At 38.3% G+C, this 119,967-nt stretch overlaps 9 protein-coding genes across 21 annotated transcripts; all 9 read left to right on the top strand.

The window, feature by feature from the left end:
- The first annotated feature begins 3,786 nt into the window (after positions 1-3,786).
- LOC131685989 (zinc finger protein 93-like) lies at positions 3,787-11,123 on the top strand. 2 transcript variants are annotated; one of them, XM_058970069.1, is made up of 2 exons: positions 3,787-4,109; positions 9,412-11,121. In XM_058970069.1, the coding sequence occupies exons 1-2, from the start codon at positions 4,006-4,008 to the stop codon at positions 10,844-10,846; spliced, it is 1,539 nt and encodes a 512-aa protein (XP_058826052.1). In that variant the 5' UTR covers positions 3,787-4,005; the 3' UTR covers positions 10,847-11,121. The 2 variants fall into 2 exon arrangements, with proteins under 2 accessions (XP_058826052.1, XP_058826053.1); XM_058970070.1 differs by lacking the exon at positions 3,787-4,109 and adding an exon at positions 7,272-8,979 and having other exon boundaries at positions 9,412-11,123.
- Positions 11,124-14,965: 3,842 nt separating this feature from the next.
- On the top strand, positions 14,966-28,910 carry LOC131685980 (gastrula zinc finger protein XlCGF8.2DB-like). Of its 2 annotated transcripts, none has more exons than XM_058970043.1 (2): positions 14,966-15,272; positions 27,251-28,910. In XM_058970043.1, the coding sequence occupies exons 1-2, from the start codon at positions 15,169-15,171 to the stop codon at positions 28,104-28,106; spliced, it is 960 nt and encodes a 319-aa protein (XP_058826026.1). In that variant the 5' UTR covers positions 14,966-15,168; the 3' UTR covers positions 28,107-28,910. The 2 variants fall into 2 exon arrangements, with proteins under 2 accessions (XP_058826026.1, XP_058826025.1); XM_058970042.1 differs by lacking the exon at positions 27,251-28,910 and adding an exon at positions 17,993-20,198.
- Positions 28,911-31,512: 2,602 nt separating this feature from the next.
- On the top strand, positions 31,513-34,459 carry LOC131685990 (zinc finger protein OZF-like). The gene is made up of 2 exons (XM_058970072.1): positions 31,513-32,110; positions 32,845-34,459. The coding sequence occupies exons 1-2, from the start codon at positions 32,019-32,021 to the stop codon at positions 34,283-34,285; spliced, it is 1,533 nt and encodes a 510-aa protein (XP_058826055.1). The 5' UTR covers positions 31,513-32,018; the 3' UTR covers positions 34,286-34,459.
- Positions 34,460-34,611: 152 nt separating this feature from the next.
- On the top strand, positions 34,612-61,672 carry LOC131685986 (uncharacterized). 7 transcript variants are annotated; one of them, XM_058970067.1, is made up of 16 exons: positions 34,612-39,347; positions 39,411-39,528; positions 39,712-39,903; positions 39,976-40,131; positions 46,147-46,307; positions 46,630-46,680; positions 46,753-46,803; positions 52,893-52,961; positions 55,662-55,781; positions 56,376-56,408; positions 56,475-56,528; positions 59,770-60,032; positions 60,108-60,165; positions 60,725-60,841; positions 60,904-61,115; positions 61,178-61,672. In XM_058970067.1, exons 5-15 carry the CDS (start codon positions 46,154-46,156, stop codon positions 60,924-60,926), a joined length of 993 nt encoding a protein of 330 aa, XP_058826050.1. In that variant the 5' UTR covers positions 34,612-39,347; positions 39,411-39,528; positions 39,712-39,903; positions 39,976-40,131; positions 46,147-46,153; the 3' UTR covers positions 60,927-61,115; positions 61,178-61,672. The 7 variants fall into 7 exon arrangements, with proteins under 7 accessions (XP_058826050.1, XP_058826048.1, XP_058826049.1 ...); XM_058970065.1 differs by having other exon boundaries at positions 59,770-60,165; positions 61,178-61,664; XM_058970066.1 differs by lacking the exon at positions 52,893-52,961 and having other exon boundaries at positions 59,770-60,165; positions 61,178-61,668.
- Positions 61,673-64,691: 3,019 nt separating this feature from the next.
- LOC131685982 (zinc finger protein 728-like) lies at positions 64,692-68,272 on the top strand. Its single transcript, XM_058970044.1, has 2 exons — positions 64,692-64,886; positions 66,402-68,272. The coding sequence occupies exons 1-2, from the start codon at positions 64,783-64,785 to the stop codon at positions 68,113-68,115; spliced, it is 1,818 nt and encodes a 605-aa protein (XP_058826027.1). The 5' UTR covers positions 64,692-64,782; the 3' UTR covers positions 68,116-68,272.
- Positions 68,273-76,277: 8,005 nt separating this feature from the next.
- On the top strand, positions 76,278-79,530 carry LOC131685991 (zinc finger protein 728-like). Of its 3 annotated transcripts, none has more exons than XM_058970074.1 (2): positions 76,278-76,506; positions 77,984-79,530. In XM_058970074.1, the coding sequence occupies exon 2, from the start codon at positions 78,051-78,053 to the stop codon at positions 79,419-79,421; it is 1,371 nt and encodes a 456-aa protein (XP_058826057.1). In that variant the 5' UTR covers positions 76,278-76,506; positions 77,984-78,050; the 3' UTR covers positions 79,422-79,530. The 3 variants fall into 3 exon arrangements, 2 of the variants coding, with proteins under 2 accessions (XP_058826057.1, XP_058826056.1); XM_058970073.1 differs by lacking the exon at positions 76,278-76,506 and adding an exon at positions 77,400-77,812; XR_009304903.1 differs by lacking the exons at positions 76,278-76,506; positions 77,984-79,530 and adding exons at positions 77,677-77,812; positions 77,873-77,962.
- Positions 79,531-83,897: 4,367 nt separating this feature from the next.
- LOC131685992 (zinc finger protein 226-like) lies at positions 83,898-87,445 on the top strand. Of its 2 annotated transcripts, none has more exons than XM_058970075.1 (2): positions 83,898-84,088; positions 85,729-87,445. In XM_058970075.1, exons 1-2 carry the CDS (start codon positions 83,985-83,987, stop codon positions 87,002-87,004), a joined length of 1,380 nt encoding a protein of 459 aa, XP_058826058.1. In that variant the 5' UTR covers positions 83,898-83,984; the 3' UTR covers positions 87,005-87,445. The 2 variants fall into 2 exon arrangements, with proteins under 2 accessions (XP_058826058.1, XP_058826059.1); XM_058970076.1 differs by lacking the exon at positions 83,898-84,088 and adding an exon at positions 84,095-85,520.
- Positions 87,446-92,161: 4,716 nt separating this feature from the next.
- On the top strand, positions 92,162-94,571 carry LOC131685993 (zinc finger protein 85-like). Of its 2 annotated transcripts, XM_058970078.1 has the most exons (4): positions 92,162-92,391; positions 92,852-92,972; positions 93,033-93,111; positions 93,185-94,571. In XM_058970078.1, exon 4 carries the CDS (start codon positions 93,209-93,211, stop codon positions 94,412-94,414), a length of 1,206 nt encoding a protein of 401 aa, XP_058826061.1. In that variant the 5' UTR covers positions 92,162-92,391; positions 92,852-92,972; positions 93,033-93,111; positions 93,185-93,208; the 3' UTR covers positions 94,415-94,571. The 2 variants fall into 2 exon arrangements, with proteins under 2 accessions (XP_058826061.1, XP_058826060.1); XM_058970077.1 differs by lacking the exons at positions 92,852-92,972; positions 93,033-93,111 and having other exon boundaries at positions 92,163-92,391; positions 93,144-94,571.
- A 10,207-nt stretch (positions 94,572-104,778) lies between these two features.
- On the top strand, positions 104,779-108,487 carry LOC131685979 (zinc finger protein 729-like). Its single transcript, XM_058970041.1, has 2 exons — positions 104,779-104,985; positions 105,739-108,487. Exons 1-2 carry the CDS (start codon positions 104,882-104,884, stop codon positions 108,119-108,121), a joined length of 2,487 nt encoding a protein of 828 aa, XP_058826024.1. The 5' UTR covers positions 104,779-104,881; the 3' UTR covers positions 108,122-108,487.
- The last annotated feature ends 11,480 nt before the right edge of the window (positions 108,488-119,967 follow it).

The raw sequence follows: 119,967 nt of genomic DNA, 5'->3' as shown, positions 1-119,967 counted from the left end.
CCGGCAGCGAAATAAAAACTCTGGTAGAATTTCTGGGGGTCTGGCTGGCAAAGCGCTGCCCAGCCGCCGGCTCAAATGCAACAACCGTTTCTGGCAGAATTTTTCGCCTTACTGTTATTAACGGTTTGTTCTGCCGGATTTCTGCCAGGCACGCACCGGCAGGTCCGGTTTTGTACCGCTTCAGGTTTTGCTTGTATTTTTTTTTAATTTTTTCTTAATTTTATGTAAATTTATAATAAAACATGTCTGTGGACATGAAATCCATATTACTTACCTTGTTTGAAACCAAAATCTTTGTTTCTTCCTATTTTTTCATCTGTCAAAACTATCCTTCTTGGAAAAATATAAATATGGCGAAAATGAAACAACGATAAACAAAACAGAACCGGTGAGGCGAATCTGCCTGCCATAACTGGAAGGAGTATAGCTGAATTCTGGCAGCGCCATTTTGATAATTTTGACAGCTGCCGGAATCCTGACGGATTTTTGCTGGCTGCCCGTTTTTCTTCCAAGCGGGCGGGGTCTTCCGTGGAGGAAGTTACTTTTGAGTTGTTTGGGGTATACTCAAAATTAGGTAAATTCAACTTAAATTTGAGTATAAAAAACCTATCAATCCCAGTTAAGCTCAGCCGGAAATGAACTGCAATTCTGGCTGGTTCCAGTTCGTATTCCGGCTCAGATGACACAACCGATTCTAGTTAGAATCGGTTGTGTCACTGGAGCCCGTGTACTAACTGGAACCAGCCAGAATTCCAGTTCATTTCCGGCTGAACTTTACTGGGTACTGTATCCGAATTCTGGACAGAGTTGCCAGTCTTCTTGATATGCAGTCTTCGATATTATGCAATCACCCACTTAGACGTCCAAATAATTTTTTCAAAATCGTTCAACACGGGTCCAACAATGGACGCTTGTTGAACGATTATTTGGACGTTGTCCAAATTGGTCCGACGAATGTCCTTCATTGGACGATTTTGAAACCAACCGTTCTTAGAGGGTACCCTAATAAACATCTTATGATCCAAGAGCCTAACGATCTGTTCAGAGTATAATCCAAACAATATGTGGAATCGTTGGACTATATGGGTTAAAGTTCATGTATAATTTTTTTTATTAGGGTACCCAGTTAAACTCATTCCGGAACCGGTTCGGATTTCTGAATGGAGTCATTATGGATTCCAAATCAAATGCAACAACCGATTCCGACTCAGAATCGGTTGTTGCATTTGATTTGTAATCCATATTGACTCCATTCAGGATTCCGAATCAAATTCCGAATGGTTTGACCGGGTTCCGACTGAATCGGTTTCAGAATCGGTTGTTGCATTTCAGCTGGAATCCATACTGACTCCATTCAGGATTCCGAATGCAAAGAGAATAGGGAAAGAGACGAATAGTGTGAAGCCAAAAATACCTTATTGAGCAGACCAATCGTGCAATGTATAAATAAACATTACTCATGCCTGAGTAAGAGAAGATAACCCTCTAAGAACGGTTGGTTTCAAAATTGTCCAATGAAGGACGTTCGTTGGACCAATTTGGACAACGTCCAAATAACCGTTCAACGAACGTCCATCGTTGGACCCGTGTTGAACGATTTTGAAACAATTTTTTGGACTTCTCAGTGGGAAGTATTATACACAGGGTGGCCCGATCTACCGATTTATCGGTAGTCCTACCGATTTTGGTCTTCCCTACCGATTCACAGACGACCAAGGCAAAACTACCGATATTTTGTTATTCCTACCGAAAACTACCGATTTTTATTGATTTTGGACACATCCTACTCAACATTCATTTTTTGGGTTAGATTTGGTCAGATATCTGTGTTGTCAGTATTTTACAATTCCAGTTCAATACTACGTTTTTGGGACAACAACCCGGCCTACCGATAACTACCGGTAAACTTTTAGTGACCCTACCGATATTAAGGAATTCTATCTGGTCACCCTGATTGTACATCTATCAAAATAGAAATTTGAATTTTCGTTAGAATTTAGTTCAATCGTGATTGTAAGGTGCATTCTAGAGTATATGTATGAGTAAAAACATGCTTTAGAATTATTTCATCTCTTTGTTTCGAAATGCACATCTTTTGATAAACAAATCCAACGATCGACGTACGGTTTGTTTTCAAAATATAATAGGAGTCATTTAAAATGCTGCCTGTGGAAGCGGTTGCCAAAATTTCAGTGTAAAAATCAACATAAAGAGACTGTTGCCGTTTTGACTGATTTTCACTCTTCGTCTCTTTCCCTATTCTCTTTGTCCGAATGGTTTGACCGGGATGCCGGATGCCAGTTACCCGCTGAGACGTCCAAAAAATTGTTTCAAAATCAACACGGGTCCAACGATGGACGTTTGTTGAACGGTTATTTGGACGTTGTCCAAATTGGTCCAACGAACGGCCTTGATTGGACGATTTTGAAACCAACCGTTCTTAGAGGGTACCTCCCTCTAAGAAAGGTTGGTTTCAAAATCGTCCAATGAAGGACGTTTGTTGGACCAATTTGGACAACGTCCAAATAACCGTAAAACAAACGTCCTTCGTTGGACCCGTGTTGAACGATTTTGAAACAATTTTTTGGACGTCTCAGTGGCAGGGTGGCCAGATAGAATTCCTTAATATCGGTAAGGTCACTAAAATGTTACTATGTCTTAATTGCCGCAAGGTTCTACTGTATCGATTTTGTTGGCTATTTTCGGCAAATTTGAGACTAAGAGAAACGAAAGCAATGAAATTGAAAGACGGATAGGTATTCTAGAGCGAATCAGTTATAAACTTAGAACGGAAAACTAGAACTAGGCAGGCTCATATGGGCATGATCGAAAGGAAATGTGTGTGCGGAACGAAAAAATAAATAAGTAGTTCAATCACAATAGGATCGGTGCGACACCGATAGCTTGGTGTCGATTGAATGCATACGTCACGGCTTGATGCTAGCAGAAAGGGAGAAGAATGATCGCATGGTCGTTTTAGGCGAGGATTCGTGAAGAATATTTGCCGGCGTCGGCGGTAAAACATGATGATGAGTTATGTTCTACCATAGACCATGCGGTAGACTTGGGTGGAACGCCCAACTCCTACTATGCAGAAGGCAAAAAATTCTTCACATTTCCTTTCGATCATGCCCATATGAGCCTGCCTAGTTCTAGTTTTCCGTTCAAAGTTTATAACTGATTCGCTCTAGAATACCTATCCGTCTTTCAATTTCATTGCTTTCGTTTCTCTTAGTCTCAAATTTGCCGAAAATAGTCAACAAAATCGATACAAGGTCACTAAAAGTTTATCGGTAGGCCGGGTTGTTGTCCCAAAAACGTAGTATTGACATAAAATTGTAAAATGCTGAAAACACAGATCTGACCAAATCCAACCCAAAAAATGAATGTTGAGTAGGATGTGTCCAAAATCAATAAAAATCGGGGGTGGGCATAGCGTAGTTGGTAAATCAATTGCCTTGTACGCAGCGCACCTGGGTTCGAGTCCCGATCCCGCACATAGGGTTAGAAAATTTTCACAATAGATTTTTATAACCCGAAGAGGCGAATGACCTTAAGGTTAAAACCTCTATAATTGAAAAAAAATCGGTAGTTTTCGGTAGGGATAACAAAATATCGGTAGTTTTGCCTTGGTCATCTGTGAATCGGTAGGGAAGACCAAAATCGGTAGGACTACCGATAAATCGGTAGGTCTGGCCACCCTGCTCAGTGGGCTGGTATTTCGACTCCAGTGACACAACAGATTCCAATTAGAATGTGTCAATTGGAATCGGTTGTCACTGGGGCCAGATTACGAACTAAAACCAGCCAGCATTTCGGCTCATTTTCTTGCTGAAGTTTACTAGGTATCTGAAACTGGGAGGTAATTCTTGTACCTATTATTAGGTACTTTTTTTTTAACCGTGTGCATTGTCTCATGACAAAACGACAGTAAATTAGTTCACGAGTGTTTTCTTTAATGAGCGATCAATTTGAGTTTGTTTTACGATTGAACATTTGAGTTTCATGGAGCTTGTGAACGGACTTTCGACCCCAATTACGGCAGAGGAGGAAATTACCGAAGGAATCAACGGCACTGAACACCGTGAAGCAACGATTTCACCGAATGGGTATGATATGTTTTTATTTACTACCAGAGATGCCAGGTACTTTTTTCAAATGTCTGCAATAATAATTTTAAAAGTCTGGGAAGTACAAAAAATGTGCGGCAAGCTAGTGTAACCAAAAGCCTTTATATTCAAAAATCTGCAAATATCTGCAACCAAACTAAAAAATCTGCAAATATCTGCAACCAAACGGAAAAATCTGCAAATATCTGCGTCATCGAAAAAATCTGCAGCTTAAATTAAAAGTCTGCGAATTTGCAGACTTGTCTGCAAATCTGGCATCTCTGTTTACTACGGCTTGTGTTGAGCATCAACGGACAATAGGGCCCCTTACACGGGGCGCTAGTAATGTCATTACTGATCAGTAATGTCACTTTTAATGATCGTGTAAGGTGAGTAATGACGGAATTCCCATACAATTCTAGTAATGACACTACTTAGTAATGACACTTTTATTGCGCGTGTAAGGGCCCCTAATATTTTAAGAGTACTTATTCCAAAGGTTCTAAGTGACATTCAGCTCGAAGTGGGAAAACGAAGATAAAGTTTCAGGGACCTAAAAAATCCTATTTGAGAACAAATGTGTTTTTATGGAACAATTTGTTTTTAAACCAGCTTTTTTTTCTTTTTTTGTAACTTTATTTGTACTTTATGTATTTATTGCCATCCAAATAGCTTCCTTGGCCTGATTCAAAATCTGTATTAACAGGTTATTGTGCTCAATAAAAATGCGAATTAGATATAGTCTATGCTTTTTAGGTAAATAATACATAATAATATGAAATGTTCAGTGCTATGTAGTTTTTAAACCCTTTAGTAAGATGCGTCGTTTTTAAACCCTTTAGTAAGATGCGTCGTTTTTAAACTTATAGGACCTTTTCCATAGGACTTTGTGTCGGGCCCAAGAATCCTACGATGCTGCAAATAAGGCTTTTTTCCAGCAAAAATAGCACTCACGATGAATAATATTTTTTTCAAGGTTTTCGATGAATTGATTACCGGACTACTAATGTTCTCTATTGCTATGGTAAATAGTTGCACTGGATTTAAAAGAAGTCTTGGACAAAAAATTGCGGGAAACTTTAATTTATATTAAATTATAATTTATTTTATTTTACTTTACAAATTCAACTTAAAAAAAATATGGCGCATGAATATAAAAAAATAATTTGTTTTATTTTGATGCTTAGAAAAGTGTCACTATGTACCTAGGTGCAGTGGGAAAACATAGAATGAAATGAATCTTGCGTCGTTTTTGCAAGGTAATTACAATTTTGGATCGGCTTCAGAAGCTTTGAAATATTTCACGGATTATGTCTTTCAATTTATAGGGTCTTAACTTTACCTGGGGAATGATCCATTTTCAATACAATTTAAGAACCTCTCTTTGTTTACTTTCTCATTCGATTATTATGACGTCACTATAATGGTGTTTGCCAATTTTCCAGTACATGTCGAAAGTCGACGGTTTTAACTAGAATATTATGCAAAAAGTTTACCAGTAAATGTGGAAACGACCGAATAAACAGAAGAGCAAGATAGCAAAGAGAATCTCTCATTGATACTTACGAACCAATCTAAATTTTCTTCAGAATTATGTGAAAAATTTCAAAACGATTTGTACGGTAGATTTCGAGTTATGATGTACACCGCAAAACAAGGTTTCGACGAGGCGCCTCACTGTCATTCGTTCAACTTTCCGTATTTTGCGATGAAATTTTGAGAAACTTAACTTCCCCACCAGGGTTGCCAAAATTAAATCTGTATTTTTATCCTAAAAAATCTTTTCATCTGTATTTACTCTTCGAAAAATCTGTGTCGGTATCTGTAACGAATCAGTTGACTTGTTTAACATTTTGGTGGATTATCTATCGGAGATATTAATTTCGGTGGTTTAAATGAGTCAAGCAAGGACCTTTTCGCCATAAAAACACTACAAATCGTTCTGATATTTTGCATCCAGAAACTTGAACTTTACCGATGTGCACAATGGAAAAATAATTTTCTTCTTCATTTAATGACTTTTGTTGATATATAATGTTACATACATTAAGTCGACCAATGAAGCTGTCGAATTTTCGGACAAAAAATTGACAATTAACAAAGTCACAGAGCATTACAATTAACGTTTCCGGAAGTAGACTTCAGCCAGGCGTTTGCTGGGTGCTAACCTGAGTGTATTACAAAACCTTTACCTTTCAGAATAAGCGACCACTCTCAAAAGTGAAGATTTTTTAATTAGGCTGTGCACGCGGACGAAGTCGACATAAACACAGAGAACAGACATCCATGTCTGCAAATCTGGCATCTCTGTTTACTACGGCTTGTGTTGAGCATCAACGGACAATAGGGCCCCTTACACGGGGCGCTAGTAATGTCATTACTGATCAGTAATGTCACTTTTAATGATCGTGTAAGGTGAGTAATGACGGAATTCCCATACAATTCTAGTAATGACACTACTTAGTAATGACACTTTTATTGCGCGTGTAAGGGCCCCTAATATTTTAAGAGTACTTATTCCAAAGGTTCTAAGTGACATTCAGCTCGAAGTGGGAAAACGAAGATAAAGTTTCAGGGACCTAAAAAATCCTATTTGAGAACAAATGTGTTTTTATGGAACAATTTGTTTTTAAACCAGCTTTTTTTTCTTTTTTTGTAACTTTATTTGTACTTTATGTATTTATTGCCATCCAAATAGCTTCCTTGGCCTGATTCAAAATCTGTATTAACAGGTTATTGTGCTCAATAAAAATGCGAATTAGATATAGTCTATGCTTTTTAGGTAAATAATACATAATAATATGAAATGTTCAGTGCTATGTAGTTTTTAAACCCTTTAGTAAGATGCGTCGTTTTTAAACCCTTTAGTAAGATGCGTCGTTTTTAAACTTATAGGACCTTTTCCATAGGACTTTGTGTCGGGCCCAAGAATCCTACGATGCTGCAAATAAGGCTTTTTTCCAGCAAAAATAGCACTCACGATGAATAATATTTTTTTCAAGGTTTTCGATGAATTGATTACCGGACTACTAATGTTCTCTATTGCTATGGTAAATAGTTGCACTGGATTTAAAAGAAGTCTTGGACAAAAAATTGCGGGAAACTTTAATTTATATTAAATTATAATTTATTTTATTTTACTTTACAAATTCAACTTAAAAAAAATATGGCGCATGAATATAAAAAAATAATTTGTTTTATTTTGATGCTTAGAAAAGTGTCACTATGTACCTAGGTGCAGTGGGAAAACATAGAATGAAATGAATCTTGCGTCGTTTTTGCAAGGTAATTACAATTTTGGATCGGCTTCAGAAGCTTTGAAATATTTCACGGATTATGTCTTTCAATTTATAGGGTCTTAACTTTACCTGGGGAATGATCCATTTTCAATACAATTTAAGAACCTCTCTTTGTTTACTTTCTCATTCGATTATTATGACGTCACTATAATGGTGTTTGCCAATTTTCCAGTACATGTCGAAAGTCGACGGTTTTAACTAGAATATTATGCAAAAAGTTTACCAGTAAATGTGGAAACGACCGAATAAACAGAAGAGCAAGATAGCAAAGAGAATCTCTCATTGATACTTACGAACCAATCTAAATTTTCTTCAGAATTATGTGAAAAATTTCAAAACGATTTGTACGGTAGATTTCGAGTTATGATGTACACCGCAAAACAAGGTTTCGACGAGGCGCCTCACTGTCATTCGTTCAACTTTCCGTATTTTGCGATGAAATTTTGAGAAACTTAACTTCCCCACCAGGGTTGCCAAAATTAAATCTGTATTTTTATCCTAAAAAATCTTTTCATCTGTATTTACTCTTCGAAAAATCTGTGTCGGTATCTGTAACGAATCAGTTGACTTGTTTAACATTTTGGTGGATTATCTATCGGAGATATTAATTTCGGTGGTTTAAATGAGTCAAGCAAGGACCTTTTCGCCATAAAAACACTACAAATCGTTCTGATATTTTGCATCCAGAAACTTGAACTTTACCGATGTGCACAATGGAAAAATAATTTTCTTCTTCATTTAATGACTTTTGTTGATATATAATGTTACATACATTAAGTCGACCAATGAAGCTGTCGAATTTTCGGACAAAAAATTGACAATTAACAAAGTCACAGAGCATTACAATTAACGTTTCCGGAAGTAGACTTCAGCCAGGCGTTTGCTGGGTGCTAACCTGAGTGTATTACAAAACCTTTACCTTTCAGAATAAGCGACCACTCTCAAAAGTGAAGATTTTTTAATTAGGCTGTGCACGCGGACGAAGTCGACATAAACACAGAGAACAGACATCCATGATCGAACAAAAATATTTAAAAAACGTGTGTAAACATTTGAATTAATATACGAAAAACACTAGCGCCGCCACACCAACCTATCCCAACTATCCGTCAAATCGATTCCGGAACCGGTTCGAAATCCTCGATGGATTCAGCATGGAATCTAGCTCAAATGCGTCAACCGATTCCGACTCTATCGGTTGACGCATTTGAGCTGGAATTCATGCTGGAAGTCCGAATCGGTTCCGGACTAGTTTGACTGGGTAGAGGAATAACCGCTGTCAATTCTGTCGCACTCAGCCACAAAAAAACATGACGACAGTAGCGCACCTGGTTTAGATATCCAAACTACCTTCGAAACCGTTAGAGATTTTACACAAGTTGAATGCTGAAGATGGACGTCTGTTCTCTGTGACATAAATAATGACTTTTACTGTGAGCCGGGTTTACCAACACTGCCATTAAACTGTGAAGCAATGTTTGTCAACACGGCTGACAGTAAAAGTCATTTTTAAGTCGACTTCGTCAGCGTGCGCAGCCTATTTAGAGGGCTAAGCTGAAAGAGACACAGAGGTATTATTGAAACTAAGAAAATATTTCTAAAATAGGTTTGGTAACATCACTTCTCAAAAATCTGTATATCTGTACATACATGCAAAAATCTGTTTATCTGCACATACAGATTCTTGGTCTGAAAATGGCTGAAAAATCTGTATAAATACAGATTATTCTGTATTTTTGGTAACCCTGTTCCCCACCCTTTTACGACCAGATATACAGAGATTTAAGGTGTTCAATGATATTGACAGCACAAGTCTGATGGATATAACTAGTTTTGTTCCAGTACCCGATTCTTATACCGGAGCAAAAAAACTTACTCTTGCTAATTTTCAGAAGAATAAACCGACCTTTCTCCTTGTATATTACGGAGTACTTTCAGTTTTCTGGATACTGGAACAAACCTATCGTTTCATGTAAGCAAATACTTATTTTCTTCTTTTTTAGCACTGATACTAACAGCAGTCTCTCAATACTGTCGGAATCACAGTGGGAGTTTAGGGATCAGATAGACATGTCTTCAAAGCAACGGAAGCAAACCAACAGTGAGATATGTGGACAAGCATCCCTTCAGAATTGTCCCCTGGGGCGAGCTGTGTTAACCGACACTGACAAGCGGCCGTACAAATGTGATACGTGTGACAAATCATTTAATAAGGAGAGTGCCTTGAACAGACACAGAAAGATTCACAGTAATGAACGACCGCATAAGTGCGAGATATGTGACAATGAATTCGTTCAAAAGCAGCGCCTAAAGCGCCATATGGTAACTCACATTGGTGAACGATCGCACAAATGCGAGATATGTGGCAAAGGATTTGTCGAGAAATCGTTAATAAAACAACATATGGTAACTCACACTGGAGAGCGACCGTATAAATGTGGTATATGTGACAAATCATTTAAACATCAGAGTACACTATCTTTACACACAAAGAATCATAGTGATGCACAACCTCATAAATGTGACATATGTGGTATAGGATTCCCTCAGAAGTATCTGCATAAGCTACATGTGTTAACTCACACTGGCGAGCAACCGCACAAATGCGAGATATGTGGTAAAGGATTCATTCAGAAGTCGTTAATGAAATTACATATGGTAACTCACACTGATGAGCGACCGTATAAATGTGATATATGTGACAAACTATTTAAATATCAGAGTACGCTAATTTTGCACACAAGGAATCACAGTAATGAACAACCGCATAAATGTGAGATATGTGGTATAGGATTCCCTCAGAAGTATCTGCATAGGCGACATGTGCTAACTCACACTGGCGAGCGACCGCACAAATGCGAGATATGTGGCAAAGGATTCCTTCGTAAGTATCCGCTATTGTGTCATATGATAACTCACACTGGTGAGCGGCCGCACAAATGCGAGATATGTGGCAAAGGATTCCTTGGTAAGTTTCAGCTTATACAACATGTGTTAACTCACACTGGCGAGCGGCCGCACAAATGCGAGATATGTGGCAAAGGATTCGTTGAGAAATCTCATAAGAAACAACACATGGTGACTCACACTAGCGAGCGACCGTATAAATGTGATATATGTGACAAATCTTTTAAACATCAGAGTTCGCTAACGTTACACACAAAGAATCACAATAATGAACGACCGCATAAATGTGAGATATGTGGCAAAGGATTCCTTCGGAAGTGTCTGCTTGAGGAACATGTTTTAAGTCACACTGGCGAGCGACCATATAAATGTGATATATGTGACAAATCATTTAACCGCCAGAGTATCTTAATTTCGCACACTCATATTCATAGTAATGGACGGCATAAGTGCGAGGTATGTGGCAAAGAATTTCTTCAGAAGCGTAACCTGAAGAAACATGTGTTGGGCCACACTGGCGAGCGGCCATAAAATGTGATATATGTGGTAAATCATTTAGGCGAAGGAGCTCTTTGAACAGATACAGAAATGTTTACAGTATCGGAAAGTGTATGTGAATTTAATAATAAAAAATATTGGCCGTAGACAAACAAACTTTTTATTACTTTAGTAATGCCGATGTGGATGGACATGATAAAATTTGCTTGTTAGTGATTAAAACACTTACGTATGAATTTTTCGATATTACATGTAGAAATAAGTCTTTAGTTTATCTGCTCTCTTTATTGGAGCCAAAATAAGTTAACTGCCCTGCACAATCTAGATCTTGAATACATTCTTATAGCACTTGAAGCACTAATCTTTTTCTACTGATCTATGATAGATTAGTTATGGTTCAAACAATTGGTTACAAAAAATCGTAAAATCGGGTTTATCTATCACACAAGTGAAATATTGGTCAAAACAGTAATTGTGTAACCTGTGTGGCTAGTTTAGACGTTCAAAGCTTGCTATTGTGAACTTTCGAAATGGCTAAAATAATAGTAGTATGAAACTACAAATTTTGTGTATGCAGTAAACTACTTCAGGGATACGGTAGATGGTAACTACAACAACTCAAGACATTTATATTGCAAACAACAAGCTATAGAATCGTACATTCTGTGGGGAATTTAGCCTATACATATGAGTCAAACTGAAAACAGTAAAATGTTGGTATATTTAACCCATTCATGCCCATGTTGTTTGTGGACAACAACGTTTTTAAACAGCTATAACTTTTGATTGGGACGAGATTTACTCACAAAAACAAGTAAGGCTCATTAATGTGATTATTGCCTTTCATGTGAGTACTAACTGTTACAAGGATCAGCTCTAGAACTGAAGTTATTGCAATTAGTCTGATTGGATTCCGATGGAGCAGTGCTGCCAGGAACAGTCTACGTTGACGACGGAAAATGATTTTTTCATATATCTTCGTTATGGTGCAATATTGTTGAAAACTGATAAAACTTATGAATTTAGACTGTCGTTGGCTACGTTTTCCACATAATTGGACTATTGTAATTATTCTAGGAGAATTGTATTGAGCATTAGAAGGTAAAAATTGACCAGCTTCTAGCACTGCCATGGAAGCACATATCTTTATGAAAATAGGCTTTTCGTGTTTCTTGACCCCACCGTTATCAAGGAAAAATAGTTTTGAAACCCTACATGCACTAGAAAAAAGTTGGGCATGAAAGGGTTAAGTTGATCAACGCGAGAGAAACTAATGAGCTAGGAAGAAACTTTGAAAGACTTGCGAGATTCTGAACGAGATAGCAACATGATGATGTGTGCATGCGAGCATCGGGTTGTTTTGATAGTTCCGAAATTGTCGACCGCTCATTCTTCTGCTGCAAGAGTATGTTTTCGCTGTGTATGTAAGAATCGCAAATGAGCGAGCGAGAGCAATATTCCGATGCACACAAAATAATACCTACAGCTCGAATCGGAATAGGAATTTGAGGATGCACTCGACAACATTTGCCGCAAATAGAAACTAACGGAGAACGCTCGAAATTCACGACCCTTTTTATCGAAGAGAAATGCTCATTGGCACCATTAGTTGGATTAAAATAGGTTTTAAGTAGTTGATGGAATATTAATGGTTGTAACACAGAGAACAGACGTCCATCTTCAGCATTCAACTTGTGTAAAATCTCTAACGGTTTCGAAGGTAGTTTGGATATCTAAACCAGGTGCGCTACTGTCATCATGTTTTTTTGTGGCTGAGTGCGACAGAATTGACAGCGGTTATTCCTCTACCCAGTCAAACTAGTACGGAACCGATTCGGACTTCCACCATGAATTCCAGCTCAAATGCGTCAACCGATAGAGTCGGAATCAGTTGTTTTCTTTGAGCTAGATTCCATCCTGAATCCATCCAGGATTTCGAACCGGTTCCGGAATCGATTTGACGGATAGTTGGGATAGGTTGGTGTGGCAGCGCTAGTGTTTATCGTATTTTAATTCAAATGTTTACACACGTTTTTTAAATATTTTTGTTCGATCATGGATGTCTGTTCTCTGTGGTAAGATCTTACGGTAAGCAGCCCACCCAACACCCACGTAGCACGCAGCCATCCACAACATGCAATAGTTTCCGCCACCCGCTACTGGTAGCGCATATCGAATAAAGTAGGCAGCCATGGAGGGTGGCGATAACCACACAACTATAAAGACAGAATGGGGCGGAATGTCACTATGTGGACAACTGAAAGAGGCATCGGTCAAGGTCGAAGTGAACGACCAGGACTAAAAAACGCCAGTAACCTGTCAACCACCTAGCAAAGCAGTACAGAAAAGTTTTGAAGTTAAAAGCAAAGTTTTAAGTTGGAGATAGAATTGTAATTGAATATTGAATATAGTTTTGAGTAACGAAATAGGAAGCGAATAAGGTGAAGACAACCAGGTAATGGCCCTTCCAAGTAGAACTTCCCATACCAACCCGACCGTACCCACCGCCATATTTAAAGTACTACCCCAACTGTTCCAACAGGATCCTTCGGTTTACCCTTGGAAACCTTCAGATCGTGCTAAACCACTGTGAACGCCAACGGATACGACGACGAGGAAGCAGCGACAGCTGGGGCCCCGAGTCATCGCCACGTGTAGTGCGATCAGCGGAATCCGAGGTAGGAGTAGCCTAAGAAAACGGGTGGAAAAGTGCGCAACCAATAGAAATATAGAATAAAAGTGACATCGATATCCGGAATAAACGTATCCTGTCGGATTAGTTGAGCTAGGGGCGAACTCGGTGTCGCTCGCGTTTTCAGGCAAATTTTGACAGGAACCGAGCAAAACCCTGACATAACTCGGACATAAACTGTGCAAGGATCCTGGCAATTCCTACCTGGTAGAATTTAGCACGAATCGAGCAAAACATCTGACAAATATGTGGCAGGAAGCGTACAGAGATCTTGGCCGTACATTCCTGGCTAGATTCTGGATAAAAGTGAGCAGCATCGGTTGGTTTGACCCCCGGTCAGCGTGGCAAGCAGAAAGTTAGCAAAAGTTGAGCAAAGCGAAATTGATGCTGGCAGAGTTTCTGCGAGCATTTTGCGCGACTTGTGCGAGAATTCTGGCAACGAATTCGCTCAAATGCAACAACCGTTTCTGACAGAAGCGGTTAAACCAACCGATGCTGCTCTCTTTTATCCAGAATCCAGTCAGAAATGTACGGCCAAGATCTCTGCACGCTTCCTGCCACATCGTTGTCAGATGTTTTGCTCGATTCGTGCTAAATTCTACCAGGTAGGAATTGCCAGGATCTTTGCACAGTTTATGTCCGAGTTATGTCAGGGTTTTGCTCAGTTCTTGTAAAAATTTGCCAGAAAGCGCGAGCGAAACCGAGTTCGCCCTAGCTCAACTAACCCGACAAGATACGCGCAGAAATCTGACAGCGCTGCCAAACCAAGGCTTACAGAAATCTAGCAGAGCGGTCTCTGCCAGAAAATTTGCTCACTGGGCCGGGTTGGTGTTTGCAAGTGGGGCATCTCGCCTCCCATTAGATAGCCATCTGCCGTGGTAATGTGGGTATTGCTATACGCCGTATCCCAATTAAGCTCAGCCGGAAATGAACCGGAATTCTGGCTGGTTCGTATTCCGGCTCCAGCGACACAACCGATTCTAATTAGAATCGGTTATGCCACTGGAGCCGGAATACGAACCAGCCAGAATTCCAGTTCATTTCCGGTTGCACTTTACCTGAATGTAGAGATAGGGATGCCAGTTGCCTCCCACTGAGACGTCCAAAAAATTGTTTCAAAATCGTTCAACACGGGTCCAATGATGGACGTTCGTTGAACGGTTATTTGGACGTTGTCCAGATTGGTCCAACGAACGTCCTTCATTGGACGATTTTGAAACCAACCGTTCTTAGAGGGCTCCCTCTAAGAACGGTTGGTTTCAAAATCGTCCAATGAAGGACGTTCGTTGGACCAATTTGGACAACGTCCAAATAACCGTGCAACAAACGTCCATAGCTGGACCCGTGTTGAACGATTTTGAAACAATTTTTTGGACGTTTCAGTGGGCTGTTATTTCGGCTCCAGTGCCACAACCGATTCTAATTAGAATGTGTCAATTAGAATCGGTTGTCACTGGGGCCAGAATACCAACTAGAACCAGCCAGCATTTCAGCTCATTTTCTGGCTGAAGTTTACTGGGAGGTAATTCTTGTACTTATTATTAGGTACTTTTTTTAACCGTGTGCATTGTCTCATGACAAAACGACAGTAAATTAATTAACGAGTGTTTTCTTTAATGAACGAGCAATTTGAGATTGTTTTACGATTGAACATTTGAGTTTCATGGAGCTTGTGAACGGACTTTCCACCCCAATTACGGCGGAGGAGGAAGCTACCGAAGGAACCTGCGGTACTGATCACCGTGTGGCAACGATTTCATCAAATGGGTATGATATGTTTATTTACTACGGCTTGTGTTGAGCATCAACGGACAATATTTTAAGAGTACTTATTCTAAAGGTCCTAAGTGACATTCAGCTCGAAGTGAGAAAGCGAGGTCAAAGTTTCATGGACCTGAAAAAATCCCTATTTTAAATGTGTTTTGATGGAACAATTTGTTTCTAAACTAGTTTTTTGTAGCTTATGTATTTATTGCTATCCAAATAGCTTCCTTGGTCTGATTCATATCCTATACTAACAGCAGAGACTAATTAGTCTCTGGTTTCACTATGTACCTATGTGCAGTGGGAAAACATACAATGAAATGAATCTTGCGTCGTTTTTGCAAGGCAATTGCAATTTTGAACGGTTTGAGAAACTTTGAAATATTTCACGGATTATGTCCTTTCAATTTATAAGGTCTCGACTCTAGGGGCAGATCACTCTTGAAATGTATAACAAATATGCATCAAATTAGAAAAAATGCATTTAATTTCCATTTTTGCATCAACTTTGCACTCCCTCGCAGAAAAGTTGGTAATTGTTCCGAATCGCGGCTTTTTCGAAAAGAGGGTTAATTTCTTTTGGAAATGGTTGTAAATGGCCTATTTTATAACAAGCAATGAAAAAAATTCGGGGGGAAAGCCTTAAAGTAGTTTAAACTGGAAAAATAAGTTGTTCCCACTTACCTTTCTAACAATGGCATTGCTCTTGAGAAAGTGACGTTAAGGGTGAAGGTAGTGTGATGCGGCTTTGCCGCATTGTCGAGTCCAAGGATTCGAAGCGGCGCAAAGCCACTGAGAAATCGACGGACGAGGTGATTTTGATCTTACTATCGAAGGGTGCAATCAAACCTGTAATCCACTCGTTTGCCCGGTATACTCAAACATAGGGGCTATCCCTAGTTTAGTCGCTGCCGCTCAGTCGGACAGCATGACAAAAAGCGATGTGGCGTAGCCACATTAGGCATTGACAATGTTTTATTTAGTAACAATAGGATAGTATTTATTTACAAAAATAAAATGTTGTCAGTGCCGAATGTGGCTACGCCACATCGCTTCATTCAAGTGTTGTCCGACTTCGCTGCCGCTCAGTCGGACTTAAACTAGGGATAGCCCCTATGTTTGAGTATACCGGGCAAACGAGTGGATTACAGGTTTGATTCACCATTCGATAGCAAGATCAAAAACACGTCGTCCGTCGGCTTCTCGGCGGCTTTGCGCCGCTTCGAATCTTTGGATTCGACTATGCGGCAAAGCCGCATCACACTACCTTCACCCTTAACGTCACTTTCTCATGAGCAATGCCATTGTTAGTAAAGTAAGTGGGAACAACTTATTTTTCCAGTTTAAACTACTTTAAAGCTTTCCCCCCGAATTTTTTTCATTGCTTGTTATAAAATAAGCCATTAAGAACCATTTCCAAAAGAAATTAACCCTCTTTTCGAAAAAGCCGCGATTCGGAACAATTACCGAAAAGTTTGTTTAACAAACGTCCTACGCTGATTCACTTTTTTCGACGTTTTGTTGAATGTAGGGCTAATTTTTTGTACGGTGTTGACGTCTTACACGCAACGCAAAACACTTTACGAATTTATATTTTGTTGAAAAGAAATGCATTTAATTTAGCTGGTTTTTAAAAATGCATCGCAAGTGATCTGCCCCTAGTCTCAACTTCACCTGGGGAATAATCCCTTTTCAATACGATTTAAGAACCTCTCTTTGTTTCTCATTCGATAATTATGACGTCACTTTAATGAATTTCGCATATTTTTCAGTACATGTCAAAAGTTGACGGTTTTAACTGAAATATGCAAAAATTTTAGTAGTAAATGTGGAAACGACCGAATGAACAGAAAAGCAAGAGAACAAAGAGAATCTCTCATTGATACTTGCGAACTAATCTAAGTTTTCTCCAGAATTATGTGAAAACATTCCAATTGGTCCAGTGAATTTCGAGTTATGATGTACACCGCAAAACAAGTTTTCGACGAGGCGCATCACTGTCACTCGTTCAATTTTCTGTACTTTGCGATGAATTTTTGAAAAAAATATGAACTCCCCCCTCCCACCCCTTTACGACCGGATCAGAGATTTAAGGTGTTCAATGATATTGACAGCACATGCACAGAGAACAGACGCCCATCTTTAACATTCAACTTGTGTAAAATCTCTAACGGTTTCGAAGGTAGTTGGGATATCCAAACCAGGTGCGCTACTGTCGTCATGTTTTTTTTGTGGCTGAGTTCCAATGAATTGACAACGGTTATTCCTCTACCCAGTCATACTAGTCTGAAACCGGTTTGGACTTCCAGCATGAATTCCAGCTCAAATGCATCAACCGATAGAGTCGGAATCGGTTGTTTTAGCAAGATTCCATACTGAATCCATTCAGGATTTCGAACCGGTTCCGGAATGGATTTGACGGATAGTTGGGATAAGTTGGTTTGGCGGCGCTAGTGTTTACCGTATATTAATTCAAATGTTTACACACGTTTTTTTTTCAATATTTTTGTTCGATCATGGATGTCTATTCTCTGTGGCACAAGTCTGATGGATAAAATAGGTTTGTTCCAGTACACGATTCTTACTCCAGAGCAAAAACCTACTCCTGTTTATTTTCAGAAGAATAAAAAGAACTTTCTCCTTGTATACTCCAGAGTACTTCCAGATACTGGAACAAACCTATTGTTTCATGCAAGCAAATACTTATTTTGCCACTTTTTTAGCACTGATGCTAACAGCGGTTTCTCAATACTGTCGGAATCACAGTGGGAGCTTAGGGATCAGATGGACATGTCTTCAAAGCAACGGAAGCAAACCAACAGTGAGATATGTGGACAAGCATCCCTTCAGAATTGTCCCCTGGGGCGAGCTGTGTTAACCGACACTGGCAAGCGGCCGTACAAATGTGATACGTGCGACAAATCATTTAATAAGGAGAGTGTTTTGAACAGACACAGAAAGATTCACAGTAATGAACGACCGCATAAGTGCGAGTTATGTGACAATGAATTCGTTCAAAAGCAGCACCTAAAGCGTCATATGGTAAGTCACGCTGGCGAGCGGGCGCACAAATGCGAGATATGTGGCAAAGGATTCGTCGAGAAGCGGTATATGAAACAACATATGGTAACTCACATTGGCGAGCGACCGTATAAATGTGATATATGTGACAAATCATTTAAACGTCAGAGTGCGCTAATTTTACACACAAAGAATCACAATAATGAGCAACCGAGTAAATGTGAGATATGTGGCAAAGGATTCGTTCGGAAGTCTTATATGGAGCAACATGTGTTAACTCACACTGGCGAGCAGCTGCACAAATGCGAGATATGTGGCAAAGGATTCGTCGAGAAGCGGTATATGAAACAACATATGGTAACTCACATTGGCGAGCGACCGTATAAATGTGATATATGTGACAAATCATTTAAACGTCAGAGTGCGCTAACTTTACACACAAAGAATCACAATAATGAGCAACCGAGTAAATGTGAGATATGTGGCAAAGGATTCGTTCGGAAGTCTTATATGGAGCAACATGTGTTAACTCACACAGGCGAGCAGCCGCACAAATGCGAGATATGTGGCAAAGGATTTGTTCAGAAGTCCTTAATAAAAATACATATGGTAACTCACACTGGCGAGCGACCGTATAAATGTGATATATGTGACAAATCATTTAAACATCAGAGTTCGCTTATTTCGCACACAAGGAATCACAGTAATGAACAACCGTATAATTGTGAGATATGTGGTAGAGGATTCATTAAGAAGTCGTTAATGAAAAACCATATGATAACTCACACTGGCGAGCGGCCGCACAAATGCGAGATATGTGGCAAAGGATTCGTCGAGAAGCGGTATATGAAACAACATATGGTAACTCACACTGGCGAGCGACCGTATAAATGTGATATATGTGACAAATCATTTAAACATCAGAGTGCGCTTATTTCACACACAAGTTATCACAGTAATGAACAACCGTATAATTGTGAGATATGTGGTAGAGGATTCATTCAGAAGTCGTTAATGAAAAACCATATGATAACTCACACTGGCGAGCGGCCGCACAAATGCGAGATATGTGGCAAAGGATTCGTCGAGAAGCGGTATATGAAACAACATATGGTAACTCACATTGGCGAGCGACCGTATAAATGTGCTATATGTGACAAATCATTTAAACATCAGAGAGCGCTAATTTGGCACACAAGGAATCACAGTGATGAACAACCGTATAATTGTGAGATATGTGGTAAAGGATTTATTCAGAAGTCGTTAATGAAAAACCATATGATAACTCACACTGGCGAGCGGCCGCACAAATGCGAGATATGTGGCAAAGGATTCGTTGAGAAGTCTCATAAGAAACAACACATGATGACTCACACTAGCGAGCGACCGTATAAATGTGATATATGTGAAAAATCATTTAACCGCCAGAGTATCTTAATTTCGCATATACATATACATAGTAATGAACGGTCGCATAAGTGCGAGGTATGTGGCAAAGAATTTCTTCAGAAGCATAACCTGAAGAAACATGTGCTAAGCCACACTGGCGAGCGGCCGTAAAAATGTGATATATGTGGTAAATCATTTAGGCGAAGGAGTTCTTTGAACAGATACAGAAATGTTTACAGTAACGGATATGTAGCAAATCGTATACGAAAATAATGGATTGAATTTAATAATAAAAATATTGGCCGGAGACAAGTTTGTTAACTGTTTCAACAACGAAAATATTGCTCCTTTATTAGTAATTATTTTAGTGAAATTAACAGAGAAAACAAAATAAAAAATGTTTTGAACTACGGCTTTTTCAATAAATGGGTTTAAGTTCAAAGTAGAATCACAGAGAACAGACGTCCATCTTCAGCATTCAACTTGTGTAAAAATCTAACGGATTCGAAGGTAGTTGGGATATCCAAACCAGGTGCGCTACTGTCGTCATGTTTTTTTGTGGCTTAGTTCGACAGAATTGACAGCGGTTATTCCTCTACCCAGTCAAACTAGTCCGGAACCGATTTGGACTTCCAGCATCCCGGTCAAACCATTCGGAATCCTGAATGGAATCAAATGCAACAAGCGATTCTGAGTCGGAATCGGTTGTTGCATTTGATTTGGAATCCATAATGACTCCATTAAGAAATCCGAACCGGTTCCGGAATGAGTTTAACTGGGATGAATTCCAGCTCAAACCCGGTCAAACCATTCGGAATTTGATTCGGAATCCTGAATGGAGTCAGTATGGATTCCAAATCAAATGCAACAACCGATTCTGAGTCGGAATCGGTTGTTGCATTTGATTTGGAATCCATTGACTCCATTCAGAAATCCGAACCGGTTCCGGAATGAGTTTAACTGGGAATGCATCAACCGATAGAGTCGGAATCGGTTGTTTTCTTTGAGCAAGATTCCATATTGAATCCATTCAGGATTTCGAACGGAATGGATTTGACGGATAGAATAGGTTGGTGTGGCGGCGCTAGTGTTTATCGTATATTAATTCAAATGTTTACACACGTGTTTCAAATATTTTTGTTCGATCATGGATGTCTGTTCTCTGTGCCCCTACTTACCCTCTAAGAACGGTTGGTTTCAAAATCGTCCAATGAAGGACGTTGGACCAATTTGGACAACGTTCAAAAATTCGTTCAACGAACGTCCATCATTGGACCCGTGTTGAACGATTTTGAAACAATTTTTTGGACGTCTCAGTGGGTACATTTGGCGCCCAATCCAAGTGAGCAAATTTTCTGGCAGAGACCGCTCTGCTAGATTTCTGTAAGCCTTGGTTTGACAGCCCTGTCAGATTTCTGCGCGTATCCTGTCGGGTTTGTTGAGCTAGGGCGAACTCGGTTTCGCTCGCGTTTTCTGGCAAATTTTGACTGGAACCGAGCAAAACGCTGGCATAACTCGGACATAAACTGTGCAAAGATCCTGGCAATTCCTACCTGGTAGAATTTAGCACGAATCGAGGAAAACATCTGACAATGATGTGGCAGGAAGCGTGCAGAGATCTTGGCCGTACATTTCTGGCTGGATTCTAGATAAAAGTGAGCAGCATCGGTTGGTTTAACCGCTTCTGTCAGAAACGGTTGTTGCATTTGAGCGAATTCGTTGCCAGAATACTCGCGCAAATCGCGCAAAATGCTCGCAGAAACTCTGCCAGCATCAATTTCGCTTTGCTCATCTTTTGCTAACTTTCTGCTTGCCACGCAGACCGGCCCGGTCAGCGTGGCAAGCAGAAAGTTAGCAAAAGTTAAGCAAAGTGAAATTGATGCTGGCAGGGTTTCTGCGAGCATTTTGCGCGATTTCTGCGAGAATTCTGGCAACAAATTCGCTCAAACGCAAACCGTTTCTGACAAGCGGTTAAACCAACCGATGCTGCTCACTTTCATCCAGAATCCAATCAGAAATGTACGGCCAAGATCACACTTCCTGCCACATCTTTGTCAGATGTTTTCCTCGATTCGTGCTAAATTCTACCAGGTAGGAATTGCCAGGATCTTTGCACAGTTTATGTCCGAATTATGCCAGGGTTTAGCTCGGTTCGTGTCAAAATTTGCCAGAAAACGCGAGCGAAACTGAGTTCGCCTTAGCTCAACTAACCCGACAGGATACGTGCAGAAATCTGACAGGGCTGCCAAACCAAGACTTACAGAAATCTAGCAGAGCGGTCTCTGCCAGAAAATTTGCTCACTGGGGATCCCTCTAAGAACCGTTGGTTTCAAAATCGTCCAATGAAGGACGTTCGTTGGACCAATTTGGACAACGTCCAAATAACCGTTCAACGAACGTCCATCGTTGGACCCTTGTTGAACGATTTTGAAACAAAGTACAAATACACTGAAAAAAATATTTTCCTATTTTGGACAATATTTTTTTCTTCCGGAGTGCGGGGTGCTTCTACTAAAATCGGATTTTCGTAGAACAGTCGGTGAGGTTTCTTCCGCAATATTTTTCCGCGGTCGTATTTATTTCTGTTTACAATTTTTTGGTATATTTTTTCGATTTTTGGTATTTTCCTTTTTAGGTCCGAATTTGTGGATTGCGTTGTTTTTGTTTCTTGAAGTTGTTGTAATTTATTCGGTTGCGGTGGCCAATCGCCTTGAATTCTCAATCCGATTTGTGACATTTTTGAAGCAGTTTGATTTCCTGAAAATTTAAGGGAATCGTTAGTGGGCGAAAAATTGAAATTAATACCACAGAGAACAGACATCCATGATCGAACAAAAATATTTAATAAACGTGTGTAAACATTTGAATTAAAATACGATAAACACTAGCGCCGCCACACCAACCTATCCCAACTATCCGTCAAATCGATTCCGGAACCGGTTCGAAATCCTGGATGGATTCAGTATGGAATCTAGCTCAAAGAAAACAACCGATTCCGACTCTATCGGTTGATGCATTTGAGCTGGAATTCATGCTGGAAGTCCGAATCGGTTCCGGACTAGTTTGATTGGGTAGAGGAATAACCGCTGTCAATTCTGTCGAACTCAGCCACAAAAAACATGACAACAGTAGTGCACCTCTCACTGAGACGTCCAAAAAATTGTTTCAAAATCGTTCAACACGGGTCCATCGATGGACGTTCGTTGAACGGTTATTTGGACGTTGTCCAAATTGGTCCCACGAACGTCCTTCATTGGACGATTTTGAAACCAACCGTTCTTAGAGGGCTGGTTTAGATACCCTCTAAGAACGGTTGGTTTCAAAAACGTCCAATGAAGGACGTTCGTTGGACCAATTAGGACATCGTCCATATAACCGTTCAACGAACGTCTATCGTTGGACCCGTGTTGAACGATTTTGAAACAATTTCGTCTCAGTGGGTATCCAAACTACCTTCGAAACCGTTAGAGATTTTACACAAGTTGAATGCTAAAGATGAGCGTCTGTTCTCTGTGTTAATACTGTGTCAGTACTTGCATGCTTTGTGTCTTGGTGATTTCTTCCAATATAGCGCAAGATATTATGGCGTTGGAGAAATTTAACCAAGCGTGTGTGTTCATGCGGGCCGATTATTTGCATTTCGATGAGCTGGATTTTGAGTTGCTATCTCGAAGCATTGTTATCTCTCCTGATTCGGATCTATCGTGTGTCCAGGGGCAGCGGTGTCTTCGGGGAATTTTGTCGGAATTAGTCCGTAACATGGGTGAAGAAAAGGAGATCTGCCTTCGTAAATTACTAACAATCAAGGAAGATCTCCAGTACCGGTGCCCAAACAAGGAGATTTACCGAACACGGTTGCTTCATTTGGGCTCTAGGCTCCAGATTATCCGTAATTATGCGGCAGGGGAGGTCAACTAGGAAATTTCAGGGTTGTTGGAAGAAGTTCTTGCAGTTTATGACAGTCATTTCAGTGATAAATAGGCAGCACTTTCTCCCGACAACCAACAAGGGGAGGATGGAGACATTTTAGGAGATTTGTTGAGTACAGACGTACCTGCAATTCCACAGGGATCCAATGCTGCCGATAACGAAGGATCTCTTTCCAAACAGCTCGTAGGAGACGAATGTTGCGTGTCTTGTGCGAGATAAGAGACGAGATTTGACAATTGCGACAGCAATCCGACGATAATGGAGCCCTAGCGTCTCAGGGGTCTAATGCTTTTTCAAAAGCTACTGAAACGCTAATGGGCGGGATTGCTTCACTGACAATAATTTCGTCAGTTTTAAGAAAGACGGTTCAGGAAGTTGTCTCACTCCGTGAATCCGTCAGCGAACTTCGGGCACTAGTACATCAGAAGGAAAGTGCTCCCGAGATGGATCTGCAGACTGATCTGGAAGATTTGCGTTTGATGGACGAACCCGATTCATTTGATGCACCAGAGATTCCTCGCCCAACACTGGCGCCCAGTCCCGATCAATTTGTTTTGAAGCGAGGATTCTCGGGTCAGGTCCATCACTTCTAATCGAGAAACCGAAACAGAATACCGGATTCACAGCCCCGTACCAAACTCAGAACCAGCATTACGTTCCTGAATTTACCGAACAGCTGGCGGGACCATCCTATCCGAACTTTTCGATATCCACCATCGCGGAAAACGGTTCGATGGCAGCCCCAAAGAATTACTCGCGAAATCTGCAACGCGTCGCTCATTGGAGGATTCGGAAGCATGCTGGAACTGACGAAGGAATGGGACTAAACTAATTTTTGGACACCGTAGCGAGTTACGCTGCGTATGAACAAATGGGCGAAGACGAACTTTTCAATTCTGTGATGCATTTGTTCACTGGCAATGCTTTGACCTGGTATCAGGCTATGCGTGCGCAAACCCGGTTGTTTATCTGGAACCATCTTGTGTGCGAGCTCAAGGTAAACTTTGTACATCCTGAACTTGATGCTACGCTCAAGATGAAGGCTCTCCAGCGCCAGAAGATGCGCAACGAATCTTTCCAGGAATATTTTCTGGAAATGGAGAAAATATTTCGGCCTATGACGGTTCTAATGGAACCGAGCAAAAAGCTCGACGTGCTCAAGCGAGAACCAGCCAAGCATTTCGGCTCATTTTCTAGCTGAGGTTTATTGGGCATCTGAAACTGGGAGGTAATTCTTGTACCTACCCACTGAGACGTCCAAAAAATTGTTTCAAAATCGTTCAACACGGGTCCAACGATGGACGTTCGTTGAACGGTTATTTGGACGTTGTCCAAATTGGTCCAACGAACGTCCTTCATTGGACGATTTTGAAACCAACCGTTCTTAGAGGGTATTATTAGGTTTGTTCCAGTACCAGGAGAAACTGGAAGTACTCCGGAGCAAACGGAGAAAATCGTTCTATCTTCTTCTCTTATTTCTTCTTCTGGTGGCAAACCGGAGTGAAAAGGAGTAAGAATTTTTTGCTCCGGAGCAACAGAGAGTAACTTCCATGTACTGGAACAAACCTATTAGGAACTTTTTTTAATCGTGTGTATTGTCTCATGACAAAACGACAGTATAAGCACAGAGAACAGACATCCATGATCGAACAAAAATATTTAAAAAACGTGTGTAAACATTTGAATTAATATACGAAAAACACTAGCGCCGCCACACCAACCTATCCCAACTATCCGTCAAATCGATTCCGGAACCGGTTCGAAATCCTGGATGGATTCAGCATGGAATCTAGCTCAAATGCGTCAACCGATTCCGACTCTATCGGTTGACGCATTTGAGCTGGAATTCATGCTGGAAGTCCGAATCGGTTCCGGACTAGTTTGACTGGGTAGAGGAATAACCGCTGTCAATTCTGTCGCACTCAGCCACAAAAAAACATGACGACAGTAGCGCACCTGGTTTAGATATCCAAACTACCTTCGAAACCGTTAGAGATTTTACACAAGTTGAATGCTGAAGATGGACGTCTGTTCTCTGTGGTATAAGTTCACGAGTGTTTTCTTTAAGGAGCGAGCAATTCGAGTTTATTTTACGATTGTACATTTTGGTTTCATGGAGCTTGTGAACGGACTTTCAACCCAAAATACGACAGAGGAGGAAACTGCGGTACTGAACACCGTGTGGCAACGATTCCACCGAATGGGTATGGCATGTTTTTATTTACTACGGCTTGTGTTAAGCATCAACAGACAATATTTTAAGAGTACTTATTCCAAATGTTCTAAGTGACATTCAGCTCGAAGTGAGAAAACGAGGTTAAAGTTTCATGGATCTAAAACAAATTCCTATTTGAGAACAAATGTGTTTTGATGGAACTTACCTTAAGTATTTATTGCTATCCAAATAGCTTCCTTGGCCTGATTCAAAGCCTGTATTAACAGGTTATCGTGCTCAATAAAATTACAAATTAAATGTAATCTGAGGACTATACTTTTTAGGTAAATAATACAGAATAATATGAAATGTTCAGTGCGAATGTAGTTTTTAATCCCTATAGTATGATGCGTCCTTTTGAAACTTATAGGACCTTTTCCATAGGTCTTTGTGTCAGGCCCAAGAATCATACGACGCTGCCAATAAGGTTTTTTTCAGCAAAAGTAGCACTTACGATGAATATTAATTTTTTTCAAGGTTTTCGACAAAATTAGTACCGGACTATTACGGCCAATTTCTTCACTTGATGAAAACCGGTTTTCGCTGAAAACCAGTTTTCAGGTTGCTGGTGACCAATTAGCCGAAAACCGGTTTTCAACGAAAACCGGTTTTCATCCATGTGAAGAAATTGGCCGTTAATGTTCTCTATTGCTATGGTAAATAGTTGTACTGGATTTAAAAGAAGTCTTGGAGAAAAAAATTCGGGAAGCTTTAGTTTATATTAACCAACCATTGGCTGGAAGTGGATAAAATCATTGAATGAGAAGTTATGAGATTTTAAATTATAATTTAATTTATTTTACTTTCCAAATTACACTTCAAAAATATGCAACTTGGAACGTATTCAGAAGCTTTGAAATATTTCATGGATTATGTCCTTTCAATTTATAAGGTCTCAACTTTACCAGGGGAATAATTCATTTTCAATACGATTTAAGAACCTCTCTTTGTTTACTTTCTCATTCGATTATTACGACGTCACTATAATGGTTTTCGCATATTTTTCAGTACATGTCGAAAGTCGACGGTTTTAACTAAAATATTATGCAAAAAGTTTAGCAGTAAATGTGGAAACGACCGAATGAACAGAAGAGCAAGAGAACAAAGAGAATCTCTCATTGATACTTACGAACTAATCTAAATTTTCTCCAGAATTATGTGAAAACATTCCAATTGGTCCAGTGAATTTCGAGTTATGATGTACACCGCAAAACAAGTTTTCGACGAGGCGCATCACTGTCACTCGTTGATGGATAAAATTAGGTTTGTTCCAGTACCCGATTCTTATTCCGGAGCAAAAACTCCTGGTTATTTTAAGAAGAAAAAAAAGCTTTGTTCTTGTATACTCCTGAGTACTTCCAGTTTTTTCCGGATACTGGCATAAACTTACTGTTTCATGCAAGCAAATACTTTTCTACTTTTTTAGAACTAGTACTAACAGCAGTCTCTCAACACTGTCGGAATCACAGTGGGAGCTTAGGGATCAGTTAGACATGTCTTCAAAGCAACGGAAGCAAACCAACAGTGAGCTATGTGGACAAGAACCCCTTCAGAATTGTTCCCTGGGGCGAGCTGTGTTAACCGACACTGAAAAGCGGCCGTACAAATGTGATATATGTAGCAAATCATTTAATAAGGCGGTTGTTTTGAACAGGCACAGAAAGATTCACAGAACTGAACAACCGCATAAATGCGAGATATGTGGCAAAGGATTCCTTCACAAGTATCTCCTTATGCAACATGTGTTAACTCACACTGGCGAGCGGCCGCACAAATGCGAAATATGTGGCAAAGGATTCCATGAAAATTATCAGCTTGAGCGACATGTGGTAACTCACACTGGCGAGCGGCCGCACAAATGCGAGATATGTGGCAAAGGATTCGTTCAGAAGGCTGATATGAAAAAACATATGGTAACTCACGCTGGTGAGCGGCCGCACAAATGCGAGATATGTGGCAAAGGATTTGTTCAGAAGGCTTATATAAAACAACATATGGTAACTCACACTGGCGTGCAGACGTATAAATGCGAGATATGTGGCAATGAATTCGTTCATAAGCATAGCCTCAAGCGTCATATGATAACTCACACTGGTGAGCGGCCTTGCAAATGCAAAATATGTGGCAAAGGATTCGTTGAGAAGTCTTTAATGAAACAACATATGGTTACTCACACTGGCGAGTGGCCGTACAAATGCGAGATATGTGGCAAAGGATTCGTTCGCAAGTATCTACATATGCAACATGTGTCAACTCACACTGGCGAGCGGCCGCACAAATGAGAGATATGTGGCAAAGGATTCGTTCAGAAGGCTGATATGAAAAAACATATGGTAACTCACGCTGGCGAGCGGCCGCACAAATGCGAGATATGTGGCAAAGGATTCGTTCAGAAGGCTTATATAAAACAACATATGGTAACTCACACTGGCGTGCAGACGTATAAATGCGAGATATGTGGCAATGAATTCGTTCATAAGCATAGCCTCAAGCGTCATATGATAACTCACACTGGTGAGCGGCCTTGCAAATGCAAAATATGTGGCAAAGGATTCGTTGAGAAGTCTTTAATGAAACAACATACGGTTACTCACACTGGCGAGTGGCCGTACAAATGCGAGATATGTGGCAAAGGATTCGTTCGCAAGTATCTACATATGCAACATGTGTCAACTCACACTGGCGAGCGGCCGCACAAATGAGAGATATGTGGAAAAGATTCGTTCAGAAACCTGATATAAACAACATATTGTAACTGGCAAGCGACTGTACAAGTGTGATATAAGTGAGAAATCATTTAACCACCAGAGTATCTTAATTTCCCACACACACATTCATAGTAATGAACGGTCGCATAAGTGCGAGGTATGTGGCAAAGAATTTCTTTAGAAGCATAAGCTGAAGAAACATGTGTTAAGCCACACTGGCGAGTGGCCGTAAAAAGGTGATATATGTGGTAAATCATTTAGGCGAAGAAGCTCTTTGAACAGATTCAGAAATGTTTACAGTAACGGATAGGTAGCAAATCATATACGCGCAAAAAAAAAGAATTTATAATAAAATAATGAATTTGGTAATAAAAATATTGGTCGGGAGACAAGTTCGTTGACTGTCGGAACAAAACAATATTGCTCTTTTATTTATAATTATTTTACTGAAATTAATAGGGAAAATAAAATAAAAAATATGTTTTGGACTACGGCTATCTCAATAAATGGAATGATGTTTGAAGTAGGAAGGTGAATAACTTTTGTTGTACAGTAATGTTTCGATTATATCACTATGGGTTTATATCAATACTCGTTTATATCACCCTCGATTATATCACGGTTTTGTCTCGATTATATCACGCTTTTTAAAAAACAGATATGGTACACTACGTTTTTATCCAAATAAGCCAGATATTGTGTTAAAAGTACAAGGATATTTTTACAATTGTTTTGCTTATTTACATGTAAGGTAATGAGCCTATTAGTTGGTTTCGGACTAATTCGTTAACCCTCCGGAAGTCCGTTTTGGGCCATTTGCGCCACTGAACGAGCAGGTACGCTAAGACGATTTCGCTAGATCTTCTGAGCGACGTGCACACAGTGCACTAGCGCGACTTCCGGAAGATAAAGGGGGAGGGGGTAAGGGTTTCAGCAAGAAAAAAACACCTTGTTTTTTACGATTTTTACAAATTTGGGCGAAGCGAATTATTAAAAAAAATTTTGCGCATTATAATTTAGGATCTCAATAACATTCTGTATTTTTTTTCATGCAAAAATATTGACAAGTGACTCGGTGATGAAGCTTTTTGAAGAACGTTTTTTACAAAAACACGATTTGCGGTATTAGCTGCCCTTCAAAAACTACTCAACCGATTTATTTCAAATTTTGCATGCACTTTCTGTAAAAAAAAAATCTAACCTTTATGATGAGTTTTTGTGATAATTTTTCAATAAATGGGGCTCTTATTCATAAAATTACGGAATTTTTCGTAACAGGAAGCAATTTTTATTTCAAATGAGTAAAAAGCAGTAAATTTGAAATAAATCGGTTAAGTAGTTTTTGAATGGCAGTTAACACCGCAAATCGTGTTTTTGCCAAAGACGTTCTTCAAAAAGTTTCATCAACGAGTCGCTTGTCGATATTTTTGCATGAAAAAAATTTCAGAATGTTATTGACATTATACATTAAAATACACAAAAGTTTTGATTTATTCGCTTTATTTATTGTTTTTTGCTGAAACCCTCACCCACAGAGAACAGACGTCCATCTTCAGCATTCAACTTGTGTAAAATCTCTAACGGTTTCGAAGGTAGTAGCACAGAGAACAGACATCCATGATCGAACAAAAATATTTAAAAAACGTGTGTAAACATTTGAATTAATGTACGATAAACACTAGCGCCGCCACACCAACCTATCCCAACTATCCGTCCAATCGATTCCGGAACCGATTCGAAATCCTGGATGGATTCAGCATGGAATCTAGCTCAAAGAAAACAACCGATTTCGACTCTATCGGTTGACGCATTTGAGCTGGAATTCATGCTGGAAGTCCGAATCGGTTCCAGAGTAGTTTGACTGGGTAGAGGAATAACCGCTGTCAATTCTGTCGCACTCAGCTACAAAAAAACATGACGACAGTAGCGCACCTGGTTTAGATATGCAAACTACCTTCGAAACCGTTAGAGATTTTACACAAGTTGAATGCTGAAGATGGACGTCTGTTCTCTGTGTTTATGGTGAGCACTTTTTACCCACAAAATGGGTAACTTTTACTTTCAGTGTAGAGATAGCCCAGTTAAGCTCAGCCGGAAATGAACCGGAATTCTGGCTGGTTCCAGTTCGTATTCCGGCTCCAGTGACAACCGATTCTAGTTAGAATCGGTTGTTGCACTGGAGCCGGAATACGAACTGGAACCAACCAGAATTCCAGTTCATTTCCGACTGAACTTTACTGGGAGGGATGCTAGTTCCCACTGAGACGTCCAAAAAATTGTTTCAAAATCGTTCAACACGGGTCCAACGTTGGACGTTTGTTGAACGGTTATTTGGACGTTGTCCAAATTGGTCCAACGAACGTCCTTCATTGGACAATTTTGAAACCAACCGTTGTTTTGCCTGATAAATCGGCTAGAATCGGTTGTGTCGCTGGAGACAGAATACGAACTAGAACCAGCCAACATTCCGACTGAAGTTTACTGGATATCTGAAACTGGGAGTTAATTCTGCTACCGATCATTAGGTACTTTTTTAACTGTGTGCATACACAGAAAACCTTGCATTACCTAGCAGTAGTTAATTTTAAATCTGTGCATCCTATTTCCTCCAACGAAAAACGAAAGAGAGGAAGTCCAAATTTACCCAAAAATAATGAGATATTCCCCAAAGCCGACTAAACTTCATCCCATTAATTTTGAGTAAAAAAATCATTCCCTCTCGCTTGTTTTCCGGCAGTGAAATAAGGACAGCAAATTAAAATTACCTACTGGTAGGTAATGGATTTTAAGTGTGTAGGTTTTTCTACGGCTCATGTACGTACACGTCACATGACACAAATACTACATCACTAGCTGATGGAAAATAATAAACAAAGACGGCAAAAGCAAATGGGATTGTTTTCAACCAGCAAACTCCATTAGTGTTTGTGAGACCAGCCGACAAGAACTCAATTGTCTCATGTCACGACAAAACCAAAGAGAATAGGAAAAGAGACGAATAGTGTGAAGCCAAAAATACCTTATTGAGCAGACCAATCGTGCAATGTAAATAAACATTACTCATGCCTGAGTTGGAGGAGATAAGTATTGTAAATCTATCAAAAAAAAAATTGAATTTTCGTCAGAATTTAGTGCAATCGTGATTGTAAGGTGCATTCTAGAGTCTATGTATGAGTAAAAACAAGTTTTAGAATTATTTCATCTCTTTGTTTCGAAATGCACATCGTTTGATAAACAAATCCAACGATCGACAAAAGGTTTGTTTTCAAAATATAATAGGAGTCATTTAAAGTGCTGCCTTTGGAAACGGTTGCCAAATTCTAGTGTTGAAATCATCGTAAAGGGAGTGTTGCCGTTTTGACTGATTTTCACTCTGCGTCTCTTTCACTATTCTCTTTGGACAAAACGACAGCAAATTGCTTCACGAGTGTTTTCTTTAATGAGCGAGCAATTTGAGATTGTTTTACGATTGAACATTTTAGTTTCATGGAGCTTGTGAACGGACTTTCGACAGAGCAGGAAACTACCAAAGGAACCAACGGTACTGAACACCATGAAGCAACGATTCCACCAAATGGGTATGAAATGTTTTTATTTACAACGGCTTGTGTTGAGCATCAATGGACAATATTTTCCAAACATTCAGCTCGAAATGAGAAAACGAGGTTAAAGTTTTATGGACCTAAAACAAATTCCTATTTGAAAAGTGTTTTGATGGACCAATTTGTTTTTAAACGAGTTTTTTCTTTTTTGTAAGTTTATTTGTATCTTATGTATTTATTGCCATCGAAATACCTTGGCCTGATTCATAGTATGTATTAACAGGTTATCGTGCTCAATAAAATTATAAATTAAATGTAGTCCAAGGACTATGCTTTTTAGGTAAATACTACAGAAAAACTGAAATGTTCAGTGTTAATGTAGTTTTAACCCCTTTAGTATGATGCGTCCTTATGAATTTTACAATTTTTCTGCGAGGCGCCTCTGGAGATTCACTGTCACTCGTTCAATTTTCAGTATTTTGCGATGAAATTTTGAGAAAATATTAACCACCCTCCACACCCCTTTACGACCAGATATACAGAGATTTAAAGTGTTCAATGATATTGACAGCACAAGTCTGATGGATAAAACTAGATTTGTTCCAGTACCCGATTCTTACTCCGGAGCAAAAAACCTACTCCTGTATATTTTCAGAAGAATAAAAAGAGCTTTTTCCTTGTATACTCCGTAGTACTTCCAGTTTTTTCCGGATACTGGAACAAACCTATTGTTTCATGCGAGCAAATACTTATTTTTCACTTTTTTTTAGCACTGATACTAACAGCAGCCCCTCAATACTGTCGGAATCACAGTGGGAGCTTAGGGATCAGATAGACATGTCTCTACAGCAACGGAAGCAAACCAACAGTGAGCTATGTGAACAAGAATCCCTTCAGAATTGTCCCCTGGGGCGAGCTGTGTTAACCGACACTGGCAAGCGGCCGTACAAATGTGATACGCGCGACAAATCATTTAATAAGGAGAGTGTTTTGAACAGACAGAGAAAGATTCACAGTAATGAACGACCGCATAAATGTGAGATATGTGGCAATGAATTCGTGCATAAGCATCATCTGAAGCGTCATATGGTTGCTCACACTGGCGAGCGGCCGTACAAATGCGATATATGTGACAAATCATTTAATAAGGAGAGTGTTTTGAACAGACACAGAAAGATTCACAGTAATGAACGACCGCATAAATGTGAGATATGTGGCAAAGGATTCCTTCGGAAGTCGTATATGAATGAACATATGCTAACTCACACTGGCGGGCGACCGTATAAATGTGACATATGTGATAAATCATTTAAACATCAGCGCGCGCTAACTTTTCACACAAAAAATCACAGTAATGAACAACCGCATAACTGTGAGATATGTGGCAAAGGATTCGTTCACAAGTATCTGCTTATGCAACATTTGTTAACTCACACTGGTGAGCGGCCGTACATATGTGATATATGTGACAAATCATTTGCTGAGGATTGTATTTTGAATAGGCACAGAAAGTTTCACAGCAATGAACGACAGCATAAGTGCAAGATATGTGGCAATGAATTCTTTCATAAGCATCACCTAAACCGTCATATGGTAACTCACAGTGGCGAGTGGCCATACAAATGCGAGATATGTGACAAAGGATTCGTTCAGAAGTCGCATTTGAATGAACATATGCTAACTCACACTGGCGAGCGACCGTATAAATGTAACATATGTGACAAATCATTTAAACATCAGAGTGCACTAGCTCGACACACAAAGAATCACAGTAATGAACAACCGCATAATTGTGAGATATGTGGTAAAGGATTCGTTCAGAAGAATCTGCTTATGAAACATATGGTAACTCACACTGGCGAGTGGCCGTACAAATGCGAGATATGTGGCAAAGGATTCCTTATCAAGTGTCTGCTTATGCAACATTTGTCAATTCACACTGGCGAGCGGCCGCACAAATGCGAGATATGTGGCAAAGGATTCGTTTACAAGTGTCTGCTTATGAAACATTTTTCAACTCACACTGGCGAGCGGCCGCAGAAATGCGAGATATGTGACAAAGGATTCGTTCAGAAGTCGAGTGTGAAAGAACATATGGTAACTCACACTGGAGAGCGACCGTATAAATGTGACATATGTGACAAATCGTTTAAATATCAGAGCACACTAACTTTACACACAAAGAATCACAGTAATGAACAACCGCATTAATGTGAGATATATGGTAAAAGATTTCTTCAGAAGTGTCTGCTTGGGCAACAAATCTCGCCAATAAACAAAATTTGGTTTTTTTTCACGTTCGATCATTTATTGTTTCAGTTTCTTTTTACATTGCTGTGTATTTTTACGTTAAGTGATACAAAATAAAACTATTTTTTCATCTTTGTTTCGTCATTTTCTTTTGGTTTCGTTTTAGCATAGTCTAATCGTTTGTTTTCAAGTGATTTTTTTATATAACTAAATTTATTTAGGCCGAAATGCGGTAGCTTAACGAGGCTGATAATTCATTTTTAAGGTAAATCGCACGTGTTAGTGGGGGAAGAGAAAGCCGTATTTAGGGGCGGCTTGCTCCCCTTTTATGTTAGTAGAGGGAAATGGTAGGAAGAGGGATACATATTGTAAAATTTTGCAAAATTGACATTGTCGTTGGCTGGTTGATGATTGTGGGGGATATGCACACTTTATTGTAGTGGTTTCCATCCTGTAATCGCAAGGGCGAGGGGAAGGTCGACATTTCGGATGATTATTGGCACTCCGATGCTGTCATGACGTTCTTGTGACGTGTGTCAAGAAAGACGGTTATCAAGAAAGGTATGCATCGTAGACTCATATTGTAGATACAGGGATAGGTTGGTGAGATTCTACTGTGAATGAGAGAGGGTAAAATGTATTAAACTTGGACATCAATGGTTTTCAAAAAGATATAGATAAGAAAAATATAGGGGTGGTCACGGCTTGCCAGGACGTCCCGGACTGGCACATAGGGTGATCTACCTCGGGCCCGAAGGGAATCTATTAGTTGGGACCTGGCAACACAGTACTCTGCGCACAGCCAAACAACATGCTCGATGTCGTGATAGCCGTTCTCACAAACACAATGATTACTTTCAGCAAGCCCTATACGACGGAGATGCGCATCAAATGTGTAATGGTTGGACATGAGCCTTGACATCGTACGAATAAAGCCCCGGCTCACATCCAAGCCCTTAAACCAAGCATTTGTTGATACGTTCGGGATAATGGAATCTAGCCACCGTCCCAGACGCCCATTGCTCCATGAAGTTTGCCAACTATCGAGCGTCATCTGACGAGAGATACAGAAAAGTTCGTTGAAGCAAATTGGTCTTTCGTAAGTGTCGCCTTCTAATGCGCCCACCTTGGCTAAAGTGTCCGTCTTCTCATTGCCCACAATAGAACAATGTGACGGGACCCAAACCAAGGTAATCTGGTAAGATTTTTCAGATAAAGCGTCTTTTCCCCAGGAAATACGGTTAGTGCTTTCCAGGCTTCGCCGCACGGATGCCCTCAATGGAGCTGAGACTGTCCGAAACGATGAAGTAATGGTCTGCGGGCAGTGTGTCAATGATCCCGAGAGTATACTGAATGGCAGCTAACTCTGCGACGTGAATTGAAGCAGGATCATTGAGTTTGAATGAGGCAGCAAGATTTTCGTTGAAGATACCGAATCCTGTGGACCCGTTGAGAATTGATCCATCAGTGTAGAACATTTTGCCGCAGTCGACTTTATGGTATTTATTATAGAAAATATTTGGGACCACTTGTGGGCGAATGTGATCCGGGATTCCACAAATCTCTTCCTTCATGGATGTGTCGGAAAATACAGTTGGATCAGAAGTATCTAAGAGATGAGCACGGTTAACGTTATACGAAGATGAATTGATGTTCTGTGTTATGTAATCGAAGTACAAGAACATGAATCAAGTCTGAGAATTAAGCTCGACAAGATTTTCGAAATTTGCAATCACTAATAAATTCAAAATATCGCATCGAATGAGCAATCGATACGAGAGGTCCCAAATTAAAAATCGATTAGGGGAAGGACGCCCGCCAGCACTTCTAAACTCATTGTCTGGGTCGAGTGCATGCAACCCAAGGCAATACGCAAACAGCGATATTGGATTCTCTCTCCACCATGTTCCGGTTATTGTACGGAGAAAGTTGATCCTTTGTTGGCACTTCTGTTTCAGATACCTAATGTGACATCCCCAGGTACCTTTAGAGTCGAACCAGACCCCGAGATATTTGAATGTTGAAGCCTGAGCAATAGTTTTATCCATTACCTGAAGCTGTAGTTTCGCTGGTTCACGCTTCCTAGAAAATAGCTCAGTTTTTTTCCGTGAAGAATTCGATACTCAGCTTAATTGCCCAAGCAGACAAATTGTCCAAGGTATTCTGTAATGATCTTTGTAGATCGACAGCTTTGGGTCCTGTAACGGAAACCACGCCATCGTCTGCAAGTTGCCTTAACGTGCAGGAAATGTCAAGACATTCATCAATGTCATTGACATAGAAATTGTGTAACAGGGGGCTTAGACATGAGCTCTGGGGAAGGCCCATGTAACTAAATCGTGATGTCGAAAAGTCACCATGCGAAAAATGCATGTACTTTTCCGACAAGTTTAGTAAAAAGTTGTTTAAAGCAGTGCTGTGCAATCTCACGATGGTCTTTGACATGTGACGGTAAATATGAAGTGACCGTATCACCACAAAAATGACCGTTATTTCATTTCCATTATTCTCGGATCGTGTTTCAGTTAACTATCTCTCACAGAAGCAGTGCGAGAGAGAACGCATTGAAATGATAGACAGATTGAGTACCATTTAATTTGTATTGGTATAGTAAACGAAATATTATCAGTGTATTGTATTCAGGCAGCGGTGCGGTGCTTTGTTGCTTTTTTCTCCACCTTTCAGTTTCTTTTATGCATAGCTATTTATGTGAAACCGCCTGTTTGTTAAATCTAGCTCGTTGTTTGTAATAAGATGACCGTCATAACCGTATTTATATTGCTAATAAAATGACGGTCTGTTTCCCTTCCTCTCAATAATAATTCCAATGAGTGAGAGATTCAGAAGAGAACCGTTTGACTGTTGTCAATTCATTGGAATGAGAACTCGTAACTCAATAAGCATCGCTTACTGTTTCAACTGCTAACCGTTTCATTCTCTTTTATCTAGCAGGTTTGCCATCAGTACCGTGATGGAGCTCAGCACTGGTTTAAAGTAGTTGAAAGACCATGCTGGTGCAGCTTCTCTGAAAGAATGTTGATAGAAACTGAATCAAAAGCCCACTTAATATCCAAGAACATTGATGCCATCTGCTCTTTGCTAGTATAGGCCATTTCAATTTTGGTTGAGAGCAACGCAAGACAATCCCTTCGTCCCTTTGCCTTTGCGAAAGCCAAATTGTGTATCTGCCAGTAAGCCATTTGTATCGACCCAATTGTCGAGGCGGGATAGAATAATTTTCTCGAACAACTTCCGGATACAGGACAGCATTGCAATCGGTCGATACGAATTGTGATCAGAGACTGGTTTTCCTGGGTTTTTGGATGGCGATGACCTTCACTTGTCTCCAATCGTGTGGAACAATGTTACCCTCAACAAGTTTAAATAATTGTTACAAGTTGTTTAGTTTCGTCCGAGACTGTTTAGATTTTCGCGTTTCGTAATTTGTTTATGTATATGTGTAGTTAGTGTCAAGAAAATAAATGTGAGATCTAACGGTAAACAGCCCACCCAACACCCACACAGCACGTAGCCACAGAGAACAGACGTCCATCTTCAGCATTCAACTTGTGTAAAATCTCTAACGGTTTCGAAGGTAGTTGGGATATCCAAACGAAGTGTGCTACTGTCGTCATGTTCTTTTGTGACTGAGTTCGACTGAATTGACAGTGGTTTTTCCTCTACCCAGTCAATCTAGTCCGGAACCGGTTCGGACTTCCAGTATGAATTCCAGCTCAAATGCATCAACCGATAGAGTCGGAATCGGTTGTTTTCTTTAAGCAACATTCCATACTGAATCCATTCAGGATTTCGAACCGGTTCCGGAATGGATTTGACGGATAGTTTGGATAGGTTGGTGTGGCGGCACTAGTGTTTATCGTAGATTATTTCAAATGTTCACACAAGTTTTTTAAATATGTCTGTTCTCTCCCACATTACCACTTCAGATGGCTAGCTAATGGGAGGCGAGATGCCCCACCTGCCAACACCAATCGCCTGAATACCTGCAGGCAAGTGACGGGCGAACGAAATGCAAGCTCAGATGCAACATCCAGGCGGAGGGCTGCGTCCTGAATGATGAATTTTAACCCGCCATTCACCTGCCGTTCGCACGCCACCCGTTCGCCAGCACGTACGCTGGCGTATGGCCCAGCAAGGGACATCTCGCCACCCAAAAGAGTATAATTTAATCAAAGTTGCCTGAAATTCAATAAACGTGCAAATAGCTGATTCCTTCAAAACAGAAACATAATGATATCAAATTTTCATTTTTTTTCTTCTCTTTGTTATTGTCAAAAGATATTAGCAAGGGCTATAGTGAATATTCAGCTAAAGCAGCCTGCCTTTAATTTGGAACAATTTCTATCTTCCGGCCAAGGGAAGCCGGTAGTTTATCAGAATGTTCGTTTCAGAGCAGTCCCGGTGTTACTGGATGACCATACATTTTAGTTTGCCTTTACTCAGAAGCAGGTTTACCACTACCGTTGCGAACAATTCCGCAAACAAAAGTGTCCCGTCAAAGTGCTGGTCAACTATACTTGGGCCGAACATATTCACGTAGAGTTCAGTTCGGCTTGACGATTCACGCAGATTTTTAAAGCTAGAGATCCAGGGTACGATACATCAAACTCATTATAGTGATTCATTTTTCAACGACCAACTGTTGCTAACTCAGAATTTAGATCCACAATTGAAAATTATTTTTTCGTGCAGCTTGCGCGAACCACAGAAATGAATATCACATTTATCTATCCATGGAAAACAAAGCAATAAACTTCGTGCTTAACTTTACTTAATCGATTTTCAATGCCAGCATCGATGCAGATTTAAGAAAACTGCTGCAGTTATAGCTTCAGCTTCAAAAGAAACTAAAGTAATATCCTTAATTTACAGATGTCGACTTAATCTATTTTATTTTGGGACCTCTCAGTAATATGCAACTTGTGATCGGTGGCCACCTATATTAACGTTCGAAAATCCGTGAGCGCATCATCATGTGGATGTGCTCTCAGAAACAATATGGGTAATTAATTCTCTCGAATTCGTTATCCGCTCGATATCAACTATATTCTAGTCCCTTCAATAGGTGTAAAAGTCGTATCAGCACACTACGAGAAGATCCGGGTGCGGTGTACTCATTTCGGAACGAACACAACCACTCGAGCAAAGCGGATCCCATCGATGGAAATACCAACATTATCAAGGTCACTAAAATGAGAATCGTGGAAAGAGACAAAAGTCACCCGAAAGTTGAGAGACACATGTTCAAGCGATTAAACTAGTTTGTTGAAGTAGAATAGATTCAGCTGGCATTATTTTATTTTTCTTTAAAGTTTATAAAACATTTCACACCCTGATTTTGCTAATAATACCTTTGTGTTTTACAGCCTCACACTTAAGCTGAATGTTACCAAGAAAAGCTACTACTACATTCACACAGCAGACGGAGAGTACGAAATTTACGATAAAACCTCGTTGAAGCTGGCAGAAATTTCATTTCGTTCCCCATCAGCGAGTAGGAAGAGATTGAACGGCTTGAGAATACGGTTTCGAACAACGAAGAGATCCGGCAAGAATATGTAAGATGGCATGGCTGTGGTATAGTACAACACTATGCAGAATTGCCTTAACTTCTTATTAAATCTTTGCAGATTAATTTACTGAACCGAAAGAAACCTGAGGGTATGTCAATTGTGCAATTACTACCCCTTATTTTCTCGGACGAAGCAATTTCAACGGTTCAAACACGCTTGGAAAGTGTAAGCCACCCTTGAAAGGATACGATATCTTTTCCCACTGTTTTATTGGTAAGTAGCAGTACGACTTTTGTTATTCACATTTCATTATAAAATAATCGGTGACACGTGCGTTAGCCTGCATCAGTATTTATGTTCAAAGTAATAAGTTTAGAGAGCAAATTTAACTGTTCCTTAGGGCCCTTTGTTTTTTGCTAAAAAACATGAATGACATATTTTTCTTATAGTGTGTTCGTTTTCAAATGGTGCTACACTGGTCTAGTGTAAAAAATAGTCTTACTAAACCTAAATTTGAATGAATGTAACACCGACTACGTCGGTGTAGCGCATTGTGATGAAATTGCCATTAACTGTGTTACAGACCGACGTCCTTCTGTAACTTAAAACTTGATTACTTACTAACATAAAATACTAGCCCCTACTCTGACCATTTCGGTTTCCACTTTAAAATTTTGAAATGTGGTTTTAATTCTAGACTAATATTGGTTGAAACGATTATTCAACGTCAATTCACAGTAACTTGTCGCTCGAAAAAGACAAAAAATAAACGAAGCGGTTGGAATTTAAGATAGGATTTACAATTACATTATAGTTGTGTTATGTGAACCTTCTCAAGCTCCGTCTTTCAATTTCATTGCTTTCGTTCCTCTTAGTCTTAAATTTGCCGAAAATAGCCAACAAAGTCGATACAGTAGAACCATGCGGCAATTAAAACATAGTAACATATTTGGATACTGTTGGATTCACAATGGCTAGTGATTGAACAAAGGATTTTGATTTGCATCATTATTACAAATTAGTAAGCTCTCAATACCTGATTTTTTAGGGAAAATCGTCATCATTACTGAGTGTACTAAAAACTTGAACTGCGTTTTTCTCGAAACCACATTTTTTGCGGTAGCCGGAAATATAACTCGAACAAATGATTTTCTATCGTTCTGAAATTTGAAAATTTCAGTGTATTCAAAATTTGTTTCTCTGAGCAATTGTGTGTCGAAGTTTATATCATTTTCAGTGTTTTTCTATTAAAAAGTGTGCCTTTACGCGGCAAATCAAAATATCTAAAAAAATCCTACGTGTGTCGTTTCTATCGTTCTAAAGAATAGCAAAAACTTATGTTTTTGGCTCTAGGTCAAAGATTACGAGATAGTTTTTTGGTCATGGACCCTTTTATAAAAGAACTCGCCTGCGGGAAAATACTGTCCAACCACCATCTTGTGTTGAAACTACTTGAAAATTTTATTATTTGTGCATCAGAACTTGTATTTTAAATCTTATTTTACGGGATCTCGATTCATCTATACATTTGGATCAAGTAAAATTTCCATAACATGTCTATTTTTTCGTGCTCTACAGTGGTGTAACCTCTTAATAAAATTTTGCAATCTTGGTTAGATAAAATAATGAATTTTTTAACCCTTGTAGATCCGCTACATATGCAAACCATTGAGGGGGTCACCTACAAACAGTGACGTATCTAGGGAGAGGGTCCTGGGGGTCCGGACCCCTTCTGAGAATTTTCAACTTGTTGAGAAATTTTAAATTAGTTTGAATTTTATGTTAGTTTCAAACTCAAAAGCTTTGTAAACCAAATTTGACCATGCTGATTTTTTATTAAATGAGGTTTTTATGTATTATACAATTACAATGTTCATTTTGAAATCGAAATTTCGAACCCTTCCCGAATTTTTTTTCTTGATCCGCCCCTGCCAACAAGATCGAAAAAATCGAGTTTTTTTTTGCTTATATCAATAGATAAGACGAAGAATATATCACAACAATCTCTTTTATATAGCCTTCTTAAGATTCTAAAAACATTATAACCAGAAAACCGGTTTAACCATTTCTGTCACAGTGGCACGATGACATCAAAAATTCATACCAAAAATACATATTTGTTTAGAAAACCGCGGAAAAAAGTTACGAAAAATCAAATCTTTGTTGTTTCATTAACTTCAACCAGAAATACGAACTGCACTTTTCGCGCCAGCTAGGTATTATAGTAACGAAATAGTCCTTGCCAGTTTGTGATGTTTTTCAAGGAAAATTTTTGTTTTAGCTTTTCAAATGTGTTTACAAATAGGTATACAGACATTTTCAAATAGCTAGAACTTTTCCTTCCCTTTCCAAAAATCACGAAAACAAGCTTTTTTTGTATCCTAAAGCAGTGGTGGTCCTTAATTGTACATATTAATTTAGGACACGTTTTTAACATAAACTACCCAAACGAACGAATGAGAGAAGGTTCGTTATATTTTCGAAGAAACTGTTAAAATAATCTTTCAACAATCTATAAAACTTGGTGTAATACGATGCAATAGAAAAAATATATGTATGTATGTTTGTTATAGGAAGCCACTATCAGTTCAAGGCATTACCAGTGGATGCGGGTAGACTTACAGTAGACTGAATTTGTTTATTAGATAACTTTCGTATTATTGCTGTTATCGAAGGGACAAAATAGGGTTGAGCTGACCCGTAAACAGAGACATTTACGCGCATTCCGCGGGGAAAAGAGAATCTCCTAACATCCGGCCACATAATAAACAATTTCGCAATACCAGCTTAAGCCCGCCTGATGGTTTGTTTGTTAGAAAGGCGCGTCTTACTCGTTTCAGACCTTCAGGAGGAAACGAGAGGTTTCCTCCAAGTGATTCAGGTTGGCAATCCACTCCATCATCCAGTCTTCCAATTGTAAGGTACTCTGATGCTTTCCCTTCCTTCCCATGTAATTGTATACAGTTAATTTTATTTTATATAATATGAATATATATATATATATATATATATATATATATATATATATATATATATATATATATATATATATATATATATATATATATATATATATATATATATATATATATATATATATATATATATATATATATATATATATATATATATATATATATATATATATATATATATATATATATATATATATATATATATATATATATATAGAATGAATATAATGAAAATTGTTTTTTAGTTGGACAATGGTCTAACTGGCGGAGGTCCAACTAAAAAGCGGCCCAGTTAAAAAGTGACCAACTAGCGAATCACGACTGTAATATAGAAAATGTTATTAACATTTTAAACATAAACATAATCAATTGAAAATAATGGCTTTGAAGTATGTAATACATATGTACAATCACGCAAAGTCTCTGTGAACTAGACAATCTCCCTACAAGAGTAAGATCCAACAAGTTAAGCATCAAAACTCAAGCGCAAGTCTGCCACTGGACTATTCATCTGAAAAATTATCAATGTTCCCGTTTTATCAACATAAAATTCACCAAGGGGCTGATAAAACGGGTATTCACTGTACAAAAAATGTAAAAAAGTTTAAACATGGAAACTTTTTTTTGAAAAAACGCAAAAATTCAGTATGATTATGACCGTTTATATGACAATTCCCGGTTAAATTGTGTTTAAGGCTCAAGAAACCTTTTTTAAGCATGTGTAAGAATTGAACGCTTGGTAGTATGCGTAGGGAAAATTATGTTCAACTTTGCCAACAGCTTATTCATATAAAACCTTTTCAAAACTCTAAAAGAAGAACATCAGTCGATTTATTAGATTATCACGATTCACATTATGCAAAATAGTTGGTGAAAAAACAATTAACCAAGCGGAATGGTGCTTTTGAAAAAGTAGCTATGGTTTTTTCATTAGGCAGTTGTGTGGCGTGCCCCAGCAGTGTGGTAGTGTGACAAAAATCACAGCCACTTCTTCAAAAGCAAATTGAAGCTTGGTTAATTGTTTTGTCACCAACTATTTTGCATAATTTGAATCATGATAATCTAATGAATAGACTGATATTCTTTTTTTAGAGTTTTTAAAAGGTTTTATATGGATAAACCGGTGGCAAAGCTGAATACAATTTCTCCTACGCATACCATCAAGCGTTCAATTCTTACACATGCTCAAAAAAGGTTTCTTAAACCTTAAGTGTATTGACAGTTTTTAAAGTTCATTATATTAATATAATAATTTGTGATATATTTCAAAGCGAAAAAATCTCCCTGTGGGTACATCCATACAATGTCATCCAGAAGTTCCATATATAGGAGGATGCAACGTCAAATTGATAATTTGGTTCGCATGGAAGGAGATGCAACCTATTGTGAGAGACCCACTGACGAAATAGAAGCTGCTGATGTCTATATGCATGAAGAAGTACGTTTGGTCAATCAGTCGCTAATCCACGATGAAAACAACGATCTTTTTTCTAACGAATCATTTGAAAATGATGAGGAAATTATCTCAAATGTGCTGCAGCAAGCTGATGTGAATATGGATTTGAATGAAAGTGATGATAATGATGATACCGAAACAAGGGATACGTTTGTAGATATAGCCAACAAACTTGCTTCCTGGTCTGTAACACATCATATTTCGAATTTCGCAATGAATGACCTCATCGGATGGCTTAAACAAAATTATTTTCCAGAGTTACCAAGAAAAATTGAAACACTGAAAAGAGCAGCTTACTTACATAACTATGAAATAAAAAAAATGGGTGAAGGAAAATACGTTCATTTTGGTTTGAAAAATATGCTTGAAATATACATGCATCTAAACAACATTCAACCAAACAATTCTGAAAGTTTCGTCATGTATTTCGGCATCGATGGAGTTCCAATTACCAAAAGCTCTCGGAGTGAGTTTTGGCCCATTCTCTTGAAACTTAAAGGATTTCAGCTTATACTACCAGTTGGCGTATATCATGGCTATGGAAAACCGAGGGACGTTCATCAATATCTGGAAATGTTTGTTAGCGACTTGCACGATGTACTGCAAAATGGCATTCCCGGGAAAACTGGTTTATCGACAGTGAGCATTGGAACGTTCGTAATGGATGCTCAAGCAAAGGCTTTCATAATGGATATAAAGGCACCTACGGGAACATACGGTTGTCCTAAATGCAAGGTAAGGGGCAAGAAAATTGGGCCAAGGGTCGTTTTCTTGAACCTGCATGCTCCTTTGAGAACAGATGAAGATTTTTTGGAAATAACAGATCCACATCACCATTCATCGAGGCTGTCACCACTAGCCACAGTTGCAAAATGTATATCAAACGTGTCCATAGATTACATGCATAATGTGCTTCTTGGAGTATTTAAATATATTCTATTGTTCTGGGTCGATACCAAAAATAAGCCGTATTCGCTTTCAGATCGACAGAAGCATGAAATAAATAGACGGATTTCACTTATAAAAACGCAACTACCATACGAATTTTCAAGAAGGCCTCGACCATTAGAAGAAATAAAAAAATACAAAGCAACGGAATTTCGTTTGCTGTTGCTATACACAGGTCCATTACTATTTATGCAAGTTGTCGAGCACCGGTTCTATGTTCATTTCCTACTTTTACATGCTGCTATAAGAATATTATGCCATCCTACTGATTGCATAAATAAAAATGCCCTAGCTACTGACTATTTAAACCGGTTCGTTGAAGACTACAAAATGCTTTATGGAACAGGATATGTCGTTTATAATATACATTTATTAAGTCATTTGGCACAAGAGTGCTTAATTTATAGAGAGCCATTAGACAACTTTTCAGCCTTCCCGTTTGAAGAATATCTACACAAAATAACGAAAATGACGAAAAAAGCACCATATCCACTGGAACAACTAAAAAACCGTTTAATGGAACATATACATTTTAATGAAAACTTGATGGGGAAAAAAATACTACTGCAAAAAAACTACCGGGAAAAAATTTGTACGAAGAAATAATAACAGAAAATGGTCGTAAATATAGTACTAAACGTAATGATAAATATATTTTTGTCGATAAAGAATTGTACGCAATTACTGGTATATTCAAATTACGAGGAAATTACATGTTGCATTGCTTGAAAATGGGTCCAAACATTCCGCTATACAACCAACCGATCAATTCCAAACAATTAGGAGTTGGTTGCAATAGAGCAAATACAACTATATTGGAATTTTCAGAAATTGACATAAGATTTTGTACTAAAGTAGCACGACTGAGTATTGACGACTGTCATTACTATTTTGCAATAATCCACACAGCCTGAACATGAGCGACTACTATGATGTTGAGTACCTGCAAGACGAGGAGGAATTAGATCAGCTTGATCCAAGAACAACGAAAGCAGGAGCTCATAAAATAAAACTGAAAAGGAGCTTTGAAGATCAATCAATTCAATTCTCTATTATCGAGGAAGAAGCTGGTAAGTTTTTGTTATAATTATGTATGTGCATGACTGTAATCATTGGATTCATGATTGTTTTCATTACATTCATTGTTTTATAAGTACACTAAAGCCTTTTTATGCATAAATTCAAAACCACTATTTTCATCCACAAACTATTCTCGTGAGTTTAAAATTCCGCGTGATTCATAAACCTACACACATAACGCGTCCACGCATCCTCCTCAACCCCCCCCCCCCTCTCGCACACATCCACTAACTCCTAAGGTCGATTTCTTCAGCTTATCTACAAAAAAACTTCATATTGTAGTGTTCTCTAATCTCTGCATTTTTATTTCAGAAAAATTTTCTCCAATTCCATCACGACCTCCACCATTACCAACACCGAAAGGTAATTTGTACCGCTTATATGCAAAGAACTTCATATTGAGATAGAAGAAACATCTCTGCGTTTTTGTTTCAGAAAAACAATCTACAACTCCTTCACGGCCTCCACCATTACCAACACCGAAAGGTTTGCTTAGTTTCTATATGTTTGTTGTTTAAGGGCCGATTTCTTCACCCTTGCTTAACGCTTAAGCCAGGTTTAAACGTACTGGTGAACCTGGTTTAAAAGTTAAGCGAGGGTAAAAAAAGCGGCCCTAAGAGTATGAAGTGTTAATATGTAAATGTTGTGTATATGAATACAATATATATATATATATATATATATATATATATATATATATATATATATATATATATATATATATATATATATATATATATATATATATATATATATATATATATATATATATATATATATATATATATATATATATATATATATATATATATATATATATATATATATATATATATATATATATATATATTGTTGACCGCGTTCCACGTGATTTCGTCACTTATCATTTGGACAACATTATCCGGATTGATGTCCGACCCTCCCGTTTCAAGCATCTCCCTACGTATCGTTTCAAACCACGTGCTCCGGTGTCTCCTCGATCTTCTCACACTCAGGTCACAACAGTGACGTTGCGTGCACGATCTGATGAAGATGCTTTCTGATGCAGCCATGGCCCGACAGGACCCATGTGTTTACCTCTAGGCGCTTTCTATTGACTCACGTCAACAAGTTTAGGATGAGCCGGTATGTACACCATTTTTCTATATCGTCCCATTCCTGCAGCCACCTCGCCATAAAGTCGATTCTCACCATCTTACAGTGGTTTTTTTGCCAAAATCGTGCGATCTATTAATTACACCAAAATCGTTAAATTTGGGTCAATGACGTCTTCGGAGACATTTGTCGACACTATAAGCCCTTTCATATGGTGTTATTATTTTAATGATGAATCTCCCTAAAAGTGGGATATATTTACCAACTTTCTTGCTAGTGCATATATTAAAATTATGTCTTCGGCAAAGTTATAGAGCAAGCTTTTGCCAACAACTTTGCAGAAGACACTAAGTCTTTATCTTCAATGTCTTCAACTTTATTTCTGGTTGTTTGTGGATGATCCCTTTAAAGCCAATTCATTAATATAACTGTTGAAATATCATTCTGACAAGTTCGTTATGTTCAGTAAAAAGCTTTTAATTATCAAAATGGAAAAATTTCTATATTACAACATTGGCTTATCTCGGGTATTTTCAAATTAATTTTTGGAAAATAAAGTGTTTCAAAAGGTGATTGGTTGTTAACGGGAAAACGGCTGAGTTTACGTCAATAGTGTTTTCGGACTACTCATAAAAAATAGCACGGTTTGTCATTTGCTGCTATGATTTTCGTGATTAATTATCCTATAAGTGAGATTTTTTAGCTGGAATTTTTTTGGTAAATAAAAATGATCTAAGGTCTTTGGAAAAGTTGTGGAAATTGCTTTCACGAATATCTTTGCTGAATACACGAAGTCTCTTCTTTAAATGCTTAAGGAGTTATAGCTCGTTATATTTGTATAACCCCTAAAATAGTTTTTTTTTTAAATATCTTTTCAATTATCATTCCAACGGGTTTCATATATTCTACGAAGTTATTTCAACCATCAAAATGCACAATTTTTATTACGGCATAATTTTTCTTATCTCTAGTACTTTCGAAGATATTTGACATTTTTGGAAAAACATTAGTTTTTTTTCAAATCATCTATAACTCTACTGGAGACAACGATAGACAAGTGAACTCTATTTAGTTGTATAGTGTTGATGTAGCATTTTGACATTAAAAATGTCTTACTCCACTATCTGGGGCTAGGTGTCATTCTAAAATCTAAACTATCTCCCATGTAACGAAACTATGTAAGGTTTGCACGCTTATAACTCCGATATTACTAGATGGATTTTAATCATTCATACACCAACCGATTCAGAAACACCTAACTTAAATATTGGTAATAATTTAATATCTCCCCAATAAAAGTAGACTTTTGGAAATTGGTAAGATTAAAAAGTTCACGAAAAACGGGAAATTTACCATTCGTGAGGCAGATTTCTCAGACACAGCCGTCAATAAAGGGCAGCTTAGTGGCTCAATGAAACACGAAAAGTCATAAATAGAAGCAACGCATGTCCGTTTAAATCAGTTGTTGCTCTTATCCCATGCGAGCAACATCGTCTCCGGGCGATGCAATAAGCGCTATCGATTTTCGGCAACGTTGGCATTTGCACACACTCGCACCTAAGTGACTAAACCATATACGGTTAGTTTATAAATAGAGGTGACGCGTACCCGTTTGAATCAATTTTTGTTCTTATGTCGAACGGGTAAGATCATGGCTGCAGCGTCTGGGCACTACAATAAGCGGTAGACGCTATGCATTTTCGGCAGTGGTGGCCGTGTGCGGATTTTTCGGGTACCAGCACGGTGTCACAGAATGATTTGCAAAGTGGGTGGGTGAGGTGGTTTGAATTTAATTCAATACGGTGTGTGCTGCTTAATGGCGATTTCGCTTGAACCTGAAACTGAGTCAGGTTCCAACCCCAACCGCTGTCAGTTCATGCATTTTGACAGCAGTTGGGGTTAGGAACTGACTCAGTTTCGCCTCAAACAAAAACCACATTAGAGTGTTGCGTTTGAAAAAAATATATCAAGAGAAAATTTTTAATAGGACGTAACTAACATTGAGAGCCTCTCTTTGTTTACTTTCTCTTTCGTTTATTACGACGTCATTACAACACTTTGTACTAATTTTCCGGTACACATCGAAAGCCGACGGTTTTTGCTACAATATTATGAAAAGAGTAGAGTAGTAGTATTTTATATAGGAGAGTACACTCAGGTTTTTTACGCGGATTTTGAAATTTACGCGGTTTTCATTTACGCGTTTTTTTGAAATTTACGCGGTTTTCATTTACACGGCCTGTATCTCCTGCGTGAAAAAACCAGAGTGTAATTGCATCGGAAACAATCACATTCCCAGCAGAACTTTTTGTTTTCTAATTTCAAACACTTTTGTTTCGTACTGCACACAACGGAAAAGTTTAAAACAGAACTTACCGCTCCAGCAGCAGTTTAAGCGGGTGTTCTTTTTCGATTCAAATTCAAGCCATGTCTTAAGCGTTACTGGACTTAAAATTGTTTTCCCAGTTTATCCAGTCAGAGTATCACAGTTCTAATTGCGTTTTAAAGTATACAACAAAAAGAACGGTTGGGTATACTGATTTAAATTTTAAAATAAATCTGTTTTAAATTATAAAACAAACCGCTGTACTGAAGATATAATTATGTCAGTCCTATTACCACATAAAACACCTATATAACATAAAACGCTGCAGAATTGCTTTAATAATACAATATTTACACTACAGAGTTATAACACGTATTAATAATTAGCAACAAGAAAAATGTCAACAAGATAGCATAAAAACCCGTTTTAACTGGTAGTGCGAACGTTGCATAACAATGTAATTTATCAAATAATTTCATTTTTTCCACCACTAATCGATCAAGAAATACTTAACCTTAAGATTGTTTACTTAAGTTCATTAGTACATTATTGAAAATTTAAATGGAAAATGAAATTTCATATTTCATGGAGAATCTGCATATTTCCGTTGGCGGGCGTGGGCTTCCTCATCACAGTTCTCAATATGGAACTTTTCTTTTGAATATATTTTCCTGACAGACCAGCCTATTTTTACTAGATGGATCAGCCAAATAATGCCAATCACCTAGTGAGATACTTGATTAATTAATAGATTACCGTTAAAAGACCTTCAATAAATTATGTTTTAATGGGGGAGGGTATATAGCAAATTGTAACATATGAAAACAGGCGAGTGAGGAAGAACGTGAGTCGATATGTGTGATAGATAAAATTCATTTGCACGCTCTTGAAAAAAGCTACATTTTTAATGTCACCGTGGTCGTGTCCTGTACACAACTCTTTAATTTTCTAATTGCAATTAAAGCTGGCTGCCCGTTTTTGCCCGTTCAAAAGTGATTGCTTTTAAAATTTTTGCTAATTTTACCAAAAATTACCCAATAACTTTTCAGTCGCAAGAGATATACCAATGATCTCTTCTGGAAAGATATGTATCTTGATAAGACGAACAACTTTCTTGAACAAGTTGAAGCTATACCTACGATATTTAAGAAGTTATGTCGAATAAAAGCTTTTAAGGTCAATAACTTCGAGTGTACTATAGAGATTTTTGGTATTCAGTAAAGATGTTCGCAAAAACAAGTTCTTTGACTTTTCTGAAGACTTCATTTTGTTTTCCAAATTTTGAAAAAAAAATGTAGCAAATATATCACTTCAAGGGGGATTAATCACTATAACTATATCATCAAAATAAAGTTCTTGGATCATTATAAAACATCCCAGAAGGCATCATTGCTGTACGTTTTACCGTTTTAGCGTGAATAATTTTTCGCGCGTTTTTGGCGGAAAAAACCACTGTGCATATTCCTCGCGTTTCTAGTGCTTCTCCGATTGTAACACTCGATATCCTCCGCCAGGGTGATGCAGATGGGGATTATCCCGGCGATATTGCATATTACCTCCGACGATATTGTTCTGTACGCGCTCGCGACTCGTACGGTCATCATTCAGAACGTCCTGTACAGTTTTTCGAGTACGAAACACGAGCTAGCAAACGTCTCGTGCTGCGTCTCGGACCGTTGCCGTTTGGCATGATCCTCGCTATTACGTTCGTTGCCTTCGCCGACTTTTCGCAGGCTTAGTCGACGTGGTTGTTGAAGCTGAACTGGTCGTCGATTAGTTTTCAGAGTTTTCTGAGTGTATCCAGCAGACATATAGGCCTGTAAGAGGCGGGATCGACCGGTAACTTCTCTGGCTTTAGCAGCATCACCAGCTTCTGTACCTTTCACATTTCGGAGAAGTTTCCCATTTTTCAGCGCCACGTTTGGTATTCTATCTGGAACGGGCGCTAGATGCCGTCTACTGCGTGGCTCCAGTTTTCGCGGTCTACCAATTTCGGTCGCCGGTCGTCCTTCTCCGCGCTACAGCAGGGTTCCTTGGCCGATGTAGTAGCGAATCGCCTGGTGGTTGCTTTGGGTATACTTCTCTCACACTCTCCAGTCCATGTTCACCGTCAGTGAAGAACTACAGAATGTGACATCGATGACAGACTTCTTCCCGTATCTCCGAAATGTGCTAACGGAACCTTCATTGCACAATCGTAGGTTCAAGTTCACTAGAGCGTCCTGCAGGATATACCATGTTGTGTTCGTTACTCTACTGCCTACTTCACAACCCAGGCATTAAAGTCACCACCAATGACTACCGGCTTTCGACCGATCAACTGCTTGGTTAACTGTTCTAACATTAGACTGAACTGTACCACTATTCACCTTGTAGGTGCGTAACAGCTGCACATGAAGACCCCGTTGATTTTGGCGATCACGAAGCCTTTTGCTCACGAGTTTTCTGAAGTTAACTCGGACCCTCGTTGTGTTGAATATAGGGCAAGTTTTTTTGTAGGGTTTTGACGTCTTACACGCAACGCAAAATACATTGCACGCAACGCAAAATACATTTTGAATTTCTATTTTGATGGAAAGAAATGCATTTAATTTCGCTGATTTTTCAAAATGCATCACAAGTGATCTGCCCCTAGGGAAAGAGCCAGTTCTAGTTTTAAAACCTTCAGTTTTATATTATAGAACTGTCATAATTATGAATCTAGAACACTGCTGAATATGCCCTTAGTCAAGTGTGTATGGGTTCGTTCCATGGTATAGCAAAATTCCTTAATAAAACCACAGACTAACAGACATAACACTATGAGGGAATTCCCTCAAAAAACATCGATCCGACAATTTTCCCAGAACACTAGCTCCACCTTTTATTCACAGTCCCAATCACTCATTTACTGGTGGGTTACCCCTCAGATTTGGGAACAATTTTTCACTAGTGGTCTATCCCCCATATGCTTGTTCATATGTCAGTGGCGCCATAATTTCAAATGTGGCCACAGTCCCAACTACAAATATATTTAAAGTGACCGTTAAAGCGGGCGAAGCTTTGTTTTTGAGTGTTATGTCTGTTAGTCTGTGATAAAACCGTATATTAACATCATTAAGCAGTTTTATAATGTTGGGAAGTATTCATCAGTATAAATAAATTTTCATTATAGCTTGCCATATAATTAAAAAAAGACAGCCACGGTCATTTGGATCTTCACAACAACTTTCTCATAAATCAGGTAAATGATTAGAACCAAAGAGAATAGGGAAAGAGACGAATAGTGTGAAGCCAAAAATACCTTATTGAGCAGACCAATCGTTCAAAATAAATAAACATTACCCGAATAGCATCTACCCTACAAACAATCATAAGACAATAAATATTATAGTTATTGTGTCAACATTGTTCGACACAGAGTTCTCGCAGTAGATTTACAATAAAATTTTATGCAACAATCCATGTTACTGTTCAGTAAAAAACTGATACAGTAGATTCACATTAAATTTTGCTGTTTTAGAAAAATAAAACTGTGTGGAAAAAAATCGATTTTTTTAAATATTAAGACGCATAACCACCTCCCTTTGTTACTGTAAAAGTCGATTTTACATTGAAATTTACTGTAAAAACGTTAAAGTTTATTGTTTTTGTATTGTAGAATAACACTAGAATTTAATGGAAATTATTGTAAACCTACTGTACTATCACAGTTTTCATGGTTTTGCTACTGTACATTTCTATTAGGGTACTCATGCCTGAGTTGGAGGAGATAAGTATTGTACATCTATCAAAAAGAAACTTAACTTTTCATCAGAATTCAGTCAAATCGTGATTGTAAGATGCATTCTAGTGGATGTGTATTTATAAAAACAAGCTTTAGAATTCTTTGATTCGAATGGACATTATTTGCAAAACAAATCCAACGATCACCATACGGATTTTTTCGTAATATAATAAAAGTCATTTAAAGTGCTGTGGAAGCTGTTGCCAAAATGCTAGTGCTGAATAGAGCACTCTAGGTAGAGTGTAGACAAGACGAATTTGACGTATACAAACGAGCAAAAATTTGATGTATCCAAAGGAGCAGAGTGTCTTGTTTTGGAACTACGGGAACGAAGTATTGTGATCCTAGTAAATTACTTTTAAAATTTTTGCGAGCAATTTTGATCACTAGACTGAATAATATTCTGATTCAAGAGAAATCATGGTGTTTATTATTTCAAAATAAAAGTATGTTCATAACCAATGCAATGCTGGATTTCCACAATCGAAATAGTTCTGAAGACTGGCTCAGTAGCGCTTCGAACAAGTTGCTTTTTTTTATTTTTATTAACGTGACTATAAATTTTTATTCATTCGTCACGCTCGAACAAGTTGCGAATCTAAATTATTGTTCACTGACAAAATCAGTTTAGCAACAAGATAGTACACGTTGTTGTTCTCAGATCAAAACCCTATTGAAAGCATTTCACGTGGAACATTTAACCAGACAGGGACAACATGGCCAAGATCAGCCATATCATTCGAATCTGTATATGTATTCTGCTTTGATAGTGAGGAATTAGAAGAAATCAAATACATAAGCACATTGCTGGCAAAACTTCTGTTCTCACCAGCTCCGATAAAAGATCGAAAACATTATAAGGCGATTTGTTTTTTATTTTAAAGTATACACGAGAGAGCTTCAACATTTTCAAGTGATGCCAAACTTTCTTCTTTGCGGGCACTGGTTGCCAATTTATCTAATATTCTCTTTTTTTGGGTTGTTGCCAGCTAAGACCATAGTTGATCCATCTCGCCATAATATTCTCTTGTCCAGACTCTACCTAGAGCCATGTCTAAAAGCAAAAGGTCTGGCAGACGATTGTACCTATCACCAATACGCAGAAGAAATGTTTAATAGTGTATGTGATTTTTCCGTTTGTTTACATCACCGATAGCAAAAGTGGAACGTGCTGACGTCACTCCGTGTGTTTTGATTAATGTTCGCCTGCTGCCATTTTGGAACTCAATGACGTCTTCACTGGTTGCTTCGGGATTGTTTACCCTTTTTGCGTTACTAGCGCAGGCAAATCCCTTTATCTGCCAGACCTTTTAATTTACGTCATTGTACCTAGAGAGCTCTAGTGCTCAAATCATCATAACCCGGTCAAACCATTCGGAATTTGATTCGGAATCCTGAATGGAGTCAGTATGGATTCCAAATCAAATGCAACAACCGATTCTGAGTCGGAATCGGTTGTTGCATTTGATTTGGAATCCATAATGACTCCATTCAGAAATCCGAACCGGTTCCGGAATGAGTTTAACTGAGAAGGAGAGTGTTGCCGTTTTGACTGATTTTCACTATTCGTCTCTCTCCCTAATCTCTCTGATTAGAACGAATAAAGCGCGATTCAGACGATACATCAGCTTCCGTCAACGTCAACGGAACGTCACCGTTCCGTCAGAATTGGTTTAATACTTTTCTCTTGTGCCAGTTCACACGTGCCGTACGTCAAAACGCTCCATGCCGTTGATGTGTGCGTGAATGCTTCCGTTTAACTGCATGTAACTAATCTTGACGTTCCGTACCGGTGACGGAAGCCTGATGTATCGTGTGAATCGTACTTAATTATCTACCATCTACAGCGATTTTTTGCATGCTCCTTTCAAAGTACGACAGAAAAAACTTTGTGTACCCCCTACATCAATTTAATATATATATAATTTTTTTTGAAATAATGCATAAATATACACAATAGTTGCAATTTACCTTGTTTACCCTGGCGGTTTTGCAACGGTTCCGTAAACTGATCAATAATTGATCAGTTTACGGAACCGTTGCAAAACCGCCAGGGTAAACAAGGTAAATTGCAACTAATGTGTATATTTATGCATTATTTCAAAAAAATTATATAAGGCTTGTATAATGTTATAATTGTTATTGTATTTTGTTTAGATCGGTTACTAGTACGAGCAGGACCCAGTAAATTGCCTAACCTGTTGCCCTCTGAAGTAGAGTCTGTTGCGGTCCGCAGTAGATTGCACGAGCTAGGACAGTATCCCATGGATTCAGCAGGTAATTAACTGAAATGTACGCAGTCGTGTTCTATTAAAATTTAAACTTTGCCTCAGAAATTTATCGCAACCATAACCCATCAAAGGAAGATAAAACATACATACTGCCTTTAATTGCAAATTAGTCTATGTAGATAGTAAAACATGGGACAAACATGCGATTACGGGTAGTATATATACAAACTATTTACCCATAATCTCTTAGCTTTTATAACAACTTTGCTCAACTATTGGACCAATCGGACTAGTAAGCTCCATTCATAAATTACGTAATGCAAAAATTTCCCAAAAAATAACCCCCTGCCTCAATGTTACAAATTTCTTCATCCACCCTCTCGTAATACAACGCGGTTTGTCAGTAAAATCATGATAACGCCAGGTTTCGTATCCTCCCCTATACTGCCGTTATAAGCATATTTGTCCCATGTTCTATGGGATTCCCTATATACATGAGACAATTATGCGTAGACCGGCAGTATATGTCAAGTTTTATCATACCCCCTTCCCCCAAAACCGTGATATGATTTATGAATGGTACCTAATGTTATTATTTTAATTTGATTCACTAATTCATTATTTGCCTCTTTCTGATTAGATCATTATCGAAGTTCATCTGATACGGATGAAGGTATGTAACTCAACAAGTGTACACTTTTGATTAAAATATATAATAGTTCTTATCATCTAATTACAGCTTCAAATCATCCCACCAATATACACTTGGCCAATAAAACGAAAAAAAATAAAGGTAATTTTATTTTATAAATTATAAGAAATGCTGAAAATTGTCATATTTTGGTGTAATTTTGTTTCTCTACAATTTTAGTACTAGGTATGCTATTGCATAGTGGGTAGATCTACCATTTTACACCTCATTATTGAGGGTACTTATTACGTTGATTACATGCCTCACAATCAATGAATTGTGTTTAATAAGTATCACTATCTTTGCTTCAGGAAAGAAGGAAGTCGTATTATAAGAAAACTTGAGTGATTGTGTAAAATACTTGATCTCTGACTTTCCATCCATATACCACTTGGACAATTTGGGGGAAGGTAGCGGATACGAAGATGTCCACGCTTATCCTAGAATAAGATGGTGGGAGTATGGCAAATGTACACGTGGACTTTCTATCATATAATCTTTTTTCATTTATCAGAAAGTGAAATATAATTTGTTTTTAATTTTTCTTCATGGACATAAGCGCTTGGTTTTAACCTTGAGATTACATGTGCGGGAAACATTCAAAGCGCTTATCAAAATATAATGAATGCATGAATTGGTGTAAAACGAAAATATCATTTGATTCCAATCATAAAATCAAACTGCTCGCGTAAAAATCGAACTGGGGGTTCTTCGAAGTGATAGTCGGTTAACAAACCTTCCGCTTACCTTTTTTGGGAGAAATTTTCAAGCGATTCTTATGCTGAAAGACCATAGTTCGATTTTTATACTTGAAGTTTATATCAGTCAATTCCATTCTAATATGATTAAAGCGGGTTTCATGACGAATTCTTAGCTTTGATATTGGGACTCTCCGAACCTGGAGTGTCCCAATCCAGAGCTCCCAAAGATCATTGTAGACTAGATGTTATTTGCCAGCCTAATGGCGAGTGCTCTAGGATGGCGGATCAGAGATAAGAAAGATAAATGCTAGTTCTGGACACGCTGGGTTCCATTGCATGCTTCGGTCTGTTTGCGCTTACACTACATTCTTTGCTGATTAACATATTCTTTTTGAATGTTGGTTCCAAGTTAAATAAAAATAAGGGAGACCGGGGCTAGTTGGCGGTTGGGGTAAGTTGGCGGAATAACATTTTCTCCGTTTCTATTAGACAGTGCTGCTTCTCGTTGTAGGTAGTATTACGAAACAAATTATCCAAAGTGTATTTGTTACAAAACATTTTGTTTTGTTGAAGTTGTGGGAGATAATGTGTGAAATGGTAGATCTACCCACTATGCAATAGCATACCTAGTACTAAAATTGTAAATAGAGAAACAAAATTACACCAAAATATGACAATTTTCAGCATTTCTTATAATATATATATATATATATATATATATATATATATATATATATATATATATATATATATATATATATATATATATATATATATATATATATATATATATATATATATATATATATATATATATATATATATATATATATATATATATATATATATATATATATATATATATATATATATATATATATATATATATATATATATATATATATATATATATATATATATATATATATATATATATATATATATATATATATATATATATATATATATATATATATATATATATATATATATATATATATATATATATATATATATATATATATATATATATATATATATATATATATATATATATATATATATATATATATATAGAAAAAGTTTATTTTTATGCGGTAAGTTGGCGGTGACGCACGCGGGACAAGTTGGCGGTACTATTTACTAATAATCATTAAAAAAATTTATTTCTTCACTCCAAAGTAAGAAAATCTTTTTCTTGTGTATCTTGTCAATGCAGGGAGCATCTACATCAAATTTGCTTTGGAATGTGGAGTACGCGCCGAAGTCAAAATACCGGGGTATTGAGACTGAAATATAATGACATATGTCGGTTAATATTCAGTTTTATTGGAAAGATATTAAGCACGTTCCATAAAGACCCCTGAAGTAATTGAGTCTCCATTTGATAGCTTATGTTCTGGCCAACACATACATACCGCCAACTTATCCCGGGCCGGGGTAAATTGGCGGGTTTTCCACGTCCCATATTTTTGTCTATAGAAACAAAGACAATGTAACAAACACTTTGATAAAATTAAGGGATGTTGCCAACAGTCCGCCCTTTTATGCAACGTGTTCTTTTTTACAAGATCTACCTAAATCAAAACGGTAAAAAAATTAAAACTGAAAACACCGCCAACTAGCCTCGGTCTCCCCTACATTTTGTAATTTATATTGAATGTGTTGACAAACTATTGTATTAACAATGTGCAATTTGTGAGAAAGCCAACATTGCACATATTAGTTTTTCTCCATTACAATTGATGGCTGGATATTGATTTAAACAAAACAAGGAAAGCAATTACATTGGTTGTGGTACCCTTCTTAATAGGGCAAAAACGGGTACATTACCACATTCAATTTTATAAATGGATTGTAGTATTGATTAAATTGTTATGATTAGATATTGCATTTTTGTTACTACATATTACGCATCTCTCACCTGATTTTTTTACGAATTCCCCAAATCTCCGTGCAATTATTTGAAAGCTGTCTTTATTATGGTTGAGGAATGTCAAATGTGGGATGAATGGTTGCTACGTATACTGTAGTAAACAATTACAGTTATGTTTCTTTACGATGAAGCGTTCATTTTTGACATTTTTTTATGACAACAATGACTTTAATTGTTCTGGTGTGAATTTGGTTATTTTCGGTGGTGTGTATGAAGTATGGCGAAGGGGATCAAATCTCCACGAATTTGAAGGGATCAAGTGAACCCATAGCATCTATTTCAGCAAACTTTTTTAAAAATATAGTTGAACAAAAGAATCAGCTCAATCATAACGTTTTCATATAATTGACATTCTCCTGTAATTCTGTATGCAAAAGTAGAGTATGTAGTGGGTGATTTTATCAATTTTATAAAAGTTTGAAAATTTGAAAAATAAATCTTCTTCAGTTCTTCTGAGACTTTTTTTTTAAATCGGTAAGAATTCGTTTACACAAAAGTCCAATTTCTTTTTTCTGTGTTAATGAAATTTATGTTTAGATAAAACTACGCAAATTTATAGTATATTCGATTAATGTATTCTGATCCGCCTTTGAGTTACAATGATGGGATCAAGTCTCCCTGGGGATCAAGTCTCCTCAGTCTCCCCTAATTGATAATATTTTTTATGTGTATATTTATGTTACTAACTAATTATTGACTACTGCAGATACATTGAAAGCTATGTTTCGGGTCCTGAATGCTGTCAACACTAAATTAGATGCCACAAACATTTCCCTAGAAGAGATTAAACGGGATATTAAAGAAATCAAAGGCGAAAACGAACTAAAGCTAAAGCTACAATGGCCAATTAGCAACCGAAGGAATTTTGACTTTACAGAACAAAGTTTACGCGATCAAACAGGAATCGAGCGTTGCTTAAAAAACAAACTTAAGATGGGGAACAAAACATCTGTGCAGGCGTTTATTGCGGTGAATATAAAGAATATATTTCGAAACGCAGGTCGATTTACTTGGACCGGTCGTCCATCTAATTACCCCATGCAGCAGGGACTGGTGACCTCGGAAGCAGCAAGGTCACTGCAGATAACTCGCGCACTCATAGGTAATTTTTTTCACCTAAAAATATCTTTTTTGATCCTGCTTATACATATTTAGCAATCGTATCCTTAACGAAGCTGGTTTTTGACCAACACTTGTGGTACTCTCTCTGGTATGTTATGTACCCCGTAAATTTATTTTTATGTTATGCCAACTCTTGAGGGGACAGTCATAAATTTTTGAAAAAATCTATTGCATATGCATTCAAAAGTATATGTGGAAAATTTTACGTTAGATTTAGAAAAATTACGGAGCTAACAATTTTGATCTCACCGCGCGCATCATGAATTGGTCTGGTAAAACTTCATCGAAGTGTGGGTAACGAAACCGAATTCGATAGTTTTTTAAAAATATTGTTTAAACGAAAAACGGTCAAAAATCAAATTTTCAAAATACGCGTTGTTAATCGAAAAGTTTCTTTTCTATCCATTCGCAAATGTGCGAGAAAAAAACGCCGTCTCTTTGAAACTGTTCTCTTGATGCCCAACGATTTCTAAGCTAACCCGATTGGCTGGTAAAATAAAACAAAATTGAATATATTTTCTTAATTAACGTCTTTCCAGAGACAACACAGGAGGTTTTTCCGTATTCCAATGTGGCCCAAATAGAGGTGGAAATTAAAAAGGCTCTGAACTCGTTAAACGATAAACGACTGAACCACTCTTCGAGGAGAATGCAAAGTAAGGATATGTATGTATAGTATAGTTGCATATTTAATAGCTTGTTTCGATTGCCATTTTAGGATCTCCAGAAGCTGTTGTGTAAGCATGGTTTATCCTTTCACGTCAACTGTGATCAGTTCTCAGGAGCATATCGAAAACTCGACATCGTACTAACGGTTTCTAAAGGATTATGCTTAAGTAAAAGTATTGTTGTCAGTAGAGGTGGAAATTAAAAAGGCTATGAACTCGTTAAACGATAAACGACTGAACCACTCTTCGAGGAGAATGCAAAGTAAGGATATGTATGTATAGTATAGTTGCATATTTAATAGCTTGTTTCGATTGCCATTTTAGGATCTCCAGAAGCTGTTGTCTAAGCATGGTTTATCCTTTCACGTCAACTGTGATCAGTTCTCAGGAGCATTTCGAATACTCGACATCGTACTAACGGTTTCTAAAGGATTATGCTTAAGTATGAATGAATATTCACTGTTCGATGTTTAAGGCTGATTCAATATCCTAGTCAGTTTATTTATAAGCTAAAATTTTTACAGTGATCTCAAATTTTAATACTGTGATATAGCACAAGTATAAAAATGTTTATACTTTCTGAAGGAATATGCTTTAGTAAAAGTATTGTTGCCAGTCAATGAACATTGACTGTTCGATGTACAAGGCTCATTCGAGTTTTTAATATTATTGTCAGTTTATTATTGATTTTCGATAGACATAAGCTAAAATTTATACAGTGATCTCAAATTACAAGACTGATATAGCGCAAATATAAAAATGTTTATATTTCACAGAGAAATTTAATTCTTTAACATGCACAACAATGAAAGACGGTTGTGGATCGCTGTGCATGGTAAAATTAGTTATATCTGAAAAAGCGAAATCGGATATTTTCAACTTTTTTAATTCTTATGTTTTTAAATTCATAATATTTAAAGCCTTAATTTTTTTTGTTTAATATTGTTTTTCAGTTTTCAATCTTTTTGACATATGAAAAAGATTTGTGTGGTTGTGCGTTTTCGTGTATGTGTGTATGTGCATGTGTGTCAAATAATGTCACTCGATTTTCTTAGAAATTGTTGAACTGATTTGCACAAACTTAGTTTCAAATGAACGATCCCATAAACTTTTATTGAATTTCAAGTTGATCGGACTTCCGGTTCCAGATTTAAGGGTTACAGAGTGCGGTCACATAGCAAATTCACATATATACTGGTTCGACGGTAATGTTCAACTGATGTAATACATATTAAAATAGTCCAACAATACTTGAATTTGTGGGTCTAGATCAGTAATGACCTATCAAAGTAGCTTTGACCACATTGGCCACCTAAAACGGTTCTTGATGCTCCGGTGAACTTGCCAGGTTCCAAGTTAATATCACACCTATTTTTCAGTGAATTCTTGACCAATTTTTGCAAACTTGATTTCAAATAAAAGATGCCATATTCCCATGAACTGCTATTGAATGTCATTCAGACCTGACAGGAATTTTCCATATGAACCGATGTAATCGTAATACCACAGAAGTTAAAAATCTATTGTAATGGACATCAAATTACTTCGATTCTGGATCACTGAAGGCCACTAAAAGATTCTTTGAATATATTGTATTAGGCATAAATTTTCTTAACAAATAGATTACTGCGACTAGGCTCAACTGTTTACATTGAGCTCACAAATCAAATAAGATTCATAAGCTGTTTTCAATACGGTTTTGAATAAATATTTCGTTTAGTTTACTTTCTGGAACCTGTTATCTATTGCACGGCAAAAGTTGGGCATGAACTGATAATTGCTCAGGTAATCTTTGCTTGCATTTTTTTATCTGGGACAACCAAACCTGTTGTCGATTACAACTCACTAACCAAACAAAAAAGGAAAACTTCCAAAAACTACTCACCATATAATAATACTTTATGTTAAATCAGATCTCCGATATGGAAATAGGAGTTCCCATGAACTAATGGCGAAAGTTTTCCACTAAAAGTTATATCTATTTTTTTAGTAATAAATCACAATATATATGTAAAAATTTTGGTCGCAATAGCTGACCGTCGCATGTTCTTCGTAAAATACGCAAATTTCCACACAAACCATAACTTAAAATACATTTGACGGCGATAAAACACTAACTTTTTCAGACAGATTTTTTCCACGCTCGCGATGAATAAAAACTACAAGTCCCGACTTTTGCGAATAAATTCTAAGTGTTGTCAGTGAAAAAAAAATACAAGTCCCAGAAAAGAGCTGCGTTATTTTTTAACCCGCCCTTTACATGCAGTAGGCGGACGTTTCATTAGCCATCATGCCTCAGCAGAATGTGGGCTGTGTTTAAAGTGAGCACTTTTTACCCAAAAAATAGGGAACTTTTTTTCAGTGTGGAGATAAAGATGCCACCCACTGAGACGTCCAAAAAATTGTTTCAAAATCGTTCAATACGGGTCCAACGATGGACGTTTGTTGAACGGTTATTTGGACGTCGTCAAAACTGGTCCAACGAACGTCCTTTATTGGACGATTTTGAAACCAACCGTTCTTAGAGGGCACCCAGTCAAAAAGGGCTACCCAGTGAGAAAATTTTCTGGAAGAGACCGCTCTGCTAAATTTCTGTAAGTCTTGGTTTGGCAGCCCCGTCAGATTTCTGCGCGATCCTGTCGGGTTAGTTGAGCTAGGGCGAACTCGGTTTCGCTCGCGTTTTCTGGCAAATTTTTACAAGAACCGAGCAAAACCCTGACATAACTCGGACATAAACTGTGCAAAGATCCTGGCAATTCCTACCTGGTAGAATTTAGCACGAATCGAGCAAAACATCTGACAAAGATGTGGCAGGAAGCGTGCAGAGATCTTGGCCGTACATTTCTGACTGGATTCTGGATAAAAGTGAGCAGCATCGGTTGGTTTAACCGCTTCTGTCAGAAACGGTTGTTGCATTTGAACGAATTCGTTGCCAAAATTTTCGCACAAATCGCGCAAAATGCTCGCAGAAACTCTGCCAGCATCAATTTCGCTTTGCTCAACTTTTGCTAACTTTCTGCTTGCCACGCTGACCGGGTAGTTGCTGGCTAGCGGGGGGCTATTTGTCAACTCAGATGCGCTAATTGCCCTACAATTTTCCAGCAATTCGCTTGCAATTAGGGGGCTATTTTAAATGCAACATTTGGGTGATTTGCCGCCGTCATTTTTTGCCGCTCTACTTGCCCTTAAATCGCCCAGGGAACGCGCCATTTAATCGCTCTTAATTTCCTGATATTAAAATTAAAAATAATTATTATTTCGGATTCATTATCTACTCACATAAATTTATCAGTACACTAGGTAATCACCACCAAATTATAGGAAGAATCGATGGTGAAATTCGTATTGCACTTCAAAACTTACTTGCCGCCAGAAAAGTTGTCTAAAGCGGGCCCTACACGTGCAGAAATATTGACAATAAATCGATTATTGATCAATATATTGATCGTGTAAGAGTATCTTGAAAATATTGATCATGTAGAAATCAAATGGGATTGACGGATTGAAGCAGTCTTGTCAATATTTTTATTGACAATATTCTTGTCCCGTGTAGGGTTCGCTTAAGTGTTGAAATTGCCTTTAAATCGCATTCGCAAATTGCCTGTGCTATTGGCACATAGCACAGGCGAGTTGAGTCAAACGTCAAACTCGCCTGACCATGTTCGTCCGCATTTTTTTGACCGGGCAGTTGCCTGATAAATCGGCTAGAACGGGAACTAGAATACTAACTAGAACCAGCCAGCATTCTGGCTCAAGTTTACTGGATATCTGAAACTGGGAGGTAATTCTGCTACCTATTATTAGGTACTTTTTTTAACCATGTACATTGTCTCATGTATCATGACAAAACGACAGCAATTTAGTTCACGAGTGTCTTCTTCAATGAGCGAGCAATTTGAGTTTGTTTTACGATTCAACATTTTAGTTTCATGGAGCTTGTGAACGGACTTACGACCCCAATTACAACAGAGGAGGAAACTATCGAAGGAACCAACGGTACTGAACACCATGAAGCAACGATTTCACCAAATGGGTATGATATGTTTTTATTTACTACGGCTTGTGTTGAGCATCAACGGAGAATATTTTAAGAGTACTTATTCCAACGGTTCTAAGTTACATTCAGCTCGAAATGAGAAAACGAGGTTAAAGTTTCATGGACCTAAAACAAATTCCTATTTGAAAACAAATGTGTTTTGATGGACCAATTTGTTTTTATACAAGTTTTTTTTTCTTTTTTGTAACTTTATTAGTACTCTATGTATTTATTGCCATCCAAATAGCTTTCTTGACCCGATTCAAAGTCTGTATTAACAGGTTATCAAGAAATTATAAATTGAATAAAATTATAAATTAAATATAGTCTAAGGACTATGCTTTTTAGGTAAATACTATAGAAAAAATGAAGTGTTCAGTGCTAATGTAGTTTTTAACCCCTTTAGCATGATGCGTCCATTTGAATTTTACAAGTTTTCAACGAGGCGCCTCCAGAGATTTACTGTCACTAGTTCAATTTTCATTATTTTGTGATGAAATTTTGAGAAACTATTAACCACCCTCCCACACCCTTCATGACTGGATATACAGAGATTTAAAGTGTTCAATGATATTGATAGCACAAGTCTGGTGGATAAAATTGAGTTTGTTCCAGTACCTGATTCTTGCTCCGGAGCAAAAAACTTACTCCTGTTTACTTTTACACTGAAAAAAATTAACACGTTAACATTATGTGGAAATCTATTGAACTATTTCAATTCACAAACACATGAAATGCACACAGTTGCCATTTGAATATCCATTCCACAGTCTATAGAGAACAGTTGCGCAAAGAGTGAAGTCAAAAAAGCCTACCTATCGAGCACAATTGGAATCCATCTCTGATACCGCTGCAGCAAAGTTGGATTCTAATTTTGCTCGATAGGCAGACTTTTTTCGGTTTCACTTTCTGCACGCTCTTTGCGTACCTTTATACTAGGGCCTTTAATCCATTCGAGTGTGGGAAATATGGTTTTCAAATGAAATTCATGCGAACATGGTGTGAAGAGCACATCAACATCATAAAAAATATCATTGACTAAAATTTCCAAATGAATTACACGTGAATATCACTTTGTTTTACTTATAGACATTACATTGGTAGAAGAATCGGTGAAATCAATTATTTTACATGTAGAAATGCACTACAGGTTTTTCTTGCGAAAATCCTGTGAAAAGTTTGTACTATACAACTCATTAGCATGGTTATAAACATGGATAAATATGTCGTATTCACGTGGAATGTGTTTGAATTTAATTATCACCATATGAAAAACTTTTTAATGGATTTTCATGTGAAATTCAAAGGAAAACCATTACTTTTACTTTTTAACATGAGAACGCACATGAAAGTGATGTTTAATTGCATACGGTTTTATCGTGTCGATTATTTTGAGTGTAAAATAAGGAAGAGCTTTCAAATTGTATATTTCGGAGTACTTCTAGTTTTTCCGGATACTGGAACAACCCTATTGTTTCATGCAAGCAAATATTTATTTTTTCACTTTTTCAGCACTGTTACTAACAGCAGTCTCTCAATACTGTCGGATTCACAGTGGGAGTTTAGGGATCAGATAGACATGTCTTCGAAGCAACGGAAGCAAACCAACAGTGAGCTATGTAGACAAAAATCCCTTCAGAATTATCCCTTGGGGCGAGCTATGTTGACCGACATTGACAAGCGGCCGTACAAATGCGATATATGTGACAAATCATTTAATAAGGAGAGTGTTTTGAACAGACACAGAAAGATTCACAGTAATGAACGACCACATACATGTGAGATATGTGGCAAAGGATTCCTTCGGAAGTCGTATATGAATGAACATATGCTAACTCACACTTTTCACACAAAGAATCACAGTAATGAACAACCGCATAACTGTGAGATATGTGGCAAAGGATTCCTTCACAAGCGTCTTCTTATGCAACATTTGTTAACTCACACTGGCGAGCGGCCGTACATATGCGAGATATGTGGCAAAGGATTCCTTTACAAGTGTCTGCTTGAGCGACATGTGTTAACTCATACTGGCGAGCGGCCGTACAAATGTGATATATGTGACAAATCATTTAATAAGGAGAGTGATTTGAACAGACACAGGAAGATTCACAGTAATGAACGACAGCATAAGTGCGAGATATGTGGCAATGAATTCTTTCATAAGTGTCACCTAAACCGTCATATGGTAACTCACACTGGCGAGCGACCGTATAAATGTGACATATGTGACAAATCATTTAAACATCAGAGTGCACTAACTTTACACACAAAGAACCACAGAAATGAACAACCGCATAAATGTGAGATATGTGGCAAAGGATTCCTTCGAAAGTCGAATATGAAAGCACATATGGTAACTCACACTGGCGAGCGACCGTATAAATGTGACATATGTGACAAATCATTTAAACATGAGCGTGCGCTAACGTTTCACACAAAGAATCACAGTAATGAACAACCGCATAAATGTGAGATATGTGGCAAAGGATTCCTTCACAAGTGCCTGCTTATGCAACATTTGTTAACTCACACTGGCGAGCGGTCGTACAAATGCGAAATATGTGGCAAAGGATTCCTTAACAAGTGCCTGCTTACGCAACATTTGTTAACTCACACTGGCGAGCGGTCGTACAAATGCGAAATGTGTGGCAAAGGATTCCTTTACAAGTGTCTGCTTATGAAACATTTTTCAACTCACACTGACGAGCGGCCGCACAAATGCGAGATATGTGGTAAAAGATTCCATCGGAAGTATTTGCTTATGAAACATATGGTAACTCACACTGGCGCGTGGCCACACAAATGCGAGATATGCGACAAAGGATTCGTGAAGAAGTGGTGTATGAAAGAACATATGGTAACTCACACTGGCGAGCGACCGTATAAATGTGACATATGTGACAAATCATTTAAACATCAGAATACACTAAGTTTACACACAAAGAATCACAGTAATGAACAACCGCATAATTGTGAGGTATGTGGTAAAGGATTCCTTCGGAAGTATCTGCTTATGGAACATATGCTAACTCACACTGGCGCGTGGCCGCACAAATGCGAGATATGCGACAAAGGATTCGTGAAGAAGTCGTGTATGAAAGAACATATGGTAACTCACACTGGCGAGCGACCGTATAAATGTGACATATGTGACAAATCATTTAAACATCAGAATACACTAAGTTTACACACAAAGAATCACAGTAATGAACAACCGCATTAATGTGAGATATGTGGTAAAAGATTCCCTCAGAAGTATCTGCTTGAGCAATATATCTCGCCAATAAACGAAATTTGTTTTTTTTTCGCGTTCAATCATTTATTGTTTCAGTTTCTTTTTACTTTGCTGTGTATTTTTACATTTTAAGTGATACAAAATAAAACTATTTTAATGTAGAATACATTTAAGCTTTCAATATAGGGGTCCCGTTTCAAAATATCGGCTGTGGCGCCGCGTCAGATTTTAAACGTTAATAACTTTTATCATACTTAACGGAATGATTTGATTTTTAGGCCAATTTGTTGAAAATATGTTCCTCTATCCTGTATTAAACTTTGAAGTATGTATAACATCCACTAATAACAAAAAATTTTGTTCTGAAAATTCTTTCGAAAACGACTCGGAAAAGTGAAAATTTTCAGCCCATCCCGCACAGAGCCGTCACTATGGTGGACCAACCGAAAAATAAAATAATGAAAAGTTTATATATATAGGTCCACTATATGTTTGTTCCTATGATTATTCGCATTGGGTTGCTTGACGAGAGCAGTTGGTGGGGGAAAGACAGCATATTTCTTTGGTTAGGCCATTAGAAGCCGGACGGAAAGGAAAGGCTCATGCACGGCACGAGAACAAGCGAGAAAGCGATAGTAGTGCATATTAGCGCGATTATATCAATATCTGTCGGTCGGTTTTTCTCATCATTCGTATTCGTTCAAGCACTAGCAAGCAGCCAGTCCACCGAAGGAAAGCAGTTGGCGATGACGACGGTCGGAAAAAGTGCCCCAGCTACTGGTGACTCATTGCAACCCGATCAGGAACTCGCCCTGCAAGAATTTTGCCCCAACTAAAGGGCAACAGAGTAGGCTATCGTTCCAGCGTCTGGGTCGTGAGATTGTGCAGGACTGCAAAGTCGAGCTACGCTTACAAAGCTCAGTCGTAATGATGCCCCGAGAAGCCAACGATGCCTACTTGGTCGGTTTGTTCGAGGATGCAAAATAGTGCGCCAAGCGCATAACTTTCAGGCCAAATACATTAAACTGGTTCACCGTGTCCGCGGGGAGTGCGTCTGAATTGTGCTCCCGCAATAAAACAATAAGCGGTTCTTTACAGGACCAATTAATTGTGTTCTAATAAGAGTTAAACTGAAATTTACATTTTATGGTGTATAACAAATAATTTTCAGAAAGCTATATAAGAAATACGATGTGTGGAAAGAAAGAAAAAGAATTTCAATTATCCTCTCTCGCTCGTTTTCGTGCACTGCTTTTCCATTCCTTTCTGCTGCTAATACCATCATAACCAAAACGAATGTGCGTATTCTTCCACCATCCCATGGCCAGTGTTGCCACAATTGCATGTCGCTATTACAATTTGAATTATTTTATTGATCCTCTCCAGTATTGATAAAATATAGAACGTGCAAAGTACACTAGTCGCATGCTTTTATTCGAACAATTTGGCAGCCTCCGTTGATTAACTGCATAAATCGATTTGTTTGTGCAGCTCCTTGCTAGTAGCAAACTAAATAGCCTATATCAGCGCTAACAAATAACACAAAAGAATTTAAATTTGTGAAAATCTTTTCCTTCCTTCTTTTCAAAACTGCAACATTCTTTGAAAATATTGTTGGAATGTTGTTATTGAAAAACTGAACATGCAAGTTTGCTAGCACTGGCCACTAGATTGAAGGCGATGGAAAGACAGAATATTCGTTTTGGTTATGCTAGTATTGGTAGCCGAACGGAAAGGAAAGGCACAGGAATTAGGCAATCCATTAGACGTTTGTTTGACAATTCAGCGGTGGGTTCTGTCAACAAGTCTACTCCTGCGAACAGAAAAAACTCGTCCGACAAACAGCTTTGTTAGTCCGATTCGTTTGATGTTGGATCGAGTCAACGATATTGTCGGACGTCGCACCCCTCGGAGTAACGTCAGAATAAGTACACAAGAAATAATCAGCTGATCAGAAACGTCTCATGGATTGCCTAATGGCACGAAAACGAGCGAGAGAGCGATAGTAGTGCTTTCTCGTGTGTTCATATATGAATATTGGTCGGTCGGTTTTTCTCATCATTCGTATTCGTTCAAGCACTAGCAAGCAGGAAGGAAAGCAGTTGGCAATGATGACGGTCCGCAAAAGTGCCCCAGCTACTGGTGGCCCATCGCAACCAACTACCGATCAGGCAGGGGCGGCGAAACACTTTACGCCCGAGTGGGTAGAAAGCATAGGGTGAGGGGTCCATTAGTAAGGATTTTTTTCCCTTTTCGCAATGCACACGCTTACATTACATTCACATTAAATCACGTACGTTTATGCATATGGAATTGTGGTACATCGATGTTTTCAAATGTGTGTAGTGCGAGATACATGCGTTGCACATCTAAATTTTTTGAAATGGTTCAAAATATCGAGTGGGTAGTACTACCCATACTACCCACGCTTTCCGCCGGCCCTGCGATCAGGAACTGTCGCCATGCCAGTATTTCGCCCCAACTAAAGGGCAACGGAGCAACTAATCCGCTGGCTAACATTCCAGCGTCTGGTTCGTAAGGTTGTGTATTACTTCAAAGTCGAGCTACGCTTACAAAACTCAGCCGTAATGAAGCCAGTGATGCCTACTTGGTCGATTTGTTTGAGGATACAAAATAGTGCGCCAAGTACGTAACTTTCTCGCAAAAGAAATCAAACTGGCTCACAGTGTCCGCTGGGAGTGGGCGTAAATTACAATAAAAGCAACGGTTCAGGACCAATCAATTGTGTTCTAGTGAGAGTTAAACTGAAACATTCATTTCAAGATGTGTAACAAATTTTCAACAAGCGACATAATACGTTGTGTGGAAAGAAGTAGCTTGCACACGGAACAAAATTTTAAATTATCCTCTCGCTCGTTTCGTGCACTGCTTTTCCATTCCTTTCTACTGTTACCCGGTCAAACTATTCGGAATTTGATTCGGAATCCTGAATGGATTCAGTATGGATTCCAAATCAAATGCAACAACCGATTCTGAGTCGGAATCGGTTGTTGCATTTGATTTGGAATCCATAATGACTCCATTCAGAAATCCGAACCGGTTCCGGAATGAGTTTAACTGGGTATTATCAGTATTACTACAGAGAACAGACGTCCATCTTCAGCATTCAACTTGTGTAAAATCTCTAACGGTTTCGAAGGTAGTTTGGATATCTAAACCAGGTGTGCTACTGTCGTCATGTTTTTTTGTGGCTGTGTGCGACAGAATCGACAGCGGTTATTCCTCTACCCAGTCAAATTAGTCCGGAACCGATTCGGACTTCCAGCATGAATTCCAGCCCAAATGCGTCAACCGATAGAGTCGGAATCGGTTGTTTTCTTTGAGCTAGATTCCATGCTGAATCCATCCAGGATTTCGAACCGGTTACGGAATCGATTTGACGGATAGTTGGGATAGGTTGGTGTGGCGGCGCTAGTGTTTTTCGTATATTAATTCAAATGTTTACACACGTTTTTAAAATATTTTTGTTCGATCATGGATGTCTGTTCTCTGTGGTATTACCAAAACGAATGTGCGTGTTCCCTCACCATCCCTCTAGTGATCAGTGTTGCCACAGAGAACAGACATCCATGATCGAACAAAAATATTTAAAAAACGTGTGTAAACATTTGAATTAATATACGAAAAACACTAGCGCCGCCACACCAACCTATCCCAACTATCCGTCAAATCGATTCCGGAACCGGTTCGAAATCCTGGATGGATTCAGCATGGAATCTAGCTCAAAGAAAACAACCGATACCGACTCTATCGGTTGACGCATTTGAGCTGGAATTCATGCTGGAAGTCCGAATCGGTTCCGGACTAGTTTGACTGGGTAGAGGAATAACCGCTGTCAATTCTGTCTCACTCAGCCACAAAAAAACATGACGACAGTAGCGCACCTGGTTTAGATATCCAAACTACCTTCGAAACCGTTAGAGATTTTACACAAGTTGAATGCTGAAGTTGGACGTCTGTTCTCTGTGGTGTTGCTTCAATTGCATGTGTTTAAGAGAAATGTTGAAGTCGCATGCTTCTATTCGAGCTTTGTGGCAGCCTCCGTGAACTAACTGCATTAAATGATTTTTTTGTACCAGTGTCTGATTCGTGAGATTGTGTAGGATTTCAAAGTCGAGCTAAGCTTATAAAGTTCAGCCGTAATGGTACCCGAAGAAGCCAGTCTTGTCGTTTTGTTCGAGGCTACAAAACAGTTCGCCAGGCACCCAACTATCATGCCAAATATATCCAACGATCCAGCGCATCACCATCAACACCAACGCCGATACCAAAGGTTCTTTTCAGAACCACCATTATTACCATAGAGAATTATTTGAAAATTTCCCGTTCAAACGTGATTCTGTTGAATATTATTAGATTTAAATTAACGTCTCGAATTGAAATCACGACGCTCCGGTTATGTCACAGACATTACCCACCCATCTTTTTTTATTGTGACCACGACTAACGGTTTAATATAGACACCCCATTTCAATATTTCGGAAGGAACAGAAGGTCGAGTTTGGAAAATTTGTAACTTCCATTGTACTTAACCACAATGTTCGCACTAATGATTCAGAAATATGACCAGGAATCTTCTATTAGATTTGAAGTATGTATAATTTACATGAATAAAGAAAAATTGATTTTCAGGAGTCAATTATTATCTGTTCCGCCATTGGCCAGTACTATGCGACTTCCTCATGCTAACAAACCACCATCATTTTTGTAAAGAATAATTTGAAATATTCCTCGCCCAAATCACCTTTTGTCCGAAAATTCCAATGAGTATCAACATATTTGAAGAACGTTTTCCTTATGTATTCTACATCTCTCCGGTTATGTCGCAGACATTACCCACCCATATTTTTCAGTGTAGTTTAGACATTAGATACAGAACACTAGATTAGGATTGTCGCTGGCATCAGTGGTAGGAACATCATTATTTTGATTCCGGTATATACCTGTCAAATGGGCCCAATAGAAAAAAAACAAAAAAAATCCTCTATCGTCGTTTCATAGCGACTAATCGTTTTTGTGCCTTTTAGCCAGCAAACCAATGGTCATTCTTGGCTGGTGTATTTTCATTAATTGGAATCCACAAATTGTCTAAAGCTGTACTGAATTTTTATAAGTTTTCATTTGTGCGGCATATACCCGGTCAAAAAAAAAATGCGGACGAACATATAGTCAGGCGATTTAAATAGTTTGACGTTTGACTCAACTCGCCTGTGCTAATTTCCCCTAGGAACAAAGGCGATTTGCGATAGCGATTTAAAGGCAATTTCAATACTTAGACAAATTTTCTGGCGGCTAAAATGGACTTGATTGTTTTTTGCGTTTTTAAAACATGGTTCATGTTTGGCTTAAGCATAAATATTTTTTTAATAATTGGCCTGTTCTCGCTTGTATTTTGTTTGTCTAGTGCACTTAATTTAGCCAACGAATGTAGGAAATTGTGGAATCGTGTGTAAGTATAGTGGAGCAAGATATCTGACTTAAAGTCTTAATGAAAGTCAGATTGTGGTAAGTTTTGGTGTGCAATATCAATTTCAAATTGAAGGGCAATTAGCGCATCCGAGTTGGCAAATAGCCCCCCGTTAGCCAGCAACTTGCCCTTTTTGACTGGGTACAAACTCTTTCATTTCATAACAATAACAGTCGAAAATTTACACCGAGATAAATCTTAGCGATTTAGCATTTAAATTGATTTCCAACGAATTTTCATTTAAATGTTTACACAGGTTTTTCGGGAAAGCTTGTTCTAGCTTATATATCTATTCCCTGTGCTAAGACTATGTGAATTTTTTGGGATCAATAAAAGTTTAATAACTTTATTTAGTCCAAAGTTTAGAGTGATTTCCCCCTAGTGTCGCCATGATATTATTTTTATCAACACTTATACTTTTCTTGCATGTTCTCCGAAAGAAGAATGTTGGTTTACTTTGCACGATAGGTAGCCATCTGACTGTTCGATAGGTAGATTTGGCTTCACTCTGGGCGAATCTTCAAACATAACCTTTGGATTCTCGCAAAACAGCGGTGGTGTTAGCGAACGCGAAATATATTTCAGGTTAGAACCGAACCCGGGTTTCAGTTCAGTGGTACATAACCTGGGTTCGAAACTGCTTTCAAACAAACGGTTTGACAGCAGTTAGGTCCGAAACTCAGTTAGTTTCTGCCTCAAGTGAAAACGACATAATAATCATAGCAAAAAACACAGCCACCCGCCTGGTTGATGCTTCTGATCCTGCATTTCATTCGCTCGTCACTTGCCAGCATGTATTGAGGCGATTGGTGTTGGCAAGTGGGGCATCTCGCCTCCCATTAGCTAGCCATCTGAATGACCCACTGAGACGTCCAAAAAATTGTTTCAAAATCGTTCAACGCGGGTCCAACGGTGGACGTTTGTTGAACGGTTATTTGGACGTTGTACAAATTGGTCCAACGAACGTCCTTTATTGGACGATTTTGAAACCAACCGTTCTTAGAGGGTCCCCTCTATCCGTCGTCCATCGTTGGACCCGTGTTGAACGGTTTTGCAACAATTTTTTGGACGTCTTAGTGGGGAGTTTAACTGGGATGTAGAGATAGGGATGCCAGCTACCTCCCAGTTAAACTCATTCCGGAACCGGTTCGGATTTCTTAATGGAGTCATTATGGATTCCAAATCAAATGCAACAACCGATTCCGACTCAGAATCGGTTGTTGCATTTGATTTGGAATCCATAATGACTCCATTCAGGATTCCGAATCAAATTCCGAATGGATTGACCGGGCTGGTGTTTCAGCTCCAGCCCGCTCGGACGTGCCTGGCAGAATTCCCCCCGATAGCCGGCAGCGAAATAAAAAGTCTGGCAGAATTTCTGGGGGTCTGGCTGGCAGAGTGCTGCCCAGCCGGCCGGCTCAAATGCAACAACCGTTTCTGGCAGAATTTTTCGCCATACAGTTATTAACGGTTTTTTCTGTCGGATTTCTGCCAGGCACGCACCGGCAGAACCGGTTTTGTACAGCTTCAGGTTTTGCTTGTATTTTTTCTTATTTTTTTTTTAAATTTGTAAATTTATAATAAAAACATGCCTGGAGACATGAAATCCATATTACTTACCATGTTTGAAACCAAAATCTTTGTTTCTCCCTATTTTGTCATCTGCCAAAACTATATTTCTTGGAAAAATGTAAATATGGCGAAAATGAAACAACGATAAACAAAACAGTATCGGTGAGGCGAATCTGCCTGCCATAACTGGAAGGAGTATAGCTGAATTCTGGCAGCGCCATTTTGATAATCTTGACAGCTGCCGGAATCCTGACGGATTTTTGCAGGCTGCCCGTTTTTCTTCCAAGCGGGAGTGACATAACCAATTCTACACTGATAAAAAATCACACTATAAAACCAAAGAAAATTTAACATCATTTTCAAGTGCACTTGCATGTTGAAAAGCAAATGAAATGATTTCCTTTCGAATTTTACATGAAAATCTTTTGAAAAGAAGTTCATGTGCTATTTCAAATTATATTCATTCTACTTTCACATAAATACGATATGTTTTACCATTGAATTTTGGTTGCCATGCTGTTGAGTCGCATAGCATGAACTTTCCACATGACATTCATGTGAAAAACATCCCAGTTAAGCTCAGCCGGAAATGAACCGGAATTCTGGCTGGTTCCAGCACGTATTCCGGCTCCAGTGACACAACCGATTCTAGTTAGAATCGGTTGTTGCACTGGAGCCGGAATACGAACTGGAACCAGCCAGAATTCCAGTTCATTTCCGGCTGAACTTTACTGGGATATAGTGCATATCCATATGTAAAACAATTGATTTCGCTGATTCTTCTACCTATTAAATCTATAGGTAAAACTAATTGATATTCACGTGTAATTCATTTGAAAATCTTAGTCAATGGTCATATTGTCCACACTCTATTAGATATTCAAATGACAAACGTATCATTTTCATGTAATTTACAATTGAATCAATTCAAGTGTTTTCCACATGATGTTAACGTGTCTAGTTCTTTCAGTGTAATTAGAATCGGTTGTGTCACTGTCACCAGAATACCAACTAAAACCAGCCAGCATTCCGGCTCATTTTCCGACTGAACGTTACTGGATATCTGAAACTAGGAGGTATCTATTATTAGGGACTTTTTTTAACCGTGTGCATTGTCTCGTGTCTAATAACAAAACGACAGCAAATTAGTTCACGAGTGTTTTCTTTGATGAGCGATCAATTTGAGTTTATTTTACGATTCAACATTTTAGTTTCATGCAGCTTGTGAACTGACTTTCGACCCCAATTACGACAGAAGAGGAAACTACCGAAGGAACCAACGGTACTAAATACCGTGAAACAACGATTTCACCAAATGGGTATGCTATGTTTTTATTTACAACGGCTTGTGTGCATCAACGGACAATGTTTTAAGAGTACTTATTCCAAAGGTTCTAAGTGACATTCAGCTCGAAGTGAGAAAACGAGGTTAAAGTTTCATGGACCTGAAATAAATTCTTATTTGAGAATGTTTTGATGGAACAATTTGTTTTTAAACTAGTTTTTTTGTGGCTTATGTATTTATTGCTATCCAAATAGCTTCCTTGGCCTGACTCAAAGTATGTACTACCAGGTTATCGTGCTCAATAAAATTAGAAACTAAATATAATCTAAGGACTTCGATTTTTAGTTAAATAATACAGAAAAAAAACTTATAGGACCTTTTCCATAGGTTTTTGTGTCGAGCCGAAGACGACGCTGAAAATAAGGCATTTTCAGCAAATATAGCACAATGAATATTGATTTTTTTCAAGGTTTTCGACAAAATGAGTACCGGACTACTAATGTTTTCTATTGCTATGGACAAAAAAAATGTGGGAAACTTTAGTTTATATTGACCAACCATTAACTGGAAGTGGTTAAAATCAATGAATGACAAGAATAAATGAGGTTTTCAATTATAATTTGATTTATTTTACTTTCCAAATTCAACTTCAAAAATATGTCGCATGAACAAAAGCAAATAATTTGTTTTATTTTGATGCTTAGAACAGTGTCACTATGTACCTATATATAGTGGGAAAACATAGAATGTAATAAATCTTGCGTCGTTTTTACAAGGTAGTTGCAATTTTGAACGGTTTCAAAAGCGTTGAAATATTTCACGGATTATGTCCTTTCAATTTATAAGGTCTTAACTTTACCTGGGGAATAATCCATTTTCAATACGATTTAAGAACCTCTCTTTGTTTACTTTCTCATTCGATTATTACGACGTCACTATAATGGTTTTCGCATATTTTTCAGTACATGTCGAAAGTCGACGGTTTTAACTAAAATATTGTGCAAAAAGTTTAGCAGTAAATGTGGAAACGACCGAATGAACAGAAGAGCAAGATAGCAAAGAGAATCTCTCATTGATACTTACGAATTAATCTAAATTTCTCCGGGGTTGTGTGAAAAATTTCAAAACGATTGGTCCAGTAGATTTTGAGTTATGATGTACAACGCAAAACAAGCTTTCGGCGAGGCGCCTCTGGAGATTCACTGTCACTCGTTAAATTTTCAGTATTTTGCGATGAAATTTTGAGAAACTATTAACTCCCCCATCCCTTTACGACCAGATATACAGAGATTTAAGGTGTTCAATGATATTGACAGCACAAGTCTGATGGATAAAATTAGGTTTGTTCCAGTACCCGATTCTTATTCTGTAGCAAAAAACCTACTCCTATTTACTTTCAGAAGAATTAAAAGAGCCCTATTTGTATACTCCGGAGTACTTCCAGTTTTTCTGGATACTGGAACAAACCTATTGTTTCATGCGAGCAAATATTTATTTTTCCACTTTTTTAGCACTGATACTAACAGCAGTCTCTCAATACTGTCGAAATCACAGTGGGAGTTTAGGGATCAGATAGACATGTCTTCAAAACAACGGAAACAAACCAACAGTAAGCTATGTGACCAAAAATCCCTTCAGAATTGTCCCCTAGGGCGAGCTGTGTTAACCGACACTAACAAGCGGCCGTACAAATGTGATACGTGTGACAAATTCTTTAATAAGGAGAGTGTTCTGAACAGACACAGAAAAATTCACAGTAATGAACAACCGCATAAATGCGAGATTTGTGGCAAAAGATTCCTTCTCAAGTATCTGCTTATGCAACATGTGTTAACTCACACTGGCGAGCGGCCGTACAAATGCGAGATATGTGGCAAAGGATTTGTTCAAAAGTCATTAATGAAACGACATATGGTAACCCACACTGATGAGCGACCGTATAAATGTGACATATGTGACAAATCATTTAAATATCAGAGTGCGCTAACTTTGCACACAAGGAATCATAGTAATGAACAACCGCATAAATGTGAGATATGTGGTAGAGGATTCCTTCGGAAGTGTCGGCTTGAGCGACATGTGTTAACTCACACTGGCGAGCGGCCACACAAATGCGAGATATGTCGCAAATCATTTACTGAGGAGTATAGTTTGAACGCGCACAGAAAGATTCACAGTAATGAACGACCGCATAAGTGCGAGATATGTGGCAATGAATTCATTTATAAGCATCACCTAAAGCGTCACACGGGAACTCACACTGGTGAGCGGCCGCACAAATGCGAGATTTGTGGCAAAGGATTCGTTGACAAGTCGTGTATGAAAGTTCATATGGTAACTCACTCTAGCGAGCGACCATATAAATGTGACATATGTGACAAAACATTTAAACATCCGAGTGCGCTAACTTTACACACGAAGAAGCACTGTAATGAACAATCGCATAAATGTGAGATATGTGGCATAGGATTCGTTCAAAAGTCATTAATGAAACGACATATGGTAACTCACACTGGCGAGCGACCGTACAAATGTGATATATGTGACAAACCATTTAAACGTCAAAGTAACCTAAATTTGCATACAAAGAATCACAGTAATGAACAATCGCATAAATGTGAGATATGTGGTAAAGGATTCGTTCGGAAGTCTTACCTGGAGCAACATATGGCAACTCACACTGGCGAGCGGCCGCACAAATGCGAGATATGTGGCAAAGGATTCGTGCAGAAGTCGCATATGAATGAACATGTGGTAACTCACACTGGCGAGCGACCGTATAAATGTGATATATGTGACAAACCATTTAAACGTCAAAGTTACCTAAATTTGCACACAAAGCATCACTGTAATGAACAATCGCATAAATGTGAGATATGTGGTAAAGAATTCGTTCAGAAGTATTTGCTTATGCAACATATAATAAATCACACTGGCGAGCGGCCGTAAAAATATGATATATTTGGTAAATGTGGACTTGTTTGAACAGGTACAGAAATATTTACAGTAACGGATATGTAGCTAATCATATACGAACAAAAAATGAATTTATAATAAAATAATGGATTGAATTTAATAATAAAAAACTTGTTTTAATCTACCTAGTGGTGGAATTGCGCCTTTTTCATTTATCAAAACTATGATTCATTAGGGGCCATGCATAAATGACGTAGCATTTTAGGGTGTAGGGGGGTATACCGAATATGGGACGAAGTGTGACGTGGGGGAGGGTAGGGTCAGAAGTTGTACGACGTAGCATTAAGTTTAATTTTTTAAGGGCATCAAAACTTATTGAGTAGAGAAAACAATTTAATGTTCCTCCATTCCCAAGAGAAATAAGTTTAACTTCACACAAGTTACTTTTCACGCGGTTTTTGATGCGGTAAATTTTACGATTCCGGGAATTGCAAGCTCGCAAAAAAACGAAACATTTTGTATGCAGATTTTACTTACTACATTAGTTAGCTTATGTTGCTAACTAGTAGACATTTCTTTTCGGATTCAACCAAACAAAGTTTAGTAATTTAGAGGAAGGTATGCTTCTTAGAATCATTGGCAGCTGCAGGATTTTTAACTGAGAGAATTTCTTTTGATGCTCCATGACATATAAAATTCAAAACCAATCTATAAACACTATATTTGTCATGAAATGGGCTTATTTTGTGCGCGATTTTCTGTTATGAAAACCACTCCCTCTAACTATTTCTAGTTAATATGCTTGTAAAATGTACCGCTTTGTTAATAATTAATTGCTCCAACAGTCTCCCTTCTAAAAATCATTAAGTGCATTGCTATACAAAGAACACACAAAATGACCCGTCCCCCTAATCTTACGAATATTATATTATCCCTCTTGTATATGTATAAGTTAGTTGTAATTTTTTTTTGTTTCATTATATAAAAACAAAATAATATTGAAATGTGTAAACCCCTAGTTTTAAGAAATTCAAAATGTAAAGCAATGAAAAAATGGCACCTTTAAGCTAACGCAAACATGCCTTATCAAATAAACGAATTGAGAAAAAAAACTCACTTGCGAGTGAAAAAAAATACAAACTGCATCACTTTGCTAGTTCATGAGCTGAATCATACACTCCTAATGTTGTTCTACCGAATTCCAGATTTTTTCGCAACTTTTACCGAGTTTTACACATCCGAACACTCAGCTAACAAAGCTTTTACCGAGATCTCAGTAGAAGTGACGTTTGTTTTGCTGAAACTCGGAAATGAAAATCAGTAATTTTACTGACTGTTCAGCTGTGCGGAATTTACCGAGCCGAATTGAGTGTGTAGGTGTCGTATGACTAATTTTAGTTTTGCCGCAAATCGCCAATAATCAAAATAAAAAAGAAAATATTTAAGTGTAATTCAATCACTATGTCGAGTTTTCAACGAAGTAGTGCAGGTGGAATAATGTTTGTCAAGGTATTCGAATTCATAGTCTACAACGGAACCTTTTCCAACAGAAAAAAGAAGTAGCGAATTCAGGAACGATTCTGTTCGCTCCAAAGCATTTCCAGTTTCTCTCGATACCGACAGCCATAATCTGTAGCCGACAGTGCGATTACACGGGTTATGTAACTACCAGGTATCTGCTATGCCGCCATGATTTATATGCCAACATCTAAAACGTCACGTTAGTGTCGATCCACAATAAACAGAATCAATTTCATTCGACACAATTTTGTGATAATCAAATTCGTTTAATTTGTTGGTGCACCATGGTGTTTTTATTATTCACCGACATGTCCAAAACAACACATTTCTTCAATTAGCTATCCAATATTTTCGCTTTTTAACAAATGTCTTAAAATTGAGTCATACCGTACGGGATCTGACTAATGAAAATCGAGCTGCGAGCAAAACAAGCAGAACAATTTGAACTGGCTTAAGCGTTAAGCGAGGGTGAAGGAATCGACCCTAAGTATGATAGGGAAATGGTACCTTCCGTTACTCTGTGACATGTGTATCACACATGTCATCGACCCATGGTCATTCCCAGTAAAATGCACACGTTGCGTCTTGCTGAGCTTACAGAAATATTGCCTTCCCACTGTTACCGGGCTAAACTGTTGCTAAGCTGCATGTAGCGCGTCAGCGTTGATCGTGCGGTCTCTTTCTAATATATCCTCTCTCACGATCAACGTAGCGATCAATGATTGGCTCACAAATACATAATGACTTCAGGTACCTCCAAATTGCATAGGCTAGGATAAGTTATATCTTTGAATAAATATAGTCAACTTTGAACAATGCATGAGCACGCATCGTGCTTTCAATTAATATCACCCTCATATAAGACGAGAGGACCACAACTCCATGAAGTGTGAGTAATTTACATTTGTTGTCACTCTATCACTCAACGTACCGTACTGTGGCTGCTTCTGTTGATGAGCGTCGCAAAGCTGACGAAGCCGACGGGCGAGATCCCCTCGCGGACGTCGACGAAACTGGCCGGATGAAGGCCCCGGTACGATGGTGATTGTAGATAGGCGGACCAGCGGGCGTTGCTGGCTTCGATGCGGCAGGTGTCTTCCCTCCTTGGCGAGCATCGGCGTGACCGCGGCTAACCCCAATGGCCAACACCGAGAGGGGACCTTCCTTTGCGATTAGGGCCTTTGCCCGAGAGTGTGAAGCGATGGCGTGCAGCGCCGTATGATGTACGGTAATCCTTTACGGGTTAGGCGCGGAATCCTCCCGGATTCGCGGGCCGAACCGTGTGCTGGATGTCGGTTTAAATGTAGCTATGAAGCGCTAAGAGGTCCTGGTGAAGAAAGTTGCTAAAGAACATGATCGCTTCGACGTGGTAAAATGCTAAATTAGCTGAACGAACGCAACACTTTTTAAAAACTATCTTCTCGCCCCAAAAGGGGGGGGGGTAGGGTATACTTCACTAGTTAAGTTAAACTTCAGCACACGGACGCATTGAAAGAGACCAGAGTATAAACCTGCTAATTTTGAGATGTATTTCCCTCCAATTGTTATCCGAAAACCATATTTAATTTTCAGTACCGCGTCTCCATAAGGGGTGGTTCACCCACAGTCTATAGAGAACAGTTGCGCAAAGAGTGAAGTCAAAAAACCCTACCTATCGAGCACAATTGGAATCCATCTCTGATACCTCTGCAGCAAAGTTGGATTCTAATTTTGCTCGATAGGTAGACTTTTTTCGGTTTCACTTTCTGCACGCTCTTTGCGTATTTTTATACTAGGGCCTTTAGGTTCACCTACCTAGAAAAACTCATAGTAAGAGAACTGCGGAGAGAAAAACAGCATTTTTGGCAACGTATGCCCGGCATTGTATGGCAACACGTCCAATGTTATAAGGATAGGCAATGTTCGATTGGATTCGTTTTTTGACAGCTAAACGCGAATCCAAACGATCCAAAATGGAGTCTCCGCAGTTCTCTTTCTAGAGTTTTTCTACACCTACCCACTGAAACGATCTGACAGCTTACAGCAGTACGCACCTTTTCACTACCCTGCTACTTGTTGTTGTTTATTTAGTACAAAAACGTGAAGGTTCTCTCTACAGACACTTTATACACAGTGCAAGATGAAGCCCATGCAAAGCTTATGGGAGCTTCCGTGATGCCAGTTTACATTCATGGTTGCTAGTTTAACTGTTTTTCTCTCCGCTAGTCTGTTATATAAACTGTCTGTAACGTTCATCGTCGGACCCGTGTTGAACGATTTTGAAACAATTTTTTGGACGTCTCAGTGGGTAGGTATGAAGCAATGAACTTGAATTTGGGTAACCGTCAGCTATCCAATACGAAGTTCACAGCAACGAAACTCAAATTTTGGGTGATCGCCATCTTCAAATTTCTACTTAATTTTGGGTTGCCCATGTATGAACTTCGCAGTGAGCAATTTTAACCCAAAAAATAGGTAACTTCGATTTTTAGTGTAGAGATAGGGATGCCACTCGGTCATACCATACTAACCCTCTAAGAACGGTTGGTTTCAAAATTGTCCAATGAAGGACGTTCGTTGGACAAATTTGGACAACGTCCAAATAACCGTTCAACGAACGTCCATCGTTGGACCCGTGTTGAACGATTTTGAAACAATTTTTTGGACGTCTCAGTGGGAATGCATTTGGAATTTGATTCGGAATCCTGAATGGAATCAGAATAAATTCCAGCTCAAATGCAACAACCGATTCTGAGTCGGAATCGGTTGCTGCATTTGATTTGGAATCTATACTGACTCCATTCAGAAATCCGAACCGGTTCCGGATAAAGTTTAACCGGGCAGTTGCCTAATAAATCGGCTAGAATCGGTGGTGTCACTGGTGCCAGAATACGAACTAAAACCAGTCAGCATTCCGGCTCATTTTCCGAACGTACTTTACTGGGAGGAGTAATTCTGGTACCTATTATTGGGTACTTTTTTTTACCGTGTACATTCCTTATGTCTAATGACAAAACGACAGCCAATTAGTTCACAAGTGTTTTCTTTAATGAGCGAGCAATTTGAGTTTATTTTACGATTGAACATTTTAGTTTTATGGAGCTTGTGAATGGACTTTCGACCTCAATTACGAAAGAAGAGGAAACTACCGAAGAAACCAACGTTACTGAACACCGTGAAGCAACAATTTCACCCAATGGGTATGAAATGTTTTTATTTACTACGGCTTGTGTTGAGCATCAATGGACAATATTTTAAGAGTACTTATTCCAAAGGTTCTAAGTTACATTCAGCTCGCAGTGAGAAATCGAGGTTAAAGTTCCGTGGACCTAAACCAAATCCATGTTTGAAATGTGTTTTGATGGAACAATTTGTTTTTAAACTATTTTTTTTTTTCTTTTTTGTAACTTTATTTGTACAATATGCATTTATTGCAATTTAAATAGCTTCCTTGGCCTGATTCAAAGTCTGTATTAACAGGTTATCGTGCTTAATAAAATTACAAATTTAATATAGTCTAAGGGCTATAATTTTTAGGTAAATAATACAGAATAATATCAAATGTTCAGTGCTAATAAAGTTTTTAATCCCTTTGCGTCATTTTGAAACTTATAAGACCTTTTACATAGGTCTTTGTGTCGGGCCCAAGAATCATTCAACGCTACAAATAAAGCTTTTTTCAGCAAAAGTATGTATATTAAATTTTTTCAAGGTTTTAGACAAAATGAGTACCGGTCTACTAATATTTTCTATTGCTATCGAAAATTTTTGCACTGGATTTAAAAAAAGGCATGAAGAAAAAATGCGGGAAAATTTATATTAACCAATCATTGGCTGGAAGTGGTTAAGATCAATGACTGACAAGTTACTTCAGAATAAACGAGGTTTTCAATTATAATTTAATTTATTTTACTTTTCAAATTTAAAAATATGTCGCATGAGCAAAAGCAAATTTGTTTTATTTTGATGCTTAGGACGGTTTCACTATACACTCAGGTTTTTTTTTACGCGGGGGATACGAGCCGCGTAAATGAAAACCGCGTAAATTTCAAAATCCGCGTAAATGAAAACCGCGTAAATTTCAAAATCCGCGTAAATGAAAACCGCGTAAATTTCAAAATCCGCGTAAATGAAAACCGCGTAAATTTCAAAATCCGCGTAAATGAAAACCGTGTAAATTTCAAAATCCGCGTAAAAAAAACCGCGTAAAAAAATACCGCGCAAAAAAAACCGCGTAAAAAAAACTTGAGTGTATACATATGTGCAGGGGAAAATCAGAATGAAATGAATCTTGCGTCGTTTTTGCAAGGCAATTACAATTTTGAACGATTGCAGAAGCGTTGAAATATTTCACGGATTATGTCCCTTCAATTTATAAGATCTCAACTTTACCTGGGGAGTAATCCATTTTCATTACAATTTAAGAAGTCACTATAATGATTTTGCCAATTTTTCAGTACATATCGAAATTCGATTGTTTTAACTAGAATATTATGCAAAAAGTTTAGCTGTAAATGTGGAAACGATCGAATGATGTACACCGCAAAACAAGTTTTCGACGAGACGCCTCCGGAAATTCACTGTCACTCGTCAAATTTTCAGTATCTTGCGATGAAATTTTGAGAAACTAAGGTGTTCAATGATATTGACAGCACAAGTGTGATGAATAAAATTAGGTTTGTTTCAGTATCCGATTCTTATACCGGAGCAAAAAACCTACTTGTTTATTTTCAGGAGAATAAAAAGAGGATTCTCCTTGTATACTCCGGAGTACTTCCAGTTTTTTCGGATACTGGAACGAACCTATTGTTTCATGCATACTTATTTTTCCCTTTTTTAGGACTGATACTAACAGCAGTCTCTCAATACTGTCGGAATCACGGTGGGAGCTTAGGGATCAGATAGACATGTCTTCAAAGCAAAGGAAGCAAACCAACAGTGAGCTATGTGGACAAGCATCCCTTCAGAATTGTGCCCTGGAGCGAGTTGCGTTGACCGACATTGACAAGCGGTCGTACAAATGCGATATATGTAGCAAATCATTTAATAAGGAGAGTATTTTGAACAGACACAGAAAGATTCACAGTAATGAACAACCGCAATGTGAGATATGTGGCAAAGGATTCGTTCGGAAGTTTCACGTGGAGCAACATATGGCAACTCACACTGGTGAGCGACCATATAAATGTGATATATGTGGCAAATCATTTACACGTCAGAGTAATTTAATTTTGCACACACATATTCATAGTAATGAACGTTCGCAGAAGTGCGATGTATGTGGAAAAGAATTTCTTCATAAGCTCAACCTGAAGAAACATCTGTTACGCCACACTAATGAGCGACCGTATAAATGTGATATATGTGACAAAGGATTCGTTCGGAAGTCTCACGTGGAGCAACATATGGCAACTCACACTGGTGAGCGACCATATAAATGTGATATATGTGGCAAATCATTTACACGTCAGAGTAATTTAATTTTGCACACACACATTCATAGTAATGAACGTTCGCAGAAGTGTGATGTATGTGGAAAAGAATTTCTTCATAAGCTTAACCTGAAGAAACATCTGTTACGCCACACTAATGAGCGACCGTATAAATGTGATATATGTGACAAAGGATTTCTTGAGAATTCTCTTCTTCAGCAACACGTGTTAACTCACACTGGCGAGTGGCCACACAACTGCACGATATGTGGCAAAGGATTCGTTAAGAAGTTTGATGTAAAACAACATATGGTAACTCACACTGGTGAGAGACCGTATAAATGTGATATATGTGACAAATCATTTAAACATCATAGTTACCTAAATGTGCACACAAAGAATCACAGTAATGAACAATCGCATAAATGTGAGATATGTGGTAAAGGATTCGTTCAGAAATATCACGTGGAGCAACATATGGTAACTCACACAGGCGAGTGGCCGCACAAATGCGAGATATGTGGCAAAGGATTCGTTAAGAAGTTTCATGTGAAACAGCATATTGTAACTCACACTGGCGAACGACCGTATAAATGTGATATATGTGACAAATCATTTAAACGTCAAAGTTACCTAAATTTGCACAAAGAGTATCACAGTAATAAACAATCGCATAAATGTTGAGATATGTGGTAAAGAATTCGTTCAGAAGTCTCACGCGGAGCAACATATGGTAACTCACACTGATGAGCAACCATTTAAATGTGATATCTAGAGCTTTATTCAAAACGCCATATCTACAATGAGTGTCTCTCTTTGTTTACTTTCTCTTTGGATTTTTACGGCGTCACTATAACACTTTTCACTTATTCTACAGTAAAGATCGAAAGATGGTGGTTTTGACTAGCATATTATGCAGAGTTGAGGGATAAATGTTAAAGCAACCGAATTGTTAACAGAAGCGAAAATAGTGAGAATCACTCATTGTAGATGTCTTTTTGAAAAAACGCTCAAGATATATGTGACACATCATTGTTACATCACATATCAAATAGCAAATCATAATCCTGCAAAAAAAAAGAATTTATAATATAATAATGGATTGAATTTAATAATAAAAATATTGGCCGAAAGAAAAGTTTGTTTACTGTTTCAACAAAAAAATATTGCTTCTTTATTAGTAACTATTCTACTGAAATTAATAGAGAAAAAACTATACCTACCACTATACCGTGCAGAGCCCATTCACCGATTATTTTCACGCAAAAAACGTTTTTATTCGAATATTGAATGAAATTTAGAAATTCCATTTAGAGTGAAACGTGGAAGCAGTTTTGTTGTTACAAGCATCAGAAAGTGGCTTGTTAAGAGCGTTGGATGGTAAGTGAGCCACTTGTGAACAATACCGTCGCTTTCACGTAGAATGGCACAAAATCAAAAGTTATTTGTGATTTGTAGACAGTTTGGTGTAATGATTCAATTTACAAAAATCGAACGTTTTCTAACGTTTTGATATAGGCGCTTCGTTTCAAAATTTTCGGCCAGAATGCTGCCTGTTTTTTTAAACGTGAAAATCTGCTGTTGTACTGAATGAAAACCTTCGATTTTTGCGCTGATTGGAAATAGTTGTGACTAATTCTGTAGAATGTACAATTACTGAAAATAACGGATTTTGTGAAAGCAGTGGTTCGTCCGTATAATTCGATTCCAAGCGAGCCAGACTAGTTTTCGTTGAAAGGTCCACCTCTGACAATAGAAGTAAACTATTTTATTTTGAATTCAACTACAACTTCCTTGAAAACAGCACAGCTTAAAATCTTTGGGGAAAAACGCGCAAACCTAAATTTTCCACTATAATGGAAACTAGAGCCCCCGCCGCACAGCATCATCAAGATTTATAGTAATTCAAGCCGGAAGGAAAGGGGTAGGAAGGTTGTAAGGCAATGGAAAACGAAAATTTCATTTATATCTTACTGGAATATAATTGGCTGGTCCTCAAAAGAACTTGTTCGTTTGTAGTTTATTTTGGGTCACAATTTAGGCCCGCTCGATTGCTGATAGCTGTGAATTTCTCGCAGGGCGACAGTTTCTGTTCAGTAGCGATGAGGCTTCCTAACGCCAACCGTGACTGTGGCACTTTTACACGGCCTTCGTTGCTTACTGTTTGCGGGGAGGCTTTCCTCCGGTGGACTTACGAGCGGTCTGTTTGGTACGGGCCATGTAGCGAAAAAGTAGCTACCTCTCTGATGCTGGTAGTAGGACGACGGTCAAACGCTCGTTTTCATGCCTTCATTTATAAAAGTTCAACAATATTTTCAAAGAATGTTGCAAATTGACAACTTGATAATTCCAAAAATACTCTAAATAAACTATGTATGTGCAAAAGACGACAAAATCGCAAAGAAATTGTTGTTCCAGCACAGAATTTCCTGTCGGGAAATGGTTTTTTGGTGGGTAAATTGCTCGATAGAAATGCAGTTCGTCGATTGGCCCATTCAGATTCGCATTTTCAATTTTGTTCATAATCAAAAATGTGTGATCGTCCTGAAAAGGACAGTTTTTACAGCAATATGAATTTCATTTGCGAATTTCAGCGTTCGATTTATGCTTTCTTTTCGGTCTTCTTGGGCAGCACTCCTGATTGGATGTTTTGTTTTTGAGCAGTGGTCCCAGGTTTGTTCAACTTTTCGATGTTACGAATCGCCAGTTGTTGAAGACGTGGGATAATTCGTCTTTTTGTTGTCACGGGCAGCATTTCCTTCCAATTTCAACACTTTAACAGTAAGGTATTCCATTACAGCTACTAAGTAAACGGCACTGCTTTTGTATCGACCAACGAAGGGGAGGAGCTAGGAAGAACACATATTGAGGACAACACAAAAAAGGACGAGCTTACATTGTGCTGTAGTCAGATATAAAAACTTAGCATGCTGCTGCTGCTCAATATCAGTTTGTTTGTATCGTCGTACCATATACGTCGATCTAAATGTTTCTGAACATTGTTAAAGGACACAAGAAGAAGCGGCCGTCCGTTTGTAGCTGTCAGAAAAGTTCACCGAGCACGCTGTCTCAGATGGCACAAATACACTAGCTCCAACTAAATTCCGAATACTGCCCAAACAAAAGGCCCTTTTCATTTATCAACAAAGAATTGAATTGAAGTTTTGTTATTACAAGCATCAGAAAGTGGCTTGCCAAGAGCGTTGGATAGTAAGTGAGCCCCTTGTGAACAATATCGTCGGCATGTTGTAGAATGGCACGAAATAAAAAGTTATCATTTGTGTGATTTGTTGACAGTTTCGTGTAATGATTCAATTTACAATAACATTCATTAAATGCTCTTTTTAGGATTACCATATAGATAAATATGTTCGAATATTTTAGATTTCGATGCACGTGTATCGATATTTCGGTATTTCCATTAGAAATAACAAAATAACTGCTTTTAATACAACCTATTAGAAGATAGTCAAAATTGTAGCATTTGTATAACCAGTCTAAATTTTATTCTACTTAACTCCGGTTATGTCCCTGGCATTACCCACCCATTTTTTTCAGTGTCTAGATACCCTATCAAAAAAATGCGGACGAACATGGTCAGGTGATTTAAAAAGTTTGACGTTTAAAGCCTGTGCTAATTTCCCTTAGGAACAAATGCAATTTGCGAATGCGATTTAAAGGCAAATTCAATATTTCGACAAATTTTGTGGCGGCTGAAATGGACTTGATTGTTTTTGGCGGTTCATGTTTGGCTTAAGCTTAAAATTGTTTTTTGAACAATTGGTGTTTTCTCACTTGTATTTTGTTTGTCTAGTGCACCTCATTTAGCCAACTAATGTAGAAAATTGTGGAATTTTGTGTAAGTATAGTACTATTCTACGTAGAACAAGATCTCTGACCTAAAGTCTTAATGAACGTCAGATTGTGATAAGTTTTGGTGTGCAATGCCAATTTCACCTTTGATTCTTCCTATAAGTTGGTGGTGATTACCTAGTATACTGGTAAGTGTATGTGAGTAGATATTGAATCGGAAAATAAGCATTATTTTTAATGTTCATATTAAGTAATTAGAGGCGATTAAATGGCGCGTTCCGTGGGCGATTTGGGAGCGATTTAAAGGCAGGTTGGGCGGCAAATCGCCCAAATGTTGCATTTGAAATAGCCCCCTAATTGCCAGCAATTTGCTGTCAAATTGAAGGGCAATTAGCGCATCCGTGTTGGCAAATAGCCCCCCGTTAGCCAGCAACTTGCCCTTTTTGACTGGGTAGAGATGCCACCCAGTCACAAAGGACAAGTTGCTGGCTAGCGGAGGGCTATTTGTCAACTCGGATGCACTAATTATCCTACATTTTGCCAGCAATTTGCTGGCTATTAGGGGGCTATTTTAAATGCAACTTTTGGGCGATTTGCCGCCGTCATTTTTTTTTGCCGCTCTACTCGCCCTTAAATCGCCCAGGGAACGCGCCATTTAATCGCCCTTAATTGCCTGATATTAAAATTAAAAATAATAATTATTTTCGGATTCATTATCTACTCACATAAAATTATCAGTACACTAGGTAATCACCACCAAACTTCGTATTGCACATCAAAACTTACCACAACCTAACTTTCATTTAGACTTTGACTCAAAGATCTTGTTCCACTTTACTTACACACGATTCTACAATTCGTTGGCTAAATTAAGTGCACTAGACAAACAAAATACAAGCGAGAACACGCCAATTGTTTAAAAAATCAATTGTAAAAATTAAGCCAAACATGAACCGCCATGTTTGAAAAACGCAAAAAAAACAACCAAGTCCATTTCAGCCGCCAGAAAATTTGTATAATGTGGTTTTTGTTTGAGGCGAAACTGAGTCAGTTCCTAACCCCAACTGCTGTCAAAATGTATGAACTGACAGCGGTTGGGGTTAGAACCTGACTCAGTTTCAGGTTCAAGCGAAATCGCCATAAGTGTTGAAATTGAGTAGTTTATGTCGTTTCTGCTTACGTTATATGATAGGGTGCGCTTTTCCATATTTTAAACATCTTGCGGCAACATACACGAAACTAGAGCTTCTTTATGACGACACATAGATGTCCGTACCATAAAATATCCTCATCCCAGTAAATTACATTCGTAATGAGATTTGGAATATGGGCTGATTTATGATGGAATTCCAACCGAAGGCAACAACCCACCCTGAATGAATCGGTTTTCGAATCGGTTGTTACATTTGCGCTTAAATTCTAAAAGAAAACATTCCGATTGCGATGAGCAGGGAATCTGCTGTCAAAACGAGTGAAACAGAGAGTTGTGAGAGAAAGAGTTTCAACTTTTCTTGGTGGAAACCAATGAGTAAAATGTATGGGCGCAAACAGTTTTTTTAGATTTTATATGAAAATTTTCAAGTAAGTATCTAAATAAACTTCTACAAATTGTTCCCATATTTTTTCTGCATCAAATGTGTATTCATTTTACAACCACAATATTATAGTTTCTCCAAAATCCCAAGTTTTAATATCTTTCCCATACATTTAAATTCACCATAGCCACCACTGAAGCAGTGCCATCTCTTAAATATTTCCATGAAAGTATTACCTAATTGCCTTTAAATGGCATTCGCAAATTGCATTTGTTGCTATTGGCAATTAGCACAGGCGAGTTGAGTCGAACGTCAAACTGTTAAATCGCCTGACCATGTTCGTCCGCATTTTTTTTGACCGGGTAGTTGCCTGATAAATCGGCTAGAATCGGTTGCGTCATTGAAGCCAGAATACGAACTAGAACCAGCCAGCACTCCGGCTGAAGTTTACTGGATATCTGAAACTGGGAGGTAATTCTGCTACCTATTATTAGGTACTTTTTTTAACCGTGTGCATTATCTCATGTATCATGACAAAACGACAGCAAATTAGTTCACGAGTGTTTTCTTTAAGGAGCGACCAATTTGAGTTTGTTTTACGATTGAACATTTTAGTTTCATGGAGCTTGTGAACGGACTTACGACCCCAATTACAACAGAGGAGGAAAATACCGAAGGAACCAACGGTACTGAACACCATGAAGCAACGATTTCACCAAATGGGTATGATATGTTTTTATTTACTACGGCTTGTGTTGAGCATCAACGGACAATATTTTAAGAGTACTTATTCCAAAGGTTCAAAGTTACATTCAGCTCGAAATGAGAAAACGAGATTAAAGTTTCATGTACCTAAAACAAATACCTATTTGATAACAAATGTGTTTTGATGGAACAATTTGTTTTTAAACGAGTTTTTTTGTCAGTATTTGTATCTTATGTATTTATTGCCATCGAAATTCCTTGGTCTGATTCATAGTCTGTATTAACAGGTTATCGTTTACAATAAAATTATAAATTAAATGTAGTCCAAGGACTATGCTTTTTAGGTAAATACTACAAATAAGTGAAATGTTCAGTGCTAATGTAGTTTTAACCCCTTTAGTATGATGCGTCCTTATGAATTTTACAAGTTTCCTACGAGGCGCCTCCGGAGATTCACTGTCACTCGTTCAATTTTCAGTATTTTGCGATGAAATTTTGAGAAACTATTAACCACCCTCCCACCAACTTTCACGACCGGGTATACAGAGATTTAAAGTGTTCAATGATATTGATAGCACAAGTCTGGTGGATAAAATTAGGTTTGTTCCAGTACCCGATTCCTGCTCCGGAGCAAAATACTTACTAGTGTTTACTTTTAGAAGAAGAAAGAGTTTTCAACTTGTATACTCCGGAGTACTTCCAGTTTTTCCGGATACTGGAACAGCCCTATTGTTTCATGTAAGCAAATATTTATTTTTCCACTTTTTCAGCACTTACTAACAGCAGTCTTTCAATATTGTCGGAATCACAGTGGGAGCTTAGCGATCAGATAGACATGTCTTCGAAGCAACGAAATCAAACCAACAGTGAGCTATGTGGACAAAAATCCCTTCAGAATTATCCCTTGGGGCGAGCTGTGTTGACCGACATTGACAAGCGGCCGTACCAATGTGATATATGTGACAAATCATTTAATAAGGAGAGTGATTTGAACAGACACAGAAAGATTCACAGTAATGAACGACAGCATAAGTGCGAGATATGTGGCAATGAATTCGTGCATAAGCATCACCTGAAGAATCATATGGTAACTCACAGTTGCGAGCGACCGTATAAATGTAACATATGTGACAAATTATTTAAACATCAGAGTACACTAACTTTGCACACAAAGAATCATAGTAATGAACAACCGCATAACTGTGAGATATGTGGCAAAGGATTCGTTCACAAGTGTCTGCTTATACAACATTTGTTAACTCACACTGGCAAGCGGCCGTACCTATGTGATATATGTGACAAATCATTTGCTGAGGATTGTATTTTGAATAGGCACAGAAAGATTCACAGTAATGAACGACAGCATAAGTGCAAGATATGTGGCAATGAATTCTTTCATAAGCATCACCTAAACCGTCATATGGTAACTCACAGTGCCGAGTGGCCATACAAATGCGAGATATGTGACAAAGGATTCGTTCAGAAGTCGCATATGAATGAACATATGCTAACTCACACTGGCGAGCGACCGTATAAATGTGACATATGTGACAAATCATTTAAACATCAGAGTGCACTAACTCGACACACAAAGAATCACAGTAATGAACAACCGCATAATTGTGAGATATGTGGTAAAGGATTCGTTCAGAAGAATCTGCTTATGAAACATATGATAACTCACACTGGCGAGTGGCCGTACAAATGCGAAATATGTGGCAAAGGATTCCTTAACAAGTGTCTGCTTATGCAACATTTGTCAACTCACACTGGCGAGCGGCCGCATAAATGCGAGATATGTGGTAAAAGATTCCTTCGGAAGTATCTGCTTATGAAACATATGGTAACTCACACTGGCGCGTGGCCGCACAAATGCGAGATATGTGACAAAGGATTCGTGAAGAAGTCGTGTATGAAAGAACATATGGTAACTCATACTGGCGAGCGACCGTATAAATGTGACATATGTGACAAATCATTTAAACATCAGAGTACACTAAGTTTACACACAAAGAATCACAGTAATGAACAACAGCATTAATGTGAGATATGTTGTTAATGATTCCTTCAGAAGTATCTTCCAATGAACAAAATTTGATTTTTTTCACGTTCAATCATTTATTGTTTCAGTTTCTTTTTACATTGCTGTGTATTTTTACATTTCAAGTGATACAAAATAAAACTATTTTTTCATCTTTGTTTTTGTCATTTTCATTTGGTTTCGTTTTAGCATAGCCTAATCGTTTATTTTCAAGTGATTTTTTATATAACTAAATTTATTTAGGCCGAAATGCGGTAGCTTAACGAGGCCGATAATTCATTTTTTTAAGGTGCATCGCACGTGTTTGTTTCAACATTTAGGCGATTTGCGCCGTCATTTTTTCCGCCCAACTCGCCCTTAAATCGCCCACGGAACGCGCCATTTAATCGCCCTTCATTGCCTAATATGAAAATTAAAAATAATGCTTATTTTCGGATTCAATATCTACTCGTAAACTAGGTAATCACCACCAAATTATAGGAAGAATCAATGGTGAAATTGGTATTGCGCTTCAAAACTTAACACAATCTGACGTTCATTAAGACTTTAGGTCAGAGATCTTGTTCTCCCTGTCAAAAAAAAATGCGAACGAACATGGTCAGGCGATTTAAACAGTTTGACGTTTGACTCAACTCGCCTGTGCTAATTGCCCCTAGGAACCGTTTCTGACAGAAGCGGTTAAACCAACCGATGCTGCTCACTTTTATCTAGAATCGAGCCAGAAATGTACAGCCAAGATCTCCGCACGCTTTCTGCCACATCTTTGTCAGATGTTTTGCTCGATTCGTGCTAAATTATACCAGGTAGGAATTGCCAGGATCTTTGCACAGTTTATGTCCGAGTTATGCCAGGTTTTAGCTCGGTTCCTATCAAAATTTGCCAGAAAACGCCGGCGAAACCGAGTTCGCCCTAGCTCAACTAACCCGATAGGATACGCGCAGAAATCTGACAGGGCTGCCAAATCAAGACTTACAGAAATCTAGCAGAGCGGTCTCTGCCAGAAAATTTGCTCACTGGGTTTCTGCGAGCATTTTGCGCACGGTTAAAAAAATGTACCCAATAATGAGTTTTATACTACCCATCTCCGACAAAACTGGGAAAATTCATTATTTGGGTAAACATACCATACCCAAAAATGGGTAAAATTGGATTACGTCAAAAACTGGGTAATTATATACCCAATTTTATATATTGAAATAAACTGAAAATGGGTAAAAATATGCCCATTTAAAAAAAATCAGAAAAATAGAAATTATAGGAAAAATTTGATAGGATTTTAATAAATGAGAAATCACGCTCGCTATAAATGATTTATTATTATATTAAAATAGGAAACAAGTTCATTATAGCAGCACTGCTACCGTATGCCTTCATGATGTACTCTATTTTGGGAACTGTGTCGTTCTAGTCGAGCAAATATCACAAAGATGAACATCGTGAAGTTCATTTTGGTGCTAGAAAGAATGCAGAGGTAAGCGAATGAAAAATATAAACAACATTTACACTTACCTTACTATCCTTAGACTACAGTCAGTGCTTGTCGAGGTACAACCCAAAATTGTCGACTCTGCGAAATTCTAAAACCACTAAGTGTTTTTCAACCCTTTTCCTTGCTGAATTCGAATAATGAGATGGGTAATATTTGACCCAGTGTCTTATTCGAAAACGTACCCAATTCGTGACAGCAATAGAACCAGAAAACGAGTACTATTGGAACTAATAAATGGGTACTTTTTTTAACCGTGCGCCATTTGTGCGAGAATTCTGGCAAAGTATTCTCTCAAACGCAACAACCGTTTCTGACAGAAGCGGTTAAACCATCCGATGCTGCTGACTTTTAGCCACACTTTTAGATTTCTGTACTCTACCTGCCACATCTTTGTCAGATGTTTTGCTCCATTCGTGTTAAATTATATCAGGTAGAAATTGCCAGGATCTTTGCACGGTTTATTTCCGAGTTATGCCAGGGTATCGCTCGGTTCTTGTCAAAATTTTCCAGAAAACACGAGAGCAACCAAGTTCGCCCTAGCCCAGTGAGCAAATTTTCTGGCAGAGACAGCTCTGCTAGATTTCTGTATGTCTTGGTTTGGCAGCCCTGTTAGATTTCTGCGCGTATCCTGTCGGGTTAGTTGAGCTAGGGTGAACTCGGTTTCGCTCGCGTTTTCTGGCAAATTTTGACAGGAACCGAGCTAAACCCTGGCATAACTCGGACATACACGGTTAAAAAAAGTACCCATAAATGAGTTTTATACGACCCATCTGCGGCAAAACTGGGAAAACTCATTTATTGGGTAAACAGCACTTTCTCAATAATGGGTAAAATCATAATACGTCAAAAAATGGGTAGCTTTTCACCCAAATTTTTTTCTCTGAATGGCATTCAAACTGGGTAGAAAACTACTTATTTTTCAGAACAGTCAGAAGATGATCAATGGATTTCAAAATAAATGGGGGGAAACCATACGAATATATTGATTTGTTCTAATATACAATTGATTTTTATTAAGATAAAAATGTTAATTTACGTTTATTCTGTGTTCTCGCTTTCTTCGAAAATTATGAAAAAAATTGTACAGTACAACGCTTGCTGGACCGTTTAACTTTGTAAGCGAATACGTATAAAAAGTCTGCAATTTTCAACAGATTTGTCGGAACGCTCAAATTGAACACCATGAAGGATTTGAACAGCGTATCGATCGCATTGGTCGACTCTGGTCCACAGGAAACAGTAACATTAGGTGGCAAAAAACAAAAAAATATTCCTCTCTTTGATACACAATATACAATGTTAAAGCATGGATGGACATGTGAATCCGGTATCCATCTCATTAATGGTGCAGCTAGCTGATTGTTTAAAGATTTGTTTGGCTCTGTGTTTTCTGCATTTCTTAACCCTTTTTGAGTCAATGTTGACATTATTTTTAGACTGCCTCGAAAGCGATCTGTAATCTAACCAAATCAAATTAATTATAATATCTGTATATTTTCTCAGTAGCAAATTTATTGTTTGAACTTACCGACTAGCTTCCCGAACGTTTCGTCGTCTAGAATTCTACTGAGTTTATCAATTTCTGTTGCTCAGAATCTCGATGATTTTTGAGGGATACTGATAACGCTTTGCTTACATCTTCGGATTATCTGCGCAACAAAAATTAATTAAAATATTGCTTCGGTCAGTCAATAGGACGTCTAGCTTACTTGGATTATCTTTTAGTTTCTCCTAAGCAAAGCAAAAGTTAACTTGGGGAACCGAGATCTTCAAACTCCGTTGCTAGATTGAATACTCGAAAATCAACTAAATATTTTTCAACCATTTATGGGTAACTTATTATACATTTTTCTTTGTGGAGTATCAATGTTAAGATGGGTACTTTTTCACCCAGTTTTTGATTAGTAAAACTACCCAATTCGTGACAGCTGGAACTGCACCATAAACTGAGTGCTTCTGATACCCATTATTGAGTACTTTTTTTTAACCGTGTAAACTGTGCAAACCCAGTGAGCAAATTTTCTGGCAGAGACCGCTCTACTAGATTTCTGTAAGTCTTAGTTTGGCAGCCCTGTCAGAATTCTGCGCGTATCCTGTCGGGTTAGTTGAGCTAGGGCGAACTCGGTTTCGCTCGCGTTTTCTGGCAAATTTTGACAGTTACCGAGCAAAACCCTGGCATCACTCGGACATGAACTGTGCAAAGATCCTGGCAATTTCTACCTGGTAGAATTGGGCACGAATCGAGCAAAACATCTGACAAAGATGTGGCAGGAAGCGTGTAGAGATCTTGATCGTACATTTCTGGCTCGATTCTGGATAAAAGTGAGCAGCATCGGTTGGTTTAACCGCTTCTGGTTGTTGCATTTGAGCGAATTCGTTGCCAGAATTCTCGCACAAATCGCGCAAAATGCTCGCAGAAGCTCTGCCAGCATCAATTTCGCTTTGCTCAACTTTTGCTAACTTTCTGCTTGCCGCGTTGACCGGGAAGATCCTGGCAATTCCTACCCACTGAGACGTCCAAAAAATTGTTTCAAAATCGTTCAACACGGGTCCAATGATGGACGTTCGTTGAACGGTTATTTGGACGTTGTCCAAATTGGTCTAACGAACGTCCTTCATTGGACGATTTTGAAACCAACCGTTCTTAGAGGGTACCTGGTAGAATTTAGCACGAATCGAGCAAAACATCTGACAAAGATGTGGCAGGAAGCGTGCAGAGATCTTGGTCGTACATTTCTGGCTCGATTCTGGATAAAAGTGAGCAGCATCGGTTGGTTTAACCGCTTCTGTCAGAAACGGTTGTTGCATTTGAGCGAATTCGTTGCTAGAATTCTCGCACAAATCGCGAGTTTATCAATTTCTGTTGCTCAGAATCTCGATGATTTTTGAGGGATACTGATAACGCTTTGCTTACATCTTCGGATTATCTGCGCAACAAAAATTAATTAAAATATTGCTTCGGTCAGTCAATAGGACGTCTAGCTTACTTGGATTATCTTTTAGTTTCTCCTAAGCAAAGCAAAACTTAACTTGGGGAACCGAGATCTTCAAACTCCGTTGCTAGATTGAATACTCGAAAATCAACTAAATATTTTTCAACCATTTATGGGTAACTTATTATACATTTTTCTCTGTGGAGCATCAATGTTAAGATGGGTACTTTTTCACCCAGTTTTTGATTAGTAAAACTACCCAATTCGTGACAGCTGGAACTGCACCATAAACTGAGTGCTTCTGATACCCATTATTGAGTACTTTTTTTTAACCGTGTAAACTGTGCAAACCCAGTGAGCAAATTTTCTGGCAGAGACCGCTCTGCTAGATTTCTGTAAGTCTTAGTTTGGCAGCCCTGTCAGAATTCTGCGCGTATCCTGTCGGGTTAGTTGAGCTAGGGCGAACTCGGTTTCGCTCGCGTTTTCTGGCAAATTTTGACAGTTACCGAGCAAAACCCTGGCATGACTCGGACATGAACTGTGCAAAGATCCTGGCAATTTCTACCTGGTAGAATTTGGCACGAATCGAGCAAAACATCTGACAAAGATGTGGCAGGAAGCGTGTAGAGATCTTGATCGTACATTTCTGGCTCGATTCTGGATAAAAGTGAGCAGCATCGGTTGGTTTAACCGCTTCTGGTTGTTGCATTTGAGCGAATTCGTTGCCAGAATTCTCGCACAAATCGCGCAAAATGCTCGCAGAAGCTCTGCCAGCATCAATTTCGCTTTGCTCAACTTTTGCTAACTTTCTGCTTGCCGCGCTGACCGGGAAGATCCTGGCAATTCCTACCTGGTAGAATTTAGCACGAATCGAGCAAAACATCTGACAAAGATGTGGCAGGAAGCGTGCAGAGATCTTGGTCGTACATTTCTGGCTCGATTCTGGATAAAAGTGAGCAGCATCGGTTGGTTCAACCGCTTCTGTCAGAAACGGTTGTTGCATTTGAGCGAATTCGTTGCCAGAATTCTCGCACAAATCGCGCAAAATGCTCGCAGAAACTCTGCGAGCATCAATTTCGGTTTGCTCAACTTTTGCTAACTTTCTGCTTGCCACGCTGACCGGGAGTTCAACTAACCCTACAGCCCGGTCAAACCATTTAGAATTTGATTCGGAATCCTGAATGGAGTCATTATGGATTCCAAATCAAATGCAACAACCGATTCTGAGTCGGAATCGGTTGTTGCATTTGATTTGGAATCCATAATGACTCCATTCAGAAATCCGAACCGGTTCCGGAATGAGTTTAACTGCCCTCTAAGAACGGTTGGCTTCAACATCGTCCAATGAAGGACGTTCGTTGGACCGATTTGGACAGCGTCCAAATAATTGTTCAACAAACGTCCATCGTTGGACCCGTGTTGAACGATTTTGAAACAATTTTTTGGACGTCTCAGTGGGTGGGAGGATGCGCGCAGAAATCTGACAGGGCTGCCAAACCAAGACTGACAGAAATTTTGCAGAGCGGTCTCTGCCAGAAAATATGGTGACTGGGATAATGCTCACCACTGTTCCATATATTCGTTCACTTTTTACGTAAATTTTTGTTTATATTTTTGTTAGTGAACGGTTTTGTTAGTTCAGATAGGTATAGTAATTTTTGTTGAATATTTGTATATTAATAACATAGGGTTTAGGTAGGCCACCGCTCTCCTTTCGTTAAAATAAGTGTGCTAACTATGCTGCGTATGGGTGATGACAGCTGTGCGGCGGTACGTTTTTTAGTCAGTGCGGAAGGCGGCCATAGCAGAATGTGAAGACAGACGTCGTTTTCGGAAAAGTTTACCGCCACAAAATCTTGCGAGTGAAGTGCGCATGTGTGACGGAAGAGATTCCCGTCGACAGTGCCGGCCCGTGGTTCGGTCAAAAGTTTCTGTGGTGCAGGATCGCCGTCGGGGGAAGCTAATTGTAAAGGAGTTTTCGCTTCCTCAGCTAATCGCAAAGGATTCTAAGCACCCGCCCCTCTCGCTGTAGAGGATAAGCCGAACGAGCATTGCTCTTTACAGCTAAAAGCCAAGTAGAGAGAAGCAGATAGAGCAACGGCTTCGCCTGGAAAGAACACTGCGGTGTCTTCCGGGATTCTTTGCGGGGAGCAAAGAATCTGGTGATTCGTCACCAACGTCGCTAGGGAGGTTCCGACAAAGGAGCAAAGCTCACCTCCCCGGCTAATTGTTAAGGACCGCTGCCGGAGCAGCCTTCGACCAAAGGAGAACGCGGCCGTTGTAGTCCCGGCCGATCAGCAGAAACTGTTCGCTTTTCCCCCATCGCCAACAGCAAGAGATCAACGCGTAGTGTGCAGTGAAGGGAGAGTTGGTGAAAATTAAAGTCCGTAAATTTATTAATTAATTTAGCTTGAACAAACGAATTGTTTTCAAAACTGCCAGTTTTGAAAACAATTCGTTTGCTCAAGCTAAATTGACTGAGAAAGCCGTAAATATTCACAGAAAATTGTAGTTCCAGTCGGTACAATACTCAAAGATTTATTAATTAATTTTGTTTGTTTACCTTTTTGTTTGTGTTACGAAAATCCGAAATTCTAATAGAAGCCCCTAGGCCGCCCTGAAAAGAAGGGTCCGCCGGGCAAACGAGAACCCGAGTAGTGGGCAAACCGCTACTTACAACATAAAACAAATGCATCGCATCTCAAGCTATTTATTAAAAACTTGAATGAATCTATTTTTGGGATGATACTTCTGAAATTCCACTGTAGAAAAGTGAACAAATCCGTGACCTCGTTCGGTGAGTTAGCCATCGAATGATACAATCGCTGAAAGGAGGGGGCATTTTGCAGTCAACTGCTTTAAAAATGTTCTTATTTTGGGTAGAAGACAACAGATTTTTAATAGGATCAGTTATATTGAAAGTATTTATTATCCAGTTCACACTGTCCGAGAGTTTGATAATTCCAGTGCCGCGATTATTCTCAAACTGAAACATAGGAACACTTGGGGTTTTTGATGTTCCGAGATGTGCTGAGAACTCCTTCTCTGAGCTTAATCCTTCGAGACCAGGAGCTACACGCTTCGGTTTGGTTGCAACACTTCCAAGAGATGTCACTTTTGGAACCCCGCCAAGGGACTTCTGGCCTTTACAAGGAAATGTTCCTAAGTTTCATAGAAATACAATGGGATATATTTGTGGTCAAGGGTAATGAAGCAGCCCCTCTTTAAAGCTGTAGCAAAGATCGTGGATTCTAGATCAATTGTAATCGGGAAGACAACCCTACGGCGTACCGTGAGAATTGAAGCGTACTCGATGCCGGAAAGTTCCACAATATCACAAAACAGTCGGTCATTAACGAGTTCTGCACTAAATTGAATCTCTGGGTGAAATGTCCCATGAGATAGTAGGTGTTTCTGGTGGCGCCGAAAACTCCTTGACTTATCTCAAATTTCTAAGATTAAGAACTTTACATCGGCTTTGTATCAGAGCTGGCTCGAGTTGGTATATTTGGTGGCCTTTCAAGAGAAAAATTTAAGCTTTTGTAAGGAATCTCATCTGCCTATAATTTTTGGGAGCAGCAAAAGATGTCTCTCCACGAGATTGAATGGATACACCATAGTGTCCCATCTAGTGCGAATACCAGTAGAAATCTTTGCTCATTAGAGCAAGCGGTCCTTGAAATAGCCAACTCCGTGCTTCAGGATCGGTGATCAGAATCGGTGATTGCACCGTCGATCTCAACGTTGTAAGCAGGCTTGTAGACACGGTAGTCCTTCATAAAAGGTTTGTGACCAGTAACGTAATTTTCTTGCTTTTGTCAGAATAACGTAATTCTGAGCTTATGGGGGTGAACTTCCGATAAAACTACCACGATGGGTATTTCAGCGTTAGTTCTTTCGAAATCTTTAGAATATTTAGCTGATTGTCTATGATTCGAAAAAAGATCAGAGTTACATGTGTATGATTTAAATAAAATATCACGCCGATCCACTTCGAAGTTTTGTTGGATTTAGAGTTAGTTTCTTGCAGGGTTTGGACGGTACAGGCAACGGCAATTCCCTAATAAATCGTTAGCTCAATAAACTCATCTACACATCCAGTCTTGCGGAACGATCCTCTGTCCGTCATCTTCAAGTACGTAGCGTCAACTTATTTGCCACAATCTTCCGATAAAATACTCCATCCGTCACCTGACTTTGAATCATATTAGAGACAAATCTGCATCGAGGTTATATTTAAAATTTCGCAGAACTATAGTGTTTTTGGTGCTTCATATTGATGGCATTACTTTCCGGTTAGATTGGTTAGACAAATGTCGCAAGACAGAGACTTCGCCAAGGGCGCCAGAAGGCCACGTTACGGCTCTGAGTCCAACAGGAAAATCAGTCGTCGGGAAATTTATGTTGAAGCCAGCCAACCTAATTAGAATCGGTTGTGTCACTGGAAGTCGACTCATTTTCCGGCTGGACTTACTGGGACAAACGTTATCAAATTGAATTTGGAGTAGTAGAAATCAGAACCTCGGAAGCAATAGGTTTGTTCCAGTACCAGGAGAAAGAGACAGAGATGCCAGATGTGAAGACGCACGCTCGTATAATGTAACTCAGCGAATAAAAATCGCAGTTACTCAAAGACTGAGTAGTGAAAATCAGAATAATCGTGATGATTTCTGACCAATATCTGATGATTGGACGGAACATTGGACAAATGTCAATAAAATTTTTCATCCTGCATGTTACTGATTCTATGAGTTGTTTCATTTTTAACGAAATTGAGTAGGTATACCTTCAAAAATGAGTAAATACCTACTCAACGTTAAAAGTGGAACAACCAGTAAAAGGAGTAACGTTCAGAAAGAAAATCGCATTGGCCTTTGTCCAATGTCCCGAACAATAATCAGACATTGGTCAGGAATCACCACGATTATTCGGATTTTCACTACTCAGTCTCTGAGTAACTACGGTTTTTATTCGCTGAGTTATATTATACGCGCGTGGCATGTCTTCATTTTGAAGACGTTTGAAAGATTGTGAAGATGGGTTTTCATATTAAAGACAAATTTATTTCGGTTGTCTGACCGATTTCTGGCAGAATTGAGACTCAAAATCTAAAACCGATTCAGAATCCTGGTCGATGAAGAGAAATGAAGACATTTTGTCATGTAATGAAAAAAAAACATTTGAAAAATATACCTGGTATCCTGGAAAGTGAAAGTGCTCCAGAGTAGACCGAGAGAAAATCTTTCCTGTATTCTCTTCTTTTTTTTCTTCTGGAGAAAAAAGGAGTAAGTATTTTTGCTCCGGAGTAACTTCCCCGTACTGGAACAAATCTAATACGTCTGCAATCAAAAACGAACTAAACTCACTAGTGAGGAATTGTCATTCATTTCCATTGCAAAGGTGCACTTGAGACAGCACTTCGCAGCAAATAACCTGAAAACAATAAAAATTCATAATAATTTACAACAATAATGTTCTTAAAATCAATTGTTACTTAAAGTTTCTTTTTACTTCAACTTGGAAACTAAAACAGAAGAATTCGCGCATCTGCTAACATTGTTTAACAAAATGGAATCTTTTCGCACGACAGCTTAATTTTAGGATTACCGGTACCCGATGAATACTACACATTATCAATGTAGAAAAAGTAAGATTAATATTTGTAACGAATATTTGAGTAACAGCCATTATCTTTTTTCTACCTATTTTTGAGTAGCTGGAACAAGAACTTCACAGTGAGCACTTTTTACACAAAAATAGGTAATTTTTTTAGTATGGAGATAGGGATGCCAGTTGCCTGAAAAATCGGCTAGAATCGGTTGTGTCACTGGAGCCAGAATATGAACTAAAATCAGTCAGCATTCCGGCTGAAGTTTATTGGATCTCTAAAACTGGGAGGTAATCCTGCTACCTATTATTAGGTACTTTTTTAACCGTGTGCATTATCTCATGTATCATGACAAAACGACAGCAAATTAGTTCACGAGTGTTTTCTTTAAGGAGCGACCAATTTGAGTTTGTTTTACGATTGAACATTTTAGTTTCATGGAGCTTGTGAACGGACTTACGACCCCAATTACAACAGAGGAGGAAAATACCGAAGGAACCAACGGTACTGAACACCATGAAGCAACGATTTCACCAAATGGGTATGAAATGTTTTTATTTACTACGGCTTGTGTTGAGCATCAACGGAGAATATTTTAAGAGTACTTATTCCAAAGGTTCAAAGTTACATTCAGCTCGAAATGAAAAAACAAGGTTAAAGTTTCATGGACCTAAAACAAATTCCTATTCAAGAACAAATGTGTTTTGATGGACCAATTTGTTTTTAAACTAGTTTTTTTCTTTTTTGTAAGTTTATTTGTATCTTATGTATTTATTACCATCCAAATAGCTTCCTTGGCCTGATTCAAATTCTGTATTAACAGGTTATCGTGCTCAATAAAATTATACATTAAATATAGTCTAAGGACTGTGCTTTTAAAGTAAATACTATAGACAAAATTAAATGTTCAGTGCTAAAGTAGTTTTTAACTCCTTTAGTATGATGCGTCCTTTTGAATTTTACAAGTTTTCTACGAGGCGCCTCCGGAGAATCACTGTCACTAGTTCAATTTTCAGTATTTTGCGATGAAATTTTGAGAAACTATTAACCACCCCTCACGACCGGACGTACAGAGATTTAAAGTGTTCAACGATATTGATAGCACAAGTCTGGTGGATAAAATTAGGTTTGTTCCAGTACCCGATTCCTGCTCCGGAGCAAAAAACTTACTCCTGTTTACTTTTAGAAGAAAGAGCTTTCAATTTGTATACTTCGGAGTACTTCTAGTTTTTCCGGATACTGGAACAATCCTAGTGTTTCATGCAAGCAAATGTTTATTTTTTCACTTTTTCAGCACTGTTACTAACAGCAGTCTCTCAATACTGTCGGAATCACAGTGGGAGGTTGGGGATCAGATAGACATGTCTTCAAAGCAATGGAAACAAACCAACAGTAAGCTATGTGACCAAAAATCCCTTCAGAATTGTCCCCTGGGGCGAGCTGTGTTGACCGACACTAACAAGCGGCCATACAAATGTGATACGTGTGACAAATCATTTAATAAGGAGAGTGTTTTGAACAGACACAGAAAGATTCACAGTAATGAACGACCGCATAACTGTGAGATATGTGGGAATGGATTCCTTCGGAAGTATCTGCTTGAGCAACATGTGTTAACTCATACTGGCGAGCGGCCGTACCTATGTGATATATGTGACAAATCATTTAATAAGGAGAGTGTTTTGAACAGACACAGAAAGATTCACAGTAATGAACGACACCATAAGTGCGAGATATGTGGCAATGAATTCTTTCATAAGCATCGCCTGAAGAGTCATATGGTAACTCACAGTGGCGAGCGACCGTATAAATGTAACATATGTGACAAATCATTTAAACATCAGAGTACACTAACTTTACACACAAACAATCACAGTAATGAACAACTGCATAAATGTGAGATATGTGGCAAAGGATTCCTTCGGAAGTCGTATATGAAAGAACATATGCTAACTCACACTGGCGAGCGATCGTATAAATGTAACATATGTGACAAATCATTTAAACATCAGAGTACACTAACTTTACACACAAACAATCACAGTAATGAACAACTGCATAAATGTGAGATATGTGGCAAAGGATTCCTTCGGAAGTGTCTGCTTGAGCAACATGTGTTAACTCACACTGGCGATCGGCTGTACACATGCGAGATATGTGGCAAAGGATTCGTTAAGAAGTTTTGTATGAAACAACATATGGTAACTCACACTGGCGAGTTGTCGTTCAAATGCGAGATATGTGGCAAAGGATTCCTTCAGAAGTCGTTCATGAAAGAACATATGGTAACTCACACTGGCGAGTGGCCGTACAAATGCGAGATATGTGGCAAAGGATTGCTTCGGAAGTCGTATATGAAAGAACATATGCTAACTCACACAGGCGAGCGACCGTATAAATGTGATATATGTGGCAAAGGATTCCTTCAGAAGTATCTGCTTAAGCGACATATGTTAACTCATACTAGCGAGCGGCCGCACAAATGCGAGATATGTGGTAAAAGATTCCTTCAGAAATGTCGGCTTATGGATCATATGGTAACTCACACTGGCGAGTGGTCGTTCAAATGCGAGATATGTGGCAAAGGATTCGTTAATAAATCGTGTATGAAAGAACATATGCTAACTCACATTGGCGAGCGACTGCATAAATGTGATATATGTGGCAAAGGATTCCTTCAGAAGTATCGGCTTGAGCGACATATGTTAACTCATACTGGCGAGTGGCCGTACAAATGCGAGATATGTGGTAAAAGATTCCTTCGGAAATATCAGCTTATTAAACATATGGTAACTCACACTGGCGAGTGGCCGTGCGAATGTGAGATATGTGGCAAAGGATTCGTTAATAAATCGTGTATGAAAGAACATATGCTAACTCACATTGGCGAGCGAGTGCATAAATGTGATATATGTGGCAAAGGATTCCTTCAGAAGTATCGGCTTGAGCGACATATGTTAACTCATACTGGCGAGTGGCCGTACAAATGCGAGATATGTGGTAAAAGATTCCTTCGGAAATATCAGCTTATGAAACATATGGTAACTCACACTGGCGAGTGGCCGTGCGAATGTGAGATATGTGGCAAAGGATTCGTTGATAAATCGTGTATGAAAGATCATATGCTAACTCACACTGGCGAGCGACCGTATAAATGTGACATATGTGACAAATCATTTAAACATCAGCGTGCGCTAATTTTTCACACAAAGTATCACAGTAATGAACAACCGCATAAATGTGAGGTTTGTGGCAAAGGATACGCTCAGAAGAATTTGCTTGTGCAACATTTGTTAACTCACACTGGCGAGCGGCCGCACAAATGCGAGATATGTGGCAAAGGATTCGTTTACAAGTATCTGCTTATGCAACATTTTTCAACTCACACTGGCGAGCGATCTCATACTGGCGAGTGGTCGCACAAATGCGAGATATGTGGCAAAGGATTCCCTCAGAAGTATCTGCTTATGAAACATATGGTAACTCATACTGGCGAGTGGCCGCACAAATGCGAGATATGTGACAAAGGATTCGTGCAGAAGTCGACTATGAAACAACATATGGTAACTCACACTGGCGAGCGAGCGTATAAATGTGACATATGTGACAAATCATTTAAATATCAGAGTTCGCTATCTTTACACACAAAGAATCACAGTAATGAACAACAGCATTAATGTGAGATATGTGGTACAGTCGTGAGTCGCTGATTGGGCCACAGCCTTGTCCAACTAACGAATTTGATTCGCTAGTTGAACCGACTGACAAATGTCAAACTCTCCAAAGGAGATGCTGGCAATGTAAATGCGTCTGTCCACATCTATAAATATTGTCAGATTGATTGTCAAAGTAAATTTGACATGAGATTTTGGCGTTCAGATGCTTTTTAGTTTGACAATGGTCCAACTAGCGAAGGTCCAACTAAAAGCGGTCCAGTTTAAAAGTGTCCAACTAGCGAATCACGACTGTAAAGGGTTCCTTCAGAAGTATCTGCTTGAGCAACATGTCTCGCAAATAAACGAAATTTGTTTTTTAACGTTCAATCATTTATTGTTTCAGTTTCTGTTTACACTGCTGTGTATTTTTACATTTTAAGTTAAGTGATACAAAATAAAACTATTTTTTTTTATCTTTGTTTTTGGTCATTTTCATTTGGTTTCGTTTTAGCATAGCCTAGTCGTTTATTTTCAAGTGATGCTGAATGTTGGAGAACAAAATTTGGGATTTTCGTTTTAATTCATATTCAGAATCTCTATTCGTAGTATTATCACCTGCAAAGCCCTAAATGCCATAAAAATAATTGAAAAACATATCGCTATCTTGGCCAACATTAGTCTAGTGTGCAATAATACATTGGCCGTTTACTCGAAGAAACGGCCAATAAACATTTTTGTTTTGTTTTGGTTTTTTGGCCCTTTACTTTTTTCGTTTGAAAATGACTTAAACACAATCAAACATCATTTCTAATAAGCGAATGCTTTATCATAGAACAGAAGAAAGCATTTTTCTTAGTATTCTCTCTCTCACTCTCTCTCTCTCTCTCTCTCTCTCTCTCTCTCTCTCTCTCTGAAAATCTCAACTCATCGAAGAAATATGCAAAATATAAAAACGACAATGCATTTGCCTACCCAGCTAATTGAATTAACGATTAAAACAGATTTAGTATGTCCATAACTCTTTTTGAGACGTAAAAAAATAAGTTTAGTAAAAGGTCAATAAATAATTTTACGTTTCAGCAAAGGGCCAAAAATAAACGACCGAAAAGCCACACGATTGAAGTAAAAGGCCAATAAACGTAAAACCACAGATAACAGACATTTAGGCTAAAACAATTTTTTTTTCAAAAACCTGTGTAAACTTTCAAATTGATAAACGTTGGAAATCCGTTTTTCCCTATTGCCATATACGTGTTTGACAGCTGCACTCTAACTGCATTGTATCGATCACTGCGCCATCTACAAACGTTTGCCAAGCGTGTTTCAGACGTCTGATTTATTCGGAATCTCAGTAGCGGGTATTTACACACGATTCAAATCGAGCCTAAACGTCTGTTATCTGTGGTAAAACCGTAGTGTAAATTGCTTCACTTCTCGACAAACATATGATTACGGCCTAAAAGCCAACTGTCAAAATCCACTTTGAATGGAAATTTCAGACAAACCGTTACTAGCCGAACACAGTTCACAACAGTTTATGAAAGAGAAAACTTTTCTCTTTCATTTACTACCAACATCTGTGATTGGCGTGTAACGGTTTGTCCGGAATTTCCAGTCAAAGTGGATTTTGACAATTGGCTTTTAGGCCGTAATCATATGTTTGTCGAGACTTGATTGATAATCAAATTGGGACAAATCAGCCGAACTAGAACTTTTCTCAATCCTGTTCGTCTAATTTAACAATATTTTAATAAAATGCGCGTGAAATTATGCTATGAACGTTTTAAATGTGTTCAGAACACTTTCTAAAACATAAAAACATACATAGGGTAAATGTACTATAATTCGCCCCCCTAAAACATTTCTCGACAAACATATGATTACGGCCTAAAAGCCAACTGTCAAAATCCACTTTGAATGGAAATTCCGGACAAACCATTATACGCCAATCATAGATATTGTTAGTAAAACGAAAACGAAAAGTTTTCTCTTTCATAAACTGTTGTGAACTGTGTTCGGCTAGTAACGGTTTGTCTGGAATTTCCATTCAAAGTGGATTTTGACAGTTGGCTTTTAGGCCGTAATCATATGTTAGTCGAGATTTGGAAAAAGCAATAAATTTCAACAATTTTGAATTGCTCTAATTTTGTTTTATCATTCTCATCACGTATCATATAATATCCAATAATCCTGAATAAAAGTGATTTAAAACATTAAATTAACGAAAAAATAACAATATCCTAAATCAAGATGTGTTTCAATTTTCGTCCCCCAAAATTTAATCTTCGCCCCCCTCTTGCTCTTTTCTTTCGCCCCCGTGCGCCCACGCACAATTTCACGACTTCTATCATGCTACAATATCACAGAATTGGTAATAGAGAAAAGATTAGACAAATCCAGATTATATTTTAAACAAAACAAATAATACGTTAACTTACAAGCTCTTGTATTTATAGTCTTATGTTGTGTTGCGAAACGAGCGAGAAGCACTCCAAGTCCGTGCGTTCGCGAGCGTGTACGAATTCACCCGATGAAGAGCATGCCTAGCGCTCTTCATCGGGTGAAGCGAAATCTCGAGCGGGAATGCTCGCGAGAAACCCAAGCTTTCATCTAGTATGTAGGGCATATCCAGGAAGCTTCTCTCGCAAAGTCTCGTGTGCTTTGTTATCTCGAAAGCGAGAAATGCGTTGAAGAGCACACGCGAGTGTGGATAAGAGTTAAAAATAATCGAAGTTCTTTTTTAATGCCTGAAAATGAACCTGACGCGACTCGCGGTGAATAGAAAAAAATATTCATTCACATATCCATCCTTATTCATTCAGTTGAATATCGTACAATATATTCATTTCAGTAATTATATAGGAAAATGTTTTCAAATGCCGGTAAAGCATATGAAACAACAATCATCATCGCTTACATTGTGCCAGGGCCTACTTTGATGCGTTTGATTCATTGCTGCACGGTCGCTTCGTGTAATAATCGGAGACGAATGAAAATCTGCATGGATTATTGGGCGGTTTGTTCGTTTGACGTTTTCAGCTGCGTCACTGAATATTGAAAATGAATTCGGACGAATATGGTCCATTTTTATTCAATGAATTTGAATATTTTTAACTCTGGTGTGGATGCACGAAGAGCATGGACTACTAAGAGTGTTCTCGATTTAAATTTCGTTCAAATATTTCGAATAGGCCCAAAATGACTACAGGTGCTCACTTAAATTAAAAGGATATATGTTTACATCCAAAAATCGAAACAATAACTATTATTTTATCTTTCTTATCGTTATACGCAAAACTATACCATGTGCAATGGAACCCTAAATGCCATAAAAATAATTGAAAGACATATCGCTATCTTGGGTAAACGGCCAACATTAGTTTAGTGCGCAATAATACATTGGCCGTTTACTCAAAGAAACGGCCAATAAACATTTTTGTTTTGTTTTGGTTTTTTGGCCCTTTACTTTTTTCGTTTGAAAATGACTTAAACACAATCAAACATCATTTCTAATAATCGAATGCTTTATTATAGAACAGAAGAAAGCATTTTTCTTAGTATTCTCTCTCTCACTCTCTCTCTCTCTGAAAATCTCAACTCATCGAAGAAATATGCAAAATATAAAAACGACAATGCATTTGTCTACCCAGCTAATTGAATTAACGATTAAAACACATTTAGTATGTCCATATCTCTTTTTGAGACGTAAAAAAAAAGTTTAATAAAAAGTTAATAAATAATTTTACGTTTCAGCAAAGGGCCAAAAATAAACGACCGAAAAGCCACACGATTGAAGTAAAAGGCCAGTAAACCACAGAGAACAGACATACAAGCTAGAACCTTTTTTTTGGAAAACCTGTGTAAACATTCGAATAAAAATACGTTACAAATCACCGTTGTACACAATTTCGCATACGTGAGTAACCATCGTATCCAAGCTTGCACGCAAGGTCCGTATACCGATTGCTGGAAGTCTGCTAACCGATCGTAGCGCCGACCAGCGGCAAGTATCTACTTGCTGCTATCATTTGAAAACGACAGTTATTTTTCTTACACACATTGAGAATTTGACTTGTATGTCAGTTATCAGTGAATAAACGTAAAACCGTACAAGGTGTAAATTGCTTCACTTGATTGATAATCAAATTGGGACAAATCAGCCGAACTAGACAATCCTGTTCGTCTAATTTAATAATATTTTAATAAAATGCGCGTGAAATTATGCTATGAACGTTTTAAATGTGTTCAGAACACTTTCTAAAACATAAAAACATACATACCTAATAGCCAACAGCCAAAAAACATTTGAAGTTTGGCAAAGGGCCAAAAGTGAACGACCAATGTGCTATACAGTGAAAGTACAGGGCCAATAACCTTTTTTGAGCAAAAATCCGCTCAAATCAAGTAAAATCTCCAGAAATTATTGCATGTTATCACAATATAGATCAAAGTACAACAAATGTGTACATAGTAATGGACTGTCGCATAAGTGCGAGGTACCGTAAAACGGGGTATCTTTGATCACCGGGGTAAAGTTGATTGTGACACCTATCTTGCCTTGTTTCCCCATATTTTTACACCATTTGGATGAATTTTCTGTGGGGAATACTAAAAGGATGCCAGATCTGCATATATATTAGTAAATCTGCAGATTTTGCATTTTCACTGCAGATCTTTTGCAAATTACAAATATTTAGCAGAACAAAGCCTATGCCAGCCAATTTATACACCAGCCTTCAACATTTTTGATCATTTAAATTATATACATACTACATTTCTACGTCGCATTTATTGAAGATTTTTGTAGCAATATGCAGACTTTTATATTTTTACTGCAGGCTATTGTTTAAATAGACCTGGCATCACTGATGCTGAAATGATTCATTCATATACCTGTCAAAAATATAGAGCATTGTATGAAAATGTATAACCTCACTTTTCTGACAGTTTCGGTGTGCTTGTTTACCTAAGACTTGTTTACACGGACTATTAAAATTTACATTACTTGAATACTTTCGATGCTCTTTGAAAGAATATCAACTCAAGAGGGATGAGGATTGGAACAATGGTAACCTGGTTCATACATTGACCAATCGGCGCTGGATGTAAAACCCGGTGGCATATGCTGAATCGCAAGATCAAGCATTGGGCTATAAAACGATTGCTTTCTGGATGATGGATCCTTATCACATTTGTACACATTTTTTTGTTTGCTCGTGGGTTAATTCCTAACAAGATGATCAGATTGATTATTCATTTTTAGGTGGTGAAGTTTACCTGAACTTTATAGGTAACGAATTCGGTCGATGATAAGCTGTTGAAATGATTTTGATCGTTCAATGCCCATATCGAAGAACGTTTCCATTGGTCAGAATGCCTACCAGCGTATAGACTTTTCTACGGCTCATGTACGTACACGGCACATGACACAAACACTACATCACTAGCTGGTGGAAAATAATAAACAAAGACGGCAAAATCAAATGGGATTGTTTTCAACCAGGAAGCTGCAGAAGTGTTCGTGAGAGCGGGCGACAAGAACTCAATGATAGCAGCAAACATGAGTACGACAAGGTTATCGCTTTCGAGTGGAATAATCATTTTAGGGTTACCAAATGGACTGAGAGCAAATTAAGGACATCCCTGCCAAATCTATTCGGAATTGGAGCCTGAATCAGTTGTCACTTGAGCCAGAATTCTGAAAAAGTCGGGATTCTGGCTTATGTTCCAGCAGTTGAACTGGGACGTTGAATCTTAATCGAGACAAATTGGAATGGTGTAGTGCCAATATTGAACGAAGGTAACATCTTTGGCTATATCGAGTTATCCAACAAATTTTGGTTACTTCTGAGTAAAAGAACTTTTGGTTGTGATGAGTCGCCGAGAGTATGCATTAACAAAAACAATCGCTGGAAGTATTTGAAATTGATTCTCTTGGAATAAAGTTGATCTGAATAATTTAATACAGGGTGATTCATCATGACGTTTTTTTGATCTCGCAAAAATTTTAAAAATGGAGTAAATCGCGAAATGTTTATTTGTCAATCGAAAGAACATTTTTTGCCATTTATTGTTTGAAAACAATTTCTTTTAAACGTTGACCATGTTGGCGCTTGAGGTAATCCTTTCGATTGGTCCAATTTTTGTTGATGGATTCGAGTATTTCAAGTGGTATCTGGCTAATAATACTAAGCGTCGCAAGAATCACGGTTACAAACACCACACAATTTTCGACAAAAATAACGGATGTAATTACAACCACAGCAGATTTGCGTACCACGATAACAAACGCCGCGACATCGACAATCTTCCGTTGGATAGAGAGCTACTGGCTGAGGCAAAGAAACGTTTTTCGAGGCCACCTTCAACTTCGTTCAGACCTACCATTGCATTCCAGAGAGGCGATGTTTTAAACCCGTGCCCTACCGATCAACCTAGCACCTCACATCGAACAGCTGCTGCCACACCTATGTACCCCTCCGGAATTGGCGCCTGTCAGTGTTTTTGCCGCTATCGACGCCCTCATTAGAGCAAGATAATAATGAATTGACAAATCATATTGCGATTCAAGATTTAGAAGAGGTAGAGCTAGGTCTAATTAATTCCCATAAAACTAATACTTCTCCAAGAGAATCTCAGTCAAGAACAGAAATCTTGGTCTATTGCCAAAACTTTAACCGCATGAAAAGTGCAGCTAAGATGAATGTGATTCAAAACAAAATATTAGGTTGTCATTATTCCGTAATTTTAGCAACTGAGACTAGTTGGGACGAAACAGTGAGAAGTGAAGAAGTTTTCGGGAGCAATTACAATGTATTTAGGGATGACCGTGATTGTCATGTATCTGGTAAGAAGTCAGGAGGGGGCGCTTTGATTGCGATTTCAGCAAAACTAAATGCAGAAGTTATCAAAACTATAAAATCAAAAGAATTCGAGCATGTGTGGGTGAAAGTACATGTTAAAGACGAAACTCACGTTTTCGCTTCGGTGTATTTTCCTCCAAATTTTGCTCGAAAAACGACTTACGAAAAGTTTTATCATGCTGCTGAATGCATTATTAATAGTCTTTCCCCGCACGTAAAAGTTCACATATATGGCGATTTCAATCAACGCGGTATTGATTTCATACCAGATGCTGATAATGAGAGCATCCTACTTCCTGTTGTAGGGGAAAATGAAACTTTGCAGTTCATTTGCGATAAATCTGCCAGTTTAGGACTTAATCAAATAAATCACATAAGAAATCAGCGACATTGCTATTTAGATTTATTAATGACGAATATAGACGAAGACTTCTGTGTAACGGAATCACTTACTCCCTTATGGAAGAATGAAGCTTATCATACAGCCATTGAGTTTTCTATATTCTTGCATGTTAACGACAGACCTGGTGATAGTGAATTTGAGGAGGTATTTGATTACGAGTCCGCTAACTATGAAAGCTTGAGGCAAAAAATTAATGCAATAAACTGGCAAATGATTTTAAGAAATGAAGAAAATGTTGAAGCTGCCGTAGACATCTTCTACAAAATATTATTTGAAGTCATTCACGAAGATATACCATTGAAAAGAAGAAGGCGTCACTATAACTCAAAACATCCCATCTGGTTTAATAGAGAAATCAAAAATTTAAAAAATCGTAAGCAGAAAGCACACAAAATCTACAAAAAATACAACAGCGAAGATAACTTAACAAACTATTTAAATCTATGCGATCAATTGAACCTTGCCATTGATATCGCGTTTGAAGAGTACAATGCAAGAACAGAACGCAATATAAAAACTTGCCCAAAAAACTTCTTTAATTACGTAAAAACTAAAATAAAATCGGATTATTTCCCAACAGAAATGCATCTTGATGGAAAGGTAGGCGATAACTCAGAGGAAATCTGCAATCTTTTTGCAACATTCTTCCAGGAAGTTTACACTACATTTTCAGAGAAGGATCGAGAGCGTGAATACTTTTCATTCCTCCCAGAATTTTCAAGAGATATTAACATTAAACAGATAAAAGTACATACAATCATGGATGCCTTAAAAAACTTGGATAGCTCTAAAAGCCCTGGACCTGATGGCGTTCCACCGGTGTTTTTAAAAACTTTGTCAATAGAACTAACCGCTCCTTTATTTTGGCTTTTTAACATGTCTCTAGAATCAGGTTGTTTTCCTAAAACATGGAAAAGCTCTTTCCTAGTTCCAATTTTTAAAAATGGTAAAAAATCCGATGTGCGTAACTATCGTGGAATAGCTATCATCTCGTGCATTCCCAAGATTTTCGAGGCGATTGTTAATGAAAATTTATTCCACCAAATCAAGAACAGAATTACCCATGTGCAACATGGTTTTTTCAAAGGGCGTTCTACAAGTACAAATCTACTCGAATTCATTAACTACACATTAACAGCAATGGATAACGGAAACTACGTTGAAGCTCTTTATACAGATTTTAGCAAAGCATTTGATCGCATCGACATACCCATGCTACTTTTTAAATTAGAAAAAATGGGGTTTGAGCCAGGACTTCTTACATGGGTACAGTCATATCTTACAAATCGTGAACAAGCTGTTAGATTTAAAGGGATAAAATCAATCCCAATTCAAGTTACATCAGGAGTCCCTCAAGGGTCTCATTTGGGCCCGCTATTCTTTATTTTATTTGTTAACGACATTTCCTTCATTCTAAAAAATGTAAAAGTTCATATATATGCTGATGATATGAAACTATTTCTAGAAATAAGAAATGGTGAAGACTTTCAGACATTTCAAAACGAAGTAAATATATTTTATACATGGTGTAATAAAAGCCTGCTGAAACTGAATGTAAAAAAATGTAATTCCATAACATTGAGTAGAAAGAATAATATACAGAACAATAGAATCTTATTGGGAAATCAACAAGTAGAAAAGTGTGACAGAATAAGAGACCTAGGAGTTATTATAGATTCCAAAATAACATTCATAGATCATTATAACACAATAATTAACAAAGCAAACAGCACACTAGGTTTTATTAAACGCTTCAGCTATAATTTCCAAGATCCCTACACAATAAAAACATTATATGTAGCCTATGTGCGTTCAACACTAGAATATTGTAGTATAGTTTGGTCGCCTTTTTCAGCAACGCATGCAAACCGGATAGAATCAGTACAAAAGCAGTTTTTGATGTTCGCTCTTCGTAAACTAGGTTGGACTGGACTACATTTGCCATCTTATGAAGCACGGTGCATGCTAATTGACATACAAACCTTGAAAGATCGTCGTGAATTTTCTATGGTATCATTTGTAAACGACATTGTATCACATCGTATTGATTCAATCGAACTTTTATCGAAACTAAATTTTTATGCTCCTTCTCGACAACTACGTAACCGCAGCATCTTTTGTACAATTCGCCATCGCACTAATTATGCCAAGTTTGGCCCGTTAAACCAAATGATGAATATTTACAACAAACATTGCGAAAGCATTGACTTCACTATGTCGAAAACAAAACTTAAGCAGCAGTTTAAAGTAAACCAAAATTTTAACTAGTGTTAAGTTAGTTTAATAATTATTGTAAGAAACCGGTCTACATCTGATTGACGACTTGAAATAAATAAATAAATAAATAAATAAATAAATGAATTAGTCAAGTAAAGTTGGTCTCCAATGGGAATGTCAATGTTTTCTTCAATGCGTGCTGGATGTGGTCGATTTGTTCGCTAATCATTCAATAACGAGAACTGCAACTTTCACTCTTTTATTGTATGGTGAATAGTGAAATCAGTTGGCCGATTATATCGACCATATTATGGACGGAGTGCACGAAACACATTTCTCATAGATCATTGGTTTTCGAAATATAGTTGAATAATTTGAAAATCGTGAGCATACTGTGGTGGCAAACAATACTAAACTACAATAAAATGACATGCCTTGGTAAAACCATCATGTTGAACCACTCTGTATATGCCAAGGTTTGAGACTAAAAATAAGGACATTTGAAGTAAAATAAGGACGCTTTCCAAAACCTCGAAAATAAGGACATGTCCTTTAAAATAAGGACGGTTGGTAACCCTAATTTATTATTCGTGTTCAAGTTCCATTACAGCAAGTTTCGTCGATTATCGCATTGTCGTTGATTTAGCCGGCAAATGCAAAATAGCGTTCGGCACTGACGATAAGGAGTAAGAAGGATTTGATTGGAGTGATAATAATGCAGAGCATTATACATTCTGATAGAATATCAGGGAGGAGAAATTATATGTAAATTTATATTATATCCCGAGTTGCCATCATTTTGGCACCGCAATAAAGCTATCTGCTGTCTTGTTCAAATTGGCACGAAATAACTAGGCAGCGAATGATAAATTTTATAGTCAATTTATTTACTTTTTCGGAAGGATAAGTAATTAGTATGTTGTGAATATATGTGTCGCCGGCGCCGTGTGTTATGGTGGTACCGGACGGAACCGTTGGTCAGCAGACCGTCCTTGTCGTACTGGTCATAGAAGCGACGTTTTTTCTCATCTGATAGCACTTGACATGCTTCGGAGATCTGTCTTAACGCTCTCTACTTAGAGCAGGATACGTGAAACCACTGCTAGCTTTCGAAAGAAAATTCCTAGCTGCTGCTACCCTATCAGTCTCTTTCTCGGCTGAGGACTACAATTTCGGTCGATTAAATTATGCTATGAAAATTGTACTTCCTGGAATTCCATCTAACGAGGTCAATTCAATTTGAGGAATTTCGCTGCGTTCCAACATTGCTTGCCTCTGTAGGTAATGATGTGTGTGGATTCACTTCGGCAGCCAGCTCTTATGTTTTGGATAATTTTGCTATCTTATTCTGCTGAATAAATCATCTGCCTAAAGCCTCTACGTTATACTACGGTCACATTAAAAACGCTCTGCTATTTAATCTTGTAGCTCTCGGCACGTCAGTCCTGGCACTCTTCTTGACTATTCCTGGCACTATACCGCTGACGTCGCACTTATGACGGTGATCAAACTTGGCGAGAGTGGCAGTGGTTTCGTCGGAATTGTTCACTCGACAAGCAGTAAGTGCAAGGACTCTGCTACTTATGCCTGAGCCCCTCATTGAAACCTTCGTCCTGCCGGAGTGTTAGCTTCGTCTGATACCGGAGCGTATTGCTGAACCGAAGCAGTCTGCTACTGGCGCTGCTTCCTTCGAATCGGAATCGCTGAATATTCCCGCTAGGCGAATGTCCAACGTGGCCGAAGGCAAACCGATTGCAGCAACACCACCAGCCGTAGCTGACCTTTTAGCCTTTAATCCAAGTCCCTGCCACTGGCATAGCGACAGACGAGTGTGGCGCAGGCTGGACCATCGGTTGAATCGGTGCCGGACGGGGCGAGACAGCTGCAACAGGAGCAGACCTAGTATGGGGTGTAAAGGTCATCAATTGCCATAGATCACCAAAATGCTCTGCGACTAACATTGTGAACAAAACAAACCAAATGAAATTGATCGCAACAACGATAAAATAATCTAAATTCTACCCAAACATTTGAAACATTTGAAAAGGGTCTAACCAGCCCCCTGTCAAGGACGACGTCTCTGTACAGCCAGCATCACTGCCATGAAAGGCAAAACATTGATTTTGAACCGAATGATTAGAAGCTGTATTTAGTTACAAAATGTCGATTTTCTGAATAATATGATATTAAATCATCCCACAAGATGCAAAACGTCGTGTGGAATGCTTGAATATCGAGCATAGTGCCGAACATAATTCTTTGTTTGGGGCTTTATAGCTATAACGCCCGATATATGTCGGTCGCTGTCAAACTCCATATGATGGTATAGGGTTGCCAGGGGACTGGGTCTAACTGCCAAACGTAAACCTTGAGAAAAAGGCAAA

This window comes from Topomyia yanbarensis, chromosome 2 (genome assembly GCF_030247195.1).
Source record: "Topomyia yanbarensis strain Yona2022 chromosome 2, ASM3024719v1, whole genome shotgun sequence".
Lineage (NCBI taxonomy): Eukaryota > Metazoa > Arthropoda > Insecta > Diptera > Culicidae > Topomyia > Topomyia yanbarensis.
The sequence above is the reverse complement of the archived record's forward strand: the minus strand, read 5'-3'. Positions and strand labels throughout refer to the sequence as shown.

Excerpts from the sequence above, each read along its gene's own strand:
- LOC131685989 (XM_058970069.1), top strand. The coding sequence starts at position 4,006 with ATGGAGCTTGTGAACGGACTTTCGACCCCAATTACGGCAGAGGAGGAA. Across the intron at positions 4,110-9,411 it reads GCAACGATTTCACCGAATGG|CACTGATACTAACAGCAGTC; the intron begins GTATGATATGTT and ends CTTCTTTTTTAG.
- LOC131685980 (XM_058970042.1), top strand. The coding sequence starts at position 15,169 with ATGGAGCTTGTGAACGGACTTTCCACCCCAATTACGGCGGAGGAGGAA. Across the intron at positions 15,273-17,992 it reads GCAACGATTTCATCAAATGG|CACTGATGCTAACAGCGGTT; the intron begins GTATGATATGTT and ends CCACTTTTTTAG.
- LOC131685990 (XM_058970072.1), top strand. The coding sequence starts at position 32,019 with ATGGAGCTTGTGAACGGACTTTCGACAGAGCAGGAAACTACCAAAGGA. Across the intron at positions 32,111-32,844 it reads GCAACGATTCCACCAAATGG|CACTGATACTAACAGCAGCC; the intron begins GTATGAAATGTT and ends ACTTTTTTTTAG.
- LOC131685986 (XM_058970061.1), top strand. The coding sequence starts at position 44,137 with ATGTCATCCAGAAGTTCCATATATAGGAGGATGCAACGTCAAATTGAT.
- LOC131685982 (XM_058970044.1), top strand. The coding sequence starts at position 64,783 with ATGGAGCTTGTGAACGGACTTACGACCCCAATTACAACAGAGGAGGAA. Across the intron at positions 64,887-66,401 it reads GCAACGATTTCACCAAATGG|CACTGTTACTAACAGCAGTC; the intron begins GTATGATATGTT and ends TCACTTTTTCAG.
- LOC131685992 (XM_058970075.1), top strand. The coding sequence starts at position 83,985 with ATGGAGCTTGTGAATGGACTTTCGACCTCAATTACGAAAGAAGAGGAA. Across the intron at positions 84,089-85,728 it reads GCAACAATTTCACCCAATGG|GACTGATACTAACAGCAGTC; the intron begins GTATGAAATGTT and ends TCCCTTTTTTAG.
- LOC131685993 (XM_058970077.1), top strand. The coding sequence starts at position 92,367 with ATGAAGCAACGATTTCACCAAATGG. Across the intron at positions 92,392-93,143 it reads GCAACGATTTCACCAAATGG|CACTTACTAACAGCAGTCTT; the intron begins GTATGATATGTT and ends CCACTTTTTCAG.
- LOC131685979 (XM_058970041.1), top strand. The coding sequence starts at position 104,882 with ATGGAGCTTGTGAACGGACTTACGACCCCAATTACAACAGAGGAGGAA. Across the intron at positions 104,986-105,738 it reads GCAACGATTTCACCAAATGG|CACTGTTACTAACAGCAGTC; the intron begins GTATGAAATGTT and ends TCACTTTTTCAG.